Here is a 143,084-nt window from a genome sequence, read left to right on the forward strand (position 1 = left end):
ACTCGTTTGTCAGTGGTGTGAGTGACTTATTTGCTAAGTCAGAAGTAGTTTGCTAGTCCTAGAAGAATGTTTTCTCGGTATTGTTGAGCTCCGTGTGGCACACTTTTGAGTTGATGTTCTTTGGTTTTCTCCATCACTTTATGAAATAAAGACAGAAAGCAAAACAGCAGCTTATACCGACGCCTGCAGTGTAACTGTTCCCGCCTCGGCTCGTCTACACTATTGCCATAGTTTGGATGTGGTCCAAGGCATCCCCCATAGGCTCCTGTGCTGGCAGCGTGGTCCTCAGTGGGGAGACTTTGGGAGGTGCTGGCACCTTTAGGAGGTGGGGCCCAGCAGAAGGTGATGAGGTCATTGGAAGTGCCGCCCTCGGAAGGGATTAATGTAGGGTGCTGGGGACCCTGGGTAGTTGGTTCCTGTGAAAGCAGGTTGCCATAGAAACAGTGAGCCTGGCCCTGGGTCTCTCTTGTTTCCTGTCTCCTGTGTGATCTCTTCCTTGCACATACAACTCCTGCCCAGTGCCATGGCCATGTGGGGATGCAGCCAGAGGGTTTTCCCCATAGCTAAGCAGATGCTGCCCTTCGACAAGCAGAACTGTGAGCTGAGTGAACCTCTTTTCTTTACAAACTCCTCAGCCTCGGGCATTTTGTTATAGCCACACCTAATGGACTAAGACATCTCAGCTCCCAGCATGGGGTCACTGAACTTGAAACTGGGGAGAGAGGCACCCAACCCCACCGTGGTGTATTTCCACCACCCTGAGAAAATCAAGCGGATATCCTCAGGGCCTGAAGAATTGAGTGCAGCAATCAGAGGCCAGTCCTACACAAGGAGGCTTCAACAGACTGTGGCTGCAGGGCTGCCAGACAGTGGTGGGAGCCCCCCGCCCCCGCAATGGTGCAGGTGCAGAGGCTGGGCTGTTGTCCCTGGGGGCAAAGCCATGGGACAGCTGGAGGGCAAGAGAGAGAGAAAGCTGAGCTGGAGCCATGGGCAGTGGCTGCTGGAAAGCCATGTTGACCAGGAGCAGGAGAAAGCAAAACAGCTTTTAGCTCCAGGGCGGTGGCTCCCTGAGGGCAGAAGGGGTCCCCCCTTGCGTCACTAACTCCTCTCCTCTCAGGTCACTAACTCCTCTCCTCTCAGGTCCTGGCTCACACCGACTGCCCAGCTTCATGCTTCCTCTTCCTCCAGCCACCATCCCATTGGCAGATGCTTCTCTAACTTCTGCGGTCCCTCCCCAGCAGGTGATAAGCCATCCAGGGGCAGGGCCCTCTGGCATCCTGCTTTCTCCTTGGGGCTTAGCACAGCCTGGGCGCTTAGGAGGGTGCTCCATGCATGTTTGTGACATCCAACTGAATGGCTAGTTCAGCCTGGTGTTAGTTCCAGGTAGCACCTTCCTGGGCCTTATCTTAGCCCCAGCTTCCTGTTTGGTTTTAGGTTGCAGATAACAGGGGCAGGTGAGCTTCAGGGCCTTATCAGCTGGGCAGATTTGGCAGGGTCCCCTTTCAGATTAAGGAGGCTGGGGAGGAGAAGTGGGAGCATGAAGTCATGGGGAGCCTCCTGGACGGGTTTCCAGGGCCTCAAAGCAGTTTTGTTCTCATTCACTCCTTCCTTCATTGCTTTGCGTGTTTCACAGGTGTGCTTCCCACACAGACTCTGGGCCCAGCCCCACCCACCGGCATCTGGCACCCAGCACCTGTGCAGTCATCAGGAGAACCGGGGAGGGCCAGCATTGTAGTGTAGTGGTGACGCTGGCATCCCATAAGGTGCTGGTTCAAGTCCTGGCTGCTCCACTTCCGATCCAGCTCCCTCCTCCTAAAGGCCTGGAGAAAGCAGTGGAAGATGGTCCAGGTGCTTGGGCCCCTGCACTCATGTGGGAGCCCTGGATGAAGCCCCTGGCTCCCGGTTTCAGCCTGGCCCAAACCTGGCCATTGCAGCTATCTGGGGAGTGAGCAAGTGGATGGAAGACCCCCCCCAACTCTGCTTTTCAAATAAATAAATCTTTAAAAGAAGAACTGGGGAGGTTACGATGATGTCTGCGATGAGGCAGGTTGCAGCTTCAAATCCTGGGTCTCTGCTGAGAGCCTGTGAAACGTCGGGTTGTTTCTGCGCCTCCTCCAGCCTCAGTTTCCCTCCTTCATGAACAAGGCTAAGAGGTTTTCTCTTGCAGGGCCGACGAAAGACCTCAAACCATCAGGAGCTCCACCCACGTTGGTCCTCAGGACCTCCCACACCCATCTCCCCATGGCTCAGAGCGCTCACTCTTCTCCAGCGTGAAGCCATCAGAAAGTCTGTCTGCCCTGCATGACTGTCAGGCCCAGCTGCTCGTGGAAGTGCCCGGACCGCCAGCACCGAGCCACACGGGGAACCTGCTCAGATACCAAAGTCCGCGCCCGTGGGGAGTTTTATAGCCGACCTTCGGACAAGGGGCGCACAGCAGGGCTCTGAGAAGCCTGCTGGCGGCGAAGTAGACTCAGTCTGCAGAGACCCTGAAGAGCCTGAGGGTTTGGGGCCCAGGGTCAGCTGAGCACAGAGGCCTGCAGGCCTGTGCCCTCACCACGCCCACGGTCCCTCCCACCCTGGACCCTCTGCCCCGTCACCCAGCGCTTCCATGTTCTCCAGGGTCTGGAAGATTCTGGCCATGCCCCACCATCAAGGCCCCTCGCTAGTAGCGAGGCCCGCCTGGTGCTCCAAGCGGACGGCCAGCGTGGTCCTCGGCCTCCCACGTGTGTCTCCCAAGAAAGCACCTGTGCCCTCGTGTCCCTGCCCACATGCCAGCGACAGGCCTGCCTCTCCCAGCCCCGCCCAGCACCACATGCAGGACACAGCAGATGCTCAGACCTCCTGGACTGAGGGGCCGCCGGGCCTCAGCGTGTGCGGTGGGAACGTGCCTTCAGGGAAGAGCTCCTAAGCTTTTCATGGAACAGCTCGGCCCTGACCTTGCCGTTCAGATGAGAAGGTGGTCTCTGGCTTCCCTCGGTGCCTCTCTGCTTGGCTCTGTGCCAGGCTGGGCATCAGGGATTCCCCCACCCACCCAAAAGAGCCCCACAGCCAGGCCCCCTCGCTGCCCAGTGCACTCCCCTCCTCCCCCCACCCAGGCCAGCTCTGATCAGGTGTGCCCCCACCTGCCTCCCTGAGTGGCTGGGGACCCCACCCCACATTGCACCTGGGTTCCTCCTGCAGGTTGAGCGCCCACCTCCTCTGGTCTGTTTCCCACCTCCCGCCTTCCTGGGTCCCCAAGGTGAGTGGCAGGGACAGCTCCCCGTGACGTAGACGGTGATGCACTCGGAGCTGGTGGCTAAATGGCAGGGAGAGTCACAGCCTCCGAAGGTATCCTCATCCAAACCCTTGGAGCTGTGGCCGTGTGACCTTACGTGGTGGAAGGGACCTTGTAGACGTGACCACATAAGGACCCAAGATGTGGAGAGGAGCCTGGACTGCCCAGGTGTCCCACGGTAATCCCACGAGATCCTTCCCCGTGGCTATGGAAGGAGGGGCAGAGCGCTGCCGACCGTGACAGAGAAAGAGACCATGGCCGTGCAGTGTGGGTGTCCCCTTGAAGCCAGAAACAAGGAGGTGGGCTCTTCCCTGGAGCCTCCCTCCTGGGCGGTGGGCTGCAGAGTCTGAAGTCAGGGTGCCAGCGAGGTCGGTGCTGGTGGGACCTTCTGCCGGCCTGCGGGTGACTGTCCCCCTGCTGTGTCCTGGCACGGTGGAGACAGAGTGTATTCTGTGTTATCAGAACGCTGAACCCATTCATCAGGGCTCAGTGTCATGACCTGATCTCTCGGAAGACCGCACCTCACCCCCGGGACGCTGAAGGTCAGTATTTCGACAGGTGCCTTGGGGGAACCATGCAGCTCACAGCAGAGGGCAGGCTTAGGTGGGCAGCCCGCAGGAAGGGGCAGGCGGCACGTAATGCCAGTGCTTCCTACAGCACTCGATGGTTTTCCAATCGTGTACGAATCTCCCAGCGGGTTCGAGTCCCAGTAGCCAGTTTTAGCAAAAATCTTTAAATCCCACTGCTGACATTTACTAAGCACTTGGACCTCAACGCAAACCCCAGGGGGGTAGCGAAAATGCCAAAAGCTTTCTTAGGGCTCAGCTGAAGTAGCAAAAATGAATTAGGAAAAAACAAAAGGAAGCTGCAGTCCGCACACATCACAGCTGTGGAAGGGCGACTCACAGACCGTCCTTTTAACTCCTCGCTGCCTTTCCCTGCAACCGTCCCCTCTCTCCCTCCCGTTCCAGACCATGCAAGGACATGAGGCAACATCCTCGGGTTCCTGTGGCCAGGAAACGGCAGCGTGGAGGCCGGCGCTGGGGTCTGATTCTGCAGCCCGTGGCCTCTCGGCACAGCCACTGGAGAAGGACGCTGCCAGCATTTTGTCCCCAGGTGATGGGTCCCACCCTGAACCATCGGATCGTCCGGCGTTCTCCCTGCCTTGGCTAGGTGAGGCCACTGACTGTGTCCAGGTCCTGTGGGTGCCTCCGGCTGTAGCAGTCTTACAGGAGGTGATCAGGTTAAGGGGGGGGGGGTACTTCAGAGGGGCCGCAATCCAATACGACAGTGTTCGGATAAGAAGCGAGGGTTTGGACACTCAGAGAGACAAGAGAAAGAAGCAGCATGGACAGGGACACCCAGGGACACCTGTGTGAGAGTCTGCAGGCCACGGCGAGTGGGTGAGAAGAGACCAGCCCTGCCACGCCTTGGCCTTGGGCGGCCGGTCTCCAGAGCTGTGAGACGACACATTTCAGGTGTTTCCGTCACCCTCTCTCTGGCATTTCTGCATGGCAGCCTCACGCCTTCCCCCTGGATTTTATTAGCTGGGATCCATGGGGCGAGGACACCAGTGGTTTAAAATGTGGGTCCTCTAGGACTCAGGTGTGGAGGGGCTGCGGATCAGGAGGTGACTGCCCCTGGGGTGGGGAGTGTTGTCCCGAGGCAAGGGGACAGGCCACACTGTGGGCCCTCGGGGAGGCACTGGGCCAGGTGGCGGCAGAGGGGCAGGGGAAAACATGGGCAAGGGACAAGGGACAAGGGACGCTCCTGTGGCTCTCAAGAGGATGGACAAGGAGGGCAGGCAAGCAAGTGGAAGACAGCAGTGCGGACAACTGCAGCAGGCTCCAGGGTTTAGGCCCAGGTGCTGTACCCAGCTCTGGAGTGATTAGGGCAGGTGAACGGTGGCATCTGAGAGCTCCCGGAATGGGGGCTGGGCTTTGGCTGCTGACAACTGTGCCCCCAGAAAGTCATTTGTGGTCCCTAGGAACAAGCTAGCCCTGGGAGGGGCGGTCCCTTGGAGACCTCCAGGCCAGCTGGGACCCAAGATGTCAAAGCATCAAAAACACAAAATAAGATCTGAATGATGCAACCAGCCCCAGCCTCTCAGCCAGGTGCCCAAACTCTGCAGCCTCTGGGGAGGCGTCCCAGATGGTCTTTCCCATTGCCCGTCCCTCGCACACGGCTGCGGGACCAGAGTCCAAGGAGTCTGAGTGCAGACAAGTCATTCCCGCCCCCGCCTCGCTGGGTTTGCTGTGAGAGGAGAAGCCTCGTCAAAGTGTGCGATTGCAAATGCTGTCACGGACGCCATCTGCACACGCTCACCATCGATGAGTGGGGATATTATTATCCCCAGTTCACAGATGAAGAGACTGAGGCCCAGAGAGATGGAGGCACTGGCCGGGGCTCATAGCTCACCTAACACAGAGCCCCCGAGGGGATGATGGAGCAGGTGGAGGAAAGCCAGCAGAGGCACAAAGCCCACCCGCCCCCCACGCTCACGGCTCACGGGAAGCTCAGGGCTGAATGCAGTGGTAAGAGGGCCACGGCAAGTGCAGAGCAAGGAGCACACGGGAACTGGAACTGGAGGAGGCTCAGAGGCACTGATGCGGCCAGAACTGGGGCGCTGCGAGGAGCTGGCGGGCCTTGCAGGTGGCAGGACTGGGACCCAGGAGCCTCCTGAGCACTGGTTAGGGCGGAGGGAAGGGGCCGTGAAGGGAGGAGGCGGCAGGTGCCGAGGAGGGCCTTGGGTGGCCTCTGGGGCGTGAGAGCTATGTTCTGGGTATCACACAGGCACTGGGGGCGTAGGAGCGCGGTCATCTCTCGGCTCCATCACTCACGCACTGCTTCTCCCTCAGCCTGTAACTCACCTCTCCAAACACCAGCAGCTCTGTTTGCAAACACCCAGAATCAACACCCGCCCCAGGGCACCCAGCACGGCGCAAGCCCTCAGAGCCACATACACTCGCTGCTCTTCAGGAAAGAGGCTTTTTTGAAAAAGGGATTTATTTGAAAGGCAGAGTGACAGGGAGTTCGACAGAGAGAGAGATCTTCCATCTGCTGGTTCACACCCCAGATGGTGGCAATGACCAGAAGCCAGGACACGGCTGGTCTCCCACATGGGTGCAGGGGCCCAAGGACTTGGGCCATCCTCCTCTGCTTTCGCAGGTGCATCAGCAGGGAGCTGGATCAGAAGTGGAGCAGCCGGGACTTGAACCGGCATCCATGTGGGATGCTGGATCACAGGTGGTGACTTAACTGCTGGGCTAGTCCAGGAAAGAGACTTCATCGGCCACACCTGCAGAAATACTGGAGCCGGCGAGCTCAGAAGGCAAAAGTCGGGGGAGGGTGCAGACTGGGTGGGAGTTCTGAGCTGTGAGCCGGAAGACAGCTCTGGGGCGGCTGCTTGGGGAGGGGCACCCTCGATGACGTAAGGCCCATGACTGGCGAGCACAGGGAGGATGACGAGCAAGCTTCCATCTTGCGAGGAATGCAGGCTGGCACCTTGTGTTCTGCAGCAGCGATGCCCTGGAGCGAGCAGCCACGTTATCCTGCCCCGTCCCAGGCGCCTGTTGGGACAACAACCGGAAACCAGCCTGTCCCGGGGTTGGTTAGCCCAGGAGCAGGGGCGGGGGGTTTCAGTAACAGTGGCCTGATAGGACCGTTAGGGAAGGGAAGGGAAGGGAAGGGGAAGGGGAAGGGGAAGGGGAAGGGGAAGGGGAGGGGAGGGGAGGGGAGGGGAGGGGAGGGAAGGGAAGGGAAGTCGCACAGAAAAGGCAGGCGTGCTTAGCTCAGTCAGCGTGGCTGCTGCCCTGCGCATTTACTGCAGTGGTGAAGTCGCCAGTGGGGACTCCTGGGTTTGAGTCCTGGCCTCCCCACTTCCGGTTCCAGCTTCCTGCTAATGTGCACCCGGGGAGGTGGCAGGTGATGGCTTCAGTGCTTGGGTCCCTGCCATCTATGTGGGAGACCCAGGTTGAGCTCTGGGCTCCAGGTTTGGGCCCGACCTGGCCCTGCCTGTTTGTAGGTATTTAGGGAGTGAACCAGCAAATGGAAGATCTCTCTCTCTCTCTCTCTCTCTGCTTTTCAAATAAAATGAAAATAAAGAAAAGGTTTTTTAAAAATAAAATGAGAGAAAATAATAAAAGCATAGCCACCGGCTAGGTGAGGGAGAAATACCCAGAGCCTGGTGTGATGGAACCAGCGAGACAGGGTCCCCAGGCGTCCCCTCTGCCTGGGCCCAGGGGAGTTTCCGGAGTGTGGAGCTTGGAGCTTCAATCCGAAATATCTCTAGGATGTGAAACATGAGGTGCTAAGACCAGGAACAGCCCAGAAAACGGGGTCAGCTTAGTTACTGTGAGTTCAAGGCTGGAAAACCAGGGCTGGCAGTCGCAGCACAGCGGGTTAAGTTGCCACCTGTGATGCCGCCATCCCATAATGGAACGTGGGTTCGAGCCCTGGTTGCTCCGCTGCTGATCCAGCTCCCTGCTAATGAGCCTGGGAAAGCATAAGGCCCAAGTACCTGGACTCCTGCTACCCACATGGGAGACCCGTGTGGAGCTCCAGGCTCCTGCCTTTGGCCTGGCCCAACCCTGGCCATGTGGGCACTTGGGGAATGAATCAGTGGATGGAAGATTCTCTCTCTCTCTCTCTCTCTCTCTCTCTCCTTCTCGCCCTCTCTCTGTAACTCTGCCTTTCCAATAAATAATTTTTTTTAAAAAAAGAAACCCTGTGTGGTCCACAGGTTGCTTAGACTGGATTAGGATTCTTTCTCGGGCTTGTGGGATGCCAGGCAGTGTCTGCGAGGCCCGAGGCCTGCGGAGTGGGGAGCGAGGCCTCCTCAGCAGCAGAGGGGGCTTCCTTGGGCAAGTAGTTGCCAGGGCCAGCGCTGAGGGTGCTGAGATAGCCCTTCGAAAGCACCTGGTGGCACCACGAAGCCCCGGAGGCTTCCATGCCAGGGGAGCTGGAGTCCTGTCCCCGGGGCGCGCTGGGCGGAGCTGAGCCCCAGCTGTGTCACAGGCTCCTGCAAAGAGGAAACTGAATGTGGGGACGAAGCACCCAACACTGGGGCCGAAAGCCGAGGAGCGGGGTCCAGAGTTCCATTTTATTCTCCCCACTGCTCTTTTCGGGCCGGTGGAGACCGGTGCTGCTTCCTGAGCTGTGTCTGCCGAAAGCCCACCTAGCTGAGTTCTCTCCCACGGGACAGCCCAGCAAATGACCGCTGAGAGGGGTTAAGGGGCTTGCCGGAGGTCACGGAGGTCACGCAGCCCGGAGGGGCCAGCCGGCCTGGGGCTGGGGCTGGCGGGAGGGCAGAGCTAGGGTTCTCCACCCCCTGCTGTGTGGTGATGAATGGGCCCACAGGGCTTGCCCAGCCCCTATCTGAAGGTGAAGCCCCAGGACCACCTCGCCCAGGGTCTGAGAGGAAATCTAAGCCTGGCTGAGCCCAAGGCAGGGGTGGGGGGAGTGGGGGAGGGAGCTCAGGTTTCTCTGGCATCCCAGGTATCCAGCGCCCCCACCCCGGGATCCTGGCCTGGGGCTGCTCTAGGGGGTCTCCCCCCCTAGTCAGCAGGGAACCCGGTGGGGGCACTTGGCTTAAGCCACAGGTGCACCGTTGGTCTCTCTCCAGCCGGCCAGCCAGGGGGCCCAGGCAAGGCCCTAACCCCAACCCCCAACCCCGCTGATCTTATCTCCTCCTGAGGAATTTTCCCACAGGTGGGCAGGGAAGGTCAGCTGTGTGTTCTGGGGCAGACCCACCCCTCCTGCTACAGGAAGGCTTCAGGAGAGCCCCCCCCCCATACCTGTGTACCCGCTGGGGCCCTGGGGCCTTCTACAACAGGCCGGGGCCCTCGGAGAGGGCGACACCGCCGGGACGCTGGCCGGCAGGAGAGCGGCGCAGCAGGTGCCCCGCCAGGCTTTATCACGCTCCTGTTCAACAAGGTGGAAAACTGGGCCCGGGCACAGGGTCCGAAACCCCACCGCCCTCCCATGTGATGCCGCGCCCCCCGACCGTGCGCCACCTTCCCTCTGTCCCATCCCCGCTGCACCGGCACCGGCACTATTAACTTGTGCTTTATCCGTCTCATCCTTCAGTAATTCGAAAAGGCACTGAGGGCAGCCAAGGGAAGACTGCTGTGTGTGTTCTGCATAGAGAGCGACCGTGAAGCCGACTCCATGAGAACGGGGCGTCCACAACCCCACCCAGAAAGACAGGTGCATATCGCACACAGCAGGGGCCAGGAAGAAGCTGGGGGGTGGGGGTGGGGGTGGGACCTGGGTGACTCCATGCATAGCATTGATGTCAAAAACAGGCAGCGCAAGGGCCAGCGTGATGGCATGGCGGGTTAAGTTGCTGCCTGCAATGTCAGCATCCCATATGAGTGCCGGTTCGAGTCCCGGCTGCTCCCCTTCCCATCAGGCTCCCTGCTGATGCACCTGGGAAGGCAGTGGAGGCCAGCCCGAGTGCTCGGGTGCTGACCCACGTGGGAAACCTGGGAGAAGCTCCTCCTGGCTTCCACCTGGCGCAGCTCCAGCCATCTCGGCCATCTGGGAAGAGAACCAACAGATGGAAGATCTCTCTCTCTCTCTCTCTCTCTTTCTTCGTCTCTCTCTCCCCCTCTCTGTAACTCTGTCAAATAAATAAATCTTTAAAAAAACAACAACAACAAACCCTCAGCACAAGCTTCCGTTGACAGAAGTGGGGGGAGGGCAGAGCGGGAGGGTGCAGTGACTACTACGGGATGGGCCAGCAGCCGGGCAGCCGGGGGATTCCGCTGACCCCCCTGGGTGCTGGTTTCACAGGCTGCTCCTTCTGTGATCAGTTCACTCCGTGTAACATCCCCTTCCCGTCCCTGCGGGGGGCTAAACTTCCATACCAGGAAAACGAAGTTAAATAGAAGCACAGCTAACACGCGAGGTGCTTCTTACATTCTGACCGCCAAGCAGAGCCACCGGGTCCCACCCGCCCGCCTCAGGAGGTGCCCGGACCGCCAAGGAAGCGACTTCCTCGCCGCGGGATTTAAGGCCGGCCCCGCGATTGGGGAAACATCCAAGGAGGCCCTCCTTCCCAGCTGCAGGTGCACGATTCAGACGAGCTGGGGTGGCTGGGGGCCCCTGCGCGGGTGGGACGGGCGCAGGTGCACAGGCCGGGGAGGGGCGGCAGACGTCAGAGTGGAGCTGGGTCGGGCAAAGAGGAGGCCCGGACGCCCCGGGAGCTGGCGTGGGGGCGCCACCTGCTGCCCCGCGGGCCTCGAGACAGGCCCAGAAAACCCTCTTCAAGCCCTTGCTCTGATCTGTGCCGGGTGGAGGGCTCCTAGCCTCAGCTCCGACCAGGATGGGTCCGACCACCCACGAGAGCCTGGAGCCCCCTTGCCCCAAGGGGCCCCCGGCTCGGAGGACCGCGCCGGAGCTCGGCGCCCCCGCCCCCAGGCTGGTTTAGTATTGGGTGTTAATGATTACACCGGGCTTCTCCAGGAACCCCGCGAGGGCCTTTGTCTCCGCTGCGCTGCTGGGGCCTCCTCCTTGGAAACACCACAGAAAAATGAGAGACGCCCTTTCCCTCCCCGCACCCGCCCGGGGTCGGCAGCTCCTGCTTAGCCTTCAGGTCGGAGCGGGCAGCACCCACCCGGCGCGCCCGGCCGCAGGGGCGCTGCAGGGGAGCGATTCTGGAGTCCCGCGTCGGGACCCGGCTCTCTGCACGGGATCCGGTGGACGGCGCTAATGCCACCGACTGGAGAAGGAGCTTTGAATGGCCTCGGATGCATTCATGAAGCGACCCAGGGTTGAGTGTTCAGGCACCTGCTGGGTTACCTGGCCACTCAGCAGCAATGCAGAACCTCGGCCCGCGCATTGGATCAGAATCTGCGCTTTTTAGAACTGTTAACTGCTTTTTTAAGATTACTTTTGGAAAGGGAAAGGAACAGAGAGACACAGAGAGAGATCTCCATCCCTTGGTTCGCTCCCCCAAATGCCTGCAGCAGCCAGGGCTGGGTCAGAGAGAAGCCAGCAGCCCAGGAACTCACCCAGCTCTGCCACATGGGTGGGGCAGGGACCCACCCACTTGAGCCATCACCTGCTGACCTCCCAGGGTGCACACAGCAGTAAGCTGGATTTCAAGTGGAGGAGCTGGGACTCGAACCCGGCTCTCCTGGTTGGGTTGCAAGCATCTAAATCCCTGTGCTAAGCGCCGGCCCGAGAATCTGCACTTTGCTGAGATTCTCAGCTGGTATGAGTGGGTAGCGGCTGCTTCCAGCAATGTACGGTAGTGACACTGGCTAGCTTGCATCGAGTGCCGTCCACAGCTGTCCTGTGCAATCCCCACCACTTTACAGATGGGAAGTGTGATGTCCAGGAGGCCTGTGCCTCCTCACACGTAGGGGTTAGTAGCGCGGTCGGCACCAGGCTCGCACGCACCCAACCCTGGATAGGTTCGCTTCTGTGAGCATCACTTCGGGTTGCAATAAGAGGGTCGAAATCCTCACGGCATGACGTGCACCGTGAAAGGGTTAACCTCAGGCTCGGCCACGACATAAATCTGTGTTTATCTGGTGCAAAGTAAGCTATTTAGGGTTCTGATTTACAATCCTCGGATTTCATAAAAGTCAGTCATTCCCAGTAAAAGAATGTAGGTTGGATTTATAGGCTCTGCGTTAGTCTGCGGAGCCCGAAGCTGCTCTGTGAGTCACCCTCCATAATGTCTCTGCTCTGGCTCAGCTTGGGTGCAGGGAAAGATTCGGATCTCTGCCCCCAAAGCTGAGCCTCCGGAGGGGAACTAATTACCATGGCGTCCGCCGCTCTCCGCCTGCGCGCGGCCGGCGCGGCCCCCTGGAGCCCGTTTTCCAGGGGTTTTACTCCGCAATAAAAAGTGCTCTGGTTTGCAGTGTGGCGTAGCAGGCCTCCACTGCTATGAGCAAATGTTTTTTTCCCACCAAATTATGAGAAATAAACAGCCCACCAGTGGAAAGGCAGAAAAATTAGAAGCAAAGAGAATAAATCTTGGAATGTTTGCCTTCGGTGACTTTAATAAAACCGGTCACTTAGCCCAGCAGCCCAGCTGGCTAAATGGAGCCAGCTTGGTATTTTTATTTTAATTTGAGTTTGTGTTTTGCCAGTGTGAAATGGGGTCAAGGCAAGACACCATGGAAAAAGGCTTTGATGTCGCCTTGAAAAATATTTTGCCCTGTGACTTCACGGTATTTAGTGTGCTTTTCCCCCTCCTCACCCCCAACCTCCAGCCTGCTGGACTGCGTGTCTAACCCATGACCGTCACCCATAAAATACAGCCATCGCCAGCAGCCTCCTTCCATCTCCCCCCACCCCCAAACAAAGTCAGAATTCAAGGCAGAATGTCTCACCACGTAAAATGAAAATGCTGATCAAGATAACAACATGATTAAAGGGGACGCGGGAACCCGGCCTTTTGAACTTTCTCCAAGGCAAAGCCAAGGTGAGAGGCCCCAGTGCAAGAGGAGGGGAGGGGAGGGAAGGAAGGTTCCATGGCTTGGGCCCAGAGCCAATCCAAATGCAGCTAACCCGGAGGCCAGGACCTGCCAGTGGGCGGGGAAGTGGGCAGATGGGCTGGGAAGCTTGGCAGAGAGCAGTGGTTCCGGAGAAAAGCAACTTCTCCGGCTCCAAAAGAGCAAGAGAGAAAGGTGTGAGCACTCAGAGGGTTCCCAGAAGACAGAAGGAAAAGACGCGTTCATTACGCACAGAAAAATTTAAGTCATGCGTAGGTTTTTCATAATATGTGTTTTCCATGAAAACTTTTTAAAGATTTATTAGTTTATTTAAAAATCAGAGTAACAGAGAGGGAGGAGGGTCAGGGGCAGAGAGAGAGAGAGAGAGAGCTTCTCTCCATTAGTTCACTCCCTAAGTGGCCACGATGGCCAGGGCTGGGCCAGGCTGAAGCCAGGATCCTGGAACCCCGTCCTGGTCTCCCCCAGGAGTGGTGGGGAGCCATGCACTTGGGCCACCTTCCACTGCTTTTCCAGGCGCATCAGCAGGGAGCTGGATCAGAAGCAGAACAACCCTAAAACGGGATGCCGGCGTCACAGGCAGAAGTTCAGCTTGCTGAGCCTCCCACAGCCCCGCGCCACCAATTTGTGAAGCTCCCTTATATGCATAGATTTTAGAGTGTTTTGCACCAAAATAAATTCATCTTTTAATTGCATTTTCCACAACCTTTCTGAAGTGCCCCAGTATTTGCAGAGATTCAATCCTGTCTGCACACGGGTGAAGTGAAAGACATTTTTTGCTCTTGGTTGGGGTTCAGAAATGCTTCCTGCAGACCTACAAAATGCCAGCACAGGGCATGAGTGCGATTTACCCTTGACCTCTGCCTAGGCCAGTGAGGGAGCAGATGAGTGTGGCGGCCTTCAGCACACAGAACTGTCCAAACCTACCACGGGGCGGCCCGCTTGTGTTTCAACACAGCCGAGACCAAAGGTCTCTACACAGCCCCTTCCCGGCCTCACCTCCTTGCCGTGGGTATAAGGCACTGCGGTGGATTGGCCCTCTGGGGCTCTCCAAGATGAACAAAACGTGGTCCCTGGCCCTGCTGAGTTCAGTGGGACCAGGAAGACATACAGAAGACCTCACAGTACATTGTGCACAAAATGGCAAGGGTTTGTGCGAATCTGACAACCAGGGGAGGCTTCAGGGAGGAAGCGGTGTTTCTGTGGCTCTTGAAGATACAGCAGGAATTTGAAATAAAGAGGTGAGAGCAAGGTCAATCCAGGGAGGAAGAGAAGAGGAACAAAAATGTTCGGAAGTAGAGAATGTTGGCCTGTTTAGGAGGAGGCAGGGTCCTTCGTGGGTGCTTCATGGATCGTGAAAGGGAATCTACAGACAGGCCAGGGAATGCAGGTTCCAGGGATGGATACGCCTACATCCTCGCTAGCATTGAGACTCGGCCGTGCCAGTGCTGGGGGGCCTTCCCGGACCCGCAGGCAGAGTGGGGGCCCTTATTTCTGGCCGGAGAGTGCATCCCCGAGGGCTGACGCTGGGGCATTGTAGGTTAAGCCTCCGCCTATGGCACCAGTATCCCATATGGGCGTCAGTGTGAGCCCCAGCTGCTCCACTTCTGATCCGGCACCCTGTTAATGGCCTGGGAAAGCACTGGAAGATGGCCAAAGTGCTTGGGCCCCTGCACGCATTTGGGAGACCAGCTGAAGCTCCTGGTTCCTGTCTGGCCCAGCCCCGGCCATTGTAGCCATTTGGGGAGTGAACCAGCAAATGGAAGACCTTTCTCTGTCCCTCTCTCTCTGTAACTTTGCCTCTCAAATAAATAAATAAATCTTTAAAAAAAATAAAAGAGTGTATTCTCCCCACGATTTCAGCACCCTGTAGCTTGCAGGGCAAGGTCATGGCTCCCCCGCTGGATTGTGAGCTCTGGAAGGTCTTGTCTGCTGTTACGGTGCAGCCCCTGGCAGCCTCCCCAGCGCAGCGCAGATACTCGAGGAACACCGGGCGCAGGACGAGTGAAGTGGAGCTGCCAGCATTTTCAGGGCAGTGCATGGGGCGACACTGCAGTGGGAGACAGTTTGAGGCTGGACTTCGGGCAGCTTGTGCTGTGGGACCAAGGGTGGACTGGGGACGGCCACAGCGGGAGACAGGACACCAGGACTCCTTGGTGTGGGCTGGCAGCCAGCAGGCAGGGGTGTTTGAGGCAAAGAGAAAGGACTTGGATACCAGAGACCAGGGTCAAAGCTGGGGTGAGGGGGATGACAGTGACAGAGTCACAGGTGGGGAGGGCAGGGGCAGAGAATTGGAGGTGATGGTGACAAGAGGCACACAGGGAAGAGAGGGAGGCAGGGAGGTTCAATCGATCTGGGTGTGCTGCATGTGACTGGATCAGGACTCCCAGCAGAGGATCCGCAGCAGGCAGGTAAAAATTTAGCACAGAAACGTCTACACAGTGAGCTGCAAAGAGAAAGCCAAGGTCAGAGTCCAGGAGGGTGTCTATTTTTAGGAGCCGGAACATCAGACGGTAAATCTGAAATTCTCTTGTCCATGATCTCCATCCTCCCTCCCCATAGGAATTGAAATCACTTTGGACTTGGAGCGGCTCAGCCAATTTTCCTCCGACCTTGTTTTGATGTTGGAGCCCCATAAATAGGTGCTTGAGGGTACCCCTCTCTGGCACGCTGGGAAATAGCCCGATTGGCAAAGCCCTGACCTTTACTTCTCGTGGTGATAAACGCCACTGCACAGCCCCCACCCCCCACAGCCCCCGCACAGCCCAGCACAACCCCTGCACAGCACCCCCCAACACACACACAGCCCCCACACAGCCCCCCGCACTGCCCTGCACAGCCCCTGCACAGCACCCCCCCACACACACACAGCCCCGCACAGCCCTGCACAGCCCCCACACAGCCCCCCGCACTGCCCTGCACTACCCCGCACAGCCCAGCACAACCCTGCACAGCCCCTGCACAGCACCTTCCCCCACCCCCGCACAGCCCCGCACAGCGCCTGCACAGCCCTGCACAGCCCCCCCAACAAACAGCCCCGCACAGCCCCTGCACAGCACCCCCCCACACACACACAGCCCGCACAGCCCCGCACAGCCCCGCACAGCACCCCCCCCACACACACAGCCCCACACAGCCCCGCACAGCCCCCGCACAGCCCTGCACAGCCCTGCACAGACCCTGCACAGCACCCCCACACACACACACAGCCCCGCACAGCCCCTGCACAGCACCCCCCCACACACACACAGCCCGCACAGCCCCGCACAGCCCCGCACAGCACCCCCCACACACACACAGCCCCACACAGCCCCGCACAGCCCCCGCACAGCCCTGCACAGCCCTGCACAGACCCTGCACAGCACCCCCCCACACACACACAGCCCCGCACAGCCCCTGCACAGCACCCCCCCACACACACACACACAGCCCTGCACAGCCCTGCACAGCCCCGCACAGCCCAGCACAACCCTTGCACAGCCCTGCACAGCCCCTGCACAGCACCTCCCCCCACCCCCGCACAGCCCCGCACAGCCCTGCACAGCCCTGCACAGCACCCCCCACACACACACACACAGCCCCGCACAGCCCCGCACAGCCCCGCACAGCACCTCCCCCACCCCCGCACAGCCCCGCACAGCCCCGCACAGCCCATGCCTCTCCCGGCCGCAGACACCGTGCCCCCAGCTCGTTTGCAGCGGCGTCCACAGCACAGGGTCTGCTCTTTAATGGAGCTGGGTGGGAGGGCACGTGGGTAGTGGGACAGAGGTTACCCTCCCCGCCAGGGAGCAAGGTAACAAAGTTGACAATGGTTAGAAATGACAATGAGAGAGCGATGGGGACCAGGATGGGTGAAGGGTGGGAGGCAGAAGGTGTCAGCTGGGGACCCTGGCTGAAAGCAGAGCCTGGGAGGAGAGGTGACGGAGAAGGCTGCAGCGGGGGGCTCCGTGTGGAGGAGCAGCTGGGGAGGGCAGGGTGCTCCTGGAGGGCAGGGAGGAGCAGGCTTGGCTAAGGAGCGCCACGTCACTCAGAGGACCAGAGGACCAGACAGGTTTCCCTGAAACCGGTCTCCGAGCCAGCAGCTGCCTCCCGACTTTGTGCCCAGGCCACATCTCCAGAAACACAACCCGTCCCCTGGCAGAGTGTCGGAGGGCATGGTGACGTCACGTGCTCACCCCCAACGGCGGAGGGGAGGACAGAGCGGGCTGTCGGCATCTCCCCGGCGGTGGTGTCGAGGTGCCCGGGTGGCCCGGAGGGTGTACCCAGTGTTGCTGGAGAAGCTCCTGGAATCTGCGTGCAGCCGCTCGCCCTGGCCCCCGGGCCATGCCGTGGTTGGCAGTGGCCGCTGCGACCCGGGGCCCTCCCGTGGCCGAGGACTCCGGCATTTCCAGGACATAGGGTCCTGTGGCAAGGAATCCTTGAGACAGGAATGGGGTGGGGGGATGAGCTCGGCTTCCGTGGCGGAATCATCAGGGTCTGGGGCCTTGGGCTCAGCAGGAGCTACAGGGAGCGTTCAAAGTCAGTTAAAAAGGAACTTAACCTCTGTGCCCTTTAAAAGCACACTATTCAGTAGGAGGCAGTACACTTACAACGTTGTGCAACCATGGCCCCGAGGAGCCGCAGAGTGTTTGGATGACCCCGAAAGGAAGCCACGTAGCTAGTAAGCACTCACTGCCTGTGTGTACCTGTTCAGGAGCGCTGGAAGGCGTCAGCCTGCTCTCTGGCCCTCTGGTTTTCCTATCCTGGACATTTCACAGACGTGGGATCACATAAAGTGCGGCCGTGTCTGCTGGCTTCTTTCACTTTGCGTAATTTTTCAAGGCTCAGTCGAGCTGTAGCATATGTCAGGCTTCGTTCCTTTTTTTTTTTTTTTAAGATTTTATTTATTTACTTGAGAGGTAGAGTTACGGACAGAGAGAGGGAGAGACAGAGACAGAGAGAGAGGTCTGCCATCCGCTGGTTCACTCCAGCAGTTCACTCCATGGCCACAATGGCTGGAGCTGGGCCAATCCAAAGCCAGGAGCCAGGAGCTTCTTCCAGGTCTCCCACGTGGGTGCAAGGGCCTAAGGACTCAGGCCATCTTCTACTGCTATCCCAGGCCACAGCAGAGAGCTGGATCAGAGGTGGAGGAGCCAGGACTTGAACCAGCGCCCAGATGGGATGCTGGGGCCGAAGGCTGAGACCTCCCCCACTACGCCATAGCACCAGCCCCATCATTCCTTTTTATTGCTCAGTAATATTCCATCATGCAATCCTCGCGTTTTGTTTGTCCGCTCACCCTTCGAAGGGCTTTGGGGCCGTTCCCACCTCTTGGCTACCATGAGCAGTGCCACAGTGAGCCTGCCTGTGCGAAGGTTTCCTTGGACACTGGTTTCAGGTCTCGGCGCAGAGCAAGGAAACTGGCAGAAGCCCACGAGATTCTGCTTCATCGAGGAGCGGCCAGCCTGTTCCGAGGCAGCATGCCACGTGCCTCGCTGCTCCAGGGCGGCATGTGAAGGCCGCTCCTGCACGGCCCCCAGCACGTGGGATTGCCTTTGCTTTTGACGGCAGCCACCGCGGTGCGTGCGAAGTGCTGTCGCACGATGAGGCGCGTCATCTCCCTGATGACCACTGATCTCGGGCTTCCCGTCACGTGCTTGTTGGCCGTTTGTCTGTTTTCTTTGGAGAAGTGCCTACTCGAGGTCTCTGTTCATTTATTAATTGGGTTGCATTTTGTTGTTGTTGGTTTGTAAGAGTTCTTCCTTTATGTACTTTATATAATCTGGATTCTAGACCCCGATCAGAGATACAATGTGAAATATGCTTGTACTCCACTCTGTGGAGGTTTGTGTTTTTTTCTTCCCTACGTTTTTTTGCTAGTGTCCTCTGGAGGGGAAAAAAATTAATTTTGATGGAATCCAACTCATCTATTTTTTTCTGTTCTTGATGATGTTTTCTGCGTCATACACAAGGATCCATTGATAAGCCCAAGGCCGTGAGTAGGTCTCCCCAGGCTGCGTTCCCAAAGATTCAGCAGCTTAGCTATTTTACGAATGTCACCTAGGAGCCTGGGTAGAGGTGTGCTCGGGGTGGGAGACCCCGCGAGGCAGGGAAGCTGTTACCCTGCCCGGGCCTGCGGGCTGAGCGGGAAGAGACCAGGCAGGGCTGGGCTGTGCAGAGGCCTGGCCACCAGCAGAGTGTCTCTGGGGAGAGGGACTCAGCCAACACTCATGCCCCATGGAGGGGGGGACCTGGGACTCCCCTCTCTTTCCTGACCTCTGCAGGTGCCCTGCCGAGGCGAGAGTGTGAGAAAGCCCGCAGCTGCAGGCCACAGCGTCCGTGATGGGGAGGCGCTGAGCGGCGAGAGGGAGGAGGGCGAGGATCTGGGGATGTGGTCGGCAGGATGACAGCCCCCGGCGTGTGCAAGCTCCACCCTCAGAGCTGTGAACGTACTGCCCTGGGGCAGAGGGACTTGGCAATGTGCACTTGGCCGATCTTGAATTGAGAGTGTTATCCCGCATTAGCTGGGCAGGCCCAGTGTAATCACAGAGCCCTCCCAGGAAGGAGGCAGATGTGTCGTTATGAGAAAAGCTGAAGGTGCCTCTCTGGTTTTGAAGATGGGAGAAGAGACCAGGAGCCAAAAAAAAAAATGCAGGAAGCCCCTGGGAGCTGGAAAGGCCAGGAAATGGAGTCCCCCCCGAGCCTTCAGCTCTGATGCCCCCTGGTCTTTGGCCCAGGGAGACCTGTTTGGGCCTCTGACCTCTGGAACCGTCAGACTGTACATCCGTGTTGCTTTAACACCAAATCTGCAGCCATTTGTCCTAGCAGTGATAGGGAACTTAGCAAGGGCAAGTGGGGTCCCCGACACCGGGGAGACCTGGGCTGCGAGTGTGGGGAGAAGTCCCAGTTACCACACACCCTGGCTCTGGGGAGACCGAATCCCGTGAGTCGCGGTCCCTGGTTTCTCTAGAGGAAGCGGTGCCCCCGCTGTCCCTGGGGAGTGCGGATCACAGGCTGTGTCAGAGACGCAGCATCACTCCGAGTGCTGGAGAATCCGCGATTGCTTAGACGAATTACCAGAAGCTGGAAAGCTCTGGGGTGGAGGGAGGGGAAATTGATCTAAATAGAGGAGGGTGAGGATACGCTGGAATCCACAAGAGCTAACTGGGCCCACCAGAGTGACCCGCTGAAGACCCTGTGCCCTGTGCCACTGACGTGCCCGGGTACCTGGCCCAGGACTTAAAGGAGCAGAAGGAGGAGGTGAGGTGGGAGAGCTGCAGGTGCACCCGCTGCCCAGGCCAGCAGAGCAGCTGTGACACACGGGAGCTGCGCAGTACCCTGTGCCAGCCGTCAGAGCCACCTGTGTCTCACTTCTCCTGTGGCCCACCTTAGCCCAGACCCACACAGCGAAGGGAATTCTGGGAATCCTGGTTGTGGCCCACCTGGGGTGATGTGTTTCAACATCAGTGGTGCGGAAGGCTAACCTCTGTGAAGCGCCTACTATGTGTCAGAGACCCCAGCTTCCTTGCCTTGTCTAATTCAGTCAGCTTGCCAGAGAGCCCATTTTCCAGGCAAGAGAACTGACACTCGTAGGGGTTAAAAGTGTTTCCAAAGGGGAGAGCCACTCAAAGAAGAGACAGAAATGGCCAACAAGCCCGGGAGATGCCCAGTGCCGTTATTCCCCAGGGAAACGCACACCAGAACCACGAGGAAATGCCTCTTCATACCAGCAGGAGGTTATGACAAAAAGACGGAGAATCGCGGTGCCGGCCAGGAGAAACTGGAGCCTTCAGACCCTGCCAGTAGCAATGTCAGGTGCTGAAGTCATTTTGGAAAACGGCTTGCCACGGCCTCAACACGTCACGGTAGACTCACGGTGAGACCCAGCAATTCTGGGTCTAAGTGAGAGTGCGTGAACAGGAAACACGTGCACGCCAGTGTTCATAGCAGCCAAGAATGGGAAACAACCAAATACCATCCGCTGACAAATGCAGAAGTAAAGGTGGACGCGGTGGACTATGACTCAGCCAGGAAAAGGAATCGTGGAGCACCATGAATGGACCTTGAAATGTGTAGCATGAGAGAAGCCAAAAGCCAGTGACCACACACTGTGTGATCTGGACAGGGAGTGTCTGGGACAGAGGGACGATCCGTGGTTACTTGGGCTGGAGCCGTGGGGCCTCAGGGTGATTGGACAGGGACTGTGGGTGGGCTTCCTCTTGGGGAGATACAAGTGTGCACGACGCGGGCTGACTGGTGACTTGCGCACAGTGGGTGCGTGTGTTGGCTGTTGGCTGGTGCACATGTGAAATCTCAACCAGGCTGTTGGGAACATCATGCCGCTAGCAACAAGCAAAGCACCAGACCCAGCTGGGAAACAGGCTCCCGCCTCTGGACCGAAGCTCCCCCGGGAGATCCCACCTGGGGCGTTGTGACACCTGCAGGAGGCCTGGGCTTGCTTTCCATAGTGTAATTCCGTAGAGGAGGCTGCGGTTCCGGGAGTCTGTGCCTAAAAACTTCCTGGTGATTTGAGTACAGGTAGTCAGAGGCCACACCTGGCAAACGCTGCCCCAGCTCTGCACAGCAGTTCTGCGTCTCAAAGCCAGCGGCGGCATCTGGGAAGTCATGAGCCCGGAGAAAGTAGAGGTTACCCAAGTCCAGACTTTCTATGTAGCAGATGTGTGATTTTCAGAGAATAGGTAGAGGGAGAGGGAGGAAGGTAGGTAGGATTAAGACGGAGATGGTGGCCGGCGCTGTGGCTCAATAGGCTAATCCTCCGCCTTGCTGCGCCGGCACACCAAGTTCTAGTCCCAGTCGGGGTGCTGGATTCTGTCCCGGTTGCCCCTCTTCCAGGCCAGCTCTCTGCTATGGCCTGGGAAGTGCAGTGGAGGATGGCCCAGGTCCTTGGGCCCTGCACCCCATGGGAGACCAGGAGAAGGACCTGGCTCCTGCCATCGGATCAGCACGGAGCGCCGGCTGCAGCGTGCCGGCCGCGGCAGCCATTGGAGGGTGAACCAACGGCAAAAGGAAGACCTTTCTCTCTGTCTCTCTCTCTCTCACTGTCCACTCTGCCTGTCAAAAAAAAAAAAAAAAAAAAAGACGGAGATGGTGGCAGGTCGTGAACAGGAAATCGGGGAGTTGTATTGGAGAGAGATGTGGTGGAGGGCTGGGCAAGAGACCCTCCATGCAATGGAATGTGGAAACCACTCAGAAAGGAGAGAATGCAAGTCCTCCCACATCGGCGCACCTGCCCGGGGCTTCCTGGAAGACTTGCATCAGGTTCAAGTGTAATCCTTGAGAGAAAGAGCGTTTCGGGGAACTCGAGGTAACATCACTTCTCCGGGGCTCCTTTTTGAAGAACTAATCTGAACAAGCTTGGAATGCACCCAGCAGTGGAGGTTAAATTTCAATCTTTCTGCGCTGCTGCGTCTTTGTTCCCTGCACCTTCTCCTTGAAGTGGAAATGATTGATGCCTAAGTAACTTGGGCGATGGAGCAATGTTTATTCAGACTGGGCGAGCAAGATAGCGCTTAAAAATAAGGTGGAAAGTTTTCCCTTGAATGGCACAAGTGGAGCCTTTGAAAGTCAAGTGTATTCCCACTTGCACAGTGTAATAAAGACAGAGGAGCCAGCAGGGGCGCGGCGTCCTGCAGATGATCCATGTACGGTGGTTAAGTGGAGCTCAAACAGTCTCACGGAGCCACCTGAGCTGAAGCCCCTGGTTATAAATATTGACTGGGCCCTGGATGGTTTTGAGAGAACATCTTACATTTTTTTTTTTGAGCCCTTTCAACCCAGGAACTAGAGGGCTTTGTAAATAAGCTTCTAAAGGTCCGAGGAAAGAGGCGAGTCGTGTTCCTGCAGTCCACACTGGCTCTGCATAACACCAGTCACCCCACAGAGGTAGGCGTGGGCTGCAAGGAGAATGGAATCAACCCCCTCCCACGCCAGTCACGCGGTGATTGTCCTGGAAAGGGCCCCAGGGGTGCCACTCGTCCACTCTCTCCCACGTGTGGACCTTGCCCAATCCGTCGGCTCATGTTGGTCATTCCCCAGTGGCCATCGGGACTCTCACCCACCCAAAACGCACCTGAAGAATTAGCGTGATGGCACAGTATTATCTGAGCTTAAAACCTACAGTCACCCCCACCCCAGGCAAAAACAGGGAAGAATGGTTACTTGTTTCTCTCCATTTTGCTCTAAATTGGATGGGTGATCTTTCAACCTGCGACCCACACCCTCCTGGGGGAGAGAAGTTACAGTTTGCTGGGCACCTGGGGTCCCCAGCTCTCCTGCTCCGAGGCAGTGGACGGAAGGACCACCACGAGTATACACAGATGTCTTCCCCACCTGCACTCCCCCACCAGGGCCTCGGTCCCGGGCCGTGCTGGGAAAGAAAGCTGGACCTCGGCCCAGCTGCCGACCACTGCCGCCACACCGTGAGCAGCGGGGGCTCAGGCCAACGAGGGAGGGGAGGGGAAGAAAGCCCAGGGTTCCACGTGGGGACTTCGGGGCTGGCTCTCCTCGACAGGGCGGGGGAGGTAGCAAAGACTCCAGACGCATGCGCCGGCCCGGGCTGGTGGTGGTGTCCGTCACTGCAGAGGGAGGAATATGCTCTCCGGAGCACACCCTTTTTTTTTGTGCGTTTGTATTTTTATTTCCTGCCCCACCCCTTTTTAATTTTTTCAATAAAATCATCTTTGAAAAATCCCAATCATCTCCTTTGAGGTAATAAGCAGAGAATTCCCCTCTTGTTTGGACATCCGTAGAAAAGGAGACTTAGGAGACCAAAGCAAAAAGGCCTGGGAAGGCAAAGACAGACCCAGGTGGCCGTGGCCTCCACCTGTACCACCAAGCCCCGGCTACTCAGCTTGGGCCTCCCTCCGAGGATTTTACTTTTTTTTAATATTTATTTATTTATTTGAAAGTCAGAGTCACACAAAGAGAAAGGCAAAGAGAGAGGTCTTCCATCTGCTGGTTCACTCCGCTGTTGGCCACAACGGCCCAAGCTGCGCCGATCCGAAGCCAGGAGCCAGGAGCTTCTTCCGGGTCTCCCGGGTGGGTGCAGGGGCCAAGGACTTGGGCCATCTTCTACTGCTTTCTCAGACCACAGCAGAGAGCTGGATCGGAAGAGGAGCAATCGGGACTCGAACCAGCGCCCGTATAGGATGCCTGCACTGCAGGCGGCAGCTTAACCCACTACGTCACAGCGCCGGCCCCACAACTTATCTTTTAATTCTCTTTTCCATAAGGTTATTGAAGTACCCTCACACAAAGTACCCTCACACAAACCAAAGGGTGGGATGAAGCCCCAATTCCATCCACCCAGGAAGCAGGGTCAAGAGATGGAGGGGGTGCCCAAGGTCAAACATCATCATTGACCGATGACATTGCTCGCCTGAACGGGAGTCCCAAGTGTGAGAACGGCTCATCCACCCAGCCTCACCCCTGCATAGAGTCTGCTGGGATCTCCATGTGTTTTTATCCATGCTCCTCTCTCAAAGTGTCCAAACTCAGGACATACGGGAAGCCAAACTTCACGTCTCAAAGAGTTGAGTCCCACGAAGACGGAAAGAGACAGGGGAGTAGACTGAGATTTGCCGAGGGCTACCGGGAGCGAGATGGCGCGCCCCAGAGCCACTGCCCGTGAAGCCAGCGGAGGCTTTATCTCTGCCTGCAGGAGTCTGAAGCCGAAGACGTCATGTGCCTGTCTCAGGATCACTCCGTGCAGGTGGCAGAGCCAGGGCTGTGCCCAGGTCTCCGTTTGGGAGGAAGGACAGCTAAGGGTACCCAAGCTGTGCGGTGAGGTGTCTGTCAAATGCGCCAAGTTCTGCTGCGGTAACAGCATCCCGGATCCAAGTGGCAGAGAGCGGCAACAGCGTCCGTCTCAGTCTCGCCAAGAGCCTCCCGTGGCTCTCCTGGCGTCTTCTGGGACACAGGCTGAAGGGGCGTCTTGTGGTTGGGATGTTGTGCGTTCTCTCGGCAGAGGGAAACATGCAAGAGGCAGAGTTGAGTCTTGTAACGGCGCTCAGAGCGGCACGAGGCTTCCAGCTCTGCCATTGGCATTCCATTGGCCAGAGCAAGTCCCGTGGCCGAGCGCGGGCATGGAGCGAGAAAACACCCCCTGCAGCTCCGTCTCAGCGAGTGGGGACGCGAGACCCTCCTGCAGGGAAGGGAGAGGGTGGGGGCACGGAAGCCAGCAACCGCAGCTTCTAGGAGGCCAAGAGGCAGTTGTTCTCCATCTGTAGGCCTTGGATGGCCAGCAAGTGGTCCTTGACTTACAGATTTTTATGAAGCTCCCCCTCAATACTGCGTGCGCGTTACAAGACCCTGGAGAGCAAAAGCAAGTGTTTCCTGTCCTCTTGAGCTCACAGCTGAACGGGAAGGGCCCGGTTTAATGGGAGAATTCTGGCAAATGCCCCAGAGTATTGGAACGCAGTGACCATTTGTGTGGCTGGGGACACGTGGCCCAGCCAAGAGCATCAGGGGTGCCCAGGCCATCCCAGGGAACCTGGCTTCCTGGGCCCACAGCGCTGCACACCTGGCCCTGGAGCAGCAGTGGTCTGTGAGCAGCTGGGTGCCCGTGAGGCTGCCCAGAGTCCGGTGTGCGAGAGCAACCCCCCCCCCCATACAGCCGAGAAGGATCCTCCAGGCCTCAGGGGCGGGGGGAGGTTGGCGCTGATCCCTGGAGGCGGCTGCCAGACGCGGTGGCCACGAGGCTGGGGAGCACAGGAACTTGGCAGCTTGGCTCTCTGGGAGCTGCCTGCCTCTGCCGTAGCTGGCAGTTTTCTCATCTGCCAAATGGGTGCATGGATGCCCTTGGGACCCCTGTTTCAGGGGGTGGGGGATGGAGTCAGGCTCCCCCCCACAAAGATGTCTATGGCCTCGTCCCCAGCGTGTGTGAATGTGACCTTCCAAGGCCAAGGGGACTTTGAAGACAGGGTTAAGCCAGGGACGCTCATCCAAAGGACACCAGGGTGTTTGGGAGAGGGAGCCAGTAGAGGCGAGTCGGAGAAGGGGATGTGAGGCAGAAGCAGAGGCCAGAGCGATGTACGGGAGGGACCAGGAGGGCAGGCAGCCTCCCCGCACCCCAAGGGGAATCAGAAGCCCCAGCCCCGGAAGAACAGTGCAGCCCGCGACACCCAGAACTGGAGGACCGCAGATGAGTGGTGTCCGAGGCCACAGCAGACGAGCAGTCTGCCACGAGAGCGAAACTCACACCCAGGGCGACTGGGTCTACCACGCACCAGTTCTCTTGGTGGAAATGGGAGGTGCCTGCCTTGTTCAGGCGCACGTGGGGCGGGGGGCAGCGGCTGCTGGACACACACCCATCCCCATACACAGTGAGCCTCGCCTGCCTGCTGGGACAGTCAGGATCCCGCAGAGAGCCGAGTGCACCCAGGGGCCTGCCCGCGCTCCCTTCCCGCGGGCCTCCCCAGTGGTCCATTCTCTGACCCAACTTAAAAGCCCTTCTGTGACTGGGCCCCACCCCAGAAATGCAGGTTCACTAAGTGGCGCTGGTGGCCTGGGCATCAGCATTGCTAAACACTGTCACAGCAGTATCCAGCGTGCACAGAGCCGGGAGAGGGCTCCCTCCTCCCTGCCGGCCTCGCCGGTGTCCGATTTCTCCCAGCCCCTGCCGCCTGGCTGGCGTCCGCCTTGCCCACTAAGCCAGCTCCTCCCAGACAGGCAGACTCAACCATAAATTTTAATTCAAAACTTTTCCTTTTTATTATTTTCAAATGCTCAAGGCCCTAAACGTGATGAGGAGATTTTCTCACGCTGTGACCCGCAGTTCAGCCAAGGTAGGCAGTTTCTCTGCCAGCCCTCATCAAGGTGCAGCACGCTGTGACAGCTCTGACATTGGACCTGCACCTCGTGTACACACACACAGACACACACACACACGGGTATATGTGCACTTAAGTGCACACATGTATGCACACAGACACACGATACATACGCACAGCACATGTATGCACACACGTGCACTTGCACACCGTGTTAGCAGGCTATTTGCATCTATGTTGAGTGCGAGGGCGAGGCCACAGTCTCTGCTCTGCTCAACTGCGTGGTGGCTCCTTTCCTGAGGCCAGCTGGGGAGAAAATCCAGATAATCATGGATAATGTAAGCGCTGACAGGCCCAGGCGCAGGACTCCACCTGTCCGGGCCGCCCCTCCACCAAGCACACAGGACTTGTTGCAGCATGAGCTACTGCTGCCGGTGTGGGGGCGCGCCTGCATTCCTGCGGGGTTGAGTTTCTGGACTGTGCGCCTGACGCCGTGTGCCCGAGTGACGGAGCCCTGGCTGGTTGCCTGGCAACTTCCTGGTGGTGCTGCTGCCTGGTGCTCAGGGACTTGAGTCTGGGAGGTCACACTGGCCCCGGCAGTGGCCATGTGGGGTCCAGGTGACCTGAGCTATGACGTACTGGAGACATCTGGCCTAGTGAGCTGGAGGGCAGTGCCCGAGACTCTGCAGTTCCAATAAGCTCCTGGGGGCGCTGAGCGGTGAGGCCTGGGGTTTCCAGCTTGCCCTGGATCTGGGCCCAATCCCCCCTGGGGCCTTCATGACAGCATCCTTGCCTTGCAGACAGAAAAGTTACCCAGGGAGCTGGGGTACGGAGCAAAGAGGAAAGCCCCCTGTTGGACTCCTGCTGCAGCTCACAAAGCCCAGCAGGTGCCGCCTCAACTGCCCAGGGCAGCAGCACGCAGAAGCCTTGCCGTGGGTCACCGTCCAGTCTCCGGCCTGCGCCCCTGCCTGGCATCCCAGCCCCAGGGATATCCCCGTCATCCTCTCAGGCCCGGCCTGGCTGTCCCCTCCTCGCCTGGTCTCCCCAGCTCCGGCTGGAGTGAGGGGCACACTGCCAGTGCCTCTCCTTATGCCCTGGCCTGCCCTGCTCTAAGGTTTCCGGCTGGACAGTAGCTGTCTCCCCCACTGGACTCTGGGCACTGCAAAAGCAGCACCTGCCTGTCACGTGGTGGGCATCCAGGTGATGCCTGTTTAAAATATAAATGCGAGGGGCTGTGCTGTGGCTCAGCGGGTCAAACCTCTGCTTGCAATGCCAGCAAACCATATTGGCATGCAGGTTCAAGTCCCGGCTGCTCCACTAGGAACCCAGCTTCCTGCTAATGTACCTTGAAAAACAGCACAAGATGGCCCAAGTGTTAGGGCCCCTGCCTCCTATATGGGAGACCTGGATGGTGTTCCTGGATCCTTGCTTCAGCCTGATCCAGCCCTGGCTGTTGTGACCATTTGAGAAGTAAAACAGCCGATGAAAGATTCAATCTCTCTCTCTCTCTCTCTCTCTCTCTCTCTCTCTCTCTCTTCGATTCTCTCTGTTGTTCTGCCTTTCAAATAAATAAATATTAGAGGGGCTAGCACTGTGCATAGCGAGTTAAGCTGCTGCTGGCATCTCATATGAACACTGGTTCGATTCCCAGATGCTCCACTTCCAATCCAGCTCTCTGCTATGGCCTGGGAAAACAGGGGAAGATGACCAGATGACCCAAGTCCTTGGGCCCCTGCACTCACATGGGAGACCTGGAAGAAGCTCCTAGTTCCTGGCTCCTGATTTCAGTTTTGCCCAGTGCCAGATGATGTGGCCATTTAGGGAATGAACCAGAGGATGGAAAATTCTCTCTCTCTCTCTCCGTGTGTGTGTGTGTGTGTGTGTGTGTGTGTGTAATTTTGCCTTTCAGATAAAATATCTTTGAAAAAATTGAAAATAAAATAATAAAATTAAATATGAACACAGCAGGTGCCCAGCCACTCTGGCTTCCCCTCCACCTGGGAGCCTTCCCAGCGATGACACGGAGAGCCACAGGTGACTCACGGAGTGGCCGGGCCAGCAGGGCCGAGCGCCACCTATGAGAGGGAAAGTCTCCTCTTCCCTCCCCAAGTCTCTCTCCTGAGGAACAGTGTCTGAGCGCTCGGAGGCCTCCCTGGTCCCCGGGAGGCTCAGCGCCTTGTCGCTGGACAGGTCCACGTTTCTTCCACCTCGTGGAAGGTGGAAGAGGGCTTCAGAGGCTGCGCGGGTCCACGCTCTGTGGGCCAGACTCGTGCTCCCGGGGCCCCCGCTCCCACTTATCAGACGGAGACGAGCCCTGTGAGCCCTGGGACACACCTTGTATATCGGCGGACGCAGGGCGATGGCCGCCTTTTGCACATGTTGCTGGCTGGGGGGCATTCAAGTCAGCACGTGTTCCTCACCCTTCGGCTTCTCTGTCTCTGAGGGAGGGGTGCGGCTTAACCCCTCTGTCCGCCTGCGGGCTGGCCAGAGCCTGGGGCTGCAGGGGTTGGGGAGGGAGGATGTCACTTCTCCTCCCCCACCCCTTGCCTTCTCAGCAGACACCAGCGCCCAGTCGATGGCCTGTCTCTTCTGCCTTCCAGACGCTTCCTCTGACATCCGTTCTGTCCAGGGGAAGGGGAGAGAGAGTTCACTTTGGGGTGGAGACTCTGTGAGCGCAGGCCACGGTGCCCCAGGAAGCCAGGGCCCTCCAGGTGTAATTGTCCAGCTTCCTCTTTTGGACGTTGCACAAATCCTATGCCCTTTCGAGGGGCCCGTGGCTTGTGCTCGGAGGGGATGGCTCAGCCCAGCCCTGACGGCTATCGCTCACTGACCTCCACTCTGTGTGCTGGGCCCCTCCCTTCCAGACACCCCCCAGAAGCACACCTGCAGCCTGCAGCCTCCTGACCTGGGCTGGGCTGAGCAGGTGCAGGCTGCTGCCGCTGCCGCCACTCCGCATTCCTGGGAGCCTCACCTCGGGGCCAGCCCAGGCACGCCGCTGCAGGAGCAGGGGCTGGCGGAGTGGCTCAGGCCCGCGCTGCTCTTTGGCAGGGCCTCCTTGCATCCTGGATGTCAGAGTCAGGAGGGACCGGCCCAGCAGAGCAGGTTAACGAGGCCAGCGGCTCCGGCTCGGAATTTTTTGGCAGTGGGGACTCCCGCGCCCGTGAACGTGAGGTCTAGCAGCAGAGACAGTGCAGGAACGAGAGCTAATGAAGCTGTGAGCCGTCCCCAGAGCCCCCGCTCATTGGTAATTAAGCTCTGATCTCAGAATCACCTCCGGCGCTCTGGGCAGAGGGGGAGCCGCTGAGTGAGGAGCCGGCCGATCGTGGCTTTTAGAATGGATTTTCATGAAACTGACATTTACACCATTCTCTGGCTCTGGCTCACTGAGAAGAACCATAAACCGTGCCTAATTCTGCGGCCTGATCCTAGGAGCACCAATGGGAAGCCCCAGGGGGTACTGACTCGCTCTACACAGGTCAGGGGCCCCCTCGTTTGGCGTGATTCTGGAAGACCACCTCTTTCCCCCTGCCCACAGAGATGCCTCCCCGGCTAAGCCCATTGATGCTGAAATCCAGCCGCAAACTCGGCTTTGACACCGAAGAATGACAAACGCTGAGGGTTTGCCCTAAGAGACACACGCACAGCCCCAAGGTGGACAAACGGGATCCGGTCTCCAGGATCCGACTTCATCGCCGTAGCTCCAGCTTGCATTTTCTAAAGTCAACAAATCCAAACATGACTTAATTTTCAGCCCGAAGTTTTCCTCTGAGTGATCTGCGGGCCAGCAAGGCTCAGGGACTTGGTCACGCAGGCAGACCGACAAAGAGAGACGAGCGTGCACGTCCTCTGGCCTCTGATCGAGCAGGCTCTGCAGTTTCCACGTAGCGGAGTGCAAAGAAAGTGCTAGACGCTGAGGATTTGTCAAGCGCTGTCTTCGAGAGCCCAGTTCCAGGGCTGAACTCGCTTCTCACGGTCCCCTTGGGTCCCCTGTTGATCGGTTGGCTGCCGGGGGTGGATGGTGACGCTCATCTTTCCTCAGGTTCTGAAGCAAACTGGATCATCCAAGGCCCAACCCAGTTTAGACAGTGGCTATTTCTTTTCAAAACAGAGAAGGAGACAGACAAAATTCCTGCCTGAATCCGTTAGTCCTGTCCCCGCAGCCAAGCCCCAGGAATTCTGTGCTGGCTGCAAAGAGCCGGGTCTCAGCATTTTTCTGAGCAGTGGGGCCCTCAGCCAGTCTCCGCCCCTGATCCCGGTCCCCAGGATGGCGTCGGAGGGAGCTAGTCCTTGGGGACCTTCCAAACCTGTGGAATGAGGCTGGGGGAACCTGCACCGTTTTCTACATTTGTTGTACATTGTGAGATAGAAACAACTATTGTTTCACAGAATTTCCATGAAGAAATCCAAGAGTTAAGGAACTTAGCCCAGTACCTGGCAAAGAGTAAGCACCCAAAACGTGTTCGTTATTAACATGATCACGTGTAGTTAGAAAGGGAGCTCCGTCATTGCAAACGGATTCAGAGAGCGCTGAGAGGTACAAAGGGCGAAGTTCAATTCGTCAGTAACCCCAAATCCCAGCCGCGACACCTGATGATGACCTCTTCCAGGTTTCTCTCTTCCTGGAAACTGTGTCCATCTAAATATGAAATGCAATGTGCTCATATCGTGACACACACATGATAGGCGCTTATGTATGGTCATGGGGTGGCAGGTGCATCGTGTCTGGTGTCCAGTTTGCCCCCGCTGTCTGTAGGGCACAGGTCTGTACCCTCCTGAAGATAGCCACACCTGCCGCTGGGCAAGTCCCTGGTAGACAAGTCCCTGGTAGAATTGGTGTGAAACCTGTGCACAGCCTCCTATATACTTTAAATCCTCTCTGGATCATTTTCTTTTTTTTTAAGATTTATTTTATTTGTTTGCAAGACAGAGTAACAGAGAGAGGTAGAGACAGAGAGAGAGGTCTTCCAACTGCTGGTTCACTCCTCTGATGGCCGCAACAGCAGGAACTGTGCCGATCTGAAACCAGGAGCCAGGAGCTTCTTCTGGATCTCCCATGTGGGTGCAGGGGCCCAAGCACTTAGGCCATTTTCTACTGCCCTCCCAGGCCACAGCAGAGAGCTGGATTGGAAGAGGAGCAGCTGGGACTAGAACCGGTGCCCATATAGGATGCTGGTGCTTCAGGCCAGGGCTTTAACCCTCTGAGCCACAGCGCCGGCCCCCATTTTCAACACCTGATATACATGCCTCTTACACTGTGTTGCTTAGGAAATAACAACAAGAAGTCTGTAAATGTTCAGGTCAGACACAATTTCGCTAAAAACATTTTTGACCCACGGTCGGTGGAATCCGCAACAGGGAAGACAGATTGTTTATTTCATAAACTTTTCATATCAATAAATATTCATCAGCCCATTACTTATCATGATCACATAGCATTCCATTGTATGAGAAACAATTTTTGTTTTCTATATGTATATATATTTAATTTTTAAATTTGTTTGAAAGACCTAGAGACAGAGAGGGAGAAATCCCATCCACTGGTTCACTACCAAAATGTCTGCAACAGCCAGGACTGGGCCAGCCTGAAGCCAGGGGCCAGGAAATCCATCCAGGTCTCCCACACGGGTAGCAGGGACCCAAGTACTTGAGGCATTATCTGCTGCCTCCCGGGGTGTATCAGCAGGAAGCTGGATCAGAAGCAGAGGAGCCAGGACTCTAACTAGCACTCCAATATGGGATGCAGGCGCCCCAAGCAACAGCTTCACCTGCTGTGTCACCCCCACCAAGTCTGTGCTGGCAACACCCAGAGTTGCTGGCTTTCTTCCTTTAGAGGAATAATTTTCTAGCCCTCCTTCATTTATTATTTATAAAATCTGTCCCTGAACCACTAAATGACCAGCTGCAAATGGGACAGAAAAGTCACTTATTTATGATATCTCAACTCCAACGAACTCACAGGTATGTAGACACACACATACAGACAGATAGTTGCATGTCAGGTGTCTACCTGTCTCATCAGACATTGGCTGCTAACTCCAAATATTATCATGATTGGAAACCCCCAAACATATCCCATAATAATCACGTCAAATATCTAACATCTCTTGTGCCTCTATTGTGTCCAAAGGAAAGGTGTTTCACTGGCCCTTGAGAGTCCCATTTATATTTTCCCTAAAGCAGCAGTTAGGTGGAACTTCTCACCACCAGCAAAGTAGCTTCTTAAGCCTGGACCACCAGGTGTTCTGAGAGGGCGAGACCTCTCAGCTAGACGTACCTGAGGACACGCCAGCGCATGCACCTCTTGCTTTGTTGAAGGCAATTGTGTGCAACAGACTAGACTCGGCTGTCCTGAAATAACCAACTCACCTAGAACTTCAGCGCCTTGGCAAACAACGGTTGGTGCCATGTCCACTGTGATTGGCCATGGCTTCACAGCAGGCACTCTGCGTAGCTACGTGAACACCCAGGCCAGTGGCAGTCCCTACGTCTTGTAGTTGCATTCTGTGGAATATAGGACCTCCAGGGGAAGAGAACACATGGATATCCCAACCCATCCTGGAATTATGCTCCAGCCTCACAGTAATACAGATCACTTCCTCTCATTGGTTAGAACCAGACACACAGTCCCACCCCTCAGCAAGGGGGCTGGAACATGGGGGATGCTTGGTGAGCAGGAAATGTCTCTGTCACCCAACATAAGCCTAAACATTTCTACAAGTGGGAGTCCGACTTTAAAAATGTTCTTAGTCTCTGGCAGCTACAGGTGGGGCTTTCAACGCTTCAGCGGAGGGGGAGTGAGGACTTCCACACCTGTCTCTAGCCTGGTAACAACGTAACATGTGCTCTTGCTAAATCTGGGATGGATGCTGAGCTGGTGGCCAGGCAGGGCCTGAGAACTAAGAGGATGTTAGTGACCCCGATGGAAGCACGCCAGTTGGTCCATCTGGGTCTGCCTCGAGGAGCTGTGAAGTGGCTCCCGTGGGTCCCACTGCCCTCCACCTCCATGCGCTCCGCCAACAAGGATGAGAGGAGACAGGTGCACAGTCTCAGGCAGTTTGGAAGGAGAACACGAGAGGAGGTATCAAGGGAAATGTGTATTTTTATTTATACCCTGAGCCCTCTAGTTTAAACACGTTAGAATTTTCATTAAGTGGTTTTTAATAGAAGGGCTCAACTTCTCTTTCTTTACGACTGGGCAAGCCCGACTAGTGCTTAGGATCTGAACTGAACTAGAAGCCGGCTTAGCTTTGCTCTGGATGCGGCATCCATCACTCGTCTATTTACTTGTCCCTGTCATCTGCCTGGTGCACTATTAAATACTCTCATGGTTACCAAAGAAAACTCTACTGGGGCTACAAGGCTCTGAGACAGGACAGACACAATTTAAAAAAGAAAAAGTTTGTTTTGATCCATGGTTGGTTAAATCCACCAACATGGAATCCACAACAGGGAAGACAGATTGCTTTTTTTTTTTTTTTTGGGGTTTTTTTGTAGAAAAACAAGCCACACTTGCAATATGTAGTCCAGAAGACTGGGCACTTAGGGCTGGCCCTGTAGTGTAGTGGGTAAAGCTGCCACCTGCAGTGCCGGTGTCCCATATGGGTGGTCGTTCGAGTCCTGGCTGCTCCACTTCCAATCCAGCTCCCTGCTAATGGCGGCTGCTCCACCTCTGATCCAGCTCTCTGCTATGGTCTGGGAAAGCAGTAGAAGATGGCGCAAGTCCTTGGGCCCCTGCACCCACGTGGGAGACCGGGAAGAAGCTCCTGGCTCCGGATCAGTGCAGCTCTGGCAGTTGCAACCAATTGGGGAGTGAACCAGCAGATAGAAGACCTCTCTCTCTCTCTCTCTCTCTCTCTCTGTAACTCTGACTTTCAAATAAATAAATAAATCCTATAGAAGATTAAACAGAAGGCCAAGCGCGCACTTCTGAGATGCAGCTGAGAAGGACTGCATCATGCTGTCCAGGAGGGGACGCGGGCCGGGAGAGCTCCCAGGAAAGCTGACTCCTCCCACCGCCCACCATCCGGCCCCTTGTCCGGTAACCCGAGGGTTACAGGTTACGCACTGAGCTCCCTGCTCTGCCTACCGCCGTTGACTTCCAATTCCTTCGATCTACTCTCAGAAATGAAGCATGCGCTCAGGAGCGGGAGTAGCCGTGCCCACCAAATGTCCAGAGCAGGGGGCTGCAGCCTTTGTGGGGAATCCACGCACGGATTTCAAAGCCCTCTGGCGGGCTGTTTCCCCACAGCAATGCTTCGCACCCTGCCTGCTCGTCGCGTCTCCACCAAGAGCTGGAGACGAATCCCTCCGCCTGGGAGACCGGCGGGGCTGCTGGTGTAGACCACAGTGGAAGGATGCTGTTGGCCTCAGCGGCGAGAGGACAGCCGCGAGCCACCACACAGGTGCTCCGGCTGCCGTGCGTGAGCGAGCCCACGCCTGCCCGTGGAGAAGCCCCACGAGAGCGAGATTCCCAGCCGGCCTCTTGCTGCTCCAGGCCCCTCTCTCAACTCCAGCTGCTGACACCAGAGACAGCCAACCAAGCCCCGGCCTTGTCCCACAGAAAGCACGAGAGAGAATAAAATGATGGCTGCTTTCAGCACAGCTGGGAGTGCGCTGGGAGAATTTTATTTAATATACACCTCTCCCAGATCGGCACAGCTCCGGCCGTTGCGGCCAACTGGGGAGTGAACCAGCGGATGGAAGACCTCTCTCTCTGCTTGGCAGTGTTTGTCTGCGTCTGTGGTGTGGATTCCTGCGATGGCCAGTCTTCACGTGAATGACAGAGTTGGGAAGAGATGCTCCCCAAGGAGCCCGCAGAACCAACAGTGATCTGGCCCCAGCACGCCAGGTGCAGCCCTGGCACACACCCGGGCACAGCCCTTGCACACGCTCTGAAAGCCGACACCGCTGAAGGCCAGCTCCTGCATGGGGTTTAAAGTTTTTGTTCTGTGGGGTGGGCACCTGGCCTCGCTAAAATGCCTGCGTCCCACATCAGAGTGCCTGGGTTCGATTCCCAGTGCTGCTCCTGGCTCCAGCTTCCTGCTAATGAACACCCTGGGAGGCACAGTGGTGGCTCAGGTGCTTGGGCTCCTGCCTCCTCTCTCGGACAGCAGGACTGAGCGCCTGGCTCCTGGGACAGCAGAACTGAGCTCCTGGCTCCTGGCCTCACCCCCGACCCAGCAGTGACTGTGAGCATCTGGCCACTGGGCCAGCGGATGAATGAATCCCCTCCCTCTCTGTCTTTCTCTGTCTGCAGTTTACGCGATGGTGCCCACAGCCAGGGGGCATCGGACTGGTGAAGCCCAGGTTGCTCCCCTTTGCTTACAAAGCACAGTGCAGCCCTCCTGACTTTGTGGTGCACAAACAGCCCTGAAACTCTACCCCGCTCTACGACGACCCCAGACTTAGAGGGTCTCTCCCGGATACAGAGCAGTGCAGGGGAGCAAGCCTTCTCCTTCCCAGAGACAGACGTGCAGGCGGCTGGGCACAAGGCAGCCCATAGCACCCTGCAGACCCCGCTTCCCTGCGCAGGCTGGGACAAGCCACGCTGCGGCCGGACGAGGGCAGAACGCGTGAATTTAGAAGCAGCTCCAGGGAGGGCCTGGCCTGCCCTGTGCGAACAGGGCCATGTTCCTAGTGAGAGCACGTGCTTGCCACCCACCACCTCGGGAAAATCCCTGTCTCCTTGACCGCCAACAGGTTCCACCATAAGAGTTTAGACCGAGACAGTGGTGTGACTATCCACAGCTTCTTTCTACCAACAAACTAATCGATTTTACTGTGCAAAAAAATTAATTCGTGAAAGCAGAAATGAAAATGACCATCCTCATACCTTGCAAAAAACAGGAGGACTTTTTTTTTTTGCAGTCCTTTGCAGCACCCAATACGTACCCTTTTGTACCCAAAGTCTTTCATCGTGATGCACCAGGGTCACGGCCCCTATCCTATTTTATTTTTGAGCATTTGCAAGTGTCATTCTGTGAGCATGAACAGGCATTGCCGGGGGGGAAGCTGTACATGAGAAAATAATGCCGTGAGAACAGAGGAGTTTGGGTGTGATGACTCGGAGTTCCATTTTGTCCTGGCAAGAGTTCTCACAGGGGGGAATGGTAGCCGTTATTTCCCAAGCACCTCTCATGAGCCCCATTTCCTTGGGGGCTGTTTTGGTTCCCTGTAGCGCCAGGGCTGGTAGTTGCAGCATGTTGCAGCAGTCCGGCATCCTGTCTGAGCGCTGGGCAGTCAATAGTCTCCGCTTATGCCACATTAGCTCTTCCACCCTTTCCAAACCAGCTTGTATGTCACACATTTCAGGAAAAGCCATCCGAGGGCTGACATTTGGCACGGCAGTAATGGTGTCCCGTGGGCCACCCGCACCCCTTATCAGATGATGGCCCCCACCCTGCGAAGAGCAATAGTGATTTAACAACATTCCGTTATTTGGATATGAATCCACTCACTGGGTTATGGAGTAGTTCTCCCAATCGGTAACCAGTCCCAAAGAGCAGCACTTGCAAACCAGGCTCGGTGCTCTTATTGGTTGTGGAGCATTTGCAGAAAGAGGCAAACTCCAGGAGAGGATGTGAGCATTTTTGAGGCTCTCAATGAACATTCTCGTTTTACTGCATGTTTTTATCTGTGCCAACTCCCACCAGCAAAGGGTTAGTGTCTTTTAAAAATTGGATAAGCAGGGGCTGGTGTGTCACATAGTGGTTAAAGCCGCCACCTGCAATGCCAGCATCCTACATGGGCACTAGTTAGTGTCCCAGCTGCTCCTCTTCCGAGCCAGCTCTCTGCTATGGCCTGGGAAAGCAGTGGAAGATGGCCCAAGTCCTTGGCCCCCTGCACCTGCGTGGGAGACCTGGAAGAAGCTCCTGGCTCCTGGCTTCGGATCAGCTCAGCTCCAGCCATTGTGGCCATTTGGGGATTGATCCAGCAGATGAAAGACCTTTCTCTCTCTCTCTCTCTCTCTCTCTCTCTCTCCCCCCCCCCTCTTTCTCTCCTCTCTTTGCCTCTGCCTCTCTCTAGCTCTGCCTTTCAAACAAATAACTAAATCTTTAAAAAAAAATTGGATAAACAAAGTGAATTTTGCTTATTGGTCTCATACACATTTTTGGTGAATAAGTAATATGCATTTTTATGAATAAATGCTTTACAGGTTCACTGAACATTCGTACTCTGTTGTTTACTTGTGTTGTCTACTGCAATATTCTCACGCTTACTCTTATCTTGTTTTGCAATAGACGTCCGCATAAAGATGAGCTCAGCTCCTTGTGAAATTTATCCCCAATATCTTCCCAGCATGACCAGCGTCCAGACGTTCTCATGCTTCTGCGGTTAAACCCAAAAATCGTTCACTTTGTAATCTGCTTTCCAACGTCGGTGTCTACAGAGGAGGGCTGTGGAGGGCTGTGTCTCCCTGCGTCTTCTATCTGACGTTGTTTTCGCGTGGAGCTGTTAAGTGCATGCGGAATTTATTTTGCTCTATGGGGAAACCCGGGGCTTAGGTTTAATCTCTTCCACGTGGGTTGTCCTCGCATCCTGTGCTGACTAATCTCTCCTCCCTCACGGATCTTTACCACGTACTAATTTTTTATCTCCATTATCTCCACGAGGGTCCGCGTCGGAGACATTCTGGGATGCTGACCCATCTGTTCACGGTTTCATTTGCCCGGCGAGGTTTTACAATAGCCTTGTCTGTCTTTTCCCCCGGTGATATAACACTTTTAATAGACATCGCGAAGTGCGCGGAGCTGGATCGAACTATGAAAATGTGCTTCGAGGAAGCACTCCAGGCTACTGCATCCTGCTCACGGCCCGGCTTACGACTTCCCTCCAGGACACCATGCACCTGGCTTTCCCCCAGCTCCAAGGAGCCAGCTCTTTGCTTTGCAATGGAGAAGCAAACAAGGGCAGGGTGAGAAAAGACCTTGGGCCCGGCCAGGCCAGCATGGAGGAAACTCTTTCTCATTGCCCTCAGCTTGGGACCCTGGCCACAGAGCAGAACCTTGTACCTGGCTGCCTTCCCTGCACCGTGGGCACGGGCAGGGGGTGCTGTGTATAACTCGGCCCCCCACTTGGCTTGGGGTGCGGCTGTCAGGCCCTGGAACTCCGCCACCATCGCCAGAGAGGCTCCTAGGCCAGCCGGCCTCCCGCTGTGAGAGCAGCCCCGTTTGCACCTTGCAATGAAATCCTAGTTCCACCGGGTTTTGCCCAACACCAGGTTTGGAAGAACGCGTCAGCAGCACCACGTGCAGGTGTCCGGGTCTCCCCGCACCCTCCCGGCGTGTGAGGTCCCCGGGATTCCAGCGTCCCCTAAGCATGAGACAGGGGAAAGCCACACGGAGCTGGGGAACAAAGCTGAGTGCCCCCCCAATTTAAGCTCGGAGGGATTTAAACGTTTGCTACACTTGCCCTTGGAGCCGGAAAAGTGTATCTGGAATGCGTCATGGAGCGAGAATTCTAACTATCACACACACACCAGAAAATGGTGGCCAATGAGTGGCACCAGTTTAATGGAAACTTAGGAAGAAAAATACAAATTTTGGAATAAGCCATCTTTCAAGGTGTCCATTGTTTCAAATCTGCTTTGCAGCTCAGAAATTGTTCTCATGAAAGCACAGTAAATATTCCTCAAAACCGCCTGTTTTCTGGCCTGGTAGAAATAATACATTTCCCTGAACAACGTCTGGGAAACCTGGGTGCTCGGTGTCTTTGACCGTAGACTCTTCATTTCTCTGTCCAGAGAACAGGACAGCAAATCCCTGCTTCCTTAATTTCAAAAAGAAATCAGCGCAGCCTTTGCCTTGGTGGGGGTGGGGGGGAGAGACCAGACGCCGTGAGCTAATGCAGGGGCTGTCACCAATGACCCCGCTCCCGACAATTCTGACTTCCATCACTAACGCATTTTCAGAGCACCAAGCACCCAGTTTGAAGTCTGCAGATGCCCTGTTCACACCTGCACGCTTGCTCGCACCTGCATGCACACCTGCACACTCACACCTGCACACACACCTGCACACTCACACCTGTACACTCACACACACCTGCACACTCACACCTGCACACTCACACCTGCACACTCACACCTGCACACACACCCGCACACTCACCCCTGCACACACACACACCTGCACGCTCACACCTGTACACTCACACCTGCACACACACCTGCACACTCACACCTGCACACATACCAGCACACTCACCTACACACTCACACCTGCACACTCGCTCACGCCTGCACACTCACACCTGCACTCTCACACCTGCACAGTAACACTTGCACACACACCTGCACACTCACACCTGCACGCTCACACCTGCACAAACCTGCACGCTCACACCTGCACACTCACATCTGCACACACTAGGCTCACGAAACCAAGCCTGCAGCAGCCGCTGGCCCTTCCCCAGGGGAGCCCCTAGGCGCTCAGCGACCCCTGCCCAGGCCGGGAGCCTCAGGGGTCCACCTCCAACCGGCCCCATCCCGCACGGCCGGCTTCCCGCCCCGCCTCTCCGCGGCCTCTGTGGACACAGAGCTCGGCCTCCCGCGGAACCTGGCGGGACTCGCCCCTCCCGGGTGCCCCCCGCCCAGCCTGCGGCCTCCAGGGCCCAGCCGGGCCCCGCGCCCCCTCGAGCGCACGCAGCGCGCCGACCACTGGCCCAGGACCCCGGGCCCGGCCTGCGCGCGCCCTCCTTGTCCCCCACGGGAGCTCGGCGAGTTGGGGACTCGGACGCCGCCGGGGTCCCGCGCCCGGGGCACAGCGCCCGGCCCCTGCCCCGCGTTCCCGCGCCTCCCGCGTGTCCAGCCCCGTGAACACAAGAGTCACCGATGGGTAATCGCCCGGTTGCTAATTAAACCACGGCGCCGCCCGCGAGCGCCCTTCCCGCGCCCGGAGCCCGGCAGCCGCGCAGGGTCCGGAACCGAACCCCGAAGCCGCCGCGGAGCCGGGAGTCGGGGGTCGCGGGCGTGCAGACGAGCGGGCGCGCAGCGCCACCGCGTGGCCGAAGCCGGCGGCGCAGCCACCCGGGCCAGGGGCGAGCCGGGCGAACAGATCCCCGGCGCCCGTGGGAGCGCCCCCTCCCCAGCTGCGCAGCGAAGGGCGCGGCCGGCGGGGTCCGCCCCGAGCTCGTGGTGGGGAGCAAGGCCGTTCCGGGAGTGAACAGGGGAGCAGGGAAGCCGGGCCCAGCCCCGCCCGCTGCACCTGCAGGCTGGGTCACAGCTGCTTCCCGGGCCGGCTGCTCCGCTTCCCATCCAGCTCTCTGCTACGGCCTGGGGCAGCAGTGGAAGATGCCCCAAGTCCTCGGGCCCCTGCACCTGCGTGGGAGACCTGGAGGAAGCTCCTGGCTCCTGGCTCCTGATGGGACCAGTCCTGACTATTGCGGCCATCTGGGGAGTGAACCAGCGGATGGAGGATTATCTGTGCCTCTAATTCTGACTTTCAAATGGAAGACGCTGGGCAGTCGCAACCTGGAAGCCGCGACACCCACCGCTCCCCCCCGCCCCCCGCCCCCTGCCCCAGCAGGAACCTGCTGTGCCTCTCGGTGCCCGCGGAGAGGGGGCGACTCCATCCATCACTGATATTCGTGTTTTACCCCAGCAACTGTAGGGATAAGGGGATGACCTCAATACATCAGGCCTTGGCCTTGGCGACATTTTATCGTGATGAGCAAAATAACTACACAGAGGAGCAGGTTTGCACCCGTGAAGGCCAAGAAGGGGCTAAGCGACAGGATGTGGTGCAGAGGGCCCGGCAGTGGCAGCCACTTTGGAATAGTGAGGAGGTGACCTTGGAACCAGGACCCAAGGAGGGTGGACGCTCCCTAGGGAGCAGGGTGTCTCTCTCTCTCTCTCTCTCTCTCTCGGCCACAGGGGACGGGCATGGGACACGATGTTTTGTGGATAAAGAAGCTGAATTGCGTGTCCCTACTTTAGAGTGTGTTAGACTTCCATGGATTCCCGGCTCCGCGGATTTAAAGAGGTGTCGGGGGCCCCAGGAGGGGGCCTTGGGGCAGCCCCCCCCCAGCACAGAGCCCCCAGAAGTGCCCCCGAGGCAGAGCAGGTCCCGCCCCCCCCCCCGCCAATTCCGGGAGCCCACAATCTGTAGGGGAGGGGTCCCAGGGCCCTGGATGGGAAGTGGAGCAGCCGGGACTCGAACCCGGGTCCACACGGGAGGCCGGCGCACAGGCCTCTGGTTCTTGTGCTGAGACCGGACAGACCCCGGACCGAGGCACGTCCAGGGACCCGGCCTCCCGGGGCTGCCCACACCTGAGGCCCCGCGAGGCACCGGGCGAGGGAAAGCCGAGCCCCGGGGACCTGCGCCCACGCGCGGGAGCCGCTCGTCCCAGCGAGAGCGCAGGCGACTCAGAGGCTGTGGCGGCGCCGCGACCCCGGGCCTGGCGGGGCGGCCAGCGCGGTCCCCCGGGCTCTGCTGCCCTCTGCTGGCCGCGCCCGCCCTCGGTTCCCTCCACCGCGGGGCCGGGTTCCGGCCGCACCGCGAGTCCGCAGGGCCCCCGCCCGCCGCCCCGCTCCTGATCAGCCCGCAGCTGACGCACCTGGGGGAGCGGCGGAGGGTGGGCCAGGTGCTTGGACCCCTGCATCTGCGCAGGAGGCCCGGATGAGGCTCCTGGCTCCTCCGGGACCATCGGGGGAGTCGGATGGAGGGAGGCTCTCTCTCCCTACCTCTGCCTCTCCCTGTGTAACTGACTTTCAAATACGTAAATCGTTTTTTAAGAAATAAGGGATTTTTTCGGTGGAAACACCTTGAGAGCCAGCTGTTCCTAACCGGCGTTTCCCTGCCCGGTTTGAGGATCCTTTTAGGGGAGACACAGGTGCTCTGGCCCGCGGGAGGGCTGATGGGGGTGGGGGACGACCCCTGGACCCCCCCACTGCCCAGGGGTCCACAGGTGCAGACTGGAGGGAGACTTCACAAACGGTGGGGTTTGTGTGCGGAGTCTTCTTACAATTAGAATTAGGCAGGGCAGGCGCCGTGGTGCAGTAGGCTAATCCCCTGCCTGTGGCGCCAGCATCCCATAAGGGTACCAGTTCGAGTCCCAGCTGCTTCTTTTCTGACCCAGCTCTCTGCTGTGGCCTGAGAAAGCAGTAGAAGATAGAAGATGGCCCAACTCCTTGGGCCCCCGCACCCACATGGGAGACCTGGAGGAAGCTCCTGGCTCCTGGCTTCGGATTGGTACATCTCAGGCCACTGCGGCCAATTGGGGAGTGAACCAGCAGATGGAAGACCTCTCTCTCTCTTTCTGCCTCTCCTTCTCTTTCTGTGTAACTCTGACTTTCAAATAAATAAATAAATCTAAAAAAATTATTTATTTATTTGAAAGGCAGAGTCACAGAGAGAGAGAGAGAGAGAGAGAGAGAGAGGTCTTCCATCCGCTGGTTCACTCCCCAGATAGCTGCAATGGGGGGGCTGCACTGATCGGAAGCCAGGAGCCAGGAGCTTCTTCCAGGTCTCCCACGTGGGTGCAGGGGCCCAAGCACTTGGGCCACCTTCCGCTGCTTTCCCAGGCCACAGCAGAGGGCTGGACCGGAAGTGGAGCATCAAACACAATGAGAGTGCGTTGTGAGGCTTCGTGTGCCAGTGGTCTGGTTTAGGCTCTGACTGCTCACCTACCTCCGGGTGCTGGAGAGGAGTAAGGAGAGGGGCAGAGACCTGGCAGGAGGCTCCAGGAAAGTTCCGGGCAGAGGCAGCCGTGCCAAACAACAGCAAAACCAGACAACGCTTCCCCCTGCACCCGCGACTCCAGACGGGGTGAGAACCTCAGGCAGCGCTCGGGCGCTCAGAAGTGACACCACTGCATCTCTGCGGGTAAATCGTGCCCGGTTCTTGGGTGCCTGGCAAAAGGGCCCCAGGCACCACCGCTCATCGCCCTCTGCATCTCCAGAGCGGGCGGGGAGAAGCCGTGTCTCGGGCACCCCTCGCAGTGGCGGCTCCCGGCCTCCCTCTGCTGCCCAGCTGAGCTGGAACCGAGATGCGCCCAGGGCATGGGGAGGGAGTGGACGCATGGAAGGGATGGCCGCAGCGACCTGGGGAAGAGTGGGGGTCCTGGGGGCAGGCGCCCCCAACAGGGCGCCCCATGCTGGAGGCCTGAGGATGCTGGGTGGCGTGGATGGGCTGAGCCGGAAGAACAGCAAGCCCTCGTCCGAGCCCTCGTCCACGATGGAGAGAAACACCCTCCTCCCTGGAGCAGTGGGCACGGCTTCCAGGTACCTGGACTGGCCAGGAGATCATGGAGCCATTGGTTCGTGAAAGGAGAAGGGGGAGCAGGGCCTATGCCGGGGGCACCCAGCATCCCTTCCTGTCTAATGCCCGGCTGGCCCTGCCCCCAGCATCAGACCACTGGGAGGGGTTTGCTTATTGAAATCCTGCCCGCTTGAAGGAGGCAGTGACTGGTCCTAGGGTGTGCTGTGTGACAGCTCCTCCCGGACGACAGAGTCAGTGAGGACCCCAGGCCCCAGGCAGCAGGGGATGGGGACAGTGGGGCCCGTGTGGAAGCAGCGGGGGAGGGGAAGGCAGGAAGGCAGAGTGGGCTGCAGCCTGGGGGCGGGGGGAGCAGAGAAGCAGCGCCTCCCGTCTCCAAGGGCGTCCAGGGGGTCAACGTCTATCAGGAACCAGAACCAAAGTCCCCTTCCCCCGGCAGGCCATGGGCCAGCCCTGTGTCCTGGGCCGGGCACCACAGAACTCTGGGGACACCGAGGCAGGAAGGGGGGCTGCTCGGAGGACACGGCTCCCAGGGCAGCATGGGAGATTTGCAGGGGAGCGGAGGACCCTGGAGAACTGGACACACACGGAGGTCTGGGCCGAGGAGGCTCAGGAAGCTGAGAGCCACTCCCCGGCTGCTGTCCATCAGGGCCACCGCCTGTTAGAAGTGGCCAGCGGGGGCCGAATGGGAAAGGGCCCAGTCCAGCCTGCAAGGGGCAGAGAAGGCGCTGCCCCGGGGGGCACACCTGCCCCTGGGAGGGGTCCAGACAGCGGCCATGTGACTGTGGACGTCTTGCTGGGAGGAGGGTCCTCCTGGGGGCTGAGGGATGGCGCGGCCCTGGGTGCACGGCAACTCGCGGTCACCAGCGCTCTGACGGGGCGGGAGCGGCTCAGGCCGCGCGCAGTCACGTGGGTGTGGGGCAGACCCCAGGCCCTCTCAAGACAGCATCTGAACCAGGAGGTGTGGGTCTGCGACTTCAGCTTCGCGCATACGAGTCGGGTGAGCGGAGCGGGGCAGAGACCGCGGGCTGCTGCTCTGGAGGTCCACGCGTGTCGGCGCAGGCCCTCGGGTGTGGGACGCAGCTTTCTGGCTGTATGAACACGGTGGGCAGGACACGGGGCAGGACACGGGGCAGGACACGGGGCAGGACATGGGGCTTGCTTGCTAGGATGGCTGTGGAATTCATAGGTGGTGGCGGCGGGGGCTGGTTTGGGCCCACAGGTGTATTTTGTTTGGCTTGCAGTGCATTTTTTCATTCAGGCCAACGTTCAGAAATCCAGATCTCTCACCTCGTGCTGTGAGCCTCGCGAGATCCAGCTTCCCTCGCGAGATCCAAGACCCGGCGCCCTGGGTGCCGGGTCTCCTGTGCTCACCGTCAGCTGGAGCTGAGTCCTTGCGACCCGCCCTGGGTGGACAGAAGTGCTGCACCTTGACCTGTCATTCACACTGGCTGCCCCGCCCCATCCAGAGCCAGGGGGATCACCCTCCTCCTCCTTCCCCCATGCCCCTCCTCCTCCTCCTCTTCCTCCTCCTCCCCCCATCTGGGCCAATCAGGGGCCTGGGAAGTCCCCGTGGGACACCAGCGATGCCCATACATTCGTTACTTCTGCCCAGGAACCAGACAAATGCTGCTAGCCAGCTAGTCCCACACACAGGCACACGGTATGCTTTTATTTTTAAAAAAAATTATAAACATGGCCAGCGCCGCGGCTCACTAGGCTAATCCTCCACCTAGCAGTGCTGGCACACCGGGTTCTAGCCCTGGTCAGGGCGCCGGATTCTGTCCCGGTTGCCCCTCTTCCAGGCCAGCTCTCTGCTGTGGCCAGGGAGTGCAGTGGAGGATGGCCCAAGTGCTTGGGCCCTGCACCCATGGGAGACCAGGAGAAGCACCTGGCTCCTGCCATCGGATCAGCGCAGTGTGCCGGCCGCAGCGCGCCGGCCGCGGCGGCCATTGGAGGGTGAGCCAATGGCAAAAGGAAGACCTTTCTGTCTGTCTCTCTCTCTCTCACTGTCCACTCTGCCTGTCCAAAAAAAAAAATATATATATATTATAAACACACACACACACACACCCCTACCTGCTGGGCTCAACGTTGTCAGCCATCTGCAAATCCCCGACATGCACGGTGGTTGTCACTTGGCCCCTGAGTGCCAGCTCAGCATGGTGAGCATCTGTGAATGACTTGACCGAGAGTCGCTTCGGTGACTTGGGGGGAGGGAGCCGCCCCCCCCCCCCCCCCCCCGCGGTCACAGCAGACCCTGCAGGTGGCGAGCCAGGGACTCTGGAATCCCACCGCGTTCTTCAAGACCCGGCGGACATGCATTCTACAGCGGCGCCCAGAGGCCGAGAAGTGCAGCTTTCAGCAGACAAGAGGGGACTGGGGATGCTGGAAAGTCGCGCTCTAAAAGCAGCCGCGACCAGCGGAGGGACCGACCTGGCGAGGACCTGGAGTCGCCTCCCGTCCCACGTGGATTCAGGATGCGAGCAGCCTGGCCCAGCCGCCTGTGAGAAGGACGAGTGGGTCCTCACAGCAGGACGACACCATCCAGAGGCCAGTGACACCTGGCGATTCAGGCACAGAACTTCCGACAATCGAAAGCCACCAGGCGCACTCAAGGAAGTACCGGCAGCAGTGACTTCTGGCTTCCCCACAGGAACAGCGGAGTCTGGAAGACAGGGGGCCACCTTCCAAGTATTGCAGGAAAACCTTTGCCAACCCAGAGCATCCAGTGGAACGATCCCATCTGGGGTCGGTGCTGTGGCGTAGTGGGTAAGCTGCCTCCCGCGACCCCGGCACCCCATTGGACACTGGTTCAAATCCCAGCTGCTCCACTTCCAACCTAACTGCCTGCTAACGGCCTGGGGAAAGCAGTGGAAGGTGGCCCAAATGTTTGGGCCCCTGCGCCCATGTGGGGACCCTGATGAAGCTCCAGGCTCCTGGCTTCAGTCTGGAGCAGCCCTGGCCATTGCAGCCATCAGGGAGTGAAACAGTAGATGAAGAGTGATCTCTCTCTCTCTCTCTCTTTCTCTCTCTCTTTGAATCAATAAATCTTTAAAATATGAAGCGCTAAATGAACAGGAAGGAATCTACAAGCAACACCTAGAATAATAAAACTGCTAATAGAAAAGGCCATGAGAGACACGGAAGAGGGACATGGGAGGGACACGGGACAGATGGGGTGAGGGAGAGACACGGAAGAGGGACACAGGACAGATGGGGTGGGCGAGAGACATGGAAGAGGGACACGGGACAGATGGGATGAGTGAGAGACATGGAAGAGGGACACGGGACAGATGGGATGAGTGAGAGACACGGAAGAGGGACACGGGACAGATGGGGTGAGGGAGACACGGAAGAGGGACATGGAACAGATGGGGTGAGGGAGACACGGAAGAGGGACATGGGACAGATGGGGTGAGGGAGACACGGAAGAGGGACACGGGACAGATGGGGTGAGGGAGACACGGAAGAGGGACACGGGACAGATGGGGTGAGGGAGACACGGAAGAGGGACACGGGACAGATGGGGTGAGGGAGAGACACGGAAGAGGGACACGGGACAGATGGGGTGAGGGAGACACGGAAGAGGGACACGGGACAGATGGGGTGGGCGAGAGCTGTCCTTGGGAGACAGCGCAGGGAAAGCAAAACCCAGCAAATGCCCTGGGAAGGGACAGGGTCGGCTACACCTGCAGCAAAGCAGCCCACGGGAAGGCGCCTCCCGCACGTGCTCAACCCGGACAATAGGCGGCGGGGACGGCTCCGCCCGCACCCGCTAAGACCAGCAGAATCACTCGTCTGGCCCTGCCCGGTAGCTGCCAGCAGCCTGGTTTCCCAGTTGGCAGTTCGAATGATGCTGTAACTATTCAAATGGACTGTGGCAGAAAAAGCTTCCCACCCCTGCTTTAGGGACGGAGGCCCCTGCAGCCCGGGACCCAGGAGTTCAGGGCCTCACCGGGGTTTCCTGCAGCTGCCATCACAAATCCCCACAGACTCGGTGGCTTCGAACAGCAAAAATTGGGGCTGGGCGTTTGGCCTGGTGGTTAAGACACCACATTCCATGTTGGGGTGCCTGGCTTTGATGCCAGCCTACTTAGTTTATTGAATTTCAGTTCGCCAGCATTCCTGAGAAGACCAAACCGTGGGGGCGGGCCCTGGACATGAGACTCCCTGAGGGCAGGGTCTGGATGACCAGGAGCCACTGCGGCTATGACCGACCGACCGCTGCCTGCCGGCGACCGGGAGCCAGCACCAACCCTGCTGGCCTCGTAATGGAAAACAGAGCCCCCCTCCAAGGCAGCAGCGAGGGACGTGACTCGGGGAGGGGCAGCCGGGCACTGCAGAGCCAGGCCCATTGCTCAGCCGTGGGGTACGGTTTCAGTGCCCCCAAAGCCATCTGCTGTTCATTTAAAAGAAAAACAAAGGATCACATGACAGCATTCTGCAGCGGTTTTCATACCAAAGTGGTACCCCCTGTTCCAGGCTTGCCACGGGAACCTACTGGAGTGGCCGGGCTCCCCCACGCAAGAACGTTTAAAGAGTGGTTTGAAAACTGTGTTCTTCCCAACCGTGCAGGCTAAAGCCGGTCCTTCCAGGCTGCCCTCTGGCCTCCCGTCTCCCTCCTCTGCCTCCTTTGCCAGCTGAGCTGAGCCCGTTCCCCTCCTGTGTGAAGAGAGAACTCAGAATTCCCACCCAGCTGGAGACAGCATCTTCCTGAACGCTCTCTCCTCTGGAGACCTGGGGTCAGGCAGGCCGCTGGCTCACACGGCAAGACCTGGGCGGCAGTGAGGGCCCCGTCATGGGCGGGATGTGAGCAGAGGCCAGGAGCCACCGGAGTCAGGCCAGGGCTGAGTTCCACCCTGGGAATCGCAGAAACAAAATCGGAGTAAAACCGGTGGCAGGACCCACAGAAAGCCAAAAAGGCTGAGATCTCACAGAATTCAGTGCCCTTCTGTCCTCGAAATTGTCTTGTTTTACTGTGGTTTAAGTGTTTTTTCTTTCCTGTGAAACTAGGCTTGGGAAACATCGTCTAACGCTCTCAATCCCAGCTTCAGAGATGGTGCCGTGTGCACAAGACTGGGAAAGACCTGACATCCCTTCTAATCTGCCCAAGTTCCCAGCGCCATGCGGCTGTGTCTGGAAATGAGCTGCTGTCTGCGTGGTCCAGGTGCTGGTGGCGTCCTCCTCCTCCTCTTCCTCCCCCTCCCCATGCCTCTCCCAGGCTTAGAGCCCTGGGGAGCTCCCGGGCACAACCTGCGGGCAGAGTATGGCCCTGTGGCTCTGCACCCTGTGTAGAACACGGGTCCGCACCCAGCAGGTCCCTGTGTGCATCCGGCCACGGAGCCCCTCTAAAGCCTTCGGCGTGGACTGCAGGGGGTGTCAGTGGACAGCAGGGGGAGAGGGACGGCCTCAGAGGTCAGCTGGTGTTGGCGGACGCACAGGACGTGGGTGCTTCCTGCAGGACTTCTCAGTGCCGTGAGCATGGGGCTGACCGGGATGAGGCGGCTTCCGAGAGCCATGTCCTGCCTTCCCGTTGGTTCCCTTGGTGCCGTTCCGAGGACTCTGCCGGGGGACTGGTGTTTCTCACACTCCCTTTTGGAAATGACCTTGCAACCTTCAGCTCCTCCGCTGACGGTCCCTTCCTCTCCACGCGTGTCTGTGGAGCCCCCACTCCCCGCCTGCCCGGAGACTGGGCTGAGCTCATAGGCGGTGACCTCAGCGAGGATCCATTGCTCTCATTGGCTGCCTGAGGCCCATTCAGACAAAAGTGGGGCTGGGGCAGCACCAGTCGCCTTTGTTCCCAGCTCTGTGCTGAGAGCTGCTGGGAAGCCCATTTCACAGATGAGGAAACTGAGGCATGGGCTAAGGTGCTGGGGCTCACTTACATCGCTGGCAGGTGGCTAAATTTTTATTCAGTCCTCGGGGTGCAGTCCAGGGCAGGGCCCAGCACTTTACTGCCTGGGGCAGCTGAGGGGCACGATGGGGTGGGTGACAGAACTCAGTACGTCCCCTGCTGTCCCCCCCCCCCCACACACACACACACTGGGCAGGACACACTGCTCGCGGAGCAGCGGCCGTCTCCTGGCTTCACGCCTGTCAACGGATTTCGGAAGCTGAAGATGTGGCATTTTTCCTTCTAGAAAATCCCACATTGTTCTGTGTTCGTCACTAGGGGAGGACATGTGTCTGGCTGAACACCCTGGGTACTGAGCTTCTGAGAACTGCACAGACACGGGACAGCACATGCATTTGCTGGAGGAAATGGAATAAGGTCAGAAAACGCAGCCGGTCAGTCCTCGCTAGGCGCCAGGGAGACAAAACGGAAACTTCGGGGATGTGATGACTCAGCACCTGTAACCTTTCTAGAACACTCTGCAGAGTCAGGGCGGAGTTAGGTGGCAAGGCCTCTGGTGCCTTAGGGGGGCATGCCCAGGCTGGCGCTGGCCGGTCTCAGGTGTCCCTGCAGTGCCCCCTCCCCCATCCCACCAGCAGCAGGTACAGTGGAGCCCCCCTCCGTGGGGGGGGGGGGCCAGGCCCTCATGGCCCCACCAGTGGCTGCTTCCTTGAAGACAGGAAAGTGCGGCTGGCCCTCCCCCGGCTGGGTCTGTCTCAGTGCGGTGGCACGCACCTGCAGCTCTCACGGCTGTGCCGAGGACAGTGCCTGTGGCACACAGGCTGTGGCTTCCCCGAGGAAAGCGCCCATGGGTGCCGTCTCTCCAGGCAGCTCCGTGCCATCACCGCACCCCCACCATGATGCAGGGCAGAGCGAGCCACGCCCCCACCCCAACAGCCCTCAGCACACTCTGGACTCTCTGGCACTCCGCTGATGCCTTTTAGCTCAGAATTGTGAGGACTAAGCACGGTCAGCCCTGAGCGAGCCACTCCCACGGGAACCTGGGCCTGTAGCTGTAGACAAGGCGCAAAGAACCTCAGGCCAATCCGCAAGCAGCAGGCCGGGGGGCACATCTGAGCTTGCGTCACAGGGAAGCAGACTGGCCCCATAGCAGGGGTCAGCAGATGTCCTACCATAAAAGGCCACATGACCTCTGCTGGAGAAAACAGCCCTGGAGAGCACAGCCAGCAGGTGGCGCAGTTGTGTCCCGGAACTGTACAGAAACGGGCCCCGGTGGGATGCGGCCTCTAACGTGGGCATCCCCTAGTGGAGGGGGCACTGACCGTGTGGGGCCCTGCCCCCTCTCCCAGGTAGCTCCCCTTTCCCCTGCGTTCCCATCAGCCACCTTGATTCATTTGAAACTTACCGTAACTGCAAAAGGAGCACGGATTCCTCGAGCTACATTTTCTTTCATCTCAAATATTTGTTCAAATCCAGTCCTTTTTTTTAAAATATTTATTTAAAAGTCAGAGTGAGCGAGAGGGACACACAGAGAAGGACAGTGAGAGGGAGGGAGAGAGAGGGGTGAGGGAGGGAGAGACAGAGAGAGAGATTGATCAATATTCTCTCCACTGGCTCTCTTCCCAAATGGTCCCAGCACCCAGGGCTGGGCCTGGCAGAAGACTGGAAGTCCATCTGGATGTCCAAAGTGGGTGCAGGGGCCCAGGCACCCAGGCCATCCGCTGCTGCTTTCCCAGGTGCAGTAGACAGGGGCGGGATCTGAAGTGGAGCAGCCGGGACTCAAACCAGCGCCCAAACGGGATGCCAGTGTTGCAGGCGCTGGTGTAACTCACTGCCACAATGCTGGCCCCAAATCCAGTCTCTGAAGTGACACATCACAGGTTCTTGAAAATCCTGCATCCTGTGGTTCTTGGCTTTGCTAATTTTAAATACGTGAGATCAGACTGCCCCTAGGGAGCCTGCAAAGCATTCGAGAGAAGCCTGCCCACTAAGACCCGAGCAGGGCATCCCACTAAGACCCGAGTGGGGTGTCAGCACAGAGCTGTGCACCCGGGGCGTGTCCTCCTCGCAGCCACCTTGCGCAGTCCTTCCTTCTGCACCCACAGCTTCCCCGTCCAGTCCCAGACCCGCCATCAGGATCCCGCTTCCCCACAGCCTGTCTCTCAGGGTGACTGTTCAGCCACGCTCCCCAGATCGTCACCAGCAACCTGTGCGAAGCCCACCCGTGCTGACCCGGAGCCCGCCTCGCTGGGCCGAGCGAGGCAGGGCCACCCTGCGGCCTGGGATGGGACCACTCGGCACCGCTCCCCACGGCTCACCGAGGGTCCCTGGGCTTGCGTCTCCCAGGCTGGGCTGCTCCCCCCGGCCTGGAATGCATCTCACTCTTAGAGCTGTTTTCTTTCCGCAGTCAACATGCGGAAGCCGGGCAAGCTCAGGGGCGCCCCTGAGGAACCCAGAGTCCTCCCTCCTGGGCACTGCACGGGTGCTTCTGCCTTGGCTAAGTCACTGTTCTGCACCCCTGAAACCAAACAGGTGAGGGTGGGGTTTTTTCTTTTGAGGCACGAGAGCCAAACACTGAAATGCCTCCAGGGGTCCCCAGGACTCCCTGAGGGCCGCAGTCCCTCAAAGCCGCCGTGTGGGGCAGGCGTGGGGCTGTATTTCAGGTGGGTGCTGCACGTCCAACCCAACACTTGGTGGGAAGCAGGCAGGGCCCGCAGGAGGCAGCCGGACGTCCGCTCTCCGTGGTCCTGAGACTGCCGCTTCGTGTTCTGGCAGGTTTCTGGCTGCTTGCTGAAGCTCTGCGCCTTCTCCCTCACCTGCACGGTCTAAGCAGGAAGACACGCCTGTCCACTTTAATTGGAGGAAGGGCTCTTTCATTCAGAGTATTTGGAGTCAGTCAACAATCCCACGCAGGCTCCAACGAAGTGGCCCTGTTGGCTAGAACATCCCCGCACGGCTGCCCCCCTGCCTGGCACAATTCTGCTACGTTGGCAGCACAATGACAGGATGGTGCCTCAGTGCTCGACTCCTAACACGTGCACAAGTGACACGTCCAGCCACAGAGCCAGGATTCGCGGCGGCAATACCATGCGACGACCCCTCCAGGAAGCAGCAGCTGATGAGCTGCGTGGAGATGTTCTGAGGCGGTGCACCTGACAGGAGTGCGTGCTGCTCTGACAGCCATTTAGAAAGAAGAGGACCCCCGGCCGCCACTCCCCGAGCCTGGAGGAGCTCGAGCAGGCAGAGGCACGGACCCGTTCCTTGGCCACGGAGCAGGGCAGAGGGTGCGGCTGGAGAGGGGAGGGGAGAGCTCTGACAAGGTCAGCCACGAGGAAGCACCCAACTCCGGCCCGCCTTCCTCCCGCGGGAGCCCCCAGCCCAGAACAGCCTCTCGGCTCGGCTTGTATCACTGCCACGGGCAGGGGCGCAGGCCGGGGCGCTTCCAGCTGTGTCCGACACAGGCCTGGTCTCCTTGTCGGGAGGTGCTCAGACCGCCCCCAACCAGCTGGTCCCCGACAGGCCCAGGCTGCCGCCCAGCTACCATGTCTCACCTGCTTCGCTCTGCAGCCAGGCAACGCCTCACGCCCTGCTCACCCCGAGGCCTCAAATCTGATCTTTAGAACGCACCACTCTGGAATCTGGAACAAAACTGTCTCCTCTCTGCCTGCTGTCTTTTCAGCTGGCCGAGGGTGGTGATGGGCTGGATGTCTGCATCCCCACCCACATCTCACTCCTCTGTGTGATGGTGTTTGCAGGTGGGGTCTTGGGGAGGTGATTACAGCTAGATTAGGTGATGAGGGTCTGACTGGCAGAGACCTCACTGTTTCCACGTCCAGAGGAAGGCCGCGTGAAGACAAGGCCAGAAGCCCTAAAGGCCACACAAGCAGGCCCTCACCAGGACACCAGTCTCGGACTTCCGGCTCCAGAACCGGGAAACAAGCGCCTGCTGCGGTGCCGGCTGCGCTCGGGGCTGCATGAATGAACGCACCTGCCCGTCACCTTCAGCAGGCACCGCAGAGGGAGCGGGGTCTGCCGCGGCCTTTCCGGATCCTGCCGTAACCCGCCCGGCACAGCAAGGCGAGCGGAGGACCTCGCCAGGCAGTCAGTGAACGGATCCTGGGTCCCTTCTAGACCACTGGGCCTCGCGAGCACTGTCTGGGAACAAGTGTTCCAGGGAGAGGCCTGTTTCATGGCAGAGGGGTCCAACTGGTTGGTTAGAGAGGGTACAAACAGGCCATGGCGGGTGAGGAGGCCCGGGAGGGAGACAGGGCAGTTCAACCGTGCGCTTCTGCTTTCTGTCTGTGGAGTCACAGTCCCACGCGGGGACGCAGAGGCTGAGCAGCCCCAGGCACAGGTACCAGGCCTGCCCATGCTGCACGTGCGGCAGGAGAGGCCGTGGCCTTGGAGCAGGCAGCTGGGTGGCTCCTGGGGTACCAGTGCCTCAGCTAGGTTCGCACAGAACACCAAGGCCTGGATGGAATGTTCTTTTTATTTATCATTTTTCTAAGTTACAGACATTCAAATTCCCAGCAATAATTTATAATAGTTACATCTCATATATTTCAGCTACTAAAGAACACAGAGACAGAAAATTAAAGTACAAAGAGAGAGAGAGTTCAAAAGTGAGGTTACTGTAATGCATCCTAGGAGCTAAAATTCAAATATCAAAGACTCCACATACTGGAGCCAAATGTGGAACTTCAAACCTCCCTATGACCTTATGAGCCTGAAATTACAAAATTTTGGTAACTGCCTAAAACAAGGAATCAAATGCATTTTCAAGGTGAGAACATAGCGAGTGCTGTGGTCGCTGTCGTGAACAGCTCCTGTCCTGCCTGTTCTTGACTGGACACAAACAGGCCCAGCACAGATTCGAGGAGTGGCATCACAGACCTCTTCTTCCGCATCTTTAGTCAACGAGAAAAGCACTTCAGTCTCTTCAATCTTAAGTTTTAAAAAATTAAGTCTTTCCAGGGATTCTTAAAGCTCTCTTCCCAAAAGTATAAAATACGACCCACTTGTAAAATTGGAAGCGTTCATTTTTTGGAAATCAACACAGGACAAGGAACTTGCTCCTAGTCTAAGTGCCCGGGCCGCGCGGTGCACGGCCAGCCTCAGGAGGCCTCGGACAGCTCACGGGACCCTGCCTTCCTCCTCTGGACTGACGGTGAGCATGACCGTGACCACGGCCGGATTAGCTCGCGCGCCCGCCCTGCCTCCCAAGTCAGCCTGTCACTCTTCTTTGGGCTCCTGCTTGGGGGATTCCAGCTCTGCCAACAGCTCTTTGCCAGCTGCTCCAGCTTTAGACGCAAAAAGAGCTGCTCCCTGTTTAAAGCCGAGGTTCTTCAAACTCCGGGCGTAGTCTGTGTAGATGGCAGAAATGAGCTTCTGTAGACCGCAGTTAAGGAAAAGACAAGTGGTGGGGCCGAGCTGATGCTCCACACAGGCTCCCCGGGCGGGGGGAGAGAGCAGGGCCGCTGCCGAGAGACCTGGTGTCCACGGCGGGCAGCCCGGAGGAGCACCCTTCGCGGGGGAAGAGCGATTCCTGGCTGCGCAGGCGACATCCGGTCTGTACCACCACACCCGGCACCAGCTGAGCCCTCAGCTTCTGCTTCCAGAGACCCCGCCACATTCTCCCACCACCCACACCCAACTAATGAGTGGAAAAAGAAAGAGCAAAGTCCAAGGTTGGCCGGCGGGGGAGGGACACGGATACCCAAGGAGCTCCACGTATCTGGGTGCTGGGTCCTGGGCAGCCTTGCTCGGCTGGGCTCTGGTATTAAAAGTGGGTCCTCTGACCCAGGTCCAACTTCACCAGCTGGGAACGTGAGCAAGGACGCTCAGGCTTTACAGTTTAAAAAATTTTAGTTAATTTTAGTTTTCCTATAACAACAGAAAAATACACACACACACACACACACACACACACAACCAAATACCTGACATGCAGAAATGAGGCCAAACGTAATAATTAAAGAAAAAGTGCAGGGGAAGGCATTGTAGTGTAGCAGGTAAAGCCACCGGTTCATGTCCCATCTGCTCCACTTCCAATCGCTCCCTGCTAATGGCCTGGGAAATGCAGAGGAAGATGGCCTAAGTGTCTGGGCCCCTGCTACCCAGGTGGGAGACCTGGAGGCAGCTCCTGGCTCCTGGTTTCAGCCTGGCCCAGCCCTCGCCGTTGTGGCCATCTGGGGAGTGAAACAGCAGATAGATGGATGCTCTTTCTCTAGCTCTGATTTTCAAATAAATCTTTTTTTTTTTTTTTTCCCAAAGTACAACGGGAAAAAGTTAGGCTGTGCATGCAAACATAGGGAATTGGGAGCTGTATTCTCAAGCCCATTCTTTTCAAAGAAAAAAATGTGCCTGAGAAGTGCAGAAGAAGTAAAATGTTCTTGGCTGGGGCGGCCCACAGTGTCGCATCTGTGGAGTGAGTGCTGTATCCTGCTCCCTGTTAGACTGTCACTACGCTGACAGTGGGATTCCTTCCTTTTTATTTCTTCCAGGATATATTTCCCAAGTAAACATAAAACCCATTCCATGGCATGCCTTGCTTTGAATGAATAACATTTTAAAGTACCGGAGCTGTACTCCGCCCCTACAGAGTTTCTTTCATTTGCTTTGTCTCCCATCAAGCATTGTAAAATGTGGGTCCCTCCCCTTTCACGGTGCTCCCAGCTGACGCCAGTGGCGCAATGACCCTGTGCCTGATTCTCTCTCCTTCCATCCCTCCCCGGCCCCGGCCCTGCTGAATCAGAACATGAATCTTTTTCAGCGTAACAGAGCCCAGGCAGCACCAACAGGGGAGCCCCAAGCCCCTCCCCAAGTGGGAACGAACTAGAAAGGATATCCGTGTCCTCGCCGACTGCGAAGGCGCCATACTCCAGGCACGCTTCCACAAACAGGGCCGCTCTGTCGAAGTACCTCATGCTGCAACACACAAGGTCAGGGTTAGCCTTTGGGAGGGTTTCTGGGTCTTTCTAAGACCCAGTTTATAAAAGAAAGAAGAAGATACACAGCTGTCCAACCCAAGAATTTTTTAAAAATTAACACTTAAAAACATTGTGAGGCAGTTTAAATATGAGGGTTCTTCCAGAGTTCACAAAAAACCTGTGTTACGAAGCAACTATGCATGGATTTTCAAATATTTTAATGCCGTTTCTCCATGAACACCTCTCATGTACTGAAATCTACGGGTACTCGGGCACCTGCTGTCCAGACTGAACAAGTAATCTCTTGTCATATCTGCCTCAACTCGTCTCAACACGTCTCCCTGGTGCTAAGTAAACGTCCCCTCAGCAGCAACGGGTCCCTCTCTCAGGGGCATCTGGAGGGGACTCCCCACCTGGTCACGCTTTCTTCCCTTCCTACTGCCCTCGGGCTTCCTCGCTGCTGCTCCACGCAGAGCCGAGCCGTTCTCAGGTCTCTGAAGGCTTCTCTCACAATCTTTTTTAACAGGTGCCTAGTGGGTCTGACAGTCTACTGGCAGAAAAACCCCATAGCTCCTAGACCGAATGAGAATCAGTGATCACGGAGGGCGCCATTCTCCTCCAGGAGTTTCAACAAATCTGAACCGAGCGCTTTGGCTGTCCACCCGCTGGAGCCTCCGTAAAGTGTGAGGGATCCCGGGCCGCGCACTGAGCCCAGGGCCTGGCGCTGTACCTGTGAAGTGTCTCTGCCACACTGGAAAAACAGCCCAGGGAGAGCAGGACCAACAGGGCCTTGGACTTCTGATTGACTTGTGGAGAACACAGGTGGTCAACCCACCGTTTCAGAACGTCGGCACACTCTTCAGAACTTAGACGGACCTGAGACAGAGCACACATTAACAGCAGAACCATCCACTCGCTACACAGGAAGAACAATTTCCCGACAGGAGATCTGCTCCTGTGGAGCAGGTGCTAGGCCTTGCTCTCCGAGCCCCGCCTGGAGGCGCCGCTGACCTGGCCAGCAGGGCTAACGCCCACGTCTGCGGGATCCGCAGGCCGCAACACCTCTCGGCTCAGTCTGGGTCAGACCCAGCAGGGAGAGGATGCAGCTGTCACCTAACTGCTACCGACGACAGCTCCATTTCTCCACGAGAAGAAGTCAACAGGAGGAAGAGATGTGAGAGAAAGTGCTGCAAAGCAGCTTTGCAGGCCAGAAATGCTTCCACATCAGAGTCAAGAGCTCAAGACAGCTTTCTGTCCCAAACGCTCCAGGTCCAGCCGCAATCACCTACCTTTGCGAGCCAGGCTGCGCGATTCCACTCGCCGTACGTCTGCAGGTAGCGGCAGGCGTCAGCAGCCTTGTCTATCAGGCAGAGCAACTGAACGCCCTCTGTAAGACACAGAGACACTGCACTCTCTCTTGGACGAGCCGTCACAAAGGAGGTCACCACTGGACCTCAGCTACTCTCGTGCACCAAGTATCTAAGGAGACACTGGACTTAAACTTTAAAATATTACAAAAGATCCATGCAATAATCACTCAAATAACCGAGGGAGGAACACTGTACAGTCTGGAGAAATCACAGGTGAGCCCAACTCTCTCCCAGGCTTGATTGTTCTGGTTTGCTCAGACTGTCCAATTTATGCCTGCCACTGTGGCAATGATTAGATGATAAATTACGGTCATCTTATAGATACGTTCTTCAGCATATATAGCTGAGAATGACATGTCCTCAGTAATCAGCCACTGTGCTGAGAGCAGGTCTGATTTCCCACAGGACTGACAGCCAGCCACAAGGTTGCCTTACCTGCCAACTTGCCATTGGCAATCATGTTAGTTGCCACCAGCTTAATGGTGCTCTGAGAGGGGCCCGACGAGGTGACAGTGGTAACCAGACAGGCCTTCAGGGAGTCACAGTAATAGTGCTGGTTATCGGCACTTGTTTCCAACAGCAGCTGCACAGCTCTGTCTGTCTAATAAGAGCAACAGGTTTTCCAATTATGAAATAGCTTCCTCTAACATAACCTTTTGAAACTGATGATGTGAAACACTCAAAGTTCAGAGCTTAAGAAAGATGCTCATTTCTAACACATGGTCTTGGATGTGTGTTTACATAAACTGCAGTGTACACCACGTTTCTGAGACAAACATGAAGCCAATCAGGTGCACCCAAGTGCTCAAGGATCCGCCTCCTCCAGCTTTGCACCAGCCATTCCAGAGACACACGGAATCAAACAGCGAGGCTTCATCTAGCAGTATGACAGCCAAATCGCAGGCTGCGTACCCATCTGTTTCTGTTTCCTCACCATGTCTGCTGGTATTTGAGAGTGAGCACAGGTTCACGGGGATGGAAACCTATTCCGGAGGAGGCACTATGAGAGGTATCTGCGGAAGTGTTAGAAGACACAAGCGCTGGAACACTAACCGCCTCGCACCTCCCTGGAGCACGGAAAGTTAACAGAAACTGACATACCTGACCCAAGAGCAGCAGCTGGTCTGTGCATTTCCTTGTGTGGTCATAAGTTGACCTCTTCACTTCCTGAAGATTAACCCTTTCCAGTTGAAATTTCTATAACGGGGGAGAGAGGGAGAGAAAGAAAATTGAGCCTAGACTGTAAGACTTTGAACTGTTTACATTTTAATGTACTTCAGAAAGTCATTTTAATAAACATGAGCCTGACCTAGATTACTAGCAAATCAGCTTTATAGAAGTCCAACAATTTCCTAAGAACTTGAACTGAAATGCACTGCCATTCATGTGCACGCATGCCTGCTTCCAGCAGATGGCGCTTGAGGGAGCTGGCACTGAGGCCACCTTTCCGATGCAAATTTAACCCAAGTGCACAGAATATTTATTGTTACAGAAAGATAATAAAATAGAATTAAAATGAACCTGCTACAGAATTTAAGACAAATTTAAAAAACTGTGTGATAACAAAATGTTAATATCCACTAAAATACTCAGCATTTGAGCCTTTAGTGCCCTGAGACTTGTTTCTCATATGTGGACTTCAACTTGGTTAGAAAGTTTCCCAAGTTTAGGATATTTACAAAGACGGAAGTCATCAAGATGATAGCTTTCAATGTTTTAACACAGGAATACCTGAAAATAGGCGTTTTCACAGAGTATGTCGTAACATATATCGAGAGGGTTGTTCAACTTGTCCTTCGTAGCTGCTGTGCTGGTGGGCTTGTCCTGGGACAGGCTGTGCAGGTAATGGGCCGCCACCGTCCAGAAGTGCAGCTCCGATTCATCCCCATAAAGCCTGAGAAGGGCCGAACCAAAGTCAGCACTGCTCTCCAGCACGCCTGGGCCCGGGCCTGGGTTCCTGGCGTGGTCAGCAGTACGGCAACCACTGCTCTCTTTGCAAGGTCTGCTGGGGCACTGGCATGGGCCTGGCACAGGGAAGGGAAGAAGCAGCAAGTCCTCCAGCCGTGCTGCTAGGTCTCCAACACACAGGGGCCTGAATGCACAGGGCCCCTGCACTCCCCAGTATCTGTTCTGTGCTAAGGTCAAGTACTTTCCAGGTATGCCCTTAGCACGCCTTCTGATCTGGAACCACTGGGAACAAGTTTCTGCAGGATAACAGGCTAGACAAGACGTGCAAGTCATGCGCCATCTAGTTTCTGGGGAGTGGAGGGAAAGAAAGGCCTTTTTACAAGTGACCACTCTACAGTGAGGAAGTATAGGTTACTACATCCAAATATAATTTAATGGTATATTTGAGTCTATGCCATTTGTAGCTAATGTTCTAAGATACAAACTTTTGAAACATTTTTTTTGAAAGATTTATTTATTTGAAAGGTGGAGTGACGGGGGCGGGGTGGGAGGCGGAGAGTGTGAGTCTTCCATCCACTGGTTCACTCCCCAATTGGCTGCAATGGCCAGAGCTGGGCCAATCTGAAGCCAGGAGCCTGGGGCTTCCTCCAGGTCTCCCACACGGGTGCAGGGCCCCAATCACTTGGGCCTTCTTCTACTACTTCCCCAGGCCATAGCAGGAGCTGGATTGGAAGTGGAGCAGCCAGGACTCAGATCGGTGCCATATGGAATGCCGGCACCACAGGCAGCGGCCTTACCTGCTACGCCACAGCAGCAGCCCCAAGACACATAATTTTAACAGCTGTCTGTGAGGACTCTTTACCATACAGAAGACCGACAACTCATGTTTGAATGTAGTTTGATGTTTCCTCCTATTTGTATTACTACTCTCCAAACTAACTGTGACACATCTAAAGAATGAATTGACATAGATTTCTAATTTCTGAAAGACCGGTTGTAACTAAAAATCCTAAATACAAGTTAATTTGAAAGTCTGTGTCTTATACAGAATACTTCCAGAAGTGTTACCTTGATACAAGCAGGCACCTCTGCAGGAGAGTGAATTCTGGATCAAGCAAGAGTTTCTTTATGTCACTGCAGACAGGAGTCCAAACAAAAGCAGAAGAGAAGATTTCAATCAATCAACAAAGCAAGGAGAAACATCGATAGACCCTGGAAACGGAACGTTCCACTCAAAGACTATGCTCAGAACTTTTAAAAAGGAAAGTTACTTTGCCAGGACCCTGAAGTTACAGTGTGGGGCGTGAAGTCCTCAAGCGTGGAGAAGCAGCGCCTGCCCCCCAGCACAGGGACCGTGGGCTCTGCTGCTGGCTGGCGGGCCTGTGTGTGAAAATATGAACCATGGGAAGGGTAACGTTGCTCAGAAAATGGTTGTTAATCGTTAGAGAAGATGGCACTCAGAACTTACTCTGAAAATACTGCCAGAATAAAACACTGAAGGAGGAATGCCTAGTGTTTCTATAAAATATTTCTAAAATAGCCATATATAGAATATTCATAAACCAGGGGAGAAGACATTCTTTAAATCTTTTAAGTCTTTAAATTTTTCACTTAAATTTAAATGTTAATCTTTGGATAGGGCAAACAAAGTAGCTATTTTGAATTTGCCATCAGTAAGCATTCCACTATATTTCATTTTTTAATTATTATAGTTTCATGTGGCAGATACTAGATTACAAAAGAAATGCAAGAACTCCTTACAGACCCATATTTTTCTCTTTCCTTTGTAATATTATTCCCGAAACTGCCTCTTAGAAACTCTCGGCTCTAGAGAGCACATGAATCTGTCTGCTGACGTACAGATTTCATTTCGGGGGGTGGGGGGCATGTCCTGCAGCACAAGGCTTCCAGGGAGCTCAGGGGGAGGCAGGCGGGGCTATGAGGAGGCTCCCACCACAGCCCCCGGCCCTCACCACATGCGAGTGCACGCAAGTCTCACACCTGTGGAGAGGGATGCTCTGTCACTACAGCCATCAGACAGGCCCTTGTCTACGAAATGAAGACTCCAGGGGGAAACACACCTTTGTGAACAGAATGGCCTCTTCTCGGGCCACCATTTCTATAACATGCATTATTTTCATTGTAAAAATCCAATCCTGAATTTTTCTTTCTCATATTCTTATCTAATAAAACACAGAGAGCTTACTTGGACAACGAATTCAACTGCTCCTGAAGGAGAGTCTTTATTTCTTCATTTTCTGGGTAATCACTGTGCAGAAAAGATTTTAAATGAGTTTATTATGTCATGTACAATCATCCATTTCTTCATCAGAAAAAAATTAATGTAGAAATAACTTCTTTGTAGACCTTAGTTAAAAACTTCATTATAGACCAAAAGGGCAGCAACCTACTCAGGGCCCCACAGTCATTTTTAATGTCCGCTTTTATCGAACTGGGTCAAAGCAAAGAAATAAGTGAAGAAAGTCTCTTTGGCTTCCAAGAAGCCAGAAAATTGATCAGCAGCTATAAACATATTGGTTTTAGCTTCCGTTTCATAAAGAACTTAGTGATGACTAAAGGAATTGGTTCATTCTGCTCTGCAGACAGCTCTTAGAGAACTGAAGCATCACCATATTTTTCAAAAGTCCCCCACTCATGCATACCCGTGCATTCCACACGGCGTAAATTCAGTAATGTGTGCATCTAATCAGTAACTACAAATAATATTTTCTGTGAAATTTTTTTTTGCCTAACCTGAGATTTATAAAATATAACACACCCACTGATGCTGTTCTGGTCTGTACGGTCTGGTCTCCACCCTCCCCTGGCCTCAGGGGACCCTCGTCCTACTCAACCTTTCTCATCATGACGTACCCATCCCTGTCCAGACTGTTAGACCACCACACGGCCACCTGAGAGCAACAGGTGTTCTCCACTCCTCATGCACCCACAAGTCTACAAAGGTCCCGAGGCAGGGGAGGGGATCTGAGGGGCAGATCGGGGTTCTTTCGGCATTTCTGCCTTCTCTTGGCTTGGTGTTAAGGCTCAAGTCTTTTTAAACCCTGGTGTATTGGCTACAGACAATTTTCATGGGTGTCCTTCAACCCCAGGTAAACCATCAAAGCAAAACAAACATGGAAAAACTCACACGTGAGAAATGTCCAAAGAATACCGTCCATCCCAAGGCTGGTGTAGCAGGAAGGCTTTCAAGGCAAGGGAGGCCCTGGGGACGAGCAGATATGGACACCACACGGGCTCTAGACCAAAAACAAAAAAGGTTTTGAAAATAAAGTTTTATACTTTAATAAAATTTTGGCTTCCAGAGAAGTGAGCAAAGAACAGGGTACAAATCTGCAGAACTGAGGAGTGAACTCAATGTAGTAACAGCTGGGGAGACACAGGCTAAGGGTGGAGAGATTCTTTGCATTCCAATCTGATTGGGAGACTTTTCTTCCCCTTTTAAAATTTACGTGCCCTGTGCGGCATGAAACTGCTAATACTTGAATAAAAGACTCAATGCAATGACACGACAGACACCAATAAAATATAAAAGTTAGCATGTACTTGCATCTCTCATACGATCCAATGTCTCGGCCTTTCTATGACTGTAAGACGACAGGATCAGCTACCCCTGACCAGTGGCATTCCATGTCTGACTTACAAAGGTAGCCCCAGAAAGCTTCCCTGACGCTGGGCTCTGCCACCCACGACCAGCATTAGGACACTAACAGGCATGATCTGCCCGACTGTCAATTCGTTTCACTGCAAAGAAACACAAGATCCAAAGGCTCCAAAGGCCAGTGACTATGCTCTGAGCACCTACATCATCAGTCTCAACCTCAGATCTTATTCTCCAGGGGTCCACTGCATTTACAGACCCACCACCCCTCCAGCATCCTGCCGAGTCTTTCTCCCATGAGCCTTTGCACAGATACAATGACGTAAGTGACACAGATCTATAAAGGGTGCTGCCCACACGGACTTCCAGCTGCATCTTCCAACGATACTAGTTCTGCGTGGCTGCCGAGCACTCAAACTAGGACAGTGGAGGCAATGGAAATTTATCCCATTTAATTGCATTAAACACTGATACTCAATTCAGTGGTTGAATAGTAGCTACGTATGTGGTACATGACTACTTTTTCAATTGAAAATGTATAAAACCTTAGTAATTTTTAATACTGATTATATGTTAAAATGCTAATATTTGGATGTACTGGCTTAAATAAAATTTCTATTATAGTAAATTTCATGTTTCTTTTCACTTTTTAAAATGTAGGTACTAAAAAAACTTAAAAATGAATAAGGAATTTTCTTGTATGTAAATAAAAAATAAATTATAGATAAAATATTAAGGGAAATTTTCAACTCAAGAGTCAGAAAGTGATCAGGTATATTCTAACACTATTTTTTCACACCAAGATTTTAATACTGGTTCACAGAAATGACCTACAATGCAGTTCACATTAAAAGCCTTCAGTTATCTCGAGCATCCTGATACGTGTATTGTTTAAAGAATCCAGAGTCCAGTCAAGGCTCCTCCTTCCTGTGTGTGCCCAGCAGTGCTGGGAGGAGGAAGTCAGGTGGAAGACGCTGACAGCATGTCAACAGTACTTAAAGCTATGGAAACTGATGTAGAATGTTATTACACTGGTCTCATATTCTTGCATTCCTTTTGGATGTTGTTAAAAAGATTAACATCCATTTTTTAAAAGATTTATTTATTTATTTGAGAGGCAGAGTTGGAGAAAGACGGAGACACAGAGAGGTTTTCCATCTGCTATTTCATCTCCCAAATGGCCACAAAGGCCAGCGCAGGGCTGATCCAAAGCTAGGAGACAGGAGATTCTTCCAGGTCTCCCACATGGGTGCAGGGACCCAAGCACTTGGGCCTCTTCCGCTGCTTTCCCAGGCCATAGCAGAGAACTGGATTGGAAGTGAAACAGCCGGGAGCCCCTATGGGATGCCGGCACCACAGGCAGAGGCTTAACCTACTGTGTTGCAACACCAGCCTCTAACATACACTTTTATGTCCCCAACAAATGAGGCATTGATAGAAGGGGTCCTCCATTTCAAACAGGCATTCTAATCTTCCAGATTTGTTTGTCCCACTTCACTGGGAAGAACAGTCTCTAAGCTGTTCTAACAAAATGGATAGATCTAAATCAGCACCTTACAATGTTCCGTATTTGTTACAAGGAGAAGTGCTGAAAATACATAAAATACTGATACATCAATGCCTACAACATAAAACAGTTTTATTTTTATCCCAATCAATAAGTCTCAAATTTTTTTCCGAATTCCTCAGAACAAAAATATGTTCTCTTAATAAATGTTTTTTTCCAAGACCAAGTCAGCCATGTGTATGGAAGTAAACCCCCAGCGATGTGTCTCTCCTAACTCTACACTTTATACTATTGTCGGTTGTTCCGAGTTTGAAGTTCAGTTTGTAAAATGTATACACAATTTTCCTGACCTTTCCTCTGTGAGGAAAACTACTTAAAAATTTTTTCCTTTCCTCACTGAGGTTATAACACTGAAGATATTGGATAGAATAATGTTTTAGTACTAGGAAAATTTAAAAGAAAATACAGTCTATGACCTGGCTGCAGGCTGGATGTTCAAGTATGGTATTAAACACGAATTAGTATGATGGACTTTATTTCTGAACTCAGTTTAGTTAAAAACAAGCTACCCTGGCTTTGCAGCTCTTTAGAGTCAAAGTTTAAATTAACGGAACACTTTAGGTTATATTTCCATACTTTTTTTTTTTAACCTACAACTGGCAACTAAATAACTTTAGGTTCAAATGAGTGTGAGAGCTTCCCTTCCCTGGGAGAAGCCCTAACACCTTGGCAGAGCTGGGAAGTGGCTCAACGTTACCCACGGAACAATACTTGACTTCTGCCTTCATCTCATGGTTACACAGGAAGAAGTGCTGGGACCAGATACAGGAGGCAGGGTAGGGCAGTCACAAAAACCAAAGCTCACCTGCCAGAGGCAAAGCTAGCCCAACCCACATCAGCCGTAACGTGACAGATCCTCAAGCACGAGCACAATGCGAAAAAGGGGCAGGTTCCAAAAGCTCCCTGTCTGAAAGTGCCACACACCGACCCCACAGCGGTGTGCAGAATTCCCGGAGCTGACTCGGCGAACTTAAGGAACAGCCTCTACAGCACAAGGCCTGGGTGGGCGCCAGAGGAATGCTGGGAGCACACTCACTGCAGGAAGTACCCTGCCTGCTTCAACCAGGACCCAAACAACTGGTTCCCAAAGTGCCTCGCAAGGATGAGACAAAAGCTGCCTTTTAAACTGACGGATTATTAAAGTCATATATGGCATTATTTTACCAAAATATTTTCCATTCTGGTAAAAAAAAATTAAATATTCACACAAAAAAGGCAAGATACTGCAACCCCCCAATGTTGCTTTGACCATTTCACAAGTCCTACAGTGTCAATACTCAGGACACTCTGCATGCTGTCCAAATGGACTGTCCAGTGATACGAACTTGCGCAGATCAAGACTCACTGTCAACGAGCCAGCAGCCTCACCACTAGATTCATGTCCTCCGATGAGCTCTCCTAAATTCCGAGTAAGCAAACGGTATAGATGTAAACATCCCTTATTTTGTTAACACACTCAGCAAAGGACCACAGGGGCACTTCCGCACCCTGCGTTGGGCATGACTGACATCTGCACGAAGCACAGCATCGCGGCAGGAGAACACTCCAGTCCTCCATCCGTCCACTTCCCCCAGCTTGGATTCCTGAGCAGTAAGAGCGAGGTGCGCAGAGGCGGCTCCCTGCCCCGCAGACGGCGGCACGTGGCAGGGCCAGCCCCTCTGTCCGGCCTTACCGCTGAGCTCCTGCTCATCCATCCGGAAACACGCGGCCTTCATGGACATCTCCAGGACGCGGATGCACCCGTCATCTGACGCCAAGACCACCTTATCCGACGTGCACCAGTCCACGTCCAGTATGCGGAAGGTCACGTTTCTTCCACTTCTTAAACTGCTCACCATTTGAACCTGTAAGAGCGAATGTGGTTGTCACTTTCAAACAGGAAAGGAGTTGATGTTCTAGACTAAATGGTCAGAAAGACACTGGCTGTGGCAAAGGCCTAGGTGAGCCTAGAACTGAACAGTGCTGGGCAACCGACCTTCCCTGCGGACTGCATTTCTAGATCTTGAGGACAGCAATGACATTGCAAAAATAAATTCAATCTGTTGAGCTGTCACCATTAGTACAGAAATACTACAAAAGTAGTAAAAAGAGGAAAATAATTTAAGAAGCTGGGCAAACCCATTAATTACACAGTTTTCATTTGCAAATCGTGCAGCAGAGAAAAGCGGCACACCCGCCGACCAGCAGCTTCGTGGAGCTCGGCCTACCTCTTTAGTATCCCACACTTCGGCACCATCATTGTACATTGCTATTAACTTCTGATTTCCTTTGCCAGGGGCAAAACGAATCTTCCTCACCCAACTTCGATGTGTAGGTATCCCTCTAAGAACAAACAAAAACACTGATACGATGGAGAATCATGCCTGGTCACCAGCAAGTGTCCCGTGTGTCGCTTCTGACGTGCTGGTAACGGGAGAAGCGCTTCACCTGCTGCCTCTGAGAGCGGGTATCTGACTACATGAGCAGCCGTGATGCCCCAAGACCTCTGATGGGCCACTTTCAGATCAGGGTCTCCCGTGCAGGATCCTGAGCTTGACCAAAGACCCTTCCTCCCCAGCTCAGGTGGCAAGGAACCCAAGAATCCAAGCTGTACTCAGACCATCTACTGACCCTGCTTGCCAAGTCACAGATCTCCAAGGGATCCATGTTAGGAGGTCACTTTTCCTAAACTAAACAAGATTTCCTTCTTGGCTCCTACCTGGAGACTCTGCCTTTCAAATCCCAGAAGTTCAAATTCCCGTCCACGTCTCCGAGAACCAGCGTGTCGCCTTTCCAAGCAATGCAGGTGATGCTCCCCATGCTTCCCTGGAGAACGACAGCAGCACACACATGCACTCCACTGCCTGCAAGCGGTCACTCAGCTTTGCTTAATGACTAAGACGAAATAGTAAAGATATCTCAGTAGATCAATTGCAAAGGGTTTTGATTTAGCATGAACGTCATCAAATTCTAAAGCAGCCTTTAGACACTAACAGAGCTACAAGGCAGATCAAGTTCAACTCTGCAGAAACTAGAGATTTCAGTTTGCTAGACATTAAGTTGTCTAAGCTAGATTTATAGAGGGGATGTCTTTGAGGAAGAAGTGCCCTAGGAAGAAGAAAATTAAAAGGAGGAGAAAGAAAGAAGGAAAGCCTTTTCTAAGTGCAGGTCCTGACTCATCTCTCACCGTGAAAGACTGATAAATCCATTCCAAGTGAAACTCAACGCTTGGTTACTGAGCAGTAACTTTTCTATTGAAAAAGAAGATCCAGAGATTTACTGATACATTCTGGAAACTTCTGGAATAATGAAACTAAAGACATGGTGTTTACTAAAGGCATCTGTACAGTCTGAATTCACAGAAAACTTCGCAAGTTATATATACACAGAATATAAAAGAGGAAACGCCACAGGAAGAGATCCAAGGTGGAGGCAGAGAGCGACCTAGGCTCCAGCAGCTGCAGCAGAGGCTGCCTGATGCCAGCGTCACCACCTACAACTGGCGTGTGTCTGGGGCCTGCTGGCTTAGCCTTCCGTGTCCTGAATTCATCATCAGTGACATGCGGTAAGCACATGAGACCCGAGGAGTGGCTACTGATGTTCACACACTTAGAAAGGAAGCAGCTTTAAAGCAGCGCCTGCCACACACTAAGCAGTCAACGCCTAGTAGCTATTAAATGATGCTGCTCAATTACTTCTCCATTCACTAAAGAAATGCTGTTTTTGCATTTATGGTGCACTCCAAAAATTCACATGGTATCTGTGGTGAGGAGTGGGGCAGTTCTAATGGTCTGACAAGCTGATCATTAAGAGACTAGCATACACACCTAGTGCTGTAAAAATACCAGTGGCAATCAAGCAACAAAAGAAAGATCAGATTTAAAAGCCAATGTTAGAGGGCAGGCATTTTGACACGGCAGTTAGGATGCCACGTCCTACACTGGAGGCCTCGGTTTGGTGCCTTGTCTTTGGCTTCCTGCCAACGCAGAACCCTCAGGGGCAGCAGGTCAAAGTTCCGGTGGCTGGGTTCCTGCTACCCACATGAGACCTGGACTGGGTTCTTGGTGCTTGTCTTTGGCCTAGCCCATCCCAGCCCCGGCTGTTGCTGGCATTCCATGACTGAACTAGTGGATATGAGCTGTCTCCCAAATATATTATTAAATAATTTTCAAAAAACAGATCTGTTTATTTGAAAGGCAGAGTTAAAGAAAGAGAGAGCAAGTGCCTCCACTGGTGGTTCACACCCCAAATAGATGCAATGACCAGAGATGGTCCAGACTGAAGCCAGGAGCCAGGAGCTTCTTCCGGTCTCCCACATGAATCCAGGAGCCCAAGGACTTAAGCCATCCTCTGTTGCTTTCCCAGGAATATTAGTAGGAAGCTAAATCAGAAGTGGAGCTTCTGGGACTTGAACCAGCAGCCATATGGAATGCCAGCGCTGCAGGCCATGGCCTAACTCACTGTGCCATAGCCCCAGTCCCTAAATAATTTTTAAAAGCCCAGTATTACAATGAATTCAATAATAAAAACATACTAAACAAATGAAATTGTATAATATGAAGCAACCCTTTATGGTCTTAATTTGACTTTCCTGACCATACTAAGAAAATGTTTAATTAAAAATTTGCCTTTAAATTTATACTTCAGTCTTAAATACTTTCATATTTTAAATCTTATTTTTTAACTTAAAAAATTAGATCATTTTAAATTAGGTAGAAGTTTTGTTCTGATCCAATATTTATTTTACCCGTCTCCGAAATGCAAAATGTTAAACATTTGTTTTGAGTTGAAATATTCCCTCAAACTTCCCCATCTGAAAAAGTGTCACCAGCTTAGAATTACCAAGTGATGTGTTAACATACCTATACAGACAATCCAGAACTTTCTACCTCAGAGTGTTGGTAAGATAAAAGCCACGGGGCCAGCACTGCAGCATTGTGGCAAAGCCTTTGCCTGTGGCGCTGGCATCCCATATGGGTGCTGGTTCATGTCCCAGCTGCCCCTCTTCCAATCCAGCTCTCTGCTAATGGCTGGAAAAGAACTGGAAGATGGCCCAGGCTCCTATACACACGTGGGAGACCAGGATGAAGCTCCTGGCTTTAGATCAGCCCAGCTCTGGTTGTTGTGGTGATTTGAGGAGTGAACCAGTGAACGGAAGACCTTTCTGTCTCTCTGTCTGTAACTCTATGTCTCAAGTAAATAAATAAAATCTTAAAAAAAAAAAAAAAAGAGAGATACAAGCCATGTGGAGATTCCAAGGTGCTGTAGAGGAAGCGCACACACCTGCATTATGGCTCTAAATAGCCCTACAGAACCAAGGGAAAACAAGAGCTCGCCAGGGTGCTGGCAGCTGACACTGCTAAATGCCTGCGTGGGACACGCGACTGTCAACATGCAGATGTGAAGCTGGCACAGGCGTCTGCTCCCTTTCACCCGCTCCAGCTTTCTAGAGGCAGTCAGACATAGGTTTTTCACGTGCACATAATTCAGAAGATGGCAAGTTTTCTTATTCTTTTTGTCACCTTTTTATATTCTATATTCTGGGGCCAAAATCTAGGGGAAAAGTTTCAACTCAAAATGAATGTTTAATACTTTACCCACCAATTTCCCTTGTTCTATATAATAAATGTCAATTCCCTTCTCTAAAAATAACTGTTCTGGGCCAGCGCCGCGGCCCACTAGGCTAATCCTCCGCCTTGCGGCGCCGGCACACAGGGTTCTAGTCCCGGTTGGGGCGCCGGATTCTGTCCCAGTTGCCCCTCTTCCAGGCCAGCTCTCTGCTGTGGCCAGGGAGTGCAGTGGAGGATGGCCCAAGTGCTTGGGCCCTGCACCCCATGGGAGACCAGGAGAAGTACCTGGCTCCTGCCATCGGATCAGCGCAGTGCGCCGGCTGCGGCAGCCATTGGAGGGTGAACCAACGGCAAAGGAAGACCTTTCTCTCTGTCTCTCTTCTCTCTCTCACTGTCCACTCTGCCTGTAAAAAAAAACCAAAAAACAAAAAACAAAAAAAAACAAAAAAACTGTTCTGAATTGTGGCAACTGGAGCCTTCCTCAGGAACCGTGTCCAGGTGAGGAGTAAAGGACTGGCAGGCAGGACAGAGAACTGCCAGGTCCCAATTCAGACTCCATGGAAAGAGAGGGTGGCAGAAGCCACATGGTGCACTTAGCACCCTGAAAGAAGCTTTTATGAAAAGAACACGCTGTTTTTGCTTGGTGGGCAGGGTATGGGGCTGGCATTTCAAGAAGTACTGTGCTGTTTCTCCACTCTCACATCTGTGAAGTAACTACAAACAGACCAAGCTGTTCGAGAGTGGCACTGAACCAGCTCAGGTGGGTTCTTCTCCAGGGTTCCAAGGCAACCTACCCAGGCTAATAAAAAAGTAAATGCTTTTCCAAAGGGCAGTACGTTACACTGCAACCCTGCATCCGCACGCTTTATAAAGTTTTTCTTTTCACACACTTCAGTGTAGGTCACTTTCCTGTTATAACTAGCAAAGAGTGAATTTCTACATCTGCATTATTTTCATCCTTTCCAAATCCTGAACATTTCTGGCAATGTTAGAGTAGTTCAAAAGAGAATTACTAAGTCTCAGCTCCAACTTATTCTATTAGTAATAAAAATTATTACAAAAGCACTCCCATGTCAGCTTCAACTTTTAGCAGTGGTGAAGCTGTTTGAGGGAGTGACCTCACTTCTACTGTGGTGAATAAAAGACCTGGCAGCCCTTCTCCAAGAAGCCCCTCTGATCTGCCTTTCGGAACTCATGGCCTTGGGCAGTCACCTCCCACAAGAAGAGCACTGCGCAAAGGACGCAATGCGACTTCTGCAGCCAGGTCCTAAGAGACGCTGCGGCTTCCTTCTCCCTCCTGGTCACTGGTCCTGTGGGAAGGCAGCTGCCATGCTGTGAGAGACTCAAGCAGGAAGCGCTGACAGCCAGCAGCTGCTAGTGTGCAATAGCCATGCTAGTGAGCCAGCTTCCAGGGGAGCCCACGGACTCATCTATGTCAAATGACTGAAGCCCAGTTAACATCTTGAGTATTGGGTGAGTTCCTGAGCTATGCATAAAACATAGGGATTGCAATTCTATTAGAATATTCCATTTTTGGCCGGCGCCGCGGCTCACTAGGCTAATCCTCCACCTAGCAGCGCCGGCACACCGGGTTCTAGTCCCGGTCGGAGCACCAGATTCTGTCCCGGTTGCCCCTCTTCCAGGCCAGCTCTCTGCTGTGGCCAGGGAGTGCAGTGGAGGATGGCCCAAGTGCTTGGGCCCTGCACCCCATGGGAGACCAGGAGAAGCACCTGGCTCCTGCCATCGGATCAGCGCGGTGCGCCGGTGCAGCGTGCCGGCTGCGGTGGCCATTGGAGGGTGAACCAATGGCAAAGGAAGACCTTTCTCTCTCTCTCTCTGTCCACTCTGCCTGTCAAAAAAAAAAAAAAAAAAAAAAAGAACATTCCATTTTTAGAAGGCAATTATAAGTAATTTTACATAGTTTTAAAAAATCCCTCTGTTGTTTCCATTTAACCATTATACTGGTCAGCAACAGTTAACAAAAATTTTCTTAATCCATCTTTAAAAAATAACCCGTGAGATGCCCGTGGATGCAAGAATTAACTACAAAACTTTAAAGGACTCCACAGGCCATACAACAGAAACACATGAGTTAGTAACTATTAATGATACTACCACACTTACAACATGACTACCTTCTCTAAAACTAGGCTGTCGATCAAATCTTTCAGGGTGGTACCTAGCATGGAAAAGGTACAGACACTGAAGCCTGGCAGACGGGAGCTGAGAACACGGCTCTGCTGAGCGAGCTCACCTTGAGAAAGTTACTCATCCTCTCAGTTTCATTATGGATAAAATGAAGATAACTCCTTACGGATTATTTGAGAATAAAAATGAGTAGCACTTGTTAAATATTTAATCAAAGAGTTCTAATGTTATTATCTAGCAATAAGGAGCAAGTTTAATCAATGATATTTTCTCCCTAAATAGTACAGTTTATTTATATTAAGGTTTTCTGAAGCTTTCCAGCTGAAATATGCTTTCATTACATACGGAACTAACAACATATTTGATAGGAATTTTTATAAGATTTTTAAAAATATTTATTTATTTGAGAAGCAAAGAAAGAAAGGGGATGCGGGAAATGGAGAGAGGGATAACATGCTCTCAATTCCCTGCAGCACGTGGCGCTAGGCCAGGCCAAAGTGAAGAGCCAGGAGCTCAACCTAGGCTTCTCACCCGGGAGGCAGGAACCCAATCGCCCGAGCCATCACCACCACCTCCCAGGTGCATCAGCGGGAGTCAGAGACACCCGGGTCCAGGCCCTCTGATGTGGGACGCAGGTATCCTAACAGGCATCCTAACTGCCAGGCTGATGACTACCCCCTTGAAGATGCAATCAAGGGTTGGACTCACATCTGGTGGAATACGAGCACTGTCCTTTACGGAGTTTCCTTCAACAGTGAGATGATAAACTTGGCCATCGTTATCGGTAAACACAAAATGCTCCCGGGCGGAGATGTTTTGAGTGAGTTCAGATTTACTTTCTGCCTCCTGCAACAAGCTTTGGGGTAGAGGAAAAACAAGATGAGATGTTTCCTTTCCATACTGTGACACCTGTAATCAAAACTCACCCAAAGTCCAGATGCACTGACAGGAGTCCAAAAAGCCCAAAACTTATCTTTGCCCAGCTAAGAATGGGAGAACACAGATCACTCCCAAACTGTTGTGCCCTGAGACAGAGTCCCTGCACCGGGCAAACAGTGACTGAAATCTGACACCAGGACAAGTCAGCTCTTAGCTCCCAGTGCTGCAGGACTCTCCCGCACAGAAGAGAGGCCTCCTGCTGACCCCTCATTCTCTCTCAAGCATGTTATTCTGTAAACTCGCATGGATCAGGATGGTACAAAAACATAATTCCAAATACACTGGTGTGCGTACATAATTAAGGGATCTCTCTGTATGTTCATGCTGTGTTCACTTGAATTTCTGATGTTGAAGCTTATGGGAAGAAGGAAACTGAGAAGGATTAAACTCACTCTAGATGCCGATGGGTGGAAGGCAATGAAGACATAATTGATTCCACTAAGCAATACAATAATCAAATCAGCTTTTCAGTAACCTTTATGTACTGAAACAGAAAATCCAGTACGCCATTAGCAGAGTCCAACTGGCTACCACAAATGCCTGAAATGCCTGACACCTGTTACCTTCCCAGCAGTGACACTGGCAGTACAGGTGCACTGTACCTGATCACAGACGACTCCACGACACTCAGCTCTGCGTCGGAGACGACGGTCTGGCGGGCCATGGCCTCTCGGGTGGCAAGTTGTTTCTTCCTCAGGCTCTTCAGATTGTGAGACGGGGACCACTCCTGTGAAAGCAAGACAAACCTAGAAGTGCTAGGCTTCCTTGCGACAAGGAGTCCTTCCAAAGAGCTGGGCATACTTACCACGTGCCCAGCACCATTGACCACTACTGCACATGAATCCACACTTTGTTGTTTCAATTTTATCTATTTGTAGAAAGGCTGAGTGCATTTTAATTACAGCTTAAGGTAGATAAGTTTAATGGCAAACACCCGAAGGGTCTAACCTTTTCTAAAATTACACAATGAATTCAGTTACTGTATCTGCTGTTTCCCTCCTCCTCCCCTACCTTACAGGCGCGAGACTGGTGCTCTCCTCATCCACAAATCTGCCCTCAACTATGCATTTTATTTATTTACCTTTTACGGTCCCGCCTATGCTAATGGTTTAATCCAATATCCTCACAGGTACAAACTCTTACCACTGAGTTACTTCTATTTACACAAGCAGGACTGCACTATACCCCTCATCCTACTGCTTACTCTTCACCAGTTTTCATGTATTTAAGTCCTATCCCTGCTGTTCTGCATGCTACGTAATACCCTGCAGGTGCAGCCACCAATTTTCACCTGCTTGTTCTCTCAGCAAAGAGCATCCAGACTGCCTCCAGACTCCCACGATGACAAACAGCACTGCAGTCAACATCCTCGCTAAAGTTCCTTAATGATCAAGAATTCAAGAACTGGAGCACAGCGATGTCCGTGTTTGCCCAACTGCTGCAGGTCTGCTCTACAGAATAACTGTACTGTCCACACTCCTACCACAAGGATTCCTATACCCTTAATTCCATCCACTCTTAATGCTATCTGCCTTTCCAATTCTTGTTAGTCTAAAAGATGTACGTATGGACTGGGTATTTGATACAGCAGCTAAGACACCACTTGGGACACCTGTATCTCATATCCAAATGCTTGGGATCCAGTAATAGCTTCACTCCTGATCTTGGCTTCCTGATCTTGTCTTGGGACACCCAGGATTCTGGTTTTAGCTCAGACAAGGGCATGTGGGGAGAGAACCAGAAGCTAAGAGCTATCTGTCTTTGAAGTTGTCTCTTAAATAAAATAAATACATAAAATTAATATGGTTATTTCACTTTGTTCATCTCTGAAAACTTACAAGTTTGTACTCCTTATGCTTGCAGACCTTTCTCTACCATTAACACATACTTTGTCCATTTTTCCACTGGCATTCTTATTTGTTGTTGTTGCTGCTGTTCTGTAGAAGTTTCTTGTTAATTTCAGACACTTGAAAATTTATTTTCTCAAAGTGACTTTTTTATTAATCTTTGACAATGATATACATCACTGAACAGAAAGCACTTTTTCCTGAAATTTTACTTCTTTGAAAGGCAGAATAACACACACACACACACACACACACACACAGAGAGAGAGAGAGAGAGAGAGAGACAGAGAGACAGAGACAGAGAGACAGAGACAGACCTTCTATCTGCTAGTTCACTCCCCAAATGCTGGAGCTGGGCCAGGCCAAAGCCAGGAGCCGGAAGCTTCATTCAGGCTCCTCCATGGGTGGCAGGGATCCAGGCACTTGAACCATCATCACCCATTAGCAGGAATCTGGGTCAGAAGCTGAAACGTCATTCAATCGCAGACACGATGACATGGGACGCAGGTGTCACAAGCAGCAGCTGAGCCCGCTGCACCACAAAGCCCACCCAGAAAGCATGAATCTTGACATAATCAATTCCTGTTCCTTCCCTGTGGGTCTGAGCGTCTGATGTCCTCTCCTGCCCCCAGGTCACACAAATATTCTTTTGCATTTACCGTATTAAATCTTATAATTTTACTTTTCTTATATTTAGGTCTCTAATCCCGTGGAGCCCACGTTTTTACATGGTAATAGTTGAGATGCAGTATTCTCTATAAAGTGAAGCAGCGTTCCTAATACAGTCTACAAAACAGTCCATCCTTCTCCTTCCATGTGTGTGGTACTTCATTTACACTGGGTTCCCACATGTTCACGGGTCTGTTTCTGAACTCTGCGTTTTCTTTTTCTTTCTTGTTCTGGCACCAATGCAACATCGATTTTATTTCCATGGTTTTGTGATATGTACCAGTATCAGGTAGCATGTCTCCTACCCTACTCACACCTCCCACACGGATGCCTCTTTTCTCAAGGATGACTTAGCTGTTTAGGACCCTTATTTCTGCATACACATTTTATAATATGTTTACCATGGTGTTCAAAATATCCAAATGCAAGTTTAACTGGAATTCCACTACTGTAGTATGAGGTTGACTCACCCAAGAAAATAAGAGTTACCTCTAGTTATGAGATATTTTTGTTTATTTATAGATCATCGTCTCTGAACACCCATTTTTAACAAGAAAATACATGGCAGAAATAGTCAGTTCGAGCTGAAGTAAAACACACACCACAAACATATCTGAATAAACTAGTTCTCCAACTGTAACTTACCAAAGCAGTTATTGCAGGGAAGTTTTTGGACATTTCTCTAAGAAGGGTGCAAGTCCTAACATCCCATAACTCCAGCGGCTTATCTTTGAATACAACTGCCAAATACTGCCTAGAACAAAATTACTTCATAAGCCTTTTTTTGCACAAATGTCATGGTGAATTAGTACAGATTAAAAGCTCAGTAAATTTGCAAGCCCGGAATGACAGCATCTAAACACAATTTAAATGAACAATGAGCTCCTACACTTAATAGTTGTAAGAAGGCCAAGCCCACCATTAGCTATGGGGAGGACATTCAGCCTCAATTAGGCAGGGACTCCAGCTTAAGGGAAAGAATGGCTTGGGTTCAAATCCTGACGCCACACTTAGATCCCCCTGCCCGAGACTTCATTCCTCACCTACGGCATGAGAATTCCAGCACCCATCTCAAAGGACTGCTATGCAGTGATGAAGCTAAATGAATGTGTGCAGAATTCTTATCCTCTTATCACAACAGGGACTCAAGAATGCCCTGTATTGACTTTCTGCCAAGCAAGGAGAAGTACTGAGTGAATGAATGCAGCTCAACAAACATAAACTGAGTCTTGATAAGTCAGGAACTACTGAGTCAAACTAAGCCCTTGTCATGAGGTGACAGCTGACACCCAGGAAATGCGCCAGAGCAGGAGATCCTTGTGTTCTCGTCACTCAGGACACTGTCACACCAGACAGGCCATGTCAGCTTTCTGAGTGTTATTCTACTTATCATTTACACGGTGTTAATAGCATCTGCTGTACTTGCCCTATGGAATATTGTAAGGACTTTTTAAGACAACATACATGAAACAGCTTTATAAACCATGACGGATTACACAAGTACAACATACTACATTGTTTAATATATCTACTATGAAAGAATACAAAGGTAGATATAAAAATAACTAATAAGATAGACCTCAGCAAACGCTGTAAAGATTCACCATGAAAGAGGAGATTAATTTTGACATCAGGGAAATGGCATTCCAGGCAGTTACAAATGTGACAAATGACAAAAGACAGGAAAGGACGTGGTGCATTTGGGGAAACTGCTACCTGAAATGCAGGATATACGAGAACAACCGTGAAAAGGAAGAGTAAAAGTCAAATTAGGGTCTCACAAGAGCCCTTCCTGCAGTGCTAAGCCACGTAGGGGTTTATCCTGCAGACAACAGAGAATGACTGGGGGTTCTCGAGGAGGGGAAATGGGATCAGTTGCTTTAGATGTATTAATTTAGCAGGCACGTGTCAAGACTGATCAAAAATAGGAGACACAGAAGTCCCACCAGTTTGAGCAAGTCTCAAACTTCAGTCTCAGAACTTCTTCCACGCTTAGAATCGCTGTAGACCTCCAAAGAACTTTTGTTTATGTGTATTACAGTGATTGATGTTTTGCATATTAGAAATTAAACCTAAGAAAACATATTTTTATGGTAGCTTTAAGCACAAGTCACATTGATAACTGCACTAAGCATCACTAAACTCTACAACAAGATGGCTGAGATCATTAAACAGAAATACAAGGGCCAATTATGATCTTACACTGCACAATAATATTTCAGCCAACAACAGACTGCACATCATCAGTGAGTGGTTGCACAAGATCTTATCACCTAGTGGCATCGTAGCTGTCTTAGTTTGTGGAAGTACATTCCATGTCTGCATGATGAAATCAGCTAGTGACACATCGCTCAGAACATATCCCTGTCATTATGCGACCCATGACTGTTGTCTGTTATGTCTGAAAGAAACTGAATTTGTGACTAAAAATTCTTCCACAAAGAAAATTCAAAGCTCAAGTGGGATTTCCTGAGGAGTTCTTTAAGGGAGAAATAATATCAAATCCACAAAAACTCACCCAGAGTAAGAAAAGAGAATGCTCTACAATTCATTCTGTGGGGTCCGCATTATTCTGATACTAAAGTTAGATAAGGATATTTCACAAAAACTAGACTAAAAGATTTAATAAACATAGCTACAAAAATCCTTAATAAGACATTGGCAAATCAGATCTAGCAATGTATCAAAATGGCAGTATATGATGACCAACTACCATACATCCCAAGAATGTGAAGTTGCTTTAACATCTGAAAAGTAACCAATGCCAATTCACCATAATTGCTGACTTACAACACACACACATATACGTGACATGCCAATATATGATGATGTCAATACATGCAGAAAAAGCATTTGATGAGTTCAACACTACTCAAGACACAAAGTCTCATCAGAAACCAGAAATAGAATTTCTTTAACCTGATAAAGGGCATCTATAAGAAAATCTACAGATAACATGCTTAATGGTGAAAAACTAATGCTTTGTCCATAAGATTCAGGAACTCTCACCACCTCCTCAACATTGTACTGGAGGTCCTAGTCAGCGCCACAAAGCAAGAAAGAAAAAGTTGGGGCTGGTGTTGTGGTGGAGCGGTAAAGCCGCTGCCTGCAATGCTATCATCTCATATCGGTGATGGTTCGTGTCCCAGCTGCTCCACTTTCAATCGAGTTCCCTGCTAATGGCCAGGAAAAAGCAGCAGAAAGTGGCCCAAGTGTTTGGGTACCTGCCACCCACGTGGGACTGCCAGATGAAGCTCCTGGCTCCTGACTCCGGCCTGGCCCTTGTGGACCAAACTAGCAGATTGAAGATCTTTGTCTCTTCCCTCCTTTTTCTCTAACTCTGCCTTCCAAATAAATTAATTAAAAAAATTGGATAATGATGTTCATGAATCACAAAACTTGCCAAGTTGTCAACCCTTCCCCACACTGATAGATGGAGTCAATGCAATCAGAAGATTTTTTTGGTAAAAATGGCAAGTAATTCTATAATTTATATGGAAATACAAAGATACTAGAAAAGAAAAATTATTTTGAAAACTATTTTAGAAAGCTCACTTTGTGGGACTGGCACTGTGGTGTAGCAGGTAAAGCTGCAGCCTGCAGTGTTGGCATCCTGTAAGTTGAGTCCTGGCTGCTCTACTTCCAATCCAGCTCCATGCGAATATGCCTGGGAAAGCCGCGGAAGACGGCCTACATGCTTGGGCCCCTGCACCTGTGTGGGAGACTGGGATGAAGCTCCTGGCTCCTGGTTTCGGATCAGCCCAGCTCCGGCCTTTGTGGCCATTCGGGTAGTGAACCTATGGATGGAAGATCTCAATCTCTGTCTCGCTATAACTCTGCCTTTCAAATAAATTAAAAAAAAATTTTTTTTAAAGCTAACTTTGTGGTTTTGGTTGGTTTTAATTCAGTTTCTTTCTTTCTTTCTTTCTTTTAAAATAATCTTGCTTTCCACGTATATTCCCTTGGAACAAAAAACTTAAAAAATTACTGGAAGGGAAAAAAGACTAAATTATAAAGGAAATGAGTTCTTTCACTGAATAATTCCATGCGAGGCAGAAATGAACATGAATTTCATCAGACAGCATTTTCAGTGGCAGTGTGTATTTATATCAATACAGCTATCACAGAACCACACAAGGTAACTGGTTTTACCAATCTAATAAAATGTTAAGATTCATAAAAAAGTTGACCTCATCTTTCTGGGAGTGCTACCATCTTCCTTTTGTGATTAAAATATTTTCTTTGATAAATGGCTGCATACCACCACCTACCACCACTAAGAAATTCTAATGCATTTTAGCATAATCTCACTTTCTTACAGATCAAAAAAACCTGTAAGATTCCACTGTGATAACTTGACAGATTTTTGTTTTTTAAATCAATACTTACTTCAGATGTGATACTTTGATCATTTCCATGGGTGACTCATCATTGCCTCGTTCACCACGAAAAGCAATGCTTCTGCCTATAATTACAAACAAGTGAGAAAATATGAAACAGCACATAAAACATACAAATCAGAAAGCCACACCAATGTAACTCATCAATCCTACCCTTTAGCCTCCTGTTCATTCCTTCATTTACTTGAGCCATTTCTATTAAAAAATTCCTCAGAACTACTGAGTTAAATCAGTAATACATTATCTCTATTAAAATAGCCATTGTATAAAGATATTTTCATTTGTAGTTTCTTGACTCACATAATTCAATTTTACAAATGTAGAAACATAATTGGTAAAGACATTATCCATTGTAAAAACTATTTTATATTTATATTGATATAATGTTTCCAAAGATGAACTAGCGGGTAAAAAGAAAACTCCTCAGGAAGGTAGTTAAGAGAACTTTTCCCGTGTGTAAACTATTTTGACTATGTTCCTACCGACCTGTCTCTTTCCCCTGCAACGAGGGGTGGCAGTAACCGCAGTGACTGTTCTGTAAGCTGTCTACGAGTTAGTGTGCTGTCTAAACAAAAAGGCCAAATGGTTTTCTGAGAACAAAAAAAATATAAATTCTTCTTTATATCCGAGCATATTTTTATATCTTTTCATAGATCTTTATTTATGAGAGAGAACAGACTCAATTCAAAGACAACTGAATGTCTTAACGGCCCCAGCTCTGCCATGTTACCAAGGGGCGTCTCACTATGCTCCCCACTATTATACCCAAAACTCCCCGTGCCCTTCTCTGACTGCTTGCCTGCCGGGACCTCCTCAGAAGATAAGGTGACAGCTTTATGCAGTCAAATGTCCCACTTAAGGAAGTCGGTAACAATTACCACAGGCATTTGTTCCTCAAAACTAGAGCTGTGAAAGTTGGATTTTAGGTAACCTAACAGTCCTGAACTTAAGTCAGCTGGAAACAGTAAATGGATTCTTTTTTAAAAAAATATTTATTTATTCATTTGAAAGGCAGAGTAACAGAGATGCAGAGGCAGAGAAAGAGAGGTCTTCCATCCACTGGTTCACTCCCGAGTTGGCTGCAATGACTGGAGCTGAGCCAACCTGAAGCCAGGAGCCAGGAGCTTCTTCCGGGTCTCCCACACGGGTGCAGGGGCCCAAGAACTTGGGCCTTCTTCTACTGCTTTCCCAGGCCATAGCAAAGAGCTGGATCGGAAGTGGAGTTGGAACTTGAAATGGCACCTAAATGGGATGCCAGAACTGCAGGCGGCGGCTTTACCCGCTACGCCACAGAGCCGGCTCTATAAATGGATTCTCTTAAGTGAATGATGCTGTTACTCCTGGACTATTACACAATGAGACAGAGCCAGGGCCAGCTTTCCCAAACCAGAAATCTGAGGATGAGGGTCACTGGGCAGGTCCCCTTCGGACGCTGGAGCACCACTGGACTAAAGGTGGGGCTGATTCTTTGAATTGAAGTAACACAGTCTGATAAGTAAGTTCAACTGTACCTTTCATAGCTTGGAAATACATGACTTTTAGGAAACAACCATATACCTGATATATTATACACATACATACACTTACATTGTATCCTTTAAAATCATCTACAGACATTCATATTGCTGAACTATTTTAAAGAAATTCACCATAATTGTGATAAAATAATTCTAAACTCTCATGATGTTTTCAAGTCTTTCACTTCAGAATTCACTGGGTATGAGTTTTAACAATTCTGAACAGGTTACTTTACTAGACTGTTTCCTATTACAAAAATGTTAAACTTCCAAACTAACTTTCCTAATTCAGTCAGCCAAAAACTATCAAAACTTTAAATGTGGGCAATTCAAAATAATCCTTCAGCTATGAGGTTTTCAAGAATTTAGTCCAGGCGCTGTGGTGTAGCAAGTTAAGCCTTTACTATCCCACATGGATGCTGGTTTGAGTTCTGGCTCCTGCACTTCAGATCCAGCTCCCTGCTAATGGCCTGGGACAGCAGTGGAAGATGGCCCGAGTGCTTGTGCTCCTGTACCCATGTGGGAGAAATAGAAGAAGCTCCAGGCTCCTGGCTTTGGATCAACCCAGCTCTGGCTGTTGCAGCCATTTGGGGACTGAACCAGTGGATGGAAGACTTCTCTGTCTCTCCCTGCTCCCCCTTCTGTTGCTCTGCCTCTCAGTGAATAAATAAATCTTAAAAAAAATTTAATACAAAGGCCAAAATTTTAAATGAAAAATCTAATGAAGTCTAACCACAATGAGTTATTTTAAAATTTATTTTCAGGTTATACATAACACACACTCAAGTAGGAAGCAGAATTGGTTTCACATTTCTTATGAATCTGTCCAGGCTAATGTTACTTCCCTTGATTATGTATTTGTATTAACAAGATTTCTATACAAAATAAAATGAGATTTTTCTAAGAATTATTATAGGACAAAGAATAAAATGTAAGCATATAATATAAGAAAAAATTCCAAGGTGAAAAAAAGTACTTTGGAGCATGTTTTATGAACAGCAACATCTTTGAATCACTCTGAACGTTTTAATAGTAGAAATACACAAACCTGTTGGAAGATCAACCAGTTGAAGTTCATTTCTCACTAATCCCATATTGTTTGGTGTTGAAGTAGCAAAAGAAAGAAAACCAGTCAAACTTGTCCATTCAATACCCCTACAATGAGAAATTAAGTAAAAATTAATCTAATACCCCTTTTTAATTTGAAAAGCTCATTTTAAAAATTTTCCTAAGACCTTTTACTACACAATTAAAAATATTACCTCTTATTTGTAACTATATTACCATATAGTTCTGACATATGAAATCATTTCTAACAAAAACTTTATCTCCAAATGTAACAGGATTAAAACGACTACTAAAATCTAGTCAGGGAGTCACATCACAGCCATTTCCAAGAATTTTAACTGCTTAAAAATAAGTGGTATAAAAATGTTATGAACAGAATGCTTAAAGTTGAGTATACTAGTGAATTTTATGAAAATTCCTTCTTGGTTAAGAGGCAGAAACACAAAACAAGCTGTTAGATTTGGAAGTGGATGAAGGTTCCAAATGGTGTCATCATTTATAGAAAAGCAAATAGACAAATTTCAGGAGAAACCCACAGCTGACAAAACAGCAACCCGTAACCCTCACTTCTGTGGGGCTCATTTCTGTGGAACTGACAGAGGTGACACACACTCTCCCTACTAACAGCTAATGTTCAAAAGTTGCAGAGGTGGGAAACAGAAAGGCGCCAGCGGGCCAAGCACCCATGAGAGGCACGGAGGGATCTGCACTGCCGAACAGTTGAGGTGGCCTGGGAGAGAAGTCTGAAGCTCCGCTCTGTGGGCAAGTGCGCAGCCTTTATGACACCGGTGGGCCGTTGGCCTGGTGGTTAAGATGTCATTAGGACAATCACAGCCCACGTGAGTACCTGGGTCGGAGTCACGGCTCTGGCTCCTGATTACAGCTTCCGGCTATGCAGACTCTAAGGCAGCAGTGATGGCTCAAGTAAATGTGTACCTGCCACTCACATGGAAGACCTGCATGGAGTTCCCAGCTCCTGGCTCGAGTTCTCTGCCTGCCTGTCTCTCTCACATAGATTAATTAATTTTGAAAAATATTTCCTGTGGTTGCTCTCATAGTACAATGGCAGAGTTGATCTATAGAGGTTTTATGGCCTAAAATATCTCAAAGTAAATATTTATTTCTTAGGTAGAATGAGAGAGAGGAGAGAGAGGGGGAGACGGGGGGGGGAGACAGAGGGGGGGAGAGGGAGAGGGAGAGGGAGAGGGAGGGAGAGAGAGAGAGAGAGAGAGAGATGGAGAGAGAGCGCTCCATCTTCCTTTTACTGGGGTTCACTCCTTAAATGGCTGGGCTGCATCAGGTGGAAGCCAGGAGCCAGAAACTCCATCTGGGTCTCCCACATAGGTAGCAGGGATTCAAGCAATGGAGCCATCATCCACAGCCTCCCAGGCACATTAGCAGGGAGCTGGATGGGAAGTGAACAGCCAGGACTTGAACGAGCACCCCAGTATGGATGCAGGTGTCCCAAGCCACGGCTCAACACGCTGTGCCACAACACCTGCCCCAGCCTAAAATCTTAAGCCTAAAGTATTTACTGTATTTACTACCTGGGCCTTTACAAAATTACTTACTGACTCCTACTCTGGTTTATCCATTTCTATACCAATTTGAAGGCAGCTGCTAGATTTAGCATGAAATTGTGCTTTTAACATGTCTCTCATTGTCTCAGGAAGTACAATAGCTCCCAGCATCATATCCCCATTTCTCCATGTGGCTTTCCAGGCTGTCCAGCCATTCGCTCCATCCTACCTAACCATGCTTACCACGCAGTCACTTGAACCTTATCTGCTATTTTAACTAGAGTGTTCTTCCTCACTGATCCCCATGTACCCACCAGCTTGTCTTTTCTAAGAGGGGCAAACACAATCCAAAGATGACTAAAGAAACGATTTTCAACAGCTGGGAATTGGTGCATCTATCAAGGATTACCACTCCTCAAACAGTCAGTTGTGCAGACATACTCAAATTAAGCTGCTTACAGCTGTAGCTTCGGGAACTTCCATGCCTGGCAAGACCTCTTTCCCTCCCTCTTCAAACACTCCTGGAGTTCCAGTCCTGGCTCTAGCCCCCTGTGGCTCTCTGATCCCTGAGCGTGTGGGTCTCCTCCTTGTCCACATGCTATTGCTCTTATTCCAAGAGGTACTTCAAGCCCTGCTTTCTCAATCAGACCTGGCCCCTCCATTTACTGAGCTCAGACCATGCCAGTGGATAGCATATAATTTCAGTAATTATTCATTAGAAAGTCCCTTCGTCTCGTTTCTCCTTTATTTCCTCTAGCAGGTACAGTATTCATTAATTGTTCTACTTAGAACAAGAGAAGAGGGAAATCATTTTGTGTCTTATTCCACTTTGTATGTGTGTCTGGTAGCTTCAGGCAGATGCTTATCCATGGAGGACCCTAAGACCCACCCTGCCACGTCCAGTTGCTGCAATCTAAACTACTTATGCTCCAGGAGAGTGAAGCCATGATCCCTAGACACTAACAATTCCACTCCTCCTAGTCTTCATTATAAAAATATATGTTAAGAACTCAGTATATGCTCCTAACTGTGGAAGGCACTGGCAATACAGCTTGAATCAGATATAACTTGTCCTTCTAAAGCTTACAATGCAGCAGAAAAGAGACACTGTACAACTGCTTTCTGTATTAACTATTATAAAAGAAGCTGTCACAGAGTTCAATGGGGGAATGCAAGGGTCACAGAAAATCTGGGCTCAGAGATCAGGCAGGGTTTCCTGGTGGACCACTAAAGCTGAGACCCAAAGGACAAACACAGGTTTTTTTTTTTTTCTTTCCCCACTTGTTGGGGCTTGGGTTTTACTTCCCTACACTGAAGCAGTGGGCAGCAAGTGGAGGCCCCTGGTGACTCTGGGCACCAAATCTCACTCATGGCCACAGCCACAGCTACTTTCAAGCAATGCTGAGAAATAAAGTTTTGATGTAAGCCTAAATAACTGAGGAACCAGTGTAATTGGCTGAAAAACATTGTACTGGATTGTACACTCGAGGGAGGTACCATATCATGTCTCTCCAGACATGTGCTAGGCATTCAAGAAACTTTGTTATTAAATAAATGTCATCCAAGAAAAAACTTGCATTCCTTAGGTTACCAGTGCCAAGCACTGTGGTTTGAATGCACCCCTCAAAGTCTGCACTGGGATCTTGATCCCCATTGCAACAGTGATGAGAGGTGAGATCTTTAAGAACTGATTAGGACTCAAGGGCCCTGCCCTTCACAAATGGATTAATGCTGTTGCCATGAGAGTGGTTCGTTATAAAAGCAAGTCTGGTCCTCTCCTTCTCTCCCTCTTGTCCTGCCCTTCCACCAGGGAATGATAGAATCAGAAAGCCCTTGCCAGATTTGGCTCTTCTACCTTGGACTTCCCAGCTTCCAGGATCATGAGCCAAATCAGCTTCTGTTCATTATAAACTCCACAGTGTCAGATATTCTGACACAGCAGCACAAACCAGACTAACACTTATGTCCACTAGAGAAGAGAAGTCTTTCCTCACTGTTCACAACACGCCCCTGTGTACAGGACGTAACAGGATGGGGTGGTGCTTACTGTCATCCGGCAGGATAAACAGTGTCTCTGAACAGACTAGAGCAACAGCACCTGTATCTGATTCCTAGGGAAGAAAGTAAAAACCAAGGTGGACTTCAAAGTGGGGTAGACAGGAGAGGATTATTTCTCAGAAGAAAAGAACAAAGACTCTGCTGGGCTGTGCGCCACACTGCCTTTAGGATCAGAACATCGGCATCACAATACACCCTGACCCCAAGGGCTATGAGCCAATGAGAACAGCAGTTGATTTTCTGACTTGACCTAGGAATTTTCCTGGTAAGATTCCCAACCCCTTGAACAACTGTAACCTTCAAATCTGCTGGCAGATATCTGGAGTTCAGACTCCTAGAAAAGTCTAAAGTTGGACCTATCGGTCACCTACTAGGGATGCTACAGTGGCTCTTCCTCCACACTGGGTGACACACTTTCTCAGTGGCCTTCAAGTTCTCAGATTCTTCTGCCAATTAACAGAGAGAAAAAGATCATTTTTCCTCCTACAAACCACTCAATACATGCAAAACTATGCTCAGTATCTGATTCCAGGTCCTGAAATCCATGTAAGCTACTAGAGTCGTTTTTCTGACATTCAAGATAGTGCTGGGCTGTATTTATGCAATATGCCCTACTGGACACAGACACAAACTAATGCAAGAAACTCTCCATGTACAATTCCCTCTGGTGTACTTCTAAGTACCCTTGACTGGAGATACAGCCTCAAAAGCTCTGCCCACAGGTGCAGGGGAGATGCTCAGTACACGCTTGTAAAGCATCTTGGATACAACACCATGTAAAGAACCCCACATGTTTCTCTACCTGCAATTAACATTCCTTGGCCAGGTATATCCATAAGATTCAAGAACTCTAGAATATATACTCATAAATGACATTTAGCATATGTAGAAAAATAATATCTAAATGTTAGACTTAATTTGCATGTGGGGTTTACTGTCAATAAGTTAAAAAATTTTTATAATATATATTAAATTTTCATGACTTTTAATTGTAACACTAAAATTACATTAATTGAAACAAAGACAGCAGGATTCTATCATTCTCTTGGGCAGCGTCTCTGAATATAAAATGTAAATTATCTTCAAAATGGCAACTAAGAGGGAAAATCCATATAAGAACTGGAGTATCTTTACATGGTCAGCCTTAACATTCCTCTGTCTGGATAGCAGACTCCTCGGTTCTTCAGTTTCTAAGCTACTCCTTATAAATCACTGTCATGTTTACAAACTGTTAATATTCTCACAACTTGGGTAAGTTACATGCCTAATGACATCTGCAATCTGATTCAGGATAATAAAACTACTTAAAACTAACTACTGAGGCTGGTGCCGTGGCTCACTAGGCTATTTCTCCACCTGCAGCGCTGGCACTCCAGGTTCTAGTCCCAGTTGGGGCACCGATTCTGTCCTGGTTGCTCCTCTTCCAGTCCAGCTCTCTGCTGTAGCCCAGGAGTGCAGTGGAGGATGGCCCAAGTGCTTGGGCCCTGCACCCGCATGGGAGACCAGGAGGAAGCACCTGGCTCCTGGCTTCGGATCGGCGCAGTGCTCCGGCCTTAGCAGCCATTTCGGGGTTGAACTAATGGAAGGAAGATCTTTCTCTCTGTCTCTCTCTCTCTCTGTCAAATAATAATAAAAAAAATCAATCAAACAAACAAACAAACCAAAAACTAACTACTGGGCCAGCGCTGCAGCTCACTAGGCTAATCCTCCGCCTTGTGGTGCTGGCACATTGGGTTCTAGTCCCGGTTGGGGTGCCGGATTCTGTCCCGGTTGCCCCTCTTCCAGGCCAGCTCTCTGCTGTGGCCCAGGAGTGCAGTGGAGGATGGCCCAAGTGCTTGGGCCCTGCACCCCATGTGAGACCAGGAGAAGCACCTGGCTCCTGGCTTCGGATCAGCGCAGTGCGCCGGCCGCAGCGCACCGGCCGCGGCGGCCATTGGAGGGTGAACCAACGGCAAAAGGAAGACCTTTCTCTCTGTCTCTCTCTCTCTCACTGTCCACTCTGTCTGTCAATAATAATAATAATAAATAAAAAACTAACTACTGAAAGTTTCAGTGTTCAGAAAAAAAAAAAGTGTTTGATTTTGGCAACATGCTTGATTTCCCAACATTAGGTGCCAAATTCTTATCAGGAATCACAGCTCAGTCAACATGTTTAATTTCTGCCAACAGGATTCCTCCTAATCTACTTAGGTTCTGTCACTGGAGACCCAGCACATGCACTGGGAGCTCAGGCAAAAAGCTCAGGCTTGAGGCCTGAAAGGCCTACAGTGAGTTCCCTCCATTTCTTCTCCAGATTGTAATTCTGTTTCCTTTTCTGGAAATTGGAAATGTAATAGTGCCTCCCCAACAGGGCTGTTTACTGAGGATTCAATGAAATGATACATGCGACACAGTAATACTAAACAGTCTTAAGAACAAATACTAGTTAAAAGGAAGTTTTGCTTCAACGGTGTTAGCCATGAGAAAAAATACTACACAGACAGGGCAAGGGCGAAAGGAGACAGCAGGAGAAGGAAGGCAGGCAGGAAAGAAAGGGAGAGACATCATTCGGAGCAGAGAACAAGGTAAGAGTGACAGAGCGCAAGCCCTGTGGACAAAACGAATGGCAGACTGAGGGGGTGCAGACACCTGCGTCACCCACCGCACCCCAGAGCTCCAGGCATCTACGTGAACACATGTGGGGAAATACTGCAGAGGCCCAGTGTAAGGTGGCAAAAAAGCTGCCCAGGCTGTACCACACAACAATGTACTTGAAAGGATATGGTAATGCAACCTTTCTGGAGCTCTCCATCACAGTCAGAGAGCTGTGACACTTAGGGGGTTCGTACTTCTCCATTTACTCCATTTACTCAGAATAATGCATTCACTGAGGATTCTAATACGCACACGAAACCTACAATTACATAACGCATAGTAGACAGAAAACTGCCATTCTTAGACTTTCATTGAAGGATCTTCAAAAAACAGTGTGGATTATATTTGTAGGCGTGTAACTTTACATTCTGTGATTGACGGGGCAAAAAAAGGAAGCAGGCTTGCATTCGGCAAGCTGCTGGGAGCAGGAGTGAAGGCTTCGAAACAGAGTCAGAAGCACTCGTCTGCCAGGACGGCCCTCCCTCAGGCACCTCTACTCATGGCTCGTGATAGAACACAGCTCACAGTCAAACACGGGCTGTACAGTGCAGTCCTTCTCTGATGGTGTCTAAACAAACAAGATTAAATTGATTTTACTTGATTTGTTAGGAACAGTCCTACTGATAGATCTTCGTAAAAAAGGGAAAATAAATAAACCTGAACAAGGCAACACAGTGATTTTCAGTGAAAAAAAATAGCCAACACCTTAAGGAAGCAGTGGCAGTAAGAGAGGAAGAAATCCCCCACTGCTCGTGCCCACAAGAGCACGCATCCTGATTTACACGGCAGGACATGCACATGTCCTATCCCCACATTTCCGTCCAGTGAGCGCCACTGCAGCGTGTTCAATGTGAAAGTCCCTGAGAAGGTTTTCTGATTAGTGGACGTCTGTGCTTCGACTGCATAATGCACACTCACTTGACTTCACACGAATGCACACTTAACTCCTTGTGCAACAGCCCACTGGTCAGGTGGTACACCAGGACGGAACCATTACTTGTGCCTGTCAAGTGATGTAACAGAAGAGTATTAATTTGGTAGTATTTCCAGATTTTTCCAACAACAGTCTTCCCTCCAGGTGGGTGTTAAAAACACCGGTTGGAATGTTCACATCTCATATCTAAGTGCCCGGGCTCAACTCCCAGCTCTACTCGCTGGGACTGAAGCTTCCTGCCAACGTGCATCCTGGAAGGAAAGAGGTGATGGCTGAAGTGGTTGAGTCCCTGCCACCCACATGGGAGACCCGGACTACATTCCCAGGTCCTGGTTTCAAGCCTGGCCCAACCCCAGCTATTGCCAGCATTTGGGAAGTGACCCAGTGAGATGAGAAAGCTTTGTCTATCTTTTTCTTTCTATGTCTCTCAAATCAATAATTAATAAAAAGTTTTTAAATATTTTCTCAAGATTTCAATTATTTTACAACAGGTATCTTTTATAAAAGAAACTGTATGTTTTTATTTTTTATTTATGTTCTAAATTTTTTTAAAGATTTATTTATTTATTTGAAAGTCAGAGTTAGAGAGAGAAGTGAGGCAGAGAGATGCAGAGAGAGAGAGAGAGGAGAGAGAGAGGTCCTCCATCTGCTGGTTCACTCCCTAAACAGCTGCAATGGCTGAAGCTGTGCAGATCCCAAGCCAAGAGCTTCCTCTGGGTCTCCCACATGGGTGTAGGGGCCCAAGGACTTGGGCCATCTTCTGCTGCTTTCCCAGGCCATAGCAGAGAGCTGGATCAGAAGTGGAGCAGCTGGGACTTGAACTGGTGCCCATATAGGATACTGGCACTGCAGGTGGTGGCCTCCCCCGCTATGCCACAGCGCTGGCCCCAAACTATATGTTTTTAAAAATTAGTCTTCTTCCTTGTTAAAAATGGGCCTAATCTCATGTACTCTGACTTTAAAACCTAAATCAATACATACACAATTTGAAGAAGGACTTTCTTAAACTTTTATACACATAGGAGTTCATACTCTTTGAGACTCACAAATTTTATTATAGCTGATTCTCAGACAACTTAGCAGAGCTCAGTAATCATTTTTCTTCAGAAAGTTTGGGTTTTCTTTCTCTCACATTCAGTAAATCATGATAAGATAGTGAAGCATGTGGTTTCTGTAGCTAAAGGAGCCCAGGTTCAAACCCTGGTCCTGCTCCCTGTTCCTGGGCAAATCACTTCCCCACACTAAATCTGTTATTACTTCTTTACGATGGAGAAACAGAAAATGTACGCAGTAGAGATTAAATGAGAAAACATGCAAATCAGGACAGTGCCTGACACGTTTTGTTAACTACTAGTCTTTCTGTTTATCACTATCAGTAACAATTATTCGTAAAGCTATCCGTGGTTTCAGAGTGTCTAAAATTTAAATAGAAGGAAGATGGACACACTTCAGAAAGTTTCAGTCCCTAAAATGGTTTTGTAAGTTAGGAAGAAAAGTGAATGGTACTCTTGTTTGAACTATCACTTCCTTTCTGTTCTCAATTTCAAAGGATTCATGGATTCATACAAAGCAACAGAATGATAGTAAAAATGCAAATTCCAACTGCAGCTCATCTGCTGCATAAAGCTTCAGAACTTCCTTGCAAAACTATTCTTAAAAATAAACTTTATAGCGATCTAGGTCACACAGACCATAGCCACTTAAAACAATGTTTAATATATAATTGTTAGCAGATGAAGAACATCGTTATTACTAAACTGTTAGCTTGACTGTACAGGTTGTTAACAAAGACCCAACACAGAGTAGAAGCACAGAACGACTGGGGAGGCCCCGGAAAGGCTGAGGAGCCTGGGTCCGTTATCCTACGAAGACTATCCTCCTGTTACTTCAGAAATATGTTGCTACTCTCAGAGCTTTGACTGCATGTCTCACGGTGGACGCTCCATCACTGCAATTAAAAATAAGACAATTCAAGGCCGGTGCCGCGGCTCACTAGGCTAATCTTCCGCCTGTGGCGCCGGCACACCGGGTTCTAGTCCCGGTCGGGGCGCCAGATTCTGTCCCAGTTGCCCCTCTTCCAGGCCAGCTCTCTGCTGTGGCCAGGGAGTGCAGTGGAGGATGGCCCAGGTACTTGGGCCCTGCACCCCATGGGAGACCAGGAGAAGCACCTGGCCCCTGGCTTCGGATCAGCGCGGTGTGCCGGCCACAGTGCGCCAGCCGCGCCCCCATTGGGGATGAACCAACGGCAAAAAGGAAGACCTTTCTCTCTCTCTCTCTCTCTCACTGTCTACTCTGCCTGTCAAAAAAAAAAAAAAAAAAAAGACAATTCAAGTAAAGGAATCAAACAAAACCCAAACCCACAAAACCACAACTACAAATCTCAAAAAGTATAGGCCAAACACTCACCAACAGCAAGCAGCGGCTGATACATCTTGATGTTTTTGGTGGTCAGTGGTGGGCACATCCGGATAGCGAACTGTGGGGAGGGCAGCCCTGAAAGCAGCCCCGTGAGCAGGAATTTGAGGTGCACCTCCTGCAGTGCGGAGCCTTTGGGAGGCTCTTCCCCAGCAATTGCACTTTGCCCTAATTTGCAATCAGAAAATACAAGTGCACGTTTATTATAGCACACACGGACCTTAAGAATCTACAGAAACACTTCCCCACGCATGCTCTTCAGGCCCAGAAATAAACTCTAGGGGCTGTAGCTACGAGGGCCACAATGGCTCTGTGCTCGGCCACAGACTTAAATCACCCTGGCTAACATCTCAAAGGGTAGATTACTCCTGGTTATTGCTTTTTAGAATTCAAGGACCTATAAATTTGAGTTTGAACAAACACGGTTTTAGACAAAGTTCCTGGTGTTTGGGCACTAAATACAAGCTTCAGAACAAATCAAGAAAACACACTAGAGAACAGTGAAACATATTCCCATTTTATTGCCTTTAAAAGGGTTACTTTTCAATCCAATGCCCTCTGTAAAGTTCACATAGAACTGGTGATCACCAAAAGCAGGTTCAAGGATGAGTGTTTAGCTCAGTAGTTGAGACTGCATCCTAACTGGAGAACCTGGATTTGATATCTAGATCCAATTCCTGACTCCAGCCTCCTGCTAACGCAGACCCTGGAAGGGAGTGGACATGGCTCAGGAAACTGGGTCCCTGCCAACTATTAGGAGACCTGGACTGTGTTCTTGGCTCCCAGCCTCGGCTCTGTCCAGGCCCTGCAATGGCCAGCAGCTGGGGAATGAACAAGCAGACAGGAACTCTATCCATATATCTCTCTCTGCCTCTCCAGTTGCTGTCTCTATGCTTCTCAAAGAAATAATTTTTAACAAGCAGGTTCAAACAATTCATTAATGATTTCTGATAAGAAACTTTGATGTATCAACATAATTAAGCTTTTGAAAACATTTATTTATTTATTTGAAAGCAGAGTTACAGAGAGAGGGAGAGACAGGAGAGACAGACATCTTCCACCTGCTTGTTCACCTCTCAGGTGATTGCAATAGCCAGGGCTGGGCCAGGCCAAAGCCAGGAGGTTCATCCGGGTCTCCCACGTGGGTGGCAGGGGCTCAGGCCATTAGCAGGGAGCAGCCAGGACACAAACTGGCACCCATATATGATGCCAGTGTCATAGGCAGTGGCTTTATCTGCTATGCCCCAATGCTGGCACCAAAATTTAAGCTTTATAATTAAATACTTTGTGTGTAAATATGTAAAATAGTAAATATAAAAATACATTCAGGTTGAGTATCTCTCACCCAGGAATGTTTCAGATTTTGTAGTTTTTCATAAAAATATTTCCTAAAAATAATTATTTATTTTTTATTATTAGGTAGAGAAACAAAGAGACAGAGAGGAGTCCCATCTGTGGTTCACTCCCCAGAAGCCTGCAACAGCTGGGGTTGAGCCAGACCAAAGTTGGGAGCAAGGAACTCAAGCCCAGTCTCCTACACAGGTGCCAGGAAACCAATCACTTACGCCATCCCTGCTGCCTCCCAGTGTGTGCCTTAGCAGGAAGCTGGAGTGAGGAGCCAGAGCTGGCTACTGAACCAGGTATTTTGACATGGGAAGCAGGCATCCTAACTGCTAGGCTAAATGCTGACCCCTCAATATTATTTCAAAAAAATAGAAAATACACAGAAAGTATGGCCATCGATTTAATCCAATTAAAATGATCCTTTAGGAGTAGTCATACAATTGATACCACTCTTTCTGTCTACATTTGGTAACAAAACATGGGCCATAAAGGAATAGGAAATGCAACAGGTAGGAACTACATATGCCAACACTATTAGCTTGGAGTTGATTCCTGAGAACTATCACTCTTCAAGAGTTTTCCATAAGAGGCAATTTACAAGGTAGGGCAGATTAGGCCTTAATAAGCAGCCGCCTTTACCAATGAATATAAATCAGACTCTGTATTTAACTGAATTGCTTTCAATTATCACTAAGTACACAGTGAACTTCAAATTAAAAGTTTAATTAAAAGTTTTAATTAAAATGTTTTCCAGTAACAAAGCTTTATTTAACAGTTTTAAATCAACTGCACTGTCTAGAACTGCTATACAACCTATATTTTTTTTCTGGCCTCTTAAAAGACTAATTTATACCACTTAGATACCTAAACAGCATAAAATTTCTACCTCCCAAGGGCTCCATATTACTGATTAGTTCTGTTCATGTGTGTTTATAATTCCTTTCACTCTAATATTTTATATCAAGAAGAGACAGGGTCAATTAACTCAGAAAATTACGTTACTGATAAAATGAGCGTTGCAAAACAAGTGTGTCTCTCAATATCCTCGGCTGGATTTATGTCTGGATGGTGAACAGAAAGAATTTTAAGTTAGTGCCACTGTGTGGAGGAATTCTACAACTGACAGAAATCATGACAAAGTCAAGGTCTAGAGAGGTCAGGGTCTTGCCCAAGCTGACAGTGGAGCAGCCGCCGCTGCTAAGGAGCAGGCTCCAGAGCCAGGAATATGGGTTTACACCAGCTCTTTCTCTTATATATATGCTGTGTGGTTTTGGGCAAATTCTCATATAGATTCATGGAAATATTACCTACCATGCAGGGTTGTGGTGAGATAACATGTGGGGTATTTAGCATAGCACTTAACTTAGTAGTAAGAACTCAATAAACCACATCTGATTAATATAACTTAATAAGGCAGTGCTCTTTCTGGTATATCACCTATCAAGTACTTAAATAAAAAAACTATTAATACCCATTTTCAATCACATGTTGGAAGAATAAATAATTTAGAAAATGCTTTATAAACTACAGGTACAATTTTAAAAGAATTAGCGTATTTACAAAATCTTAAAAACTTCCAATTGCATAATATTTGAAATCACAAATCCTCCATTGTTCCTTTAATATCTACTATTATTAAGTATATACATAATTAAATAACTTTGAATATTTTACCTACAAATATGTTGAAAGGATCTTCACTATAAAAATAACAAAATTCATGCTAAAAAGTTAAAGTCTTTTTTCTAATTCTGCTCAGTGACTTTAATCCTTCAATATTTACTGCACATGTAGAATGCACAAGGTCTTTTGTTGAGTTTTGGAGTAGGAGGGACAAAATTAAAACCAGACGCTGTCTCATCCTTGCAGAGCTTACAATTTATAGGAGGTAACGGAAGTAAAACCACATTATAACACAACTGATTAACCATTAGGGATCACACAAGAACATTTAAATCAGGCGTGGGAGATTAGACGCAATCCTTGAGCTGAATTTTGAATTAGGCACGGCAGAAAGGGAGAGAGGGAAGCCTCCACTGAGTTCCAAGCCGGGGACCGGCCAGCTTGCTGGCCCTGGGGAGGTCCGGGATGGCTTGGCAAGGGCTCCCCAGTCAGAGTGCAGACGTCCAACAGCCTCCTTCACTGGTATCAGAGCCACTTCTGAATGAACAGTCCTGGATTGCTACAGCTGTAAATGCCAATCTCGGCTACCTCAGGCACTTTTATGTGTAAATATTTTACACCCCTCTGATTTAAGAGACTAATTCTACATTTTAGTTTTCTAGTATGAACTCTGACTTCATAATAATTACAAGTCAGTGACTATTAATTTTGCCCTTCAAAAAGAGTAACATGAAGGTGAGAGAAGAAACAGCTTACCAATCATGTTATCTAAGGACAGGTCTGGGAGTTTGCTCTGTAGCACTCCTACAGGGATTCCACAGAAAGACACTGGTGAATACAAAGGGGACGCACCAGAGCTACTGCAAAGACACAACGATGAGGTGGCTTTACACAGTGAAACCTGCATCACACATTAAGAACGCAAAGCCTTACTTCCAGGCCATGGCACCCCCATCCACTTGTAGGCAGTACTTATAAACTTTACCCATTGGCAAGGGAGGTATAGCAGATTTACATAATCCCCTAATAATTTAAAATCTTCATTACCACCTCTAATATATTTACAGAAAAACGACCCTGCTGTTTTTACAATTCTGGCAACTCTTTTAAAAGTGGAAACAGAAAGCCACAGCAACAAACAACCCCCACCAACCCCTGGATTCATTTACCTGCTCCGTGAATTTCTATTACAAACCGCAGACTTGAGTTCCCATATCATGACCCTGCCATCACTCACTATGAGGGCTGCTGCATTCTCATTGACAGGGCAGCACACCATGCTGAAGGGACGGACAGTTTTTGTCACCCTGATGGCATCACACTGGCTTCGTAAATCGTAAGTAAGCTCCTGAACAGGATCTGGATCTTAAGAAAAACAGGTTTACTTTTCAATAACAAAAAGCAACCATACCAGTAACATTACTGTTCACTTTCCTTTAAATCAAACCTCATCTAAAAAGACTATCATTCTTTCATTAACCCAAAGTTGGCCAGGAGTCACTGTATTTTTTACAATTACTACTCATTTCTGTGGGGAGCAATTCGGACTAGACTAAGTTACTGGAATTAAGACTTATTCTATGCATCTGCTCTCCCACAATATGGTGCTGGGAGAGAAGAAAACAGCTTCTACACAGCTGCCTCCAGTTCAACCAATGGGCTGTAGGACTTGCTCCTGATTGGAGGAGAGCAGCGTACTCGGCGTGTGGGCAGCCGAGTTAGGATTGGCGGAGGAGGACTATAAAGGAGGAGAGAGATGGCATGCACCAGGAACATCTAAGGGGAACATCTAAGGGAACACCTGTGCAGCCCCCGAGAGAGCCGGCCGGCGGTGTGCCGCTCCCCTGCGGAAGTGGGGAATGTGGCCAGGGAGAACTGCCCTTCCACGGAGGTGGAAGGGACAGTAGCCAACCCGGGAAGAACCAGCAGCAAACCCGGGGAGGGCCGAGCAGACGAAAGAACAGCGCAGGGTCCTGTGTAGTTCCTCCACGAAGAGGGGGAGCGACACATTTCTTCAGAACATAAGGATAATATCTTAATGACCAAATACAACAAGTTTAATCTCTAAAAAAGGTATCTTGTTTAAGCCTATTCAAAATAAAGAAATGTTTTGAAGAATCAAAGTGACACACATTTAAGTAATGAATACAGACCATCACTGCACACAATTCTTACAAAAGAACTGAAAGTCACTTTCACCTTCACCTCACAAAAGCATTATTTCTATTCTCCCAGATACAACTGACCTGGTAACCAAGTGCCCTGGGACTTATTAATGTCATTTTACACTGGAAATTTCTGAATCTAAGGAGAGGTCAAAGAGGTGTTAATAATAAAGGCATACAAGATTGAGCTTGCACTGAAGAAAAATTCACAAAAGTAAAATCTACTGTTCTCACAGACACAATCAAGAAGGAACTACAAAATAGTCTTTGGCCTTTAGGAGGTGTGCCATGGTAACACCAAGAGGTTAATCTTGAGGCTGTATTTTTACTCATTTATTATACACCCATATTATAACCATACTCTTACACTTTCTCAGGGCAATATTATCACTAGCATTATGGTTGGTAGATACTTGCTGCATGAAGATTTATCAACAATGTTGAAGAGGCTGGATTTGTGGCACCGTGGGTTAAGCCTGTGATCAAAGCATTCCATACGAGTGCTGGATCAGGTCCCAGCTGCTCCACTTCTGATCCAGTTCCCTGCTAATGCGCTTGGCAAAACAGCGAAGATGGCCCAGCTCCTTGGGTCTCTGCCGTGGGAGAACCAGGATGGAGTTCCTGGCTCCTGGCTTCAGCCTGGCCCAGCAAGGGCTGTTGCAGTCATTTTGGGGAGTAACCAGTGGAAGGGAGATCTCTTTCTCACTCTGCCTTTCAAATAAATGAGTAAATCTCAAAAAAAAAAAAAAAAAACGCAAGAAAAGCATAATTAATATCATCGAGATGTGAACTCACCTGGTTCCTCATTTGAAGAGGTGAAAATGCTATTGTAAGATCTTCGAACACGTAAAGTTATACAACCATTTTCATGTAGACAAAATAAACCATCACGCTGAAAGCAGGGTATTACCTTTAAATAGATGATATATTTAAGTCCACAACAGATCAACAGACATATACCATGAAACTCAAACTTGTATTTCGAAGATACGGGTCAAAAAAAAAAAAAAAAAAAAGAAAGAAAAATACATAATCCCCAAGCTTTAAAAGTAAATGAACATTTTAAAAATTAATTTATAATCCTAAAAAAAATTGTCTCCAACCATGTAACTTAATAGTTCAATAAATCTCAGGATCAGTCAGGATTTCTAGGGAAATCAAACCAATCAAAAGTGGCCGGCGCCGCAGCTCACTAGGCTAATCCTCTGCCTTGTGGCACCAGCACACTGGGTTCTAGTCCTGGTCGGGGCGCCGGATTCTGTCCCGGTTGCCCCTCTTCCAGGCCAGCTCTCTGCCGTGGCCCGGGAGTACAGTGGAGGATGGCCCAAGTGCTTGGGCCCTGCACCCCATATGAGACCAGGAGAAGCACCTGGCTCCTGCCATCGGATCAGCGCGGTGCGCCGGCTGCAGTGCACCGGCCGTGGCGGCCATTGGAGGGTGAACCAACGGCAAAAGGAAGACCTTTCTCTCTGTCTCCCTCTCTGTCCACTCTGCCTGTCAAAAAAAAAAAAAAAAAAAAAAAAGTGTAGAAAAATCAGGAATATAAAATAATGTTAACTTTTCAGTAAACAGCAAAGAGAAAGTAAAACTAATGACTTTTGCAAGATCATCATCTTTTTCTATAGAGAATTCAAGCTAACTTATGGGATTGTAATTTATAAACTGTGGATACCTGCAAAAATGGAACTCCCGTTCGTTCTATTGCAATCACACCCACTGTTTGATTCACCTCAAGGTCAAGGATTAAAATCTCTCGAGGATAGAGTAACAACATGTGATTCCTTTTCGAAGGCAGATATGCCAATTGAAGGCAATCATTGAGAGTTATGAATTCTGCACTGAAAAAAAGGAAACATCAAGAGATGAGTCAACAACTTGATTTATTTCAGAAAAAGCTAATAGAGGAATTTAATTTTATTTATTTTCCACATAAAATTGTCAATGAAAAAGATGATCTACATGAGTTACCAATCAAAACTTAAGACTCTGGGGCTGGCACTATGGCACGGTAGGCTAAGCCTCTGCGGTGCCAGCATCCCACTTGGGAACCAGTTCGTGTCCCAGCTGCTCCTCTTCTGATCCAGCTCTCTGCTTATGGCCTTGGAAAGCAGTGGAAGATGGCCCAAGTGCTTGGGCCCCTGCAAACACGAGGGAGACCCGGAAGAAGCTCCTGGGCTCAGATGGACTCAGCTCCAGCTGTCACGGCCATTTGTGGGGAGTGAACCACCAGATGGGATCTGTCTGTCTCTCCCTCTGCCTGTAACTCTACCTCTCAAATGAATAAAATCTTTAAAAAAAAAACTTAAAACTTTAGCAAGTTCTAAAATTAAAATTATTAAAATAATACTGCATGGGTTGGTGATGATGTATTTCTAAATTTGTGAAACATTTAAAGTATGTCTATGATGAGGTAATACCATACTATACAGACAATATCATACTGACACTCATAAAATAGTTTATTTTATTTTCACTTTGAAATTAAAAGTATTCACAGACTGCTAAACTGAAAATTTAGGTTTAAAACAAACATTTTGGATAATTAAGGTCACTGGGCCAAGGGGTTATTAGACTATCTGTATGGCCTTGGGTCAAGTGTCACTTAATTTACTTTCATTCTTAAATCTTTTCTGAAACGGAGTAGGTATTTCATTCGCCTATATCACAGCATTTCCTTCTAAGTACAAGACAAAAAGCCAAAACCAAAACAACTAAGAAGGGGCCGACGCTGTGGTACAGCAGGTTAATGCCCTGGCCTGAAGCTCCAGCATCCCATATGGGTGCCGGTTCGAATCCCAGCTGCTCCACTTCCTGTCCAGCTCTCTGCTATGGCCTGGGGAAGCAGTGGAAGATGGCCCAAGTCCTTGGGCCCCTGCACCCCCGTGGGAGACCTGGAAGAAGCTCCTGGCTCCTGGCCAGGAGCTCCGACCGTTGCAGCCAACTGGGGAGTGAACCATCGGATGGAAGACCTCTCTCTCTGCCTCTCTTCTCTCTGTGTAACTCTGACTTTTGAAAAAATAAATCTTAAAAAAAAAAAAAACAACTAAGAAATTGTGAGTCTTGCAAAAGACCGTTAAGAACCTCAAAAGTCATTTTAGGGGCTGGCACTGTGGTGTAGTAGGTTAATCCTCCGCCTGTGGCACTGGCATCCCATATGGGTGCCAGTTCTAGTCCCAGCTGCTCCACTTCCAATCCAGCTCTCTGCTATGGCCTGGGAAAGCAGAAGATGGCCAAGTCCTTGGGTCTCTGTATCCATGTGGGAGACCCGTAAGAAGCTCCTCGCTCCTGGCTTTGGATCAGATAGGCACAGCTCGGGCCGTTTTAGCCATTTTGGGAGTGAACCAACAGAAGGAAGACCTTTCTCTCTGTCTCTCCCTCTCCCTGTCTGTAAATCTACTTCTCAAATGAAATAAATAAAATCTTAAAAAAAAAGCTTTTAAAAAAAGTCATTTTAATAATGAATGACTGTTGCATATAATCACAGCCTTTTTACATAAAATACATTTCAATAGGAATAGGTTTATAACAAGGTTTTTTACATAATAGTATTAATAGGTTTTGAATTTTAAAGTTAATTTAGAGGACTGGAAGGAGTTTGTTTTTGAAATAAAAATCCTGCCTTTGCCATTTCCTACTTAGGTAAGTTTAACATATTGAAAATAATGTAGGACTTGGTTGTCTTCATCTGTAAAGTGAGAACAGTATTACTGCTCAGAATTGGAATAAGATTATATGAGTGGATATAAAAACACCCAGTACAATTCTATTGAAAGAGATAAATAATACATTTTCCCAAAACTCAAGACGCACATGATTCACATGACAGAAAACCTAATAGGTATAAATTGTAACTTATAAAACTACTCAGACTGCCAAATAATTGTTTATAACGGGGATTTCATGAAAAATTGAAAGTTCTCTTAAAATACTTTAAGGAGACCGGCACCATGGCTCACTAGACTAATCCTCCACCTTGCGGTGCCGGCACACCAGGTTCTAGTCCCGGTCGGGGCGCCAGTTGCCCCTCTTCCAGGCCAGCTCTCTGCTGTGGCCAAGGAGTGCAGTAGAGGATGGCCCAAGTGCTTGGGCCCTGCACCCCATGGGAGACCAGGATAAGTACCTGGCTCCTGCCATTGGATCAGCGCAGCGCGCCGGCCGCGGCGGCCATTGGAGGGTGAACCAATGGCAAAGGAAGACCTTTCTCTCTGTCTCTCTCTCACTGTCTACTCTGCCTGTCAAAAAAATAAAAATAAATAAAAAAAAAATAAAAACAAAACTTTAAGGAGCAATCTGGAGATAAATTAACTAGTGAAGTTAATCAGCTTATGGTTTAATAAATAAAAAAAAAAATTCACTCACAAATTCAGAATGCATTTGTAATATAATTTATATTTTTACCATAAAGTTTTCAAGTAAATACCCCAAAAGCATGGACACAGTAATCTTAGCATATTAAAAATAAAGGCTATCTTAAGATGAATGTCAAAAAATCTACCAAAGCAATAAATATGTAAGATCACATCTCTAGAATAGAAGAAACCTATTCTTGATGCATTACAATTTGTTACCCACAATTTTCTTCAGTTGCATCAGCCACCACAAACAATGCTGTACTAATGCTACTGCATCTGTTAATCTTTACAGCAACCTCATGAAATACTTTAAAAGTCTATTTTAGAGATTAAGAGTGAAATCTGAGCAAAACTAAGAAACTGTCTCTGGATCACATAACTGCAGCCTGCCCCAGAACCCTTCCTCCTAACCATGATGGCAAACATCTTCACCTGCAAAAACACGCGGTACTTTAATGAGAGAGCACAGCACTTAAATAAGGAAAATGCACTTAAAATAAAAAATTCAGCTTTCATGCCCCCAATTTGTAATGTGTCCAATAACCACAACCCTAGAATCATCTCATGCTTCCAAAAGTAAGATTCAGAAGTCAAATATTTTAATCTGTAAAAATTGGTGGGGCGGTTGGCACAACTAATAGAAAGCAGCCATGTTAGATGTTCAACCTCCTGTTGGGGAAGAAGTCACAATGGTTATTCTTTCCTTTAATAAACTCAAAACTAGAAATGAAAAAAGATAAAATGAAGTTAAGAAATTAATCCTAGCACAATTCCAAAAACAATGCTTTTATATCTGATAAATAGATGAATGGTACATTTAGTCTTATACTTGTACCTTACCTAGGTTTCTCTTGTGTGATTAAAATTTTTACTTTATTAAGAGCCTTCTTGGCACCTGTGGCTGCAGCCAACTTATTATGAGCTGGGCTGGAGTGTGGGCTGGAAATGTAAACCTTTTTCCCTGGGCCGGAGGGAGGCTTGGATGGAGAGAAGTCTGAGATGAACACAATACCCTCGCTGGTAAGCACTATATTGAGAGAAGAAAAGCTCTGATTAAACCTTAATCAAGTTAGCACAGAGCTTTATTCTAATACAGTTTTGAGAACAAGATAACAATAATTTTAATAATATTGAACTGTGATGCAGTCAGGCAGTCGTAACATAATGGAAATGTTCTCCAGCTGAAGAAAAGCAGGTGGTCCATTACAATTCATCTGAGGCCTCCAAACTCAGCATTCTAAATTATGCTTTATATTAAAAAGATACCAGGAGGTTATTGGCAGAAAGAACAAATGTTTGTTTTTCCAGATAAATTCAGAGCACAGACTCTCACTAAATATCTTTCCTCATTACATCCCATAACCTCAAAATCCAAACACTTTTCAGAATATACAATTCACAGAGGAAGAAAAAAACCCCGTATGTGAGAGAGCCTGTGTATCACAATTAGCTGAGTTCAAATATTTGGTTTGATAGCCCTGAATTTTTTATGAATATCATCATCTACTCAGTAGAAACAAATTTGTTTTTTCTTCTCCAGCATCAGACTGAACCTTAGAATGAGTGAGGGGGTTTCCTCCCCTGTATATTTAGAAATAAAGAAGTAATGGCTTACTAAGTGTTAAGAAAACAAATGTATTCCAGGAGGCAGCACCACAATTAGCAGCACAAATTCGCTTTTTTATGATGGAGAAAATAACCCCTCTACACTGGCGCTGAGCAATCCTGGGTTAGATGCGCATGGAGTCCTTATCTACCTCGAGGCTGCTGTAAGCTTGGAAACGAGGAAGCGTCCAAGCGTCATGACAGCCCCAGCACATGCAGTAGGAGTGCATCACAGACATCAGCTCAGCTGACACTGAAATAGAGGGCTTCCACCAAGCACACTACAGACACAAAGCGCTGACACATCAGGGTCCAGAACTCGGGTTTCAACTTCCCTGTTGCTCAACTTCTTTCATGCCAACTTCCCCTACTCTGCCTAATCCCACAGCACCCATCTTACATGAGCCAACGAGGAATCAGCGAGTGAGCACGCAAGTGCTGCAGGCTCGTGTTCACACATAAACGTTTATGTACAACAGTATCTGAACACTGAATGTACTTATGTCTAATAAATGCTTCCTATTTTAACTTCCTTTTGTCTGCCTTCCACTTCCTCCATCAACACACACCCTTCAATAAATGCTGAAAGTAAGTTAGATGAGACACTCAGAGAAACATCTTGCACCATAGCTAACTCCCTTCCTTCAAGTTTCTGATCTTGATCAAAAGGAAGCCTACTTTGACCACGCCATCTAACATAAACTAACCTCATCTCCTGTTCCCTGCTTACACTTTACCCAGTTTTAGCTCCTGTACATCACCTATCACCACTCAATACATTAGAATTTATTAATTTGTTACATTCACAGTTCATGATCTGACCCCTACACTTTAATCAAGCTCTGCAAAGGAACACTTGTCCTGATTCCCAGAACAGCAATAATAAGCTCCAAAGACCTGCTGGATGACTGAATAAAGAACACACAAATGTTCTAATAATTTAGCTGCAAAAATATCTGTAAAACCCATCTCATTTTTAGATTATTAATTCAGTAAAACACCAACGCAGAGAGGTAAAATCCGCCTCTGCAAGAATAAATTCAGCCAGGCTTACAGTGTCACTGTAACACGTGTTACTGCACTCAAAACGAATGGCATGCACAAAGGCAGGACTTGATTTGGCCACAGACTAAATGAAGCCCTTGATTGAAGTTCTTGAAACATTCCTAGAAAAGCAAACTGAATTAACTCTAAAGTGGAATATCATAGTAATTCTGTCCCTGGCAGACCTAAAATGATTTGCAAATTCTTATGGTAGAGGCACGGCTTGCAGATGATACTGGGTCATGACTTAGCATGTGTACTGGGAGCTGCAAATACATGGACCAGATGTGCTTCTCCACTTTGTTCAGTCATTTTTAACAATATACTCACAGATACAGAGTCCGTGTGCATTTACGGTGTTTATAGCATTAACTATATTTTAAATACCTCTCAACTTATTTTCCACAAGCTACTATTACTTACAAGTTAAATGTGAAGGATCAAAAGGGTCAAAAGAGAAAGAGAGAATGTTATCTGCATAGCTCTTCCTCCAGAGCTTGGTGCCAGTGTCTGCATTCCAGAGCACAATGTAGTTCGGTGGGTGGACGGCAAGCAGTAAATCCCGCGAAGCATCTTGATTCCACAGCCACTGCACATCTGTAGGACCGGACAAATCAACGCGAAACTCACAAATCATTCATCAAACATGTGGCTAACTTCTCCTTGACATTTCATTTTCAAAACATAATCCTGGCCAGCGCCACGGCTCACTAGGCTAATCCTCCGCCTTGCGGCACTGGCACACGGGGTTCTAGTCCCGGTCGGGGCGCCAGATTCTGTCCCGGTTGCCCCTCTTCCAGGCCAGCTCTCTGCTGTGGTCCGGGAGTGCAGTGGAGGATGGCCCAAGTGCTTGGGCCCTGCACCCCATGGGAGACCAGGAGAAGCACCTGGCTCCTGCCATCGGATCAGCGTGGTGCTCTGGCTGCAGCGCACCGGCCGCGGCGGCCACTGGAGGGTGAACCAACGGCAAAAAGGAAGACCTTTCTCTCTGTCTCTCTCTCTCACTGTCCACTCTGCCTGTCAAAAAATAAAATAAAAAATAAAAAACCATAATCCTTAAAATCTCCTCACCCTCTCCCTCCCCACTAAATGTAACAGGTATGTATATCAATATTAGCAGAGGAAAAAGTAATTTTATAGAAAAATGAACTGTCTGGTTAAAATTTCAAGGCCAACTTTTCAAACAACCAGAAGTATCACTTCAAAAGAAAGTAAAAGGCAATTTTCACTCATTATGAAAGAACAATATTGTACTAGTCTTAGGTCAGTAAAATAAAGAAGCGACCTACTTCAAAATGAGAATATGCTTTTATTCAGTGCTATTCATGTAAAGTGAGCCCGGATGGCAGTTTGGCCAAGTTTTCTCATATTATTCCTTAGATTACAAGACTGCAGCAGCAAACTTTTCTTATCAGGTTTGATTGAGACTGACAGTGAAGTTAACGAGTTCTGCCAAAGCATAAATCAGTGGAGATTTGAGGGAATAAGCCCAGAGGTGTAACGCTAAGGAAAAGAAAGCTACATTTGCATCCACAGAAGAGAGGAAACACGCCCACATGCTGGGAGTGAGGAGGTGAAGTGAATGGGGCAGGAGTCTGGGTAGAAACCCTCGGCAGAGCCCCCTGCCTCACCCTGAATAGGCTTGGCGTGCTCCTGGATCTCACACTGCGCCACTCCCGCTGCTACGTCCCACACGATGATCTTCCCCGTGACATCAGCAGAAGCTAAGCGCAGGCAATATGGGGAGCCAATGTTATGGTGATAGTTTTCCCTGGCCCATTTAACCTGGCATCAAGAAGAAACCAAATCAAGTAAACACTTGAACTGGACAAAACTAAACATAGTTTTCAAAGAACACCAACAAGAACCTATACTACATTTATATTATAAAAATAATTGGCATATGCATAAACAGGAAGCTGGTTTTCATTTTGAAATTAGACCTTTTTTATTATTTACAATAGCTTTTCAATGTTGTCATTAAATATTTTTGAGAACATCAAAATGCTCCTGACCTACAGTTTTTTTGTTTTTGTTTTTGTTTTTTTTTACAGGCAGAGTGGACAGTGAGAGAGAGACAGAGAGAAAGGTCTTCCTTTGCCGTTGGTTCACCCTCCAATGGCCGCCGCGGCCAGCGTGCTGCGGCCGGCACACCGCGCTGATCTGATGGCAGGAGCCAGGTACTTCTCCTGGTCTCCCATGGGGTGCAGGGCCCAAGCACTTGGGCCATCCTCCACTGCACTCCCTGGCCACAGCATAGAGCTGGCCTGGAAGAGGGGCAACCGGGACAGAATCCGGCGCCCCGACTGGGACTAGAACCCGGTGTGCTGGCGCCACAAGGAGGAGGATTAGCCTGGTGAGCCGCGGCGCCGGCGGCCTACAGTTTTAATGTTTTGAGAAATTCAGGTAAAGACTCCAAAATACCTTAGAAATTAGTTTTCTTGGGACTGGTGCTGTGGCATAGCAGGTAAAGCTGCCGCCTGTAGTGCCAGCATCCCATATGGGTGCCAGTTAAGAGTACCAGCTCTCTGCTATGGCCTGGAAAAGCAGTAGAAGATGGCCCAAGTGCTTGGGCCCCTGCACCCACGTGGGAGACCCTGAAGAAAATCCTGGCTCCTGGCTTCAGATTGGCGCAGTTCAGGCTGTTGTGGCCAACTGGGGAGTGAACCATCAGATGGAAGACACCTCTCTCTCTCTCTCCCCCCTCCACCCCTCTGTCTCTCTCTAACTCTTTCAAATAAATAAAATAAATCTTTAAAAAATTAGATTTCCTAAAACTTAATTATGACAGAATATCTAAAGTCATAAATTGCCAAGTAGAATGTTTTCCTGAACTTTATTCTATTGATTTAAAGAACACAAAAATCTCGCACGGGGGGGAAGAAAAAGAAAAAAAGCAACAAAGAACAAAAGAAGCAACAACAAAAAACATTGTTCTTTAATAAAAATCTAAGAGCATTTCCTCTAAAATAAATGCTTCATACCTTTATTAACATTATTAAGAACAGAATTTTAAAATAAAAAACACAAGACTCTCAAAGCAAATCTGGCTGAATCCTTCAACAATGAAAGCTGACAGAGCAGAGACAACTTCCATAGTCTGTACCAGGAGCCACACCTTCCCTGGGCACCACCTCCTGCCTCAGCATCCTGCCTGTGTCCTTCAAAGACACTGAATTATCTGTAACTGTTCACTTTTTCTCACTCGTCATCCACCCATGAACTGCCAGCTCTATAGGGCCGATCACGTAGGCCTGAATTTCTCTTTCCAGACCTTAGCACCATGCCCAGAGCTGATGTTCTCCCTTTAATGAATCACCTTAAAAACCATAAAATCTGCAAATATATACATATAAACACATACACACATAAACATACTCATACATTACGCTAAGGTCAGAAAGTGAGCTAACAGATCCCAATGGTATTCGTGAAAAGATGGAAACAAAGATTTCTGAACATTAGTATGAATGAGCCTTAGGCCTTGCTGTAATATATCTTTTTCCCAGGTAACTTTTTAAAGATGTATGTATATATACAGGCATATGTATGCACATATGTAGTACATGTATTTGGAAGGGTGTGTTCATGTATACATATGTCTGTGAACATGCAGTGCCTGGATTTGAATCCTGGCTCCACCCCTGATGCGTGTACCATGGGAGGCAGCAGGCGATGGGCCAAGTACTTGGATCCCTGACATCAATGTAGGAGACCCAGACTGAGTTCTGGGCGCTTGGCTTCAACTTGGCCCAAGTCCAGCTGTTAAGGGACTTTGGAGAGTAAAGAAGTAGATGGAAGAGATTCATTCTCTCTCTGTCTCTCTGCATTTCAAATAAATAAAAAGTAAAAATAGCGGTATTTTTCCCCCTATCTCACACTATATACACAAGTTAACTCAAAATGGATCAAGGATTGAAGAAATGAAACTACAAAATTCTCAGAGAAGACATCGAGTGTACATCTTCATGTTGAAGAAAGCGGTGATTTTTTGGATATAGCACCAAAAGCACAAGCAACAAAAGAATAAATTAGACTACATCAAAATTAAAAACGTTTGTCCTTCAAAGGTTAGCATAATAAAATGCGAGACAATGTTTGTAAATCATGTTATAAAGGACTTGTATCCAGAATGCATTAAGATATCTCACTCAATATTAAAAATACATTACAAATTTAAAAATAGAGTTTCTGAAAAGACATTTCTCCGATAGTAAAAAAAACAGAAAACCCAATTTAAAAATGAGCAAAGGACGTGAATAGATATTTCTCCAAGGAAGATATATAAATGGGCAATAAGCACCTGAAAAGACGCTCAACATCATTAGCCATGGGAAAAAAAAATCAAAACCCCAGTGGCGAACAATTCACACCCACTGGGATGCTATAATCAAAGCAGAGAACAAGTGCTGGTAAGGATTTGGAGGAACTGGACTCCTCATAAACTGCTAATAAGAATGTAAAATCTGGAAAACAGTCTGGCTATTCCTTGAAGTCAAACATGGGGTCAGCAAGCCCATCAGTGATGCACTCCTAGATACACACCCAGCAGAAGTGAGAACAGAGTCACACAAACATTAGTACGCAAGTGTTCACGGCAGCTTTACTCATAACAGCCACAAGGAGGGAATACCCAAACGCCCATTAACAAAACGGGACATATCTTTAGAGTGGAGTGTCCGCCAGCACTAAAAAGAAACTGAGTGCTTATACATGCAATGACAAGGACGGGCCTGGGAAACATCACGCTAAGTGAAAGAAGCCAGGAACAAAATGCCATAGATTGTACGATTCCATTTATATGAAAAGTTCAGAAGAGACAAATCCATAGAGATGGAAAGCTTCTTGCTGGCTACCTAGAAATGAGGTGGATGGGGGAAATGGGAGGTGACTGCTAACAAGTACAGGATTTCTTTTTGGGGTGATGAAATCCATGCACAACTGTAAAAATACTAAAAACCATGGCACTACACACTTTAAGTGGGTGAATTTTATGGTATGAACATCTCAATAAAGCTATTACTAAAAAAAACACACACACACACACACACACACACACACAAAAAAAACCCTAAATCTCGACTTCCAAGGTTGACCTCTCCTACACGTCACATCGCTGTAATACATTCCAGGCATCTCCGACTGTCATGCTCAGAACTTAACCTCACGGACGTCACACACACTCAGCTTACCATAACCGGCAATACCACCAGCTACTCAGAGAAACCCTGGAGTCATTCTGCTGATCCTCCCTCATATCGATCATCTAGAAAGACGACCAGGTTCCCTCTTCCGCAGCTCCTGAACGTGACTCCTCCATGCCTCAGCTTCAGTTTAGGCTGAGACTCCTGCAAACGTTTCCTAAATGGCCTCACTGCCTCCCGTCTCGCCTTTCTCCACTGCTGCCACAGGGAGTTTTTCTAACATGCAAACATGGTCACATCAACCTCCTGCTTAAAATCCCAACTCCTTCCTGGTGTGACAGCTTTCAGGACAGACGGGCGGCTCTCGGGACGTGTCCCCTGTCAGCACTCCTACCAGGGTGCCCACCTCTCACCACTGCGTGCACACTGCTCACCTCCCTGCCATGCGGGTCCCGTTTGTCACTTGGATAACGTGTCCACCAGTCCCTGAACTGGAGAGCCTTCTGCGACCCCCGACCCCCGCCCTCCCACAGCCGGTCATCAGCTGTGAGACTTCACCCGGGGGCTTTCAGCGGACCCCCTCGGGCCTGCTCTGCTCTCAGGGGAGGCTGAAGGGACGAGCGGGCGGGCGGCCTGGCAAACGGCACAACTGCTGTTTCCCATCAGCCTCACAGCGAGGTGAGAACCAGCGTTTAATCACTCATCCGAGAGGGGCGAGAAGTCGTGCGGATTACACGGAAAAGGTTTTCAGCCGTTCCACGCGCGACTTAATGAGAACCCAGCGATTCGGTGACCTTCACACAAGTTAGAGTCAAAGCGGGACGTGGCTTACCTTGACAACGTCAGCTTTATGTTTTTCTAAAACTTGAAGAGTTTGGGCAGTACTGGAATCAATGACTACCACAAGGGAATGGCATCCATAGGCAATTAAACCTTGCCAGCCCCTGGCAAGACAGCAAAATTCAAATTTAAGCACAAAACAAGGATGTTAACGCTCAATTTTATTCACAAGCACCATCCATGAGTTATTTAGACACCAAAGTCCGCGTTCTCTATGATCTCCTTTACAGAAAAGGTGGAGCCAAGCGCAAAACGCTTGCCGAAATTCGCTTTTCGTTCGGGTAAGAAGGCGTCCTGAGGGCTTGGACTCGGGGAGCCCCAGCAAGGACCAGGGCCAGCAGAGGCGGCCGGGGCCGGGGCGTGGCCGCCGAGCGACGGGGCGTGAAACCCGAGGGCAGGGGGACAGGATAGTCAGCACGGAGACCAGCAGGTGCACAGGGCCCGAAGGGGCGGGGACAGGCGGCCGGGGGCTGCAGGCGGCGGCCACGGACCGGGGTGCGGGCAGCACGCCCCGGAGAGCGCGGGCGAACCCACACGGAGCGTTCACTCCTTTTACCACCACCACAGCCGGTATCCGCCATCTGGAAGACTGAGGGCGGCCCCCTGTCCCGGCGAGGCCACACGAACCCGCCTGCATTCCCCTTCCCCTCACAAACGCCTGGCCGACCCCGGCGGCCCGGGGGCCCAGCGCCTCACCAGTCCACCGCCGTCTTGTTGTGGGCATTGAGGGCCCCCGTGATGGTGCGCGCGGACACCTTGAAGTTCACGGTGTAGGGCAACATCTCAGCGGCGACGCCCGCCCTGCCCTCCGACCCGCAACCAGGAAGCGGCGGACTCGCGCTTCCGTTCCGGAGTCCGGGTGGCCCCCGGACCGCCGCTGCCGGGTTCCGCCGGATCCAACGTTCCACTCCCCGCGGGTTCCACCGACCCGGATTCCAGGCTCCGTTGCCTTCAGGTCCTACCGGGAACGCGTTCCGCCTTTCCAGGGTTCCGACGCCCAGGTGGTTCCGCCACTCGATGCCTGCTAGAATTGTGCTTGAAGAGGAGATAGTGTTGTTTTTGCTTTGGGGGGCGGGGGGGCGCATAAGTCCCTGTGCCCTGCTGGAAGTCGTGAAAAGCAAGGGATAAAAGTCCCAGGGGGACTTTCTTTTAATGTAGGACAGCTGCAGTGTCGGGCACCAAGGTGGACGTCAGGACTGGGTCCTTGTAGAAGACGGGTCTCCGCTCTCACAGTTTACGAAGAAGAATGAATGGATGAATGGATAGATGGATGAATGGGGTGCATTAAATGAAATGGCGGGGGGCGGGGGTTGACGTGAATGGACTCCAGACTCTGGAAACACAGAGAACACTGTGTGTCCGGTCCTGGCAGTGTCCCCTCCACACTTGAGGAAAAATGGCGCTCATTGTGCTCGTGGCCAAGTGCCCCTTCACCTGTTTGCTGGGCTTGCTTTGACTTTTGCTGTCTCCCCCATGCCTGTCTCCTTGGAATCAGACTCACTTATTCCCTCCTTTGCGCTGTACCCTTTATGACAGCACTCAACGCAAGGATTTCTTTCAGGAATGATGATTGACCATTTTCCCCTCCATACATGGTCAGCTCCTTGATCAGCAAAAACGGACAAAATATTTGGCAGTTTCATCACGAGTCTGTGTGTCCACCTTGGTGTTGGACCCCAGCTCTTTGGTCGGGGACGTGGAGGCACACAGGGCTGGGAACTGACAGAACACTGGCCCAGCTGCAGACTAATGGGTCATTCTTTTTTTGGGCAGTAGAAGCACCAGCAGCATAGGTGACCAGAACAGAGCAGCAGTAGCAGCCCACAAGGGGTGGCTCCTTTTATGCAGGGTTACACAACAGTGGCCATCAGCCAAAGAATTATCCCACAGAAAATCTATCAGCCATCCTGGGCCTGCTGGCCAGCAGGCAATGCATCTATCACTGGGAACTTATCTGTGGAGGCATAGATAAGCAGGCATGGCAGCATGCAACCTTAACACTATTCGTCAACCTGTTAACCTGGATTCTCCTGCGGTCCCAACATTTAGCACTCTTGTAAAGGAAGCTTTCTCAGACGTCCTCAGACGTCCTCCTCACTGTCAAAGCCAAGGAACAGGTTTTAGTTCTTAGTTGTGCCCTTGCAATGCATTGCTGCTGCTGCTCATCTTCCTCTCCCTGGTCCCACGTCTTTCCTAATGATGCATCCAGGGCCCGAGAGATGCCCATAGCCACAGATCTGAATTTATCAGTCCCTTATTAAAAATGGTTGATGTGTCCTATGACAGAGATTGCTAACTGGCTTCCAAAATTCATTCCTCCCTTCTTTCATAGGCTCAGAACTTCCATTTATATCTGGGCACATTGTCATTCCATTAAATGGGTACATTTCCCTGCATCCATAACAACTAGACCAGGCTGTAAGGATAAATTTTGGCCAGTGAGATGTTAAGTGGAAGCGTTGTGACCTCTGAGAATTCACTTGTCTGTGCTTTCATATGAACTATTTCAGTGTTTAGACATTGGTGTTGGCTGCAACTATGTCTGACTCACAGGAGAGCAGCACATTTGCAGCTAACTGTAGTGTATCAGCAGAGGTATAAATAGACCCTGTTAGACTCACGACTTTTTCTGAAAAGAACCAAATCCCAGCCTTTCTTTCTCCTCCATGCCTGCCACCCCTCGTGGCACACGTTGGTTCTCAATCAGTGACTGATGTTCCAGGAATTTCAAGTGCTCAGGAAGCATAAGGTCAAGCAGGTAGAAGGTGACCATCAGGAGTCAGTGCAGAAGCTCACAGATGGAGACGGGCAGCAGGTAACCGGACCTCCCATTTCCCTGGGAAGAAAAAGGATTTTGGAGGAAGACAGATTAATTAGTTTAAATCTGTAAGATACCTTGAGTTCATGAAAGTTGAATATTTACAGCAAGGGCCAGCTGGGGTTGGAACAGCAATATATCTCCCATGGCATAAGAGTGTGCAATTAAGTATGTTAATGGAGTTTTATGGCCTTCTGTGAAGCATCTGTCCTGGCTGGCATGGAAGATAAAATGTTAAACACACAAGACAATTGATCTGTTAGCAGGGCCAAACCTATTCTCCTCTTTGATACCTAAAAAACTGTCCTGTCCCCCCATGCACAATGACATTGACTCCAAAGCCTGGTGCTGTGAACTCAGGGGTATCCTGCCACTACAGCATCATTTGTATTCCTAAATTAGGACAATTTTTCCCCTTGTCTTTTCAAGATAGTGGAGATAAGAGGATGTAAATTTCCTAATCCTACACTGATTGAGTGTGGGGAATCAGGAGAGAGTGATGATAAGTAATATATAATTGAATGAATCACTTCCTTAATACACTTTCCAAGGAACCATTAAAGGCAGCACTGGTAAACGGGTTTGCGCCTGAATGCAGATGTTGAGGACTGAGATGATGAGGTCAACAGCTTACCATTGAGCACTCAACAGCATAACCAGCAGCATAACAATCCCCTTACCTACTTAATCTACTCAGATCCACAAGACTTTGTCAGCACAAGAATCCTATACATGACAAAATCAAGGTTTACAGAATTGCCCAGGTTATACAGCCAACAGAAGAAGACAGACACAATGCTGGAACCCAGTGGCAAGTGATTCCGAAACTCATGCTTTAGATTACTTATGGCACCACACTGCCCTCCAAGCCACAATCTGATCCACAGCCCAGTAGGAATAAACTGAAGCTGCATGGGACGCATGAAATTTAAATGCACTGTGCACTCTGTCTCACACACAACTGAGATATAATTTATATACTATACCATTTATCCACTTCATAGGAATATTGTGGCGGCTTTTAGTAAATTTAAAGCTTTTCAACCACCGCTGTGATCAATTTTAGGACACTATATCACTTCTAAAAGAAGCCCTGCACCCAGTAGCAACCACTAATTCCCTCCACCTCAGCCCTTGGCAACTGCTGATCTACTTTCTGGCACTGCAGATTTGCTGATTGTGGGAATATCACACAGTAACAAATGGAATCATACAGTATGTGTGGTCTTTGGTGTCTGGCTTCTTCCACTGAGTATAATGTTTTTCAGATTTTTCCACAATGCAGTATTTATCAGTGGTTTATCCCTCTTATTTCATCACACAGATATACCATCATTCATTTACCCATTCACTGGCTGACAGACATTGGAGTTGTTTCCATTTTCCCTTTATTATGAGCACTGCTGTGAATATACATATACATGTTTTTGTGTGAACTTGCGTTTTCATTTCTCATGGGTGTACACCTAGAAGAAGTGTGGCTCCTGTGGTCTAACTTTTTGGGACTCTATCAGATTGCTGTCCAAAGATAGACTTCAGCAGTGTGTGAGGGCTCCAGTTTCTCCACATCCTTGCCAACACTTGTTCTCTGTTCTGTTGAGTCTAACCATCCTAGTGGGTATACAGAGAGTCTCATTGTGGTTTGATTTGCATTTTTCTGATGGTTCATGATATTGAGCATCCTGTCATGTGTCTATTGCCCATTACGGTAATTTATTTGGAAAAACATCTATTCAGATCCATCTTTTGCTCATTTTCAAATTGGGTTATCTGTCTTCTCACTATGAGGTTGTGTTTTCTTAATATATTAAAGCTAAAGTTCTTTATCAGATATATGATTTGCAAAAACTTTCTCCCATTCTGTAGGTGGCAGCATGGACTTGGAGCAACTTGGCTGAGCAAACACTCCCGGTAAGGCCATAGTCTTATTTCCAGAGCTAAGAAAGACAGTGCTGAATTGGCTGTGGCAGGATTCAGAAAGTGAAGACAACATGATTCTGACATCAACATTATATATAATTACAGGGTGCACTTTCACAAATAATGAAATGGGTCAAAGGGAATATTTTTGTACATTTTGTAAAAATTTTTTTCACTACTCTTGTAGCTTTTATTTGTACTTTTCTTTTATTAAGATGGCAGGACAGGAGCAAATTCAGACATACCACTGATAGTCCTGTTCAGTGCCGGCTCAGATAAAAATACTCACGTGAACTTTACACTTGACCAAATATCTTCTAGGGAGGCACAGAAGGTTAGTGTTAACAATAGAAGGACATGCATTGTGATGTTGGCAGCTTACTTGATTTCATCAAGGCTCCTTTTCTTCTATTCTTTGGGGGAAAGAGATTAAACTATCCCTGGGTCATTAAAATCATTGAATTAGAGAATGTATTAAAGAGCTCAACACAATCCTGAGTTTCCTACAGGACCTTCTTATTTGTTCATAGAGCTGGGGCATCAATCTAGGTCTCTGGTCTTCAAGAAAGCACTGGACCTTCCAAGCTATATCACCTTGACTTTGAAAAAAAACATCTTTTCTTCTTTAAGACGTGGCTTTCAAGAGAAGAACTTGTAAGGATATGGGTAAAAATGGAGTTGAATTTGCTGTGTCTGTTGCCTGGACACCCAACCCCCTGCAGCCAGCTCTAAATGAGGGCTTTAGGAAGTTGTAACAGGGAAGGCCTCAAGCAGTTTGGGAAATCACTGCTGATGGTGGCACAGAGGGGCTAACTCAGCTCTCTCTAAAAGGCCAGCCGAAGACAAGGTGGTTACTTGAGCTTCCAGGCAGATCTGCTTCCAGGGCCAGCCACCTACAAGTCACTTCCTGCTGGCTTCGGCAGGTGCTTCTCAAGGATAACCTTGGATTGGCTTCCAAAGCGGAGGAGCTTCAGCCTGTGTGCCTCTCAGCAAGAGGTTGTCACCTGTCTCTTTCCAGTCCGGCCTCGAAGGAGCCTCCTTTCTCACACTGTCTCTGCACTCAGAACCTTCTTCTGATGCTTGGTTGCTCAGACTCCAAACCAACCCGGCTTCAAAATGTGCTGAGATGTTTGCTGCATTTGTTAAATTATTTGCTTTATCACACTTGGTATCTTAAATTGGTCAGTCCTTCACTGTGCAGCCAAAAGCATTTATATTTTAAGCCAACCCTGTTTTGTCAGTGATAAGCATCACCAAACCCATTTTCCAGATGAAGACAGGGTAAGTGACTTCCCCAAGATCATGCCTCTCACCAAGGGCAGAGGTGGACCTGGTGCAGGTTTTTCTGCTCCAAAGCCAGGGCTCAGCTCAAGCCGCTTCTGTGTGAGATAGGAGTGTTGTGAGGTTTTCATGGGGGAACGAATGGGGACCAGGAGCATAGCTGGTGCCGTCCAGGCACGTGGAAGACAAAGTCAGCAGCAGGGTAGAAGCCTGGCTCAATGCGAGGGAGCACTGGAGCAAGAGTCAGATCTAGTATCGACTTTTCTTTCCGCATGCTTTCCCTTAAATACCTTCCACCCACTCATTTCTCCAACATAGATGATTATCAATCCAATTTATTATTTGGCTGCAGTCATTATTAATGTCATTTATGGCCCTACACATTGTGGGTAATAATTACAGAACGGATTAGTCACTGCGCCTGACAGCCTGGTGATGAGCTTTATTGGAGCAGAGGAGGTTTCTGAACGGAGCTCTCTGGAGAAGATGGCTCAGTCCCAGAGAGGCCGAAGGAGGGACGTGCTCAGTGTGAGGGAAGCAGTTGGATGTTGCCGGAGTCAGTGAAGCCTTTGGAACGGCAAAGACAAACAGTCCTGCCCAGCCCTGCCACCTCTTAGTTCTGAGACTTTAGACAAGTTTAGGGGATAAAATATTACATAATGGTAACACTGTGTTCATTAACTGAAGTCATATATTTAAGGTGCCTGGCCCCAGACAGTAATAGATCAATTACAGTAATATAGTAATGGATCAATTATAGTAATATAACCTGGAGGAAAGGACACCAGGCTGAGAGCCGGGTGACATGGGTTCGAGGTCCCGGGAGCCCAGCACTTGCTGAGTGCTATTGGAAAAGTAAGTGAGCCTTGCCAACCTCAGGTTCGTCATCTGAATAGCAGGGCTGATAATAACCTACCTGGTAAAGCTGTTGCTACAGGAATTTGGAGCTGGTTCTTCATCTCACAGCTATCAAGAATCACAATGTGGGCCGGCACCACGGCTCAATAGGCTAATCCTCTGCCTGTGGCACTGGCACACCGGGTTCTAGTCCCAGTCGGGGCGCCGGATCCTGTCCCGGTTGCCCCTCTTCCAGGCCAGCTCTCTGCTGTGGCCTGGGAGTACAGTGGAGAATGTTCCAAGTCCTTGGGCCCTGCACCCACATAGGAGACCAGGAGAAGCACCTGGCTCCTGGCTTTGGATCAGCACTGTGTGCCAGCTGCAGTGCACCGGCTGCAGCGGCCATTGGAGGGTGAACCAATGGAAAAAGGAAGACCTTTCTCTCTGCCTCTCTCTCTCACTGTCCACTCTGCCTGTCAAAAAAAAAAAAAAAAAAAAAAAAAAAAAAAAAAAAGAATCACAATGTGGACAATAAAGGCGGGTGAGCAAAGCCAGTGAAAGTAGATTTTATTGCTAAACAGAGCCTCCTGCTTGCCAGGAGGGGCCCCCAAGGAAGGGGTCCATCCAGGTCTGGGTATTAGGAGTTTACACAGGGAATACAGATCAATTAGCCAATTCTTCTACCTAGTTTCAATAAGTCAGCAGTCTGCTTTGCTCTTTCTATTGTTGTGCCGAGCGAGTGCTGACAGAGGAGCCCCACACACTGATCAATTTTGGAGTCCTTTATTGTTGGCAGCTGAGAGTGGGCTCATGCCCCCAAAGAACTCTCCACCCTGAAGCCCAAAGCAACAGGGCTTATAAGGGCAAAACCCACAAAAACAGGAGGGGGAACACATGGTTGCTTGCAGGGTCTTAGTCCACCCATACGAGGATGGACTGGGCCCGAGGAAGGGTAATCGCCGCTCACCTGTTTCCCAGCCTCAGGATCCCGGAGACAATCAGACACAGTGGGGAGTCAAGTCAAGCAAGAACCCATTTATTTCACGCATAACAGAGCCTTTTAAAGCACAAAACTGCAGTCATTGGGGCAGGGCATAAGGACTAACCAATCACTTAAAGGTCATTTTACAGGGCAATTTTTTATAGGACTGGCCATATGTCTGTACACTCATCATCACTTGTCACCTCCCTGATGCTGCGCAGCCAATTAGCTTTGGTGGTAGACAACTTTGTGTTCTGCCCACCTTACTTCCTTTGGGCGCCATCTTTGTCTCGTGTGTCTAATTTCCCCACAGTTGCTAGGATCGGGGGGACTACATGGTTACTGGGGTAAAGCTGACCTAAGGCTTATGAGAAACTAATATCAATTATAATCTTGACCATACCTGTTACAATCTTAACAATTCCAATTACAATCTTGACATTAATCCAGGTGTTGGCCTAAATCATATGCAGGACATAGACAGATTACAATCTTATCATTAAACCGGGTGCAGCCTACCTGTTTTTAAGCTTGAGCAACGATACTAGGGGGGTTCTATGCTCTGCCAAGTAGGATGCTGTGGACTGTGATTGTCTGTTTTTTAGAGCAGAGCAATGGCCAGCACCGTGGCTCACTAGGCTAATCCTCTGCCTGCAGCACTGGCACACCGGGTTCTAATCCCATTCAGGGCGCCGATTCTGTCCCGGTTGCCCCTCTTCCAGGCCAGCTCTCTGCTATGGCCCAGGAGTGCAGTGGAGGATGGCCCAAGTGCTTGGGCCCTGCACCCCATGGGAGACCAGGAGAAGCACCTGGCTCCTGGCTTCGGATTGGCCGCAGTGCGCTGGCTGTAGCGGCCATTGGGGAGTGAAACAACAGAAAAGGAAGACCTTCCTCTCTGTCTCTCTCTCTCACTGTCCACTTTGCCTGTCCAAAAAAAAAAAAAAAAAAAAAGCAGAGTAAGAGGTGTACATACTCATGAGTTTACCAGAAGCTACACTTTGTCTAGTGAAATTCAGTAAACAGCTGAGAGTGCAGGGTCCTGCAATCAGTCCGAGGAGGAGGAGGAGGAGGAGGAGGCGGGTTAACGGTCCCCTGAGGTCAGTTAACAAGGTGGCCAGTCATGGGTTCCATTAAAGATACAACTGTACCTCAGTTGTGAGTCTTCACGCTGTTCACAGCAAGTTTCTGAGTTTTGCTTCACCTTTTGGAGGGAGTCAGTTATAACTCCTGACTGATGAGCACAGAAACAGCGAGTCTCTCCTGGTGCCACACACAGGCCACCTTGAGTCAGAAACAGGAGGCCCACCCCCTCCTGTTGTGCAGCACCCTGCCTGCGGGAGAACTGGCCTGGTCGTTAGGCGGTCAACAGAGTACTGGAGGTGACCTGAGTCTGCATCCCTGGCCTCGGTTAAATGGGTGAGACCCACTTCTCCTCGTACCAGTGCAGCAGTACTTAGGGCCGCTATTCCAGCAAGTCCCAAGCCTACCAGGACTGGGACAACCAGAGGGGCTGCTGGTTTTGCTTGGTTTAGTTCAGGGTGAGAACTGGAAAGGAGTAGGTCCCCCTCTGCACCACCTGAGGAAGCACGTGTACTGATACACTCAAGAAAGGGGCTACATGCTTTTCATTTACAAGAAACATAATTCAGCAAGTCAAACCCACTGTGGAAGCAAACCACGAGTTATTGGGGTGGTGGTGGTATTTTTTCGTAGAAGGGAAAGAAACATTAAGAGTATATTCTGGGCCGGCACCGCGGCTCACTAGGCTAATCCTCCACCTTGTGGCGCCGGCACACCAGGTTCTAGTCCCGGTCGGGGCACCGGATTCTGTCCCGGTTGCCCCTCTTCCAGGCCAGCTCTCTGCTGTGGCCAGGGAGTGCAGTGGAGGATGGCCCAAGTGCTTGGGCCCTGCACCCCATGGGAGACCAGGAGAAGCACCTGGCTCCTGCCTTCGGATCAGCGCGGTGCGCTGGCCGCAGCGCGCCGGCCGCGGCGGCCATTGGAGGGTGAACCAACGGCAAAGGAGGACCTTTCTCTCTGTCTCTCTCTCTCACTGTCCACTCTGCCTGTCAAAAAAATAAAAATAAAAAAGTATATTCTGACGTGCAAGTATTAGTGTAAGGAGAGTTAAGAACATCATAATTAGATGAAAATATGCAAGAAGTGTCGCTCCCCGTCTTCGTGGGGGAACGACACAGGACCCTGCACTGTTCTTTCGTCTGCTCGGCCCTCCCCGGGTTTGCTGCTGGTTCTTCCCGGGTTGGCTACTATCCCTTCCACCTCCGTGGAAGGGCAGTTCCCCCTGGCCACATTCCCCACTTCCGCAGGGGAGCGGCACACCGCCGGCCGGCTCTCTCGGGGGCTGCACGGGTGTTCCTTCAGCTAGATGTTCCCCTTAGATGTTCCTGGTGCATGCCGTCTCTCTCCTCCTTTATAGTCCTCCTCCGCCAATCCTAACTCGGCTGCCCACACGCCGAGTACGCTGCTCTCCAATCAGGAGCAAGTCCTACAGTTTATTAGCTGAACTGGAGGCAGTTGTGTAGAAGCTGTTTACTTCTCTCCCAGCGCCATATTGTGGGAGAGCAGATGCATAGAATAAGTCTTAATTCCAGTAACTCAGTCTAATCCGGTTTGCTCCCCACAGATCCCCCTTTCTTTTTATTTTTGGCATTGATACGCGCCTGTCTTCGGTGTCCCGCGGCACACACTCTGCTCTACTTGCCAGAGTTGCCACAAGTTCTTACAAGTCCTATCAATCAGGCAAACCGAATCCGGGTCCTCTCTTCGCCATGTTGTGAGGAGGTTTTTAGGCGCTGATGCGTGCCTGTGTTCGGTGACCTGCGGCTCATACTCTGGTCGAGCCGCCTGCTGGCGCTTACCGCCTTAATCAGGCAGACCGAATCCAAGCTTTCTCATTGCCGTATTGTGGGGGAGACTTATTAGTGTTGGTTCGTGCCTATCTTCGGTGACCTGCAGCTCATACTCTGGTCGAGCTGCTTGCTGGTGCTTACCGCCTTAATCAGGCAGACCGAATCCAAGCCTCCTAATTGTTGTATTGTGGGGAGGCCTTACTGATGTTAATTCGTGCCTGTCTTTGGTGACCTGCGGCGCATAAGCTGCTAGCCGCCGCAGGTGCTCATCGCCTCACTTAATCAGGCAGACCGAATCCAAGCTCTCACATTGTAGTATTGTGGGGAGGCCTTTCTCTTTCTCTATTTCTCTATCTCCGGGCATTCCTATTTCTCCCATTTTACTTCTATCTTCCAGCATTCCTATTTCTCTCATCTTACTTCTAAACTTCTGTTTCTCTTATCCCCGCGGCCTCCCGGCGCCTCGCCCTGCCGGCGGGCTCCGCCCCGAGGCTGCTTCTCGGCGCCTCGCCGGCTCTGAGCCGCTTCAGCCCGCGCCTCTCTCATCTGTGCGGCTCGGCTTTGCGCGCACACTCCGCGGTCTCGCACTTAACCCTTTCGCGTCTGAACCACGGCCTCGCGCCAGCCCTGCGTTCCCTATGTACTTGAGCCCCGCACGCTCTGTCTGCGCGCGGCAGCCTCCACGAGTCACACAGCGTAGCTTATGTGTCCGCCACTAGCATTCAATCTAAGTTCCCCGGGCTAGCCTGGCGAATTCAACCCAGCTTACGTCTCCGCCCCATGGTTTGGCTTCCCGTCCTTTGCTCCCCGGGCTAATCAGACGGATCCCAACCAGGCTTATGTTTCAGCTTCTGGTTTCAACTTTTCGCCCCCTATTCCCGGGCTAACTTGAGAATCCCAAAGTGGCTTTCGTTTCAGCCTCGGCCTGCCCCCCGCGGCTTCAATTTCCCTAACACTTTTCTCTACCCGGTACGTTTCCCTAAGTTTTCTTCCAACAATATTCCTCCCTCATTTCTCCTGGCCTTTCCCCACAGTCCGCATCGGAGCCTGTTTGTTCTAGCTTTCACTTTCGCTTTCGACCTTAGAGATTTCTCCCAGCTTCCCCCTGTAGTCCGTATCCGAGTCTATGCCTAGGCTTTCAATAGCTTCTTCCGGCACCTTTTTCGTCCGGCTTTTCCCTAGGCTGTTTGCTAGTCTCTCTCTCCGGTATTTTCCCAGTTCTTCCCGTTTCTTCCCTCCTAAGTTTCCTATCCGTCCTGGGTTTCCTATCCGAGCTAGGTTTCCTATCCGAGTCACGGCACCATTATGTCGCTCCCCCTCTTCGTGGAGGAACGACACTAAGCCCTGCCTAGGCTTCATATCCGAGTCACGGCACCATTATGTCGCTCCCCGTCTTCGTGGGGGAACGACACAGGACCCTGCACTGTTCTTTCGTCTGCTCGGCCCTCCCCGGGTTTGCTGCTGGTTCTTCCCGGGTTGGCTACTATCCCTTCCACCTCCGTGGAAGGGCAGTTCCCCCTGGCCACATTCCCCACTTCCGCAGGGGAGCGGCACACCGCCGGCCGGCTCTCTCGGGGGCTGCACGGGTGTTCCTTCAGCTAGATGTTCCCCTTAGATGTTCCTGGTGCATGCCGTCTCTCTCCTCCTTTATAGTCCTCCTCCGCCAATCCTAACTCGGCTGCCCACACGCCGAGTACGCTGCTCTCCAATCAGGAGCAGGTCCCACAGTTTATTAGCTGAACTGGAGGCAGCTGTGTAGAAGCTGTTTACTTCTCTCCCAGCGCCATATTGTGGGAGAGCAGATGCATAGAATAAGTCTTAATTCCAGTAACTCAGTCTAATCCGGTTTGCTCCCCACAAAGAAGTATTTCCTTGGATAGGCCCAAGAGAGAGAAGGATTTGTAGCAAAACAAGGAGTGTTAGAACTTACTATCTGGTGAGGGCTTCCTATGCCTTTGTAATATTGAGCTGACAATCTCGTGCTAAAGAGGGCTGGGTGCAGTGAGAGAGGTGATGCATATCCCATAGAATGGGGGGCAGGCTTGGAGCCATAGAAAGGAAAGAGAGGGAAAACCAGGGTCTGACATAGGTCCTGGTGTGGGGGGAACCTTGCGGGGGTCAGTAAATCGATCTTCTAGGCTGGCCAGAGGACCAGTAGGCCTTTTTTTGTGGAACAGGAGGAATAAATTGTTGCTGTACATGGAACATGGACCCAGGATCTCTGGAGGGCCCAGGCTTATGACGTATTTCCCAGGTCAGGCCAGTACCCCATATGGAGTGATCGGGGTGAGCCACTTGAATGAAGGCCAGGGTGTACCTCTCTCCTCACCTACAGTAAGGCTGGGTTTTTCCTCTCTAAAAACTGATAGTCTGTGTCATTTCTACCCACCCAGGAGTCTGTGGTGATAGTCACACAGTCCCAGTATGGGCAAAGGAATTCACTGACATCATTACAATAGGTCTTGACTGGGTTTCCTGGGCGGAGATAAAAATCCCGTTGGGCAAAGTAGGAAGCTGGATTGGTAAATTGGTTCCCACCTCTGATGTATGGGAAGAGATCGACCAAATCCACAGAGAAAATGACAGGGCTCATCTGACTCCAGGGACCATAGTTTGTCCAACTGATCTGTTAGAGGACAACCCCATTCTGGAAGGAAAGCAACGTGAACTCATAATCACTTATCGCTGTTGATGGGTGCAAAGACCAGAGGAATGAATACAATTAGACGCACTATTACAGATGAGCCAGTCTCAGTTTGAGGGGATTTGAGTCCTTCACAGCGCTCCATGTTGATGGCATACATGTGGAATCTCGGGTTGTCTGGGTCAGACTCTGCCGGCGGTGCAGGTGTGGCCCCAGCCTGCGGAAGCCAGGCCGACCTCTCCTGCTAAGGGCATCGTCAGAATGACAACGTGAGGTCCTCTCCAGGCTGGAGCCAGCCCTACTTTTTAGAACATTTTGAATAAAACTGTGCCTTCAGGCTGGAAAGGATGCCGGTGAACAGATTACACTGGAGGGAGCACAGAACGGCCCTGTCGATGGACTGACCCCTGGACCTGTTCTACAGACTGGAGAGACTTGAAGAGAACATGATTAGTGATTTCTCCTTTCTTTACATCGGTAAGTTTGGGCAACAAAGGGGGAGGCCTTCCCAGACATAATTTCTTTTTTAAGATATATTTATTTATTTGAAAGTCAGAGTTACACAGAGAGAGAAGGAGAGACAGAGAGAAAGAGAGAGAGAGGTCTTCCATCTGCTAGTTCACTCCCCAGTTGGCCGAAATGTCCGGAGCTGCACCGATCCGAAACCAGGCATCAGGAGCTTCTTCCAGGTCTCCCATGCGGGTGTAGGGGCCCAAGGACTTGGGCCATCTTCTACTGCTTCCCCAGGCCATAGCAGAGAGCTGGATCGGAAGTAGAGCAGCCGGGACTCGAACTAGGATGCTGGCACTGCAAGCAGCAGCTTTACCCTCTATGCCACAGCGCCAGCCCCCAAACATAATTTTAAGAGTGAATCCTGCTTTATAAGGAGTGTATCTGGCCTTCAGCAGGGCAATAGGAATCAGCGAACTCCACCCCTCATCGGTCTCCAGACTAATTTAGATAAAGTACTTGTGATGGTTCTATTCAAGTGTTTTACCTGTCCAGAGCTCTGGGGCCAGTAGATACAACGCAGCTCCCAGGAAATACTAAACACCTTCCTGAGTTATGGATGCAGTGAGGACAGGACCATTATCTGAACCAATGGAGACGGGCAACCCGTATCTTGGAAAAATCTCGTGGAGCAAAAACTTTGTCATACTTGGGCCGTTTCTGACCAAGAAATTTTAGCCTCCAACCATCGGGCAAAAGCATCTACCAGGACTAACAAATATTTGTATTCCTGCCTGAGGGGGGTTTATTTCAGCAAAATCTAACTCCCAGTGGCCTCCTGGGGACAGCCCTTGGTACCGTGTCCTTGGAGTTTCTCTTGGTCTTTGACTCAGGTTTACCTGGGCCCAGGCTGGGTACCTGAGGGCTGTCTGCTCAGACAGGAAAGAAAAACTGTGTTTTGCTAAGCTGGTCCAGTCGAGTGGCCCCCAGATGGGTGGCTGATGTAGTTGTTTAATCAGCTGACGACTAAGACTGGTTGGCATTACTATTTGTCCCTCTGGAAATATCCATCAGCCCTTAGAGTCCTTTTTTGTCTGTTTTTAACTAGAAATTCTTCTTCAGTTGAATAAATGGGTGTCTCTGGTATTTTAGGGAGGGGAAGCCCTTTAGAGGCAGAAGAGTTACAGGACCTACCAGGAAAGTTACTTCTTTGGCTATCTTGTCAGCCAAATGATTCCCCTTGGCTGTTGGGGATATAGTTTTTGGTGTCCCTTACGATGAATGACCGCCACCATTTTGGCAGCCATACATCTTCTAACACGCTTTAATAGCTCTTCTTTGTTTTTAAACAGTTTTTCCTTCAGCGTGAACATTGACTGCTGTGAAAGCATACCAGCTGTCAGCGTAGATGTTGAGTTCGTCCTTGTTTCCCCAGCCCAAGGCTTGGGAGGGAGCATTGAGCTCAGCCTTTTGAGTGGAGGTCCCTTGAGGCAAGGCTTGAGCCCACATGGCTTTGTCCTCAGGGTGACAGCAGTCTCTGCTCTTCTTACCCCATCTCTACTGTGCTACCCCCATCAGTGAACAAAGAAGTTGTGCCGTCGGCCATGGCCCTGTGATGTCGTGGGCTGCTATTGTCTGAGTGTTTAGATCATAGTTTCAGACCAGAGCCTCACAGTGGGGGGTGCTTTCTCAAAATGGAGTCTCAGGTTCTCCACAATGGAGTCCCTACTGTCAAGGTGTTCCTTCATTATGCCTCTTGCGCAGTGGTCATGGTTCCTGACCAATGAACAAACATTACCATGTTGACCGCTTGGCAGATGTGACAGCTGAGAAATATTGTTGACCAGTTATAAATAAATGTTTTGGCCACCTGATGCGTTGCTAAGCACCTGAGACCTGTTGCTCTGTGGTGTGGTCAGGTGTGGTGCCAGAGCCCAGTTTCTCATAGGATTACCTATGGGGTCGGGGCCCCATTGTGTTCCCTGTCAGCCTTTTCATTGTCTTGGGGCAATGTCTTCTGTCCAATCAGCTGATGTTAGTTTTCACACAAACACTCAGTTCCTTATTCCCACAGCAGCCTTTCCTACTGCCTATTAACCCTTCAACTCCTCGAGTTGTGAGGATTAAATGAGGTGTAACATGGGTGGGGGGGCAAGTGCTCGCTCGGGGTTTGCAATGTGCTCTGAGGACAGAGCCCGACCCTGCACCGCGGGACACTCTCTGTCGGGGACTGAGCCCTGCTCCATCGGTCATGGGAGGTGGGGGGTGTCCCTGCATGCCTCACTCCTGGGGCTGCTGGGTTCTGCCAGGATATGTGTTTCTAGTTATGGGCTGTTTTTAAAGGAAAAACAAGCTGCAGGACTTTCTTATTTGGTTTTTTCATCCTCATTTTGTTAGTCCAAACAATGTGTTGACAGTGTGCTTGTGGAACAGTGGTTCATGCATTAGATTACACGCACAAGGCTGTACGCGGGGCGCAATAACGACTTCTGGGAGAAACGATCCTATTGATTTTGCATTCTTGTTTTTGAAAATTTTTAAAAATTTTATTTAAGTTTCATGTATTTCATATACAGATTTAGGAACACAGTGACACTTTGCCTCCATCCCCTCCCTCCCACATTCCCGCTCGTAATTTTCACAAAGATCTATCTTCAGTTTACTTAATGATCGTATAGTTAACCCTACTTCTGCATTTTTAACAAGCCAGACCCCGGTGAAAACAAGTTCTGAGACGCTTCACCGGGTTTAGTGGTTTCACAGCCCTGTCTGGTTTTTCACAGAATCTTCCAATCGCTGTGATTAAAAATAGATGCCAATTTAGCAGGGCTTCTCTGAGTCAGTCGCATCCTTGTGTTTCTGCTCAGGGAAAGACTCACTTGTCATTCAGAGTCTGCGGAAGCCAGCCTGCAGGGAGGGCTCTGGAGCGAGAGGCCTTGATGCCAGCATTCGACACGGCTGCACCTGCTCGGGGACTGGCTCGTGTTACTTCTCTGACACACACAGAGTAACACAGCAATTGCAGCCAAAGTCTTCATTCGCTGATGTAATTATTTTCCTGTTTACATACATCTCCCCAGCTCCTATCTGAATGATAGCATATTTTTATAAAACCATGCAATATACATGCATCTTGTTAATCTTTTTTCTTTGAACATTCTATCATAATCACCTTTAGAATGTTTATGTAGTCATAATCATTACTGGGATGATTTTATAACAGTTGCTAGAGTGGATATGCAATAACTTATTTAGCTATTTCACTATTCCCTAATATTTAGGTATTAGTATTTGAGTGACAATGTGCACTATTGTTTAACTGATTTGCAATTTTTAAAAACAATAAAGTTACAGTAAACATCTTTTTGTTTATAGTTGGTTTAACTTTATTTCCTTAAGATAATTTTCAGGAATGAATAGAATATACTTTTTACTATTAAAATGTTTTAATTAAAGAGCAAATAGATGCTCATAGCAGAAAGCTCAGAAAGTCTCATAATGCATAAACACACCAAAAGTGCTTCCTTTAAGTGACTATATGTTTCCCTTTAAAATACATGTACAAACTACTTTTATTTATTTATTTATTTTTTGACAGGCAGAGTTAGACAGTGAGAGAGACAGAGAGAAAGGTCTTGCTTCCATTGGTTCACCCCCCAAATGGCCACTACGGCCAGTGCGCTGAGCCTGTCCAAAGCAGGAGCCAGGTGCTTCCTCCTGGTCTCCCATGTGGGTGCAGGGCCCAAGCACTTGGGCCACCCTCCACTGCCCTCCTGGGCCACAGCAGAGAGATGGCCTGGAAGAGGAGCAACCGGGACAGAACTGGCGCCCCAACCGGAACTAGAACCCAGGGCGCCTAGCTCTGCAGGCGGAAGATTAGCCAATTGAGCCTCGGGGCCGGCCTTATTTTATTTTTTTTTAAACTTATTTATTTATTTGAAAGTCAGAGTTACACAGAGAGAGGAGAGACAGAGAGAGAGAGATCTTTCATCTGCTGGTTCACTCCCCAATTGGCCGCAACAGCCGGAGCTGCACCGATATGAAACCAGGAGCCAGGAGCTTCTTCCAGGTCTCCCACGCAGGTGCAGGGACCCAAGGACTTGGGCCATCTTCTACTGCTTCCCCAGGCCATAGCAGAGAGCTGGACAGGAAGTGGAGCAGCCAGGATTCGAACCGGCACCCATATGGGATGCCCGAGCTTCAGGCCAGGGCATTAACCTGCTGTACTACAGCGTCGGCCCACAAACTACTTTTATAAAATTGATATTATACTTTAAAAAACTGTGTTTACTCTTCTCTTTCCACTAAATAATCTGATGTAATCATGTGCAATCTTTTCCTAATTTAGCATCTGCCTTTTGTAGGTTTGTAGATTTGTTGACTTTTCATCACATGCCTTTCTTTACTTGAATGCCCATGTGTCATCTGCCAACATGAAGTCTATTTGTATTTGTGACAGCACAAACACATCTGAGGACTGGCCAGACACAAAGACAGACTCAGACACGAAGGAACAGGAACTCTTCCTAAAGTTCTGAGAGATTCCAAATCTGGAGCTGAGCTGGAGACAGGCCCGAAGGCATCACCCTCCCTCCCTCTCACCTTGCTCCACCCCTTGGCCTGGTCTTGTTCCCACAGGGCACCTGCTGAGTCAGAGCCATCTCAGAGGATCTGCACCCAGCAGGGGCCTGGGCTTCTCAGCCTCACCTTCCCTCCCTGGTTCCTTGCTACATCCCAGGGCCAACACCTGGGAGGCGGCTCCAGGTGACTGCAGACCCACCACACCCACATATCATTTCTCAGCAGATCTAGCCAGGTGACTGTAAAACAAGCCAGTTACACAGTTTGGCTTCTGCCTTTGAAAGATGCTCTTTAGAGGGCAAAGCACAATACCCGGGAGTTCCAGCCAAATTAATTAGGGAATTCATACCTGACTTTGCCCTGTGCCAAGTTCTTCACATTTGTCCTATTTGCATGGCGACTTTCGATAGAAGGCAGAGAAGGAAAGCAGTAATTAATCTTCCTTGTGGCACAATGTAGTGGTTACAAAAATTAATTCCCTATAGGAATCAGGCTTAAATTTCACTTATATTTTTAAGAGGGAAAACCACTAGGATTCTTGCATAATTGTAGAAAGTGACATCCTATAAAACTTGATGAGCTGAGTAACAATGCTATTTATTGAGAAGCAAGATAGTAAGTGGAACTTTTCATTTGTGACTATATATTCTATATGTTCTATATAATGCATTGTATATCTTATAGATACACATATTTTCTATTTTGTGTGTCTGCATGTGAGTGATACATCTCCCTGTATAATCCACAATACAAATTATATATGCACATCCAATGTTTAACTGCTATGATAAGTGGCTATCTGGGAAGATGGCAATGATTTCAAATGTCCCCATTTTGAGTGTTGCCTTTTCTAGCTGAGTGACTTCCAGGGCCGTGGGTTGCTGCTGAGAGCAAGAACAGAGCAGGCCCATGGAGCAGCCGTCCCCAGAGGCATTTATGATGTCCGTGATGGAGGAATCCATTGGGTCTCAGCTTAATCAGACCCTAAGAGTAGTCTTCATGTGGCAATGTGCTCCTATCAGTGTTCTGCGGCTACTGCGGAATCTGCATTAGGGCTTACTGACCTACACAGCAGGTCTAGGTGCCTTTGTATGAACTTCTGTGGTCCAAGGAAGTGATGACCATGCAGCATCTGCTTTTAAACCATGGGGGAATTGTCCAGCCCCGAGCAGTGCCTGTGCTTCTAAAACAGACAGCGGCAAGCACAGCAAACTTCTAGCTCTGAAAACGGAGACAACTTCCAGGATCAAACAATGGCACCATGTGCTGACCATTGCCCTCCCCTCCTGCCGGGGAACACCTGTTAGGTCCAGTGCTGCAGGCCGGCTTGTGGTCCTGTGCTCCCTCCAGGCTGCCAGGGACGCCGTGGTGAGGCCGGCAGGCCCGGCCGCATGGAGCTCACACTTGGCCGAGGCTCCCCTTTTGCACCCCTCTGGGCCTTCCTCTATGCTGCTTCCTTTGCCTGGCACCCGTGGGTGTGCCTTGGACAGATTTTTGTTTTTCTTTACAATGTTTATTTATTTATTTGAAAGTCAGAGTTTGAGAGAGAAGGAGTGAGGTTTTCCATCCACTGGTTCACTCCCCAGATGGCTACGATGGCTGAAGCCAGGATCCAAGAGTTTCTCCCGGGTCTCCCACATGGGTGCAGGGGCCCAAGGACTTGGGCCATCTTCTGCTGCTTTTCCCAGGCCATAGCAGGGAGCTGGATTGGAAGTGGAGCATCTGAGACATGAATCAGAACCCATACAGGATTTTGGTGTTGCAGACAGCAACTTGACCCATTGTGCCACAATACCAGCCCCCCACATGCCAGCTCCCCCACATGCCAGCCCCCACAATGCCAGCCCCCCACAATGCCATCTCCCCACAATGTCAGCCCCCACAATGCCAGCCCCCCACAATGCCAGCTCCCCCACATACCAGCCCCCCACAATGCCAGTCCCCCACAATGCCATCTCCCCACAATGTCAGCCCCCACAATGCCAGCCCCCCACAATGCCATCTCCCCACAATGTCAGCCCCCACAATGCCAGCCCCCCACAATGCCAGTCCCCTACAATGCCAGCTCCCCACATGCTCGCTTTCTTAAAAATGTATTTTCCATGTGCTTCTAATTATATGCACTCATGAATGAAATATTGGTAAATTTAAAAAGGTATCACTGAAATATCAGTAAATTTGAAAGTTTATAAAAGAGAAAAAACTAATAATTAATGCCCCCTAAAGACAACTACCAGATTCCCATGACTTTAAAGCATCTTTTCATTGCCTGTTCCTAGAGACCCACACTCATGTCTAATCCATCTGTGTCATCCTCTCCGCTGCCCCCTGCCTGACACATACAGCCCTGCAATGCATCTTTGTTTAACTGAACCAGATTAATCCACGTAAATGATTTTTATGCTACACAGAAAGAGAAAAATAGAGCAAATTAAGAATTTTATTTAGGGTATTAGAAAAGAATTGCTCCCATCAAACAAAGGGATATAATGAAGACAAAAGAGAAGCAAAATATAAAAGAATAGAATCAATAAATCAAAGCACTCTTTTGAAAATAACAAGAACGGCATTACAATCTGGAGACAAATATTTTTAAATGAGAGAAACACAAATAATATTTGGGATGTGAAGAAGCTATAGCAATGGCAACATTAAAATATTTTGAAAGGAATATACCCCATAGTCATGTTTTTAATTTTTTTCATTTATCTGAAAGACAAGGAGAGAGAGAGAGAGTCCATCTGTGAGTTCACTCCTCAGATGACCTCAAGAGCCAGGCTGAAGCCAGGAGCCCAGAACCCGATCTGGGTCTCCTGCGTGGATAGTAGGGACCCAGGCACTTGAGCCACCACCTGCTTGCTCCCAGGGTGTGCATAGCCAGACAGTAGAACTGCACATTGAGCTGGGACTCAAACCCAGGCGCTCTGACATGGGATGCAGAATTCCAAGCAGCTTCTTAGCTGCTACACCAAATGCCTGCCTCTAAACTATTTGTAAAGTATGACATAACTGTATTTCATAAATTTGAAAAGTTAAATGAAATGAATAAGTTTTCTTAAAAAATGCAAAGTCAAGCCAGCACCGCGGCTCACTAGGCTAATCTTCTGCTTGCGGTGCCGGGCACCCTGGGTTCTAGTCCTAGTCGGGGCACCAGATTCTGTCCTGGTTGCTCCTCTTCCAGGCCAGCTCTCTGCTGTGGCCCGGGAAGGCAGTGGAGGATGGCCCAAGTCCTTGGGCCCTGCACCACATGGGAGACCAGGAAGAAGCAGCTGGCTCCTGCCTTCGGATCCGCGCAGTGCCGGCCCTAGAGGCCATTTGGGGGGTGAACCAATGGAAGGAAGACCTTTCTTTCTCTCTCTCTCTCTAACTCTGCCTGTCAAAAAAATAAAAATAAAAAAATTTCAAAGTCACACACACACTTACACACACATTTTTTAAAATAGGAGGAGACAAATAACTAAGGAAGAATGCATGGAAGAAATACCCCTGCCCTCTTCTACCTTACTGCCCCCTGCTGGCCTGCATTATGTTGCAGCTGAATTGATCAATCCCATTATCTAGAAACCATTGTAAACCTATGCCTACAGACAGTGTCTTAATCAATGTTTTAAGCTGCAAACAACAGAACCTACTCTGGCTAACTCATCTGGAGAAGGAACTTGTTCTAAAGGGTTTGGAAATCAGTAAAATCAATGGGAAGACTGGGAGACCAGGCTCCCAGGAGCAGGGCCGTGAAACATGCTCACGACTGCATCGGGAATCTGCTCTCAGGACTGCATCCGGGCTCCGTGACACTTCACTTGCTGCTTTTGGTCTCACCACCCTTGGACATCCCACTTCCTGCTGCCAGATTCACCCCCATGCACCAGGACTCCTGAGTCCACAACATTCTTTCAAGGTGCAACACCCCAGACAGAAGCTTGGCCCAGCTTGGTCATGAACTTGGCATTCCCACAACTGGAACAGTAGGATTGGATTCTGGAAGTAAAAAAAAAAAAAAAAAAAAAAAAGACAACTCTTTTCCTTCAGGTGCTTCTTCCTATGCAAGAGATCTTTAAGAATTTATGGAAAGTGCCGGCACCGCGGCTCACTAGGCTAATCCTCTGCCTGCGGCGCCGGTACCCCGGGTTCTAGTCCTGGTTGGGGCACTGGATTCTGTCCCGGTTGCCCCTCTTCCAGTCCAGCTCTCTGCTGTGGCCCGGGAAGGCAGTGGAGGATGCCCAAGTGCTTGGGCCCTGCACCCCCATGGGAGACCGGGAGGAAGTACCTGGCTCCTGGCTTTGGGTCGGTGCAGCGCACCAGCCGCAGCAGCCATTTGGGGGGTGAACCAACGGAAGGAAGATCTTTCTCTCTGTCTGTCTCTCTCTCTCTTTCATTGTCTAACTCTGTCAAAAATAAAATTAAAAAAGAATTCATGGAAAATGAGTATCACAGAAAAACTATGCATGGATGCCAAACATTTTGTACCAAAATAAACATCTGTGAAGGCTACATTTCCACAAGCCTTTTATTTTTTTATTTTTAAAAAAGATTTATTTATTTATTTGAAAGGCAGCATCACAGAGAGGCAGAAGTGGAGAGAAAGGTCTTCCATCCGATGGTTCACTCCCCAAATGGCCGCAACGGCCGGAGCTGTGCTGATCCAAAGCCAGGAGCCTCCTCCGGGTCTCCCACGTGGGTGCAGGGGCCCAAGGACTTGGGCCATCTTCCACTGCTTTCCCAGGCCACAGCAGAGAGCTGGATAGGAAGTGGAGCAGCTGGGTCTCAAACAGGCGCCCATATGAGATGTGGTACTGTAGGTGGTGGCTTCCCCCGCTACGCCACAGCACTGGCCCCTCCACAAAATGCTTAAAGTCCTCTTGTGCATATTCTTCTAAATTAGGCTCCTGCCTACTGACTCAACATGTGGTGGTCTGCTCTCCCAGGAGAGACTCAAATTCCCACCAGCTACTGGGCTAACATGTGAAGCCACCTTTTTTATATGCCAGGTGGTTGAACCACCATTGTGTTCATATGGGCCAACCTAACCCGGCACCCAGCTCCAGCTTCTCTAACCTAGAAAAACCCAGGGCTGTGGGTGGGATGATGGGGCTCCTGAGATCAAGCATTCCCGTGGTCACTTCTCTCAGCACGAAGGAAGGCTTTTGAACAGAAGTAACGTGGTGTGGGCTACCACAGAGGATGGCACCGGGAAAGGCTTGGTGGCAGGAAGAGCAAATCCAAACCCAGCAGGAAGGGTCTGATCCAGTGAGGGAAAATCAGCCTTCCAGGATGGGAAGAGCCCAGTGCAGTCGATCGGCTGCCAGGTTCTTGGGTCTTACTGGGCTTTGGGTCTGGTCCCTGCTGCCGCCAAAATGTGCAGCCAATCTCAGCACGGCCAAGGTCATTTTTAGGGCAGGGAAGTGGATATTACAGAGCCCACGCACAGCCTCTGCTTCACGAGTGAGCTCTGGGCTACAGGGAAGGAGGTCGAGTGACGGGCCCAGAGGGGACCTGTGCCTCCCTTGGGAGCTGCTGTCACAGTGGGTCCCTTTGGATGAGACTTATGGGGGTCCAGACATTCTCACATTCTGGGCCCAGTCACAGAGGTCTACCCACTCTCTCTCTCCCAAGTCTGCTTGTGATGTCACCTCCACATTCAGCGACACAGTGAGTTAACTTCATTGTGTCCCTTAGGCTAGCAAGAGACACCTTCAACACAGACGCCTTCAACAGCAGGAGCCTGGATGAAACTGGAACTGGACTTGTATTGGCCATCACGTGCCGCATCTCCTGACCTCATTAATCTGCCTGATTCTCTGACCAAGCCTTCAGAACCTGTCCAAGGAAACACTCCTCCAGGCAGCCTTCCTTGACGAGTGGGGCTTCCCTGCAGCAGATGCTGAGATGGGGTTGGGAGAGCGCAGTACAGAGATCAGCACCTGTGCAAAGGGGCAGGCTGAAGCAGGACTGGTTAGAGAGAGAAGGGCAATGTTGCCGGCCCCGTAACGACTGTGGATTGCTCAGTGTCCCAGACACCTGCGGGGGTTGGGGGGCGGGGGGAGATGTCCAGGAGGCAGCTCAGCTCCAAGAGGGTGCAGTCCCCTGGCAGCGGGGTGAGAGCGAGGCCATCCCCAGGCCTCAGAGAACCCCAAAGAAACTTGCAGGCAGACTGCAGAGCCCCCGTCTCCAGGCAGCTGAGGGGAGCGCACGGGAGTTTCCTGAACTGCGGTGCAGTGGGCCCTCGGCTAGTATTCCATACCCACGGTCGATCACTGGTTCTTCAAAGAGCCCTCTTTCTCAAAGGCCTCTCATGTTCACCCTGCAACCTCAGCCAAGCTCGCAAACAGCACAAAGCTGGTCATACGTTCATCACTCAGTGATTTACTGAGCGATGTTTGTACAATCTACAGCTGCTGCGGGGTCAGAGACCTCAAGGAGGTGAGAGGGAGGGCACACCCAGGAGTTCGCTGTGCGTCCGAGGCTCCCGGCTGCTCCCTAGCAGGCATTGAGTCTACACTGTGACTGTTTCCCACCCTGCAGGCCTGAGGAACCTGCCAACCTTCTGGTGCTCAGCTGCAGCACAGCCCACAAAATCCAAGCTGGTTTTCAGAAGACTGCACAACTGGGCCAGCGTCACGGCTCAACAGGCTAATCCTCCGCCTTGCGGCGCCGGCACACCGGGTTCTAGTCCCAGTCGGGGCGCCGGATTCTGTCCCGGTTGCCCCTCTTCCAGGCCAGCTCTCTGCTGTGGCCCAGGAGTGCAGAGGAGGATGGCCCAAGTGCTTGGGCCCTGCACCCGCATGGGAGACCAGGAGAAGCACCTGGCTCCTGCCTTCGGTTCAGCGTGGTGCACCGGCTGCAGCGGCCATTGGAGGGTGAACCAATGGAAAAGGAAGACCTTTCTCTCTGTCTCTCTCTCTCACTGTCCACTCTGTCAAAAAAAAAAAAAAAAAAAAAAAAAAAGACTGCAGAACTGAAACCTTTCTCCACGCAGCATTTATACCAACTTCCTGTGCCCCCAAGGGTAACATTTAAGCATCTTTAGGCAAAGGATATGCCTTCTAAATCCTATGGCCCCCTCATAATGGCATCTAGCATGGCCTGAGTCGATGGTGTATCTAGGGGCTTCCATCCCTAAGCATGGGGGTGGGGGAAAGCTGGGGGATAGGAGAGACCTTGAAAGCTGTGGGACATCATGCAGCCTGCTTTATCTTGCTGGGAGCATTGTTACGGCATGGTGGTTAAGAGCACGGGTTTCCAAGCCAGACCTTGGTTTGACGTGCTGCTACCACTCATTGTGTGATCTCGGGAAAATCATGCTGTCTTTTTGAACCTCAGTTTATTGATCTAAAGAGTGAGACAAATTCCTACCTAACAGTGCTGCTGTAGGGGTTGGGTGCATTTCTGACAGTACCTCGCATATAACGAGCCTCAAGAGGTCACAGTCCACCCTTATGGTCAACAGATGGCCCTGTTCCCAACGTGAGAGAGTTTCCCATGTGACCGGGGCAAGGGACAGAGACACGCATCTAGACGAGGCCATACTGCAGCCACAGACACGACTGGTGATCCCTTCTGCAGAGCAGGGCCACCCCTCTCACCTCCTGAACACAGCTTTCTGAGGGGCGGGATTGCTAGACTGATCCCACATCCTGACAGCGCCCAACCCAGGGGTAACCCCTGCTTCCTGAGCCTGTCGTAGAACAATCCAGCCCAAGCCCAGGTCTGTAGGAAGTCCCCCTCATCTCCTTCTCACTGAGACACCCCAGATTCCTCTGAGGTGCATTCCTCTTGCTATAAGTTCCATGAACCAACTTGTGCCTTGGCCATCACCGAGGGCCGGTGGACATCCCCCACGGGCTTTGACAGCATCAGACACTTGCTCAATCTCTCGTCACTGGGAGGATGAGCTTGTTGACTCCACTCCCTCGCCTACCATTTTCTCTCCATAGCTTCTATCACTACTGATACTATAGTGTGTTTGTGCTACAGGTTGAATATTTGTGTCCCCCTGGAGAACTCAGGAGTTTAGCCCCCAAGGTCTTACGTTACTGGCAGTAAGAGAATGCAAACTTAATCCAATCACAGTGGTTGGCTGTAGGGCCAAGATTGGGTGAGTTTGTTACGGTGAGGCTCCGTGAATTCTGGTGATGTTGCAGGGAAAAAGTGAGACAGATGCAGATAGACACAGACATGTGTGCTCCCTGTCTCTTGCCACATGATGTTCTCTGTCACCTTGGGACTGCCAGCAAGAATGCCATGATCAGAGACCAAGCCAGTAAGAACTTCCTGACCTTGGACTGTGAACCTGCACAACTGTGAATTTCTTTCCCTTTATAAAATCAGCCTGCCTCAGGTATTTCATGACAGTTATAAAAAGAGGACTAACCACCTCATCATTTATCAATTGTCTTTCCCCTCAGTTGTAAGGGGGTCTGTCTCTTATATTGACTGATATTCTTCAGGGACTAGATCAGTGGTAGACACAATACTTGTAAGATATTCAAAAAGTATTTAGTTGTTTGAGCTGGTTTTCTGTGATTGCAGCTTTAAGCATGCCGATGACATACTTTGTCACTGAAAGTAATGCATCCTTCCAGAGTTATCCTGCCGCAATGAAAGATGGGTTTAGGCGATGTCTGAAGGCATTTTTGATAAGAGACAGCCTTGAGTTGCCGCTGATTCTCTTAGGACCTCATTCTCCTCCTGAATTCTCACTGCTCTCCTGACAGGCGGGGCAGAGCTGCAGCCCCTTCCCTGGGCAGTGCATCTATCCACATCCGTGATGCACTTCTGATGCCGGCCAGGGAAGGGCCAGGGAAAGCTGTTGCCTGGGAAACAAGAGTCTTCCTGGACCCTTTTGAGAGCCTTGATGCTTCACGAAGCACTGAGCTTCCTCGCAGAGCTGAGCCACCAGGATAACCCAGCCTGGCCAGGCTGGCAAGCAGAACCCAGGGTCTACGCTCACTGCTGACTTTTCCTGCTGCCTAAATGCATTTAAACTTGAGAGAGAGGAAGTTCCCCCAGGAAGTCAGACGTACTTGGCCGTAAACTCCACAGTGACGACAGTAACAGAACAAAAGCTGAGGACTGCCAACAGCAGCCTGCAGGGCGGATGTCACCTGGCATGGGCCTCTGGTTTGGATGCTCACAGAGAGGTTTTCCGTTGGGCCTGCAGATGTTGGGATTAGATGTCCCCTGGAGTCACAGCATCTTGCCATAGAAGCCGAATTTCAAGGGTAACATAACAGCAGGTTTAATAAAATATTAAAAGCCATGCCATCCTGGATAAACACGAGGCATGTTTCACTGCTACAGAAAGGTGCTCCAAGCAGGTGTTTGGCACCATGGTAAGATGCCACCTGGGTGCCCGCATCCCATACTGGAGCCCCTGCTCCGTTAGCCGTTCCAGCTTCCTGCTAATGCATGTCCCGATAGGCAATAATGACGGCTCCGGCACATGGGTCCTGGTTCTTGGCTCCTGGCTTCAGCCTGGACCAGCCCCAGCTGTTGTGGGCATTTGGGGAGGGAACGAGCAGGTGAGAGTGTCCTCTCCCTCCCTCTCTCTCTCTCCCTCTCCCCCTCCCTCTCTGTGTCACAAAAATAAAACGGTGTTCCAAATCTGAATGTTTGATTACAGGTGACTCAAATGCAACTCACACTAACTTTGGCAAAAAGGGAAATTCTTGGCTCCTAGAATCCAAGGAAGAAAACACCCACACTGCAGGCAGCAGGTGGCACACGCGGGCGTCTGTGAGCACTGACCTGGAGCCAGGTGCTGACACGCTCTCCCTGCCCTCTCTCTGTTGCTCTTGAAGTCCTCTCATGGCAGACTGCTTCCCGCCAACGGCTGACAAGACAGGTGTTGGCAGGATCTGAGCTATATTTCATTGCTTCCAGAACCAATCACGGGGAGGAACCCTGACTCACCCGTTTGGATCAAGGACCTGGAGGGTCATCTCTGTGCAGAGAAAGCCAGGGATCCCACGTAGCCAGGTGGATGGGGCAGCGTTTGGGGAAGCAGACAGGGGCTTGGGCCATCGACCCCTGAAAGGGGTCACTCCACGGAGCTCCAGCCGCGTGGGGAGTCAGCAGAGATCGAAGCTAGAGTCACTCTGAAGGTCACCTTGCCCAGGTAACCAGGAATCAGATTGACCGGCAGCCTTATCGATGATAGCACCATGAACTGGAGTTGAGACTTGGTCTCTTGGAGTCGCGATTTCTGCTGCTCCTTCTGTCCTAGAAATACAGTTTAGAAAAGTGCATGTGTTCCTCTTCAGCCTCCTATGATCCCTGCGACGCACAGGAATTGTCAACTGCGGCAGCTTGTTCCTGCTGTTGAGAGGAATTGCGATGACTTCCATTTCGAGGTGAGACAGGCAGTGAGTTTGGGGGGCCCTGAGCCCGAGCTTCGTGCCTGTCTGCTCATATAACTTGCCCAACACGCTGCAAGCAGGCATCCCTTTTACAGAGGAGGAAACCGAGGCTCGGCAAAATAAGGTACCTTGCCAATTCTCATAGTGAGCGAGGGAGGGGAGCCTGCTGGCGGGCGGCAGGTTGGAGACCCTCTCCGTGGACCCCACTTTCTGTGGGGGTTGGGGTGGCGGCAGCTGGCTGAGTGTGGGGAGCAACTCAGACTAGACTGTTACTGGAATTAAGACTTATTCTATGCATCTGCTCTCCCACAATATGGCGCTGGGAGAGGAGTAAACAACTTCTACGCAGCTGCCTCTCGCCAAGTTGACTGATAAGCTGCAGGAGCTGATTCTGCTCCTGATTGGAGGAGAGCAGTATGCTCGGCATGTGGGTAGCAGAGTTGGGATTGGTGGAAGAGGACTATAAAGGAGGAGAGAGACAACATGCACCAGGAACATCCGGATAACATCTGAGCAGCCCCTGAGAGAGCCGGCCGGCGGTGTGCCACTCCCCCATGGAAGTGGGGAAAGTGGCAGGGGGAGCCGCCCCTCCACGGAGGTGGAGGGGTCGGCAGCCAACCCGGGAAGAACCAGCAGCAAACCCGGGGAGGGCCGAGCAGACAAAAGAACAGCGCAGGGTTTAGTGTCGTTCCTCCACGAAGAGGGGGAGCAACAGCTGAGAACCTGCCCAGCCTTGGTGCGGCACAGACTCCTGCCGCATTCCTGGGGGAGCCGGCAAAGGAGGAGCTGCCTGCCTCCACCTTCCCTGCCTCACGGGCACAGGACAGGCACCTGTGTCCAGGTACCTGGAAGCTTCGTCCAGCCCCAGGCCCTTGCATCTGCCTGAGGAGCCTCTTACCAAGCTCATCACACTGCCTGGGCCTGGAGGTCAGCAGCCCCTAGACAAACCATATTCTCTCTCTCTCTCTTTAAAAATATTTTATTTATTTATTTAAGAGGTAGAGTTACAGACAGTGAGAGGGAGAGACAGAGAGAGAGGTCTTCCTTTCGTTGGTTCACTCCCCAAATGGCTGCAATGGCCAGAGCTGCGCTGATCTGAAGCCAGGAGCCAGGTGCTTCTTCCCAGTCTCCCATGCAGGTACAGGGGCCCCAGCACTTGGCCATCTCCCACTGCTTTCTCAGGCCACAGCAGAGAGCTGGACTGGAAAAGGAGCAGCCAGGATTAGAACCGGCACCCATATGGGATCCTGGCGCCGCAGGTGGAGGATTAACCAGGTGTGCCATGGCGCCAGCCTCTCATATGCTCTTAAAAACGAGAAGGCTGGGGCTGGCATCATGGCTCAGCCAGTTAAGTCACTGCTCGTATCCCATAGTAGAGAGGCAGCCCGAGTTCTGGCCGCGCTGCTCCCAGCTCCCTGCTAAAGTGCTTGGAAGAGCAACAGACGACAGCCCTAGTACCTGGGCCCTGCCCCCCATGTGGGAGACCTGGATGGAGTACCTGGGCCCTGCCCCCCATGTGGGAGACCCGGATGGAGTACCTGGGCCCTGCCCCCATGTGGGAGACCTGGATGGAGTTCCAGGCTCCTGGCTTCAGCCTGGCCCAGCTCCAGCCACTGTGGCCATTTGGGGAGGGAACCAGTGGATGGATGACCGCTTCTCTTAGTCTCTGCTGTCTCACTGTGACTCTGCCTGTCAAATAAAGTAATAAACCTTAAAAAACAAAGTGGGGCCTAATTTTCTTTTATGTTGAGACTTTCAGTCACTCACAGGTTGTAACAAAAACAGTAGATTATGCAGACTGGGCTTGATTGCGACATCTTTTGAAGTATTTTAAAACCTGTATTTATCCCCTGAACAATTTACAGAGCTGCTAACTTCCTTCATGATGTCACCCTGTGGCAAAGCTGGCCACGCTACTGAACCATCCTTCCCCACTACCCCTCCCCCAGAGCAGTCCCACCCCATAGTCACATCTCAGAAGCTGTTCACACAAAATCACTTCAAGTACCTTCGGGGCTGTAGTGTAAAGATGGATTTGTGCGGTGGGTGTGAAATTGAATTCATATGTTTTCAGCTGCTTGTCCAAATAAAAGAAGGCTTTTCCAGAGTTTAATGGAGCTGTTTTTCTCTAGATAGAAGAACTAATGTGGGACTGGTATTGTGGTGTAGCGGATGAAGCCGCTGCCTACACCCATTTGGGATGCCGGTTTGTGTCCTCGCTGCTCCACTTCTGCTCCAGCTCCCTGCTGATGGCCTGAGAAAAGCAGTGGGTGATGGCCCACGTGCTTGGGCCCCTGCTATCCACGTGGGAGCCCTAGAAGAAACTCCTGGCCCAGTCCTGGCCTTTGTGGCCATCTGGGGAGTAACCAGCAGATGGAGATCTGTCTCTCTCCTTCCCTCTGTAACTCTTTTCAAACAAATAAATAAAAGTCTTTAAAAAATAAATAAATAAAAAGAACTGATGCAACGTGCTATGTGTGGACCTGGGCTGCTGCCTTTTCCCTCTGCTGTGGGCACCCAGCAAACAAACAAGAGGCTTCCGAGGACATCCATAGCTTCTTCTCTTTGGAGAGGCCGGATCTCTGAGGAGGTACAGAAACGAGCCAGGCTGGACGTCGTCACTGTCACGGCACTTAGCTTCCTGATCTAGAACACTTCCGGCAGTGCGGGTCCAGGAAACTCTTCAACATGAAGAATATCCAGAATTTAGACTGAGAAGAAGCCTAGCCAGGACCACAGCTGTATCCCAGCAGTCTTACAGAAATTACTGCTGCTGCTGCTATTATTGCTTTAATGTCAGTAGAAATTCGAAAATGCTTCCGAGTCATTTCGTGAGAAAAACGAGCGCTCACTGGCTATCGCTAAAGAGCCAACCAAAGCCGCTGACAACTACAGGGATCTTAGAGACGGTGAGGAAGGCATAAGCGAAGCGGCAAGTGCACTGACGGGAGATGTCTAGGAAGAGCCGCCGTCCCTGCCAACCACAGCTGGAGGCCACCCGAGGAGCTGGGTGTCACTGTCAGTGGGGGAAACTGAGGCACGGAGGCAGCTCAGGCAGCTGCTGGATCAATACCTGTGCCTGCTTCGGGTAACAATGCCCCCATTTACCTTTTGGGAATGGCCCACCCAGCCCCCACACTCACATCCGGGGGTTTGCTTGAGGTCGCCACCACACCCCTCCCCTGCCCCCGGAGCTCCTGCTATGAGTGTGCAACTCTGGCCTAGGCCAACCAGCATATTCCACCTGGCTGTCCCGGGGATGACCACGGGCCCGGTCAAGATGAACACTACAGAAAATGTTAAGAAAGGAGAGTTTCTCTCTAGGCACTCCTCAAAGCTGGAGCTGCGGGAGGCGCCAAGCGGAAAAGGAAATCTGAGGGCGGAGGCCCCAGCGGAAGCAGGGGTGGGCGTGCAGAGAGGCTGGGCTGTCGGGGAGGCCCTGGATTCAGCCATCCCCAAACTCTGCGCTGGACTTGTCCTATTCTTTAAAAGATATTTTAATTCCACGGGTTTTTAAACTTTTTTTTTTTTTTGACAGGCAGAGTTAAACTG

General features: G+C 50.7%; 1 protein-coding gene and 1 non-coding gene across 9 annotated transcripts; both read right to left on the bottom strand.

Moving 5' to 3' along the window:
• Positions 1–54,054: 54,054 nt before the first annotated feature.
• WDR11 (WD repeat domain 11) lies at positions 54,055–111,755 on the bottom strand. 8 transcript variants are annotated; one of them, XM_089313935.1, is made up of 29 exons: positions 111,488–111,755; positions 110,784–110,895; positions 106,439–106,592; positions 105,231–105,404; positions 102,999–103,185; positions 99,479–99,644; positions 98,602–98,716; positions 96,811–97,006; positions 96,398–96,501; positions 92,666–92,842; positions 90,244–90,328; positions 83,094–83,200; positions 80,518–80,593; positions 76,774–76,882; positions 74,215–74,339; positions 73,382–73,529; positions 67,675–67,781; positions 67,184–67,298; positions 66,649–66,820; positions 62,939–63,047; positions 61,997–62,059; positions 60,859–60,924; positions 59,614–59,776; positions 58,984–59,079; positions 58,318–58,483; positions 57,802–57,899; positions 57,243–57,388; positions 56,430–56,510; positions 54,055–54,972 (listed from the first exon to the last, which is right to left on the bottom strand). In XM_089313935.1, the coding sequence occupies exons 1-29, from the start codon at positions 111,571–111,573 to the stop codon at positions 54,816–54,818; spliced, it is 3,660 nt and encodes a 1,219-aa protein (XP_089170061.1). In that variant the 5' UTR covers positions 111,574–111,755; the 3' UTR covers positions 54,055–54,815. The 8 variants fall into 8 exon arrangements, 7 of the variants coding, with proteins under 7 accessions (XP_089170061.1, XP_089170063.1, XP_089170062.1 ...); XM_089313937.1 differs by lacking the exon at positions 98,602–98,716 and adding an exon at positions 98,220–98,538 and having other exon boundaries at positions 111,488–111,601; XM_089313936.1 differs by having other exon boundaries at positions 104,818–105,404; positions 111,488–111,593.
• LOC127484291 (small nucleolar RNA ACA64) lies at positions 85,913–86,033 on the bottom strand. The gene has a single exon (XR_007911172.1). It is a non-coding gene; the product is annotated as a small nucleolar RNA ACA64 (small nucleolar RNA).
• Positions 111,756–143,084: the final 31,329 nt, after the last annotated feature.

The sequence above is a fragment of the Oryctolagus cuniculus genome, chromosome 15, assembly GCF_051225735.1.
Source record: "Oryctolagus cuniculus isolate XC-2025 breed Fujian yellow rabbit chromosome 15, ASM5122573v1, whole genome shotgun sequence".
Classification (NCBI taxonomy): domain Eukaryota; kingdom Metazoa; phylum Chordata; class Mammalia; order Lagomorpha; family Leporidae; genus Oryctolagus; species Oryctolagus cuniculus.

Coding starts and splice junctions, on each gene's coding strand:
- WDR11 (XM_089313935.1), bottom strand. CDS start 111,573: ATGTTGCCCTACACCGTGAACTTCAAGGTGTCCGCGCGCACCATCACG. Junction 105,405..106,438: donor GCACGCCAAGCCTATTCAGG/GTGAGGCAGGGG, acceptor CCGGTCCTACAG/ATGTGCAGTGGCTGTGGAAT. Junction 67,782..73,381: donor GTGCTCGTATTCCACCAGAT/GTGAGTCCAACC, acceptor GTCGTTCTCCAG/GGAAGCATGGGGAGCATCAC.